Below are 132,279 nucleotides of genomic sequence, written 5' to 3'. Positions count from 1 at the left end.
GCCCCAGACAAAAAGCTGCTTAGGGTGAAAAACAGGGGTGGGAGGTAATGAGCCATGGGTTCACATGGAAGGACATCAAGAGTGTGGAGGTGAAGTAGCAGAGGCCTTCATTTTAAAATGAAGTTTTAATTTCTGGGGAACCCATGGCATGCAGTTGTCTGGGACAGAAAGTCAGGATTTCTAAGACTTCGCGGCCTTGTGGGTCATTTTCACAAGACCAAGTCTGCTTGGCCCCCAGATCAGCCTCTATCCTACCGCTTCTCTAAAAGTGCTCCCCCAATAGAGTCTGCACCCCTTCCACAAATAAACTCAAGAGGAAGGAAGTTGGCTCAATTAAGTTTCCTCCTTCAATAGCTGTATATGGAAGTCAACGTGAGTTCCTTTCTATAGATGTGCTTTCCCTTGTTTTTAATCTGCTGATGTGTCTGCTCTCGCAATTCTGATGGGAGACAATGCCCACCTTGAGAGCAGTAAGACTAAACAAGTAAAGACCTGTGAAATTTACTGGAAAGAATAGCTAATGTTATTTGCAAATGCAGAGAAGCCTGCCCATTCTACACAATGCTGTATCTAGTAGAACTGCCTGGTTATAGTGTGAATGATGAAAGCCGTATAACAGACAAGAAAGAGGTCTCCATGGACTCCAGAGATTCCACAGGTATGCAACCCCCCCCCCCCCACACACACACCTTTTGAAATTAACCAAAAGAAAAAGACACACACTGGGCCCTCAAGAAATGCTCCAGAAGGGACAGAACATTGACAGCTGCCAGATGAAGGAGAAGAAACATCATCTTACCCAAGCCGCTGAGAGGAACTGTTATTCAAACTCACTTGCTCACCCTCTAGGGTTGCCAATCCCCAGGTGGGGGCAGGAGATCCCCTGGTTTGGAGACCCCTCCCCCCCGCTTCGGGGTCGTCAGAAAGCGAGGGGAGGGGAGGGAAATGTCTGCTGGGAACTCTATTATTCCCTATGGAGATTTATTCCCATAGAAAATCATGGAGAATTGATCCACAGGTATCTGGGGCTTGGGGGGGGGCTGTTTTTGGGGTAGAGGCACCAAATTTTCAGTATAGCATCTAGTGCCTCTCCCCAAAATACCCCCAAGTTTTAAAATGATTGGACAAGGGGGTCCAATTCTATGAGCCCCCCAAAAAGGTGTCCCTATCCATTATTTCCTGTGGAAGGAAGGAATTGAAAAGGTGTGCCATCCCTTTAAATGTGATGGCCAGAACTCCCTTTGGAGTTCAATTATGCTTGTCACAGCCTTGATCTTGGCTCCACCCCTAATGTCTCCTGGCTCCACCCCCAAAGTCCATAGATATTTCTTGAATTGGACTTGGCAACCCTATCACCCCCTTTCTCTCTGATTAGCTGATTTCTGAAAATCTCTTCCTGGATTGTATTCCAATCTTATAAAGCCAGCCTTAACAGCATAAGGAGCCATCCCTGTGTAAGAGATGGGAGGCAAGCAGATTTTCCACAGCTTGTTCCCCAGGAGGGATGCGTCTCATGCATGTGGGCTAGCTCCCAAACAAGCAGCCACCAAAGGCAGTCACTGATGTGGGCTGGGAAATGGCTAGTCCGGCTGGTATGTCAGACTGTTTCTGCCCAAGGGCTTCATGAGCACTTCCTGCACAAACTGCATTTGATTGGTGTGACCCTCCTCTGCTTCTAAGGTAGAGGGAGGTAATGCTTCTGTGCACGTGCTGAAGAGCAGCACTCCAGGCCATTTTGTTTAGCATGCAAGGCCATTCTCCACCCAAGCAGCTAAGGGGAGCCCCTGAGGTGCTGGCAGTTGCTGAGGCCAGCAATGTGGGAAAAGGTAATCCTTGGCTCCGAGATCCACACAGCCACCAGTCAAGATTAGAGTGAGCCCCTGAGATAATGGCAGCCCCACTGAGGCTCAACTTGCTTCCAGGATATCTGACCAAGTATGACTCACAATTCCCTTCCCCTTCCCCCATATCCTCTTCACAGATAGAACATACTTGGGGGTGGGGGAGAACTGAACCAGAACAATTGCCTACTCTAATTCTAAAGACTGTTGAAAAACAAATATGAGTAAACCCTTATTGAGGAAATATGCATATACACGCCTGAATCACCGTTTGCTTACGTGAGCACACTACTGCTGTTTGCACTATTAGAGTTGGCAGTAATCCACTTGCTGATGCAGCATAAGGTGGAAGAGCTTTCCTCCTAGGCAGCAGCAATCAAACAGCAGCTAGTTCCTCCTAGGCCTGGGTGGAGTTTTGTACTGGTGACGTGACCCAATGATATTATTGAGCAGTGGCAACACTTGAGGAGTTTTCTTTTGCCATAATAATGATCAGTGCAGGGAGGGTGTGTCTGGGGTTACTTCTGTAGGAGCACGACTACTGCTGCTGCAAATACAAAGGCATTCACTGCAGCAACGGTGCGTCTGCGCAGAGATAAGGTTGCCAGCTGCTTGGAGAAAAGATATGTCCTGTCCCTTAAACAGAGGCTTAAAGGGCTGTTATTTATCAGGTGGTATCCTTTACCTCCATACCCTCAAAAAGCTTCAGCTGTACATTTTCACCCATTAAAGGTACAGGACATTTTCTTCAGGCTTGTTGACAATCCTACATGGACATTTACTCAGTGTTTCCCCATCCCTGCCAACCGACTGCTGGCAGACTTTTTGCCTTTTTATTATCAATCACTTGAACATCACAGCAAGTGATTAAAATGTAGGTTTTGCTGCCAAAGGATGTAGTGATGGCCACAGGCATATACAGCTGTAAAAGGAAATTTAGACAGATTCATTGAGGAAAAGTCTTTTCAGTGGCTACTGACTAAAGAGAACTTCCACATTCAGAGGCAGTTCACCTATGAACCCAAGTGCCAGGACAAAACATCAGGGGTAAGGTCTTGTCCTCTACATTCTGCTGTTGGCTCTCCAGAAGAACTGCTTGGGCACTGTGTGAGAGAGGATGCTGCACTAGATGGACCACTGGTCTGACCCAGCAGGGCTCTTCTTATGTCCACTAAAGTGTTTTGACACTACAGCAAGATAGCTCCTACTAATCATTAAAAAGAAACTGGCAAAACACTGGCTGGAAGGGATGATAAAAGTGGGTGGGGAATCGGATGTGTGTAAATTTGCCCCTTTCACTTGCCCAAGCCCACTTTTGGCATGATCTGCCAGGAAAAATTGATTCCAAAACAGACTTGGGAAGAATCTCATTAGGGCTGGGGGAAAGCCAGAAGGTTAGCAGAAGCACAACAATGCCACACAGAAGCCAAAAGTAAATCCACTGCAATTTGACGACGGAACATAATGAACACAGAGCATGTATTCAATTCGGCAGCATCCTGAGTGACAAAACTAGTGGTGGATTTATTTCAACAAGCCAGCTGCGGACTAGCTCTCCAGGGGCATTACTCTCTAGTCTATTCCAAATTCTGCTTTAAGTTGGAATGTGGCACCCTTGCATATGGCACAAATGGGGGAGGGGAAGTTCTGTCACTCATCCCCAGGGAGGCCGCAGGCAGAGTATGAACAGGGATATGTCTGCAGCACCTGCACAACCACATTCCACAGTTTCAGGGCTGCTTCCCTGCATTAGACACTCTGGTGCTGAAGAGCTGTTTGGCTCCGCCTCCTCGACAGCTGTGTTCTTATTGTGCAATGAAGGCTCTTCCCGTCACTCCCATCTAGAGAAGCTCTCAATTAGAACACCAGAAAGGAGATATTATGGAGAGTTAGTCATTTCATCTCTTCCTGCTGTAATTGGCTGCACTCTCAAATGAGGGACAACCCTCCAAAAGTCCCCAATTAGGAGATTTCTGGCATGCCTGGTTAGCGAGCACCACAGGAAGTTTTGTATAACCCCTCCCCCCTCTGAATCAGACCGCAAAAGCATGATTTATCATAGCTATCGTGACTCATAACATGCTCAAAGGCCAAAGCTCACTTAAAGCACCATTCTCAGGGAGGGACTGTGGCTCAGCAGGAAAGTAGCTGTTTGGCATACAGAAGGTCCCAGGTTCAATCCCTGGCATCTCCAGCTTCAAAACTCAGGTAGTGAGTGATACGAAAGACCTCGAACACAGAGAGCCATATGGATCCAAGTTCAGTCCTTTAAACCAGACCCCTAAGGGAGAGTGCAACTGCTTGATTCTTTCACAGAATGATGGCGTTAGAATTGGTCTCATAATTTCAGAGAATCCCCTTGCAAGATGGGTGGGATAAAAACATACTACATAAAAGTCAGTCTGTTGCAACAAGCCTAAATTGGGGTGTTGAGGCACCTTGAAGACTAAAGTTCTTATTTCAGTTCAAGTTTCCGTGGGCTCATGTCTGTGAAAGCCAGCATGGGAGATCCAAGTTCCAGTCCCCACTCTGCCCCAGGACTTTGCTCAGTGATCCGTGGGCTAGTCACTCTCTTTCAGCCTAACCAACCCCCACAAGGTGGTGGTTGTGAGGATAAAACGGAGGAGAAACAAATGATGTAAATCCCTTTTGGTCTTCACTGGGGAGAAATGTGGGATATAAATTCCTAGATAAATAAAATAAATGTTTATGCTAGAATAGAAATGAGGTGCTACAAAGACCCCAGTTTGATTTATTTTATTAGATTTATATCCCTCACTCCCCACCAAGGCAGGCTTATGGCAGCTTGTACAATTACACTATGAAGTGCTAGTCTCCACAGATGCAATCCATGCGTCCAGAATGGAAACACCTTTGGTATCTTGGGACAGAGACTCACATCTTTCGATTCACTGTTCTTAGCATTTTGTAGTTTAATCAGCTTGTAAGACTCTTGTCCCACCATCCTTAGCCATGAATCATGTGGCTGCAACCATGTAGTTCATTACTGTGCTAATGCGTGAAAGGGACACACACACCTCTACCCAAGAAAGTATGAAGAGGCTCATGCTGCCTGATCCTACGCATGTTTATTCATAAATCATTTCTACCAGGTTCCCTAGTAAGTTAGGATATGACTGCAGCTATAGGTGCCATCCTAACAATTGGAGCCTCCAGAAAGAAAAGGCAGGGGTGGAGGGAGAGACATTTAGACTGAAGTACAGCAAAAAGTGCTCACTTTTTTAAAAAGGCAGGCAGCATCATAGAATTGCCAACTGCCCAGAGGAAAAAAAACAACCCGTCTGTTTAATAAAGGCTTAATGGGATGTTATTTGCCTTCAGACCATCAAGAACTTCTGTCCAATTCCACACTGTAAGGGACCAGGACGATTTTTTGTCCAGGTGTCTTGGCTACTGCAAGCCAGCACAGAGGAGTGAGATGGGCTGGCTGTGCCATCTGCAAAGGGACTGGAGTTAGTGAGGCCAATTATTCTTTCCCAGGCAGGGGCATTTGATCCTTCCAAGATTATAAGTAAATGTCTGCGGCATGTCTAGGGCAACCTGCAGCCACAGGGGAGCTTCAGTCCAATACAGACAGATGTAGTAAGGATAGTGAACAGAACCCCAACTTCCCTTCCCCCTTCCATGAGCCTGAAGACACATCCTACCCAGACTACAGCCTTTCCCTTCTATCACAGTGACCTTTCCCCTGAGGCTCGTGGGTACGGTAAGACGATGAATGACCAAGCCAAACACTTTTCGAAGGTGATTGGAACAGAATATGATTCGACTGTAATTCAAATATCCCGCACTGCACCTTCTGCTTCACACCCCCAAAGTGGCCCTTTGTAAATGCATGGTATTTATTGGGAGGGAAGAAAGGCTATTCTACAATAGCTTGGAACCATAATTAACCATCACCCCCTCAGAGGTTGCTGCATTTTTGCGCCACAGGGAGAGAGAGCAGATTGGGCTCTCCTACTGCTCCAGGGAGTTCTCTAGAGAAAAGGGAAATGCAACCAGCTTGGACGAGGCCATATAAGGACAAAATGAGGATAGTACTAACAGAGTGTGAATCATCAGAAGCAAATCAAATCAAGCGATCACTCTTTTCCCTGCCTAGTAATTACTGCTGGGTACAACCCTACAGTGAAATGTGCAAACTTAAAAGCAGACTCTTGTCAAAGGCACAAGTACTTGGATGCAAATCACACAGAACTCAGGGGGATCTATTGTTGAATCAGTAGACCTGTCTACTTGCCAAGACAAGTAGGCATAATGCTGGCGTCCCCTTCTTTGTCATGAAGATTCAAGGCAAAGCAGCTGCTGGGAACTGGGGGGGGGGGGCAGATGAGGGGAAGGAATTATCGGTACTTTTGCAGCGACGTGTCCTATGTATTAAGGACAAAGCACAGCCTGTGTGTACAGTACATGAGTTACAAAAGGAGGCGTTCGTTTGTGGAACGCCCGGGGCATGGAGCATCCTCCTCCCTAAAAAGTGTCCCATTTGCTAAAATGGTGAAGCCTGAAAGTGAAGCCGCTGCAGCGACAAGATGTGGTGCAGCGACTCAACAGTTAACCTGGGACAACTCAAAATTGCAAGAAAAAGCTGCAACTCCCCCTAGAGGCCATAGGGATGCAAAGGTTTTCTGAATTTGTTAATTTTACTATTCTGCTATTGGATTTTAACTTTGTACCACTTTGCGTTCTAAACCCCACAAGCTATATGTAGTTCTGCTTACTGTACCTCATTCCTCGTCTGAAGAAGTGTGCACGCACGAGAAAGCTTACATTCTGAATAAGTTTGTTGGTCTTAAAGGTGATACTTGACTCCTCCTTAGTTCTATGCATTCCGCTGATTTTAGCGCTGAAAGCTCCAGCACCCAAGCCCCTCTTAGAGCAGCTGCTCTTCCTGTAACCGACAGAGGACTCCCGAGTCCCAACCCTCACAGTGGGGCCAAGGAATTGTTTTGTGGCTCCCCCCCCCTCAAATATTGGGCAACATCAGTTTGGCATTGCTTTTCATCCTGCAGCAAATCTCAGCGTACCTTAAATCCTGCCAGAAGAAATGCACACTACACCCAACAGTAGGAAGCAGCTTCCAGAGCGACTTGGAAAGATTTTGTCAGACTTAATTCTCCATGAAGTTGAAGTGGGCCCTTGTCCTCGAAAGATGCCATAGCAAGTCTGCTAGTCTTTCAAGTGTTGTCAGATGTGATGGCTTGTAGGGCACTCTGTACAGAGTTTACAGTCACGTCACAGACCAATTTTAGCTTCCTGCGCGTCAATGACAAACAAGAAACCAAACTGCAACTGTGTTGTATAGAGGTTAGAGGATCAGACTAGGATCTGGGAGGCCCAGGTTGGAACCCTGACTCTGCCATGGACGCTTAGAATCATAGAGTTGGAAGGGACCTCCAGGGTCATCTAGTCCAACCCCCTGCACAATGCAGGAAACTCTCAAATACCTTCCCCACCCATACCCAGTGACACCTGCTCCAAGCCCAGAAGATGGTAAAAGAGGGGGAGGGACAACCTCCAGGATACCTGCCCAAACTGGCCTGAAGAAACTTGCTTTCTGACTCCAAAGTGGTGATCAGCACTTCCCCGGGTATATAAGAAAGGGCCACAGGGACTAAGCACTGATGCAGCCCTTCCTGCCCTCCTCCTCATGATCTGCCAAAGTTCACAGAATCAGCATTGCTGTCAAATGGCCACCTAGCCTCTGGTGGGCTCTCAAAGGAGAGCCCACCACCGCCATAGAAAGCCTGTTCCACTAAGGAACTGCTTTATCAGGAAGTTCTTCTTAACGTTTAGTTGAAAACTCTTGATTTAATTTTAGCCCACTGGTTTTGGTTCAACCTTCTGGGCCAATGGAAAACAACTCTGCACCATCCTCTATGTGACGGCCCTTCAAGAACTTGATGGTTATTGTATCACCCCTCAGTCACCTCCTTTCCAGGCTGCACATACCCAGCTCCTTCAACCTTTCCTCTGCTGGGCGACCTTGGGCCAGTCACACACATTCAGCTTAACACACCTCACGGGGCTCCTGAGAGGATGAAATGGAGCAGAGAAAAATGACAGAAGCCACTTTGGGTTCCAGTCGGGCAAAAAGGAAGGGTAGAAATTAAACAAAACACAAAAACTGAACTCGTCTATTGCCGGTGCCTGTTGTATCAGTGTTTCAGAGACTCAGCAGCATTTACACACAGAGAAAGGCAACAATGCAAATATGCATACTGGGACAGAGCGAACAAGCTTACAGTTGTGCTGCAAGTCTGCAGGGGCAGAGGCTAGGGCTGAGTACAGAGGGCCGTGAAACAGAAAACTAGTATGTAACAGACCTGTAATCACAGTAGCATATGTGCGTTTTTCTGTCCCCTTGGCATCATTTGCAGGCAGGTTTTTGAAGCACCACAAAACCATACAAAACTTGTTTGATCAGAAACCACACAAAGATGGGAGGGGGGTGAGAAAAAAAGAAAGGAGTGTGCAAACTGTAGTCAGCAATGGCTCCTACATGCCAAACTCAACATGGCGCAATACAAAGGCTTGACAAGCCAATCCAGTGAAATAGCTCCCTATGCTGGGCAAAGGAGGGGGGAGAACAACAATTGAACTTCTGCGGTTTAAAAGGCTGGAACCTGTTGAGAACTGGCAGGGGGGGAGGAGGAGGTCTGCCACTGCAAAGGGACGAAGCATCTTTAAGAGACTTGTGAAATACATCATGAGACAAGAGGGAACCAGTGGAGAAAGGCTGAAGGAGCTTCAGCTTCCTCTTGGGGGGGGGGGGGAGTTCAACAGAGCACCAAATGCAAAGCAGCAGAGCTAGAATTATACAGGTGGAAGCTTCCGCCCTGAAAACCCTACTACAGGGTCATCGTAAGTTGTCTGTCACTTGAAAGCACTTTACAGAGAGAGCTCACTGCCGGGCAGCAGCTCTGAGCCTGCTGGCAAGAAGCACCTCGGTAGCAGGATGACCCCTGTTGACGACCGCTGTGCATTGCAGCCACCCCCCCAGACTCCCTCCGGCAGTAGCTCCCCATCATCCCGTCAGGGCACCTCACAGGGCCAAGAAAAAACAGGTGATACAAAATTTTGTCTTGTTTTGACTAGACTTTACACCCTTATTATCCTAAGGGGGGAATGCATCTGGAAACACTCGTCACCGAGAGATCAGTTTGGCTGGGGCAAATCTCAGCGTTCAGACCATCAGTTCATAATCGGTTTCTGGAGAAGTTGCATGGAATGTTTTTAAAGATAATGACTCCGCACATTAACAAGGACCCCAGGGAATCTTCTTCTAGCTCAGGGAGTGAAGAGCCCCTTGTCCTGAGTTGCAGTCCCAGGCTTCCACCACACCAAGCCCTGCAATGCAGAGACATTGCCTGTGTGGGTGAGCAACTCCCTCCCACTTGCACATCAGTCAGCAGGAACAAGGACTCGTGGAGTTATTCCTGTCGTTGTCTGCTTCATTAAACCTTCCCTCTCTGGCTCAGGAAAGAGCTCCTCACCACAGCTGCCCAGGCTGCTTCTCTGAGCAGAGCAGAGCTAAAAGCACTCCTGGCTCCTGATGGAGCCAGCTTCCGCCAATCACCTAGCGAGCAGAGCTCTGGCTCTCTGTCTGCGCTCTGCACTGACTGGCTGCTGGCTGGAATCCAATTAGGTTAGCCCTGCAGGGTGATTGAAAAGACCCAAAGACCCAGATCTGTCAGTTCCTCCATTCAAGACTCACTGAGCAGGAGTGGAGGGGGGCAAGCAGGCACGCTCAAGTGGCAAATCCCAACCGACAGAAGCACTGGCGGCTCCCTAAACCTCAACCTTTCCAAATGTGTATGGGAGGGACACCACAGCCACCCTCCCTCTTTGCTTCCTGCTTATCCCCCCTCCAAGTGCGGGGCCTTAAACTTCCAGCTCCTTGCCACTTGACTCTGCCCAAAGCACTGTAGACCTCGCCTGGCTTCAGAAACTCGTAAGAGGGGCAGAGGGCAGGGGAGAAATGCCGTGCAGCCCTCCACCAGGGACAGCTCCCCCCCCTCCCTGTGCTCATATTTATCAAGGGGGTGAACTGCAGTGGCAGAATCATCTCTGCAGCGCTTTTTTTTGTAGAAAAAGCCCAGGAGGAACTCATTCGCATATTAGGCCATACTCCCTGACATCACCATGGTTTCACACAGGCTTTTTGGTAGAAAAAGCCCAACAGGAACTCATTTGCATATTAGGCAACACCCCCTGACACTAAGCCAGCTGGAACTGACACCAAGCCAGCCGGAACTGTGTTCCTGTGTGTTCCTGCTCAAAAAAAGCCCTGCATCTCTCTGCTGGTTCAATGCTCATGAGCACCAAGTAAGGCCACAGAGGCTCCCTCAGATCATCCCTCTTGTGGGCCAGTTCCCCGTATGCAACAAACAGTGAGGCTGACTGCAGTTACAGATGGTTACAAGAGGTTAAAGCATCAGGCCCGGAAGGGGCAGCACACAAGAGAAGCTGAAAAGCACAAGCTCTGGAGATGCAGGTAACTGTGGGGGCAACCCGCATGCCAGCTCAGCTAGTGGGGCATTCATCTCTTATAGGATCCTGCAGGAGAGCCAAAGAGCGGGTCGACAGTAGGCAAAACAAAAACCGTTGTGATCCTTTATTTCCAGGACTGCTTCCCTCTCCACCCCATGCTTTTCAGACTGACTGAGTGGCTCAGGGGGGACCAGCAGGAGGGAGGGAGGGAACAGCCCCATCTGCTTGGAAAGTGCTGCAGAGGCTCAAGGTGAAGATCCTACAGTGGGTCAGAGGGCAAACATGACATCAATTATTCCAGGGCCACGGGAGAGTACATGTGCATCTTTCACCCCTGAGTGTTGGAGCGTTTCCTAATGGCCTTTAGTGCCGGCCAGCGAGCTCACCGAAGGGCTTTTCAATTATTCATCAGGACGAAGCAGCTTTTAAAGCAGACACCGCATTAGCTCAGCAGGGAGGCTGCAGTTGAGGGGCCGCCTCCCCGCCCTCCCCTCCCCCTGCCCGCCAGCTTCCACGTACCTGCCAGCAGATGGAAGGGAAGAGGAGATGCAGTCAGACTGCCGGGCAAAGGAGGCTCCCCTGGCAGATGATAGCCTTACAAATGCTGGAATTTGCTCATTAAACACGTGGCCTTTTTGAGAAGAATTAAAAATACACACACACACATCATCCTGCTCACAAAGCAATACCAAAATACAACATGACCCTGGATGAGCCTTTACCATGGAAATAAGACAAGCAAGTAGTTTATAGAAAGGACAAAGACTGGAAAAGGGAGCAAAATGCCCCATTAGAAAAAGAAGGGGCACTGTATATTAGAAGCACCCCAGAATTACTTATGCATATGACATCCTGTTGTTTTTTTCCACAGTGTTCTGAAAAGTGTGACACAGCTAAAGGCATAGCCCTTTTTTGTGGGGGGTTTTCTGTATGTTTTTTTTTTTAGCATTCGCCAGCAAAACCTGCCCCCATCCCTCCCAACAAGCAGACGCACCTCACCAAACTCCTGCCTGCCATAGCAAAGCCACCATCACGGAAAGCAAAAGAAGCTGAACTAGTCACGTCAAGTGTGATCCACAACACGCCACCCACACCCACTACAGGACCTTGTTGGCCATCTGCATATACGCACACACACAAACACACACATGACACACAGGCAGCCCTGCTTGGATGCTCTGCCTGCGTGTGAGACTGCCAAGGGGCACCAATCAGATCTGCCAGGGATGGGCAGGAATTCACAATCCTGGGGAAAACAATCACATTAGAAGGGGGAGGGAGCGATAATAAATTAAACAGGCAAAGCCCCTGAGCCTTCAATCCCCAGCAGCAAGCAGAACAGCCAATCAGAAGCAAGGCTTGCCCAGAGAGAATCCTGCCCGCCTCCCTCCTCTGACACCCCTCCAGTCCTCAGTCAGTTCCAAGGTGTACAGCCATCTGCCCCCATCATCCCAATGGCACTGGGCAGAGAGGATCATGGAGCCTTCGATGGTGTGCCAAGATGGGTAACCACAGCTCAGCATTCACAGGACGACAAGGCTGGGGTTGCGCAGCTGCCGGTAAACATGCAGGAGTTTTTCCACCGCTGCATCTGAATCATTCCCCAAGCACAGACGGTCACGGAGAGATTGTGCCTCCTTTAACAGTGTCTAGAAAAGAGAAGAGAGTCTGCGAGTTAGCTGCCAAAGGAGAGGTGATGTGATTGGACAAGACAGAGACTGGCTTTAGTGCAGGGGCACCTGAGAAGGAGTGCAGCATTCCTCCCTCATGCCATTCAGGCATCCTTCTCTTGGGACTCCAGGTCTGCCATCCCCTAGACCACATATCCCTTCCATCCTCTACTGCCTAATTCTGGCCAAATTTTTCTTGGTTATGGGGAAATCTCAACCAGAACTAACAATGCAAGCACATTAGTATTTGCACAATTTATTTCAGGCATGGAATGTAGCTGTCTTTGGAGCTGAATGTGAACCAGAGTGAGTGCAGGGGAAGGAGAGGAGAAAGATAAGAAAGTTGACATCTGGCCTTATCCTCAGCTGAAAGGCTGGCCTTTCCAGTTCCTAAATCATCCAAAGCATCCAGTCATATACCTGATCAGCTCCAATTCCTGAATTTAGAAGGTGCAGCAGAACCTGAGAAAGCTGATATCCAGAAGGCTGGGAAAGCTAAGTGACTCTCATGAGCAGATGCCAGTGGAGGGCTCAGCCCAAGCAGAGGCAACTGGGCCTCTGTCCTCCCCCCACCCCCTTCAGCCATCTGTCTGCAACGATCCAAAGACCAAGGATATTGCAAGCATCTGTTCCTGTGGCACAGAACTCCAAATAGCTGCTTACCTCATGGTTGGCTTGGATCTGGTGGAGGTACTGCATACGGACATCTGGAGAAGAGGAGTCCTCGGCTGCCTGCTCCAAAACCAAAGCCTGCAATACAAAAAAAAAATATCCCCCCAAAACTCCAAGATACACCTAATTAAACTAAGAACAGATTCGTTAGCTAAACACAAAAGTATTGGACTCTGCATGGCTTCACGCAGAGAACATAAGAGAAGCCATGTTGGATCAGGCCAATGGCCCATCCAGTCCAACACTCTGTGTCACACAGTGGCAAAAAATTTTATATATACACACACACTGTGGCTAATAGCCACTGATGGACCTCTGCTCCATATTTTTATCTAAACCCCTCTTGAAGGTGGCTATGCTTGTGGCTGCCACCACCTTCTGTGGCAGTGAATTCCACATGTTAATCACCCTTTGGGTGAAGAAGTACTTCCTTTTATCCGTTTTAACCTGTCTGCTCAGCAATTTCATAGAATGCCCACGAGTTCTTGTATTGTGAGAAAGGGAGAAAAATACTTCTTTCTCTACTTTCTCCATACCATGCATTATCTTGTAAACCTCTATCATGTCACCCCGCAGTCGACGTTTCTCCAAGCTAAAGAGTCCCAAGCGTTTCAACCTTTCTTCATAGGGAAAGTGCTCCAGCCCTTTAATCATTCTAGTTGCCCTTCTCTGGACTTTCTCCAATGCTATAATATCCTTTTTGAGGTGCGGCGACCAGAACTGCACACAGTACTCCAAATGAGACCGCACTATTGATTTATACAGGGGCATTATGATACTGGCTGATTTGTTTTCAATTCCCTTCCTAACATGGTTAAAGACAGACACCACATCAAAGGAGGACAGGACATTTCTAAGTTTTCCTACTGAAAGTGATGAGGGGATACTATTATTGGTGATTTTGAACTGTCAGCGATGTCCTTGCCCAACAAGAAAAGCTTGCTAGCCAAAGCTTTTTATTTTCTTTTATTTTGGGACAAAGGAAGGTTTCACAAAGATCTGAGCAGCAAGGAAAAAAATTCAGATTTTGTTGGTGGTGGTGATGGAGAGACAGATAAGAAAAAGGAGATAAACTCCTTGGTTTTTTTTTTGGAACCTACTTCTGTTCTTGCTTCAGATCATTTGGTCTCTCTCTCTCTCTGACAGGGTGGGGGAAGGATGGAGTGGCACCCAACATGGCCAAGGCCGGTAACAACATGAATTTACCTCTAGAATGTGGCCAAGGCAAGAGGGAGAGATGGCACCACTTCCCACTAGACTGCACTCCAAACCCTCAAATGTTTTAAGACACTTTCCATGTCACAGAGAAGTCGGCAGGGCTGTCGTGCATTCAGCATTCTCCATCGCAGGAATCTGACATACCTGAATACGCCTGACCACAGCATGGTGCAATTGGCACATGTTTGCTAGCAGTGAGCTCTGCATTATGATCTCCACAGCCTGGATGGGGCCTGCTGGGCTCAGGTCATTTACAGTCACCTGCGGAACAAGGAGGCCATTATTTGATACCCTTTGGCAGTCCCAAGACCACCTAGCACTAACCCCAGTTTCACACAGGACTGTCTATGCACTGATTCACCCCACTGTTACTACTACATTAATCAGGCTGCTCAATCTGCTGTGAACAGAGGACAAGAGTGAACAAGATACCACAAAGCAAGAGTTACTGGTGCGACATAACTTTGTAAACTGCAGGGAATCCAAGAAAGTAAGCCAAACAATATGCTACAAAGGAAATGGGGGGAAACTTTTCATTAAGCAGGCACCTTCCCAAACTGCAGAATGACAACTGGACCTTGAACAGTAGCAAAACTCTTCCTGTACACGTTACTGAGTTCTGCTACCTCCTTCTCCAGCTGGGGCAGTCTCTGAAGCTCCTTCTGATCCCAGGCTCATCCAGATGCCAGATGAAGACACCAAGAATCCGTCATTAACACAAGACAAGGTGCTCCACCTTTAACTGAATTTACCAAAATTATGCCAAGACTCATCAAACATGATCTACTGAACTGGTATCCAAGGGGTGGCCAGCAAAAATGCTGGGACAACAGCCTTTGTCCTGTGCTGTAACAAGGAGGCTTATTGTCCATTCTCTAGCAAAATGCACCCCTGAAGCGCTTAATCTAGGGAGGTTTAGCTGGAGCAGAATTAGCGGGGAAGCTAATCACATGGGTGTTATTAATGCTCTCATGCGCAAAGCGAGAGGAACCCAGACACTACCAGCTCCTGCCCCCTCCTTCCCCTGCATGAAGGTTAACCAGCCATGGCAGGAGCGGCGGCTACCAATTAACATCAGCCGCATGCTACTCCAAGAGGATTAAAAGAGGGACCAGGGGGGCAGCCAGAGCTTAAAAACTCCAATGTGACCATCCTCCCTTTTGCATGGAAGAATTAGCAGAACTGTGGCATATCTGATGAGCAAAGAAACCAGATGTTTGAAGCTGCACTTTAAATCCCACTCCTATAGCTGCAACAACATTGGGTTTAAACTGCATAATCATGAGTAAGGATGGTGGGTCTCAGCTAGAATAAGGTTATAGGAGCAGCTGGAAGAGTTCTCACATACAGTATGTTTGGGGAGCACTTGCCTCAGGGCAATGGCCATCTGGAGAAACTGATCTGTCAGTTGTCTTGATGTAATAAAGGCTTGTTTGGCTACACTTCTGAGACCTTGGTCTACAAGAAGATTGAGCTGTGGCACTGAATGAAGGCTAGGAACTGGGAAGTTTGCCTCCAGCCAAGGAATTCTCTCCAAAGTCACAATACCCAAGGAGAATAGCATTCATTAAAACCTGTAAATCAAATGGCTCTGGTGTACATGCAGGAACTTCCAATGCACACGTGAAACTCTGCACATGCAAGTCTTGCTTCCATTCTCTTCTACAGATCAGGGATTGCTCCACATACACAACAGCCATTCCCCAAATCGTACAAAATAAGAGGGCATGCCCAGTGCATGCAGGTCTCCTTACATGCACTGGAGCACTATCAATCATGCCCCAGAGTGTGCCCATGTTCAGTGAGAAGGAAAGGATTTCAATCAACTGCAGGATGACCGAACACCAGAACAGCCTGCTCAGGTATTCTAGGCTCACTTCTCCTGTCCCCTGCTGTAACATCGAGTTCCCACCAAACAGAAAACTCTGTTCAGCATCTAAATTGTGAGACAAGTAGCCACGTTAGTTTGGGGAGCCCAAAGAACAGAAAGAGACTGAAACTGCTCAAGGAATCCAGAAAACTCAAGGCAAGACCACAACTAGGGCAGGGGTGGCTACATGGCTCTGTTCTCTGTTAAATCAATCCCAAGTTATGGCTTGGCCAGCAACAGGTAGTCAGAAGCAACTCCCCATGGATATTCTTGCAGGCTCAGTCCACAGCATGCAACTCCTTTCCATGGTTAACTCATGCCTTGCCTCTCGGATGTTCAGCTGCACCTCTCCTCCATCTGGGGCCAGCCCCTGTGCTGCTGTTGCATCCTTGCTTTGGAGTACAGCTGCCTCAGCATTTTCTGCCAGCAGCCAGCACAGTGTAGCACAGCACAGCGGTACTCCTGCGTGACAAGATAAGAAGAACGAAGACCATTAAGAACACAAGAAAAGCCTTGCTTGATAAGACCCCAGGTTCATCAAGTCCTGCAGCAAGTTCCCCCACAGCAGCCAGCCGGAGGTCCACAATTAGGGTACGGAGAACAAAGCCTCCCTTCTGCTACTGACCCATGACCCCAACAACTGGCATTGCCAGGTAGACTGTGTCCAAGTGTAGAGGTTCCATTCAGCTGATTAGATGGTGTCATGATTTGTGCTGTGCTGTGAGGCAGAGGCCTAGTGGGCCTAGGGAGCCTGTGAGGCCTGTGTCCCAGTAGGAAGAGACAGCCTACAATCCCCAGAATGCTTGGCGCTGGTTTCAGCCAATCGGCATCCAAGTAGGCTCTGAGGGGAATTGTTTAAAAGCTCTCGCAGGAGACAGACACTGTTCTTTCCTCCCGAGAGAGGTCAAACAGGCAGGAAGGCTGTTGTTAGGAGGCAGATTCTCACTCTGAGGGAGAGAGTGAGCAGGCCGAGGCCTGGGTCCTAACAGATGAGGGACAGTTAAGTTTAGTCGTGTTAGGGACTTCATGTTTATTTTCCTTCACCCACGTCACTATAGTTTTAAATCACCTTATTTGTTCACTTGTCCTTCATTGATTTTTCTGTGTTAAATAAACCTTTTTTGTTGTTCTTTGTTACTCTGCTTGGTCTACACACCTATTTTCTTGGGCAAAGCAAGGGGTCTGAAGGGCTTGGGAGGGTACGCTGGGCCTTCCAAGGGACCCTAATTCCAGAGTGATGGCAGTGACAGGTGGCACCCCATCTGCGTCATGACAGATGGTCTCGAGGAGGCCTGATCTACACATGCAAAAGCATGAGCTGTTAGAGCAAGGTTGCCATGTCATTATGCCCACACTGTGGTCGTCCAGTTAGCATTCGATGCTCACATCACTGACTTCCAAACCGACCCCGCAGGGAGTTAAATCATGCAAAATGCCCATTGGAAGCTGCTTGTTTCAAATGGCTACAATTAAGGCAAAAGGTGTGGTGGGGTCTGAGGGCAAACAGTGTTTGTCTTGCAGAAGACTCACTGTCCCCCCTGGTCCCTCCAGCTCAGCATACCTGGGGCACAAGATCTGCAGTCATGTAGTACAATAATTCAATGCAAGTCAACAGCCTTATTAGGTACAAGGAGCAGCCTCACACAGCATGAGACAGGTGTGCATTTACCTAAGGTTTTATCAGAAGAGCGGCAATGAACACTCAGTAAAAGGACACATGCCAATGACGAGCAAATAAACCCTGCCCAAGAAGTAGGACAGAAGCAGTAAGACATGGAAGACCATCCTTACAGATTGCAGGTGGACTGATCTGAAAGCACACCTAGCTGGGCAGCTTCTAGCACAGAGCACAAGGTGACTGGGTGGAATATCTGAAATGTGAAATCTATAGTGTCTCTCTTCTCTCCTCTGCTGCTCCACTTTGGGCCAAATAAATCAAAACTGAACATCTTAATATTTGAATAAGGAAAAATAATTCACATTCCTCTGAGATCAGGTGGGTGGCAACCCAGAAGGCCTCATTAGTGGCATCAAAACCTTGGAACTTTCTTCCTAGGGAGGCCTGTCTGTCCCCCTTCTATTGCTGTCTTCTGCCAGCAGGTGAAGACTTGTTTTGTCTCATGTTCCCTCAGAGATCCCTTCTTCCAGAACTGATCTTGTTGGTTTATGCTTAGGTTTATGCATAAAAAGCCTAGCAGGAACTCATTTGCATATCAGGCCACCCCCCCCCCCCGATGTCACCATTGTTTCACACAGGTTTTTTGTAGAAAAAGCCTCGCAGGAGCTCATTTGTTAGGCCGCACCCCCTGACACCAAGCCAGCCAGAACTGCATTCCTGTGTGTTCCTGCTCAAAAAAAAGGTCCCTGGCTTGATGTATGTATATTTTATTGTATTGTATGTAAATTTTAACTTGGTTTTACTTGTCTGAATGACTGTTTTTGTTTGGTCTTAATGATTTTAAAGACACGTTTTCATTGCATAATGTTTTTAATCTGTTAGCTGCCTTGGTGGCTCCAATGAGAAAAGAACTGGCAGAAAAGCCAGTTATAAATTTTGTAACGAAATAACTAAAATCCCTTCAGATTTTTATGCAGCATTATTAAAAGTAGATGCTGAATTTGGGACTCCTTGTGCCTCTTTCGGTAATCAGCATACTCTGACCTTGGCTATAAGCATCTCTCTACATTTGCAGAAGGAAGTACGGTGAGGCCATCTTTACCTCAAGAAATATGTTTTCAGAAAGCACTGCTGCTTTCCTTCAAAATGCTTTTGATTTCTACTGGGTGAGTTTGTCTTGTTTGGCTGCAGGTTTGCCCTGACCTTACCATGGATTTAGGGAATAATTCTGTGGATTTATGGAACTGCAGAGCAGGATCAAAGCAGCAAAGCTAGGAAGGTCTGATCAGTGTTGGCCACCAGATCCCTCAATTTGGCATTCTGTGGCTGAACTTGTGAAGCTGTCTTATACAGAGACACACCCTTGGCCCATCCAGGTCGGTATTGTCTATTCTGGACTAGCAGCACTTCTCTGGGTTTTAAGGTGAGCAGTGTCCTTCCCAGCACCTGCAACCTGAGATCCTTTAACCTGGGATCTTTCACATGTAAAATGGACGCTTTACCTCTGAGCCAGGGCCTCTTCCCATCAGTGTCACAGGAAACTCTTTTAATGGTGTCAAAGAGAAAGAAAAACCTTGTCCAGAACATGAGAATTCCCTGGGGTTTTTCTCTGCTGCTTTTTTCTCTGCCTAGAACAACTGTTCTAGTCCTTATAAGAACTACAGCTCCCAAGTACAGAAATCATCCAGCTACAAAAAAGCAAATGCATTTCAAACCATAAGATTTTAATTTCCCTCCCAAGATGCATATGTCCCTGAGGAGGTCCCAACATGACTGGTTTCCTGGAGTTCAGAGCAATGGAACTTTCATCCAAAAGAAAAGCAAAGTCACATTGTATTGGTTAGTACCTTTAGAGAAGAGTTTTTAAAGGGTTTCACTTATAATCTGTAACACCATTCAAGGGAATGAAATTGTGAGCACAACTTGCCACTATCTTTACAGGGAAATTATCTTGACCTTTATCAAAAGCAGTTTGAAGCATCTTATATTTCAGGATACCCTAACCTGGATGGCCCAGCTAGCCTGATCTCATCATATCTCAGAAGCTAACCAGGGTTGGCCCTGGTCAGTATTTGGAAGGGCGACCACCAAGGAATACCAGGGCCATGACTCGGAGGCAGGCAATGACAAACCACCTCTAAATGTCTCTTGCCTTGAAAACCCCATGGGTTGCCCTAAGACAGCTGTGACTAGATAGCAAAACAAAAGCAAAGAGAAAAAAGTATACCAGATCAGATCAGACCTGCTTAGTCTCAGCAGAACAATATTCTGTGCCTCCATACTATTCTCTTTCCTGTTAAATGTCTCCTGCCACACAAACAGTCTGATCCAGGAAGGTTTTTGCACCAACTCTAACTCCAAAGCACATCCTGAAAGTACAAAATACTTCAAACTACTTTTGATAAAGAACGTTATAATTTCTCTGTAGAGATAGCGGTGTATTTGCACTCACACCTTCATTCCCTTGAATGATGCTGGAGCTAAGCAGGTCTAACCTGATCCTGTATACTACCTAGGCACTCTGAATTTTGTGGGGTAAGGTATAAATATGATCACACAAACAAACACACACACAGGCCACTGGCTACATGGCTTGGATTAAAGTTCCCCAGAGTTGTGATAAATTTGCTCATAGTCAATCATCTACACACATCCCCAACAGTACCCTCTGTAAACAGAAGCATCACCTTTTTCAGTACGTGCAAACACCATCTGGGAACCATCAATACAGAGTGTACTCACATAGTTGAGGAGCAGGTGGAGGGGGAGAATGCAAGCAGGTTAACAGTGCTCAGAGAAATCACACACCTTCAGAAGTGTCTTTCAGGGCAGTTCTCAGCAACTCAGAGGACACCTTGATAGAAGCCACTGATGGAGCCAAGTAATCCTCTCCCAGAGCACTTGGAACAAGCTCTTCGCTGCCTTCCATACTCTCAAGATCAGACTGCACCCGGGACAGTTTCAGGAAGGTATCAAGTGGATCCATGGGGAGAGAGATGGCAGCTGCAGGTGGGGTAGCTTCAGATTCTCTGCTGCCACCATCCAAGCGGAGGCAATGCAGGATGTCAATGGTGACTTCCCTCAAGGGTAGGCAGATACCTTCTCTGTCTGGGGAAAGGCCAGGGGAATCATCAGAAAGCAGGTCATCAAGCAGCTCGGTGGACTCTGAGACAGTGCCCAGGATCTCCCGCAGGCCATAGTAGAGAGAACAGGAGACTGTGAAAGGCAGTTCCAGCTTGGAGCCTTCAGCAGGGCCTAAGGGCAGCGTCACCTCCGTCTTGTTCCCAGGAAGAAGCTGATCTATAGGGAAGGTGTAGGTGGTGGCAGAATCTGTGGTGGCAGAATCTGAGGAGCCTTCCTCAAAGTCATAGGAGCTGGCAAAGAGCTGAACGCAGAGGGTCCAGCCTCGCTCCAGGCTGCACTCACTTGAGTTCTCTAATATGCAGGAGACTGTCAAGGTGTCCTGAACTAGCAAGCGGCTCCAGTGGGCAGCGATGGTACAAGTGATGGGCTTTTGACCATTCTGACTGGACAGCAGAGCCGCACTCACATTCATCACCTGATTCAGGCTTGTCAAAGCTCGATTCTTCTGGTCCACTACTTTTTTTAGGGATGATACTCTGCAGTAACCAGGAAAGGAACCAACACTGGCACTAGTACATCATTTATTGCTAAGGTGAACACTAAAACCTGCCCAATACAAATGAGTGAAGAAGCTGGAATCCCAATGTTATAATGGACAAGAAATCTCCAAATACCCCATTTTCTGCTTGAATATGGACAGCAAGGAGCATTTCTACTTAATACCGCAGAAGGCTTAACTGCTTTGCTTTGCTAGAGTGGCCAAGGCAATTCCAAATCAATAGACTCTAAACTAGCGAGAGGTTATGTGCATGCCTCCCTTAAATTAGCTCCCAAACAGAAGTTGGCAGCAGTTAGAACCAAACAAATAATGGAGGAAGAGCCATACAAACATAACCCCTTTCCCGCAACATATAAAGACAGGTACTTTTCTCATAACTGCCAAACAAATATTTAAGGGCAACTGAGCATCCCTTCTTAACTCACTCAGGCTCACAGTGGGGAGATTTTTGCTTTCATCAGGTAATTGCTATCAGATTTCCAAAGCCCAGTTATTCAGACAGAAAAGTCCAGTAAGAGTTAGGAAATACCAAGCATTATGAGAAGGTTGTATGACTATCATTTCCTGCACTGCAAGGTGTGGGGAGGAGCAGAGGTGAGTGACAACAAGAGGACAGATCTGACCTTTCAGAGACATGGCCTATCCCAGAGAGCAGCTCCTTGATCCTCTGTCCGGCTTTATCAGGATTCATCTTGACAGGCTGTGTATCGTCTGGGCTGCACAAGCCACAGGTCATGAGTCGGCCCTTAGCGGACAAAGCCAGGAGTTCACCTGAGGAGAAGGCATGCAAGGACATGTGAAACGGAGAGGCTAGGGACCCTCTGCAAGAGGATCTGCAGTTTTGCTGCCTCCCTCCAACTCTCCTCAATACAACAGAAGACACATTCACATAAACAGAGTAAGGAGCTTTTGCAGGAACAAGCATTTTGCTTCTGCAGTGTTCACTCACACACACATTACATTTCCATACACATGATCATACAGTGAAGGTACATGATGATACCCCAGATTTCTATTTTGCTTTACTTTCTAGACAGAAAGTAGCCTTCTCTGCAGACTGAGGAACAGCAAGGACCCTACTCCACCAAAAGAAATCAGAAATGAAGGAGTAAGGATATGTATCCCTCTTCAAAAAGGACATGAGCAGCTCCTGAATACCATAAGCTGAACTGCACTTGTGCATGTGGCCAGACAGGGCTAACCAGTAAACATGAGGTATCATGTTTTATCTTGGTTAAGACTCAGCCGACAGCTGGATATTGCTTTTCCACTGTGGGTGGGAGGCACTTTTCAGTCTCAAGCTGTAAAAGAATGCCCCAGTCCATAGGATAGACTGACCCAAAGGGGTTTCCATCTTCCCCTTCACTCACTTGGGCCTGCATGGCCAATGCAGACATCTGTTTACATAGCACAAACCACCTGACTGACATGGGCTTATCTGTTCATGTATGAAATATCCTGCTTCTGTGCACGATGACCTAGTTCTTGGGAATCATGCAGTGTTCCCATGCTGCGGGGCAGCCCTCATAAAGAATCCTTCCAAAGCCACCAGATAAATCGACTGCAGCTTCCAAAGAGGATTTATTTGCATGCAGAAATATCCGGAGTGGAAGAAGCATGAGGATTAATTTGTGTGGAAGGTTCAGAAGCCTGTGTGCAGGGATATTTCTCCCATAAGCAAGCAATTTCAGAAGCCATATTCTCTGCCCCCAACTATGAATTTGTGAGCAGGACGATGAGCTCATGCAGGGGCATATAAATGGATGGCGCTGGGAGATAGCGCTCATAGGGACGGGGATGCACAGCAGTCCCAAGGATCCTGCAGAGAAGCAAGCAAAGGAAAGAAAATGCTCCCTGCTGCTGAGCCAGCCATCTCATTACAAAACCAGCTCCCAGCTACTTGCCAGTAGGCACACTGTACCCCCTTCTCCAGGAACACATGCATGGAGATGTGGCTTCCTAGTGCTGCTTCTCCACAGAACATCACAGTGGGGAGCAATGCTGAAAAAGCATCAAGCAGCCAAAGTGGTTGCCTTTGAAGGGAAGGAGAACCTGCTTTCAAGAAGAGTTCTCCAGCACTCAGGGGAAGATGGGCAAAGACACACACTCTTGCTCCACATGGCATCCCATTTAGCCGGGGCACTTCAGCTAGCCAGCTTCATTTTGTTTCTATTCAGCTCTGTAGTGCCCTGTTGTACCCCCTTAAAGAACACATGAAGATAAGAAGTTGGTTTATGTTGAGTCAGATAACTGATCAGTTTAGCAATGTCTACAATGGCAGTGGCTCAGGAAGAAGCTCTTGCCCAACAAATAGTGGTGTTTTAACTAGAGATCCCAGGGACTGAACCTGGGAACTTCTGCATGCAAAGCATGTGCTCTACACTGCCTTCCTTATCTGCAAGTCCTTGTCACCAGGATATTCTGTCTAGAGGTTGAAGAACTAGCCAACGGATATGGCAGTGTATGGACAGCACACAATACACAGAATTTAACTGCCTGAAATGCTCTGGATTCAAGTTCCTAGTTCTCACTGTTACACACAGAAGTTTAAGAGAGAAAAGTGCCTGCTAAGTTTCTCCTGGTAAGGCTTACAATGGGCAGAGAAGCAGGGCTTTTATAAGCTGCACAGAGCTATATCTCTTCTCTGTGGGCTTTAGTCCCTATCTTGCTGCCTTCATTTCCCTCTGAACCCAGGCCTTTCCCCTTGCCACCAATTTCTTTATTAGCAATGTGCAAAAATAGTTTTGTTTTGCAGAAACCCAAATGTCGAGTAAATCCCTGAGCCTGGTCGGTTTGGAACCGAAAACAGAGCATCCCTAGGCAATCCCCCTTCTGTCTCTTGGAATCTCTATCCCTTGGGAAACGAGGCAACGACAGTATCCTGCCACTGGGAAGCATCAGGGCAGAGAACTTTTCTGAATCCTTCACTGCCTACAGCACTTGCCTCGTCAATGCGTGGTTGGCTGCTCCCCTTCACGCTACCCAAAACAAAAATCCCCACCCTTTTTAACTCCTGACTTGGCAAGCCTGACAAAGATAAACCACAGAACCTAGAGATAATGCAAATTTATCAAGCAAGGAACAGAGGCGATAGTGGCAAATAAACTTTTTGGACAGAACATGGACACATTACCCTGAGCTCACTCACAAATGGCCATCTGTCCCTGGGCCTAGGGAAGACAACACATTATCTAATACTGGGCAGGAAGAAAAATCGACACCCCTAGCCAGCAACTATTTTCTTTCAGAGATTACATGCTGCCTTTCACCCACCAGGCAACTAACTTCTGCTGGGGGTGGGGGGGATACTCTGAGAGTAAAGCAAACAGGGAAGCTGACCAATTTCCCTAGCCCCAGGAAGCCTGCCAAAAAATCCAGTGCCAAGTGCTTCTTGGCTTCATTTTCTATCTCTGGCAACCAAAGGGTTGGGTGTCATTGCTCTAACGACTGGATTCAGCTCAGGGGCCTCCAGTTTCTGACCATCAGTTTACATCAAAAGCTTGGTTTTAGAATAGCTTGGCCATCTTTTCATAGCTACCTGTTGCTCTGTGTGAAGATACAAAGACTAGTATAGGCTTGACAGAAGACGTACTAGAGCTAGCACCCACAGTCCATAGTTCAGGAACCATCCTAGCCACATTATTTGTCCCTCATCACTGGTCAGTTTTTCCTCACAACTTACAAATAGCATTTTTGAGGACTGTGTATATAACCACTGCATGATAAAGCTGGCCCTGTGACCCACAGAGTCATTTTCCCAAATACACTAGTACCTTCTGACTCTCGGGAAGATAAGGAAAGGGCCACCACGCTGCAGATACTCAAGCTGGCGGGAGACAAAGCAGATGGAAGGGTCCCAGGGGAGTCCTCCAGCTTCTCTGTATCTGAGGTGTTACTGTCCAAGTCAACAGCATAGATGTCGGAGTGGGTGCTGTAGTACATGCGGCTACCTCCACTGCACGCTGCACATAGGACAGGCCCCTGCAGGTAATATTCTCGGAGCTCTGGGACCTTGACCTCTTCCCGCTGAGCTGCCTTGATGGCCACCATTTTCCCATAGTGCCCCAGAGCTACGACACAATCACAGCCTAAGTCTCCAAATGCAGGCACCTCTTCAGCTTCTGGGGACTTCCGCTCTGTCCTCAAGGCCCCAATAAAGACAACTGGCTCCTCCAAATGATGAAGGATCTTGACAGGTGAATCTTCGCAGCAGCGGTTGTCAGAACTCAGGGACTTCAGGGGCACAGAACACAACTGCCCATCTGGAAAGCCACACAGGATCATGGGAGAATCCAGCATGGCAGCATCAACACCAAAGAGGAGGCTGAAGAGAGGCTCTTCCAGAATGAATCCTCCTGAGTGGCGAAGGCCCTCCTTGGAACCACTGGTGCCAGGAGAAGATGCACAACACAGGACTGGAAGGAAGTGAGCTAGGGACACATCCCCATCATTGCTTGTGCAGGTGGTGATATCCACATGGCTGATTGGTTGACGTGGCAAGTTCTCGTGATCCTCAGGGCTCGGGAGCTTGTGGAGATTCATGCACCACTTCCCCTGTACTTGGGAGAGGGTGACGAGGACATCATTGAGCAGCGTGAAGGTGCAAAGCGTGGCATCGGGGAAAGTGCAGGCATTGGAGCCCATGGGGAGGACGGTGGAGAAGCAGTCGTTTTCTTCTCCATCTGTCTGCTTCACTAACCTTCAAAGCAAGCAAGGAAAAGCTTTCAATAGAGCCAAAGGGGAAAGCTCAACGAAAAAAAAGTGAAAAACTGGAGTGTTTAGCATCTGCTTCACGGAACTGAATTCAAGAGCAGTGAGCTGGATAACACAGAGGAAAGCTCTGGAGGGAGGACTCAATGACTTAACCCTTTTACTGCCCTACAAATGCCCGAGCCTAATTTAAATACTTAGAAACCATACAGCAATGGCAGAGAGGCAAAGTCTGCCGAGTGCATTGCTGGTGGTCTTCAAGATAACAAAAGACTGGTGCTACATATTCAGCCTTGCAACCACATCTACAAAAACCTATTATTCTACATAAAAAAATTAGTAGTTCACTTGGCCACACAACCTGTGTTCATATGGAAAAAACAGGGTTGCTCTTACCTGTACCTGTTGTTCATGGAGGATCTTCTGTGCAGACATACATGGGGACTGCACATGAGCAGGCCTGCCACAGAGAGTTTTTTCTAGCTAAAAGCCTCTAGGGCTTTTAGCCCCAAAAGTCATGTGCTCCCACTTTCCAACACACCCATCCTCAGTTCCTCTAGAGCAGGGATGGCTCAACTTGCTTAATATAAGAGCCACGTAGAATAAACATCAGATATTTGAGAGCCACAAGACGTAAATGTTAGATGTAGGTAGGTAGGCAGGCAGGAAGATAGATGGGGAGGGAGGTGGAAAGAAAACAACTTTAAATTTAAATGCATTCTTCAAACTGCAGGCCATCAGGATGGTGGGGGATTCAAGAGCCACACAATATGTGTGAAAGAGCCACAGTTTGGCCACCCCTGCTCTAGAGCCACCAAAACCAAGAAGAGAGCATAAAGTGGGGCAAGAGGGACGGTATGTATGCCTGCACAGAAGATCATCAGTGAAAAACAGTTACAGGTGATATCCTGTTTCCATCATCAATCTTTTGTGCAGTCCCACATGGGGATTCTGATAAGCTACTCACCAGGTGGTGGGTGATGTTCTTGTCACTTGCACAACAATTGGAGTACTGCTTTGCCAACTTATGCCTCTCTTCGAGTTTGCAAGTCTAATGCATAGTGGCGTACAAACATATCTACCAATGACGTGTCACAGCCCGACAAATCTCTGACGGGGAACTCCATCCAAAATGGAGGAGGAAGCCATTGCTCTGGTGGAATGAGCACACACTCCCAATGGACATGGAAGCTTGGCCTGTGTGTAACATGTCCTAATTGCTGACACGGTCCATTTTGACAGTCTGGGAAGAGGTCCTCTTACCCATTGGGACCCATGTAACATGTGAAAAGAACACTATCTCTCCTGAAATCAAGAGCTCTTTTAAAGTAAAATAATAAAGCTCTCCTTAGATCAAAAATGTGTAAGGTTCTTGCATTCTCAGTGGCTGATGATGGAAAGAACACTGACTGTGTGATGTCTTGGGAGAGATGGAATTTTGGAACAATCCTTGGGCAAGAACTGAATACTGGGTTGCAGGACCACTCACTCCTGAAACATTTTAAGGAAAGGCAGGTTCATCCTTAGCACAGCGAGTTTGCTGACCCTCCCAGTCAAGATGATGGCCACTAAATACCAGACATTTGTGGACAAAATGGCCAGTGGACATGTGGCTAAAGGTTCAACGGACTTGAACACCAATATTAACAAAACCACCAAAAGGGACCATTGGGGAACAAGTGGCTCCTGTTGTTGATTTGTATTAAACAGGCCTTTGAGAAACTTTTGGGGCAGTCTGTAAGAGAAGGCAGACTTTCCTGCCAGGCCCATAGCAGTATACAGCTATGTGTATACAGCTTAAGGCACAGTATAAATGTGCCTTAAGAAAACAGTAGACTAAACTCCCAAGAATTGAGACAACTAGAGTGAGGGTGGCGCCATACTTATGATGAAGCTGGGAGAACATCTTATAGGACGTTTATGAAAGCCTATGAGATGGCAGTGAAGACTGCTAAGAAGAATTTCTGTGTGGCCTTCACTGAGTCTGTGAGTTCTCAACCGGCCCAATTATTTAGGACAATTTAGTCACAAACTACCTTGCTCCAAGGCAAGCAGAATGGTAAGGAACTGACTTTGGCTGTGAGGCATTTGCGAGCTATTTTGCAGGCAAGGTCTTGGCTCTCTGCCAGGACCTTTTGACCACAGTTGATGCAGTAAGGGAACTGGAAGCCCCTTGTCCATCTTCAGGTCCAGTTTTGGACTAATCCAGTTGGGTCTCCTAGGAGGAAGTTGACAAGATTCTGGCAGCTGTAAAGCCCACCATTTGTCCCCTAGATCTGTGCCCATCTTGGCTGGGAATGTTCCTGAAGACAGGGATAAGTTGACAATATCTTTCAGGGGCCTGCATAGATGGTATCTGGGCCCCTGGAAGATATAATCAACTTGTTCCTGTATTCAGGGACATTCCCAGTAAGGCTGAGGGAGCAGTGATGTGTCCACTCTTGAAAAAGCCTATGGTCCTTGCCAATTATTGCCCAGTCTTAAACCTTCCATTTCTGTGTAAGGTGGCTGAGACAGCAATGGCTGAGCAGCTCCAGGCTTTCTTGGATGAGGTCTCCATCCTGGATCCATTCCAGTCCAGTTTCCACCCTGGCCATGGGCTGGAGACTGTGCTGGTTGCCCTCACAGATGACCTCCAGGGACACCTGAATCGAGGCAGGTCAGCACTGCTGTTGCTTTTGGACTTAACAGCAGCATTTGACATGATTGACTATGGCCTTTTGGCTCACTGCCTAGCCGATATAGGAATATGGGGGACTGCTTTACAATGGCTCTCCTCCTGCCTTTCTGGTTGGGGACAGAGGGTGGCGCTTGGGGAGAGGACGTCTCCAGGATACCTGCTGGAATGCAGAGTGCCACAAAGGGCAATCCTCTCTTCAATTTTGTTCAACATCTATATGTGCCCAGTCGCCCAGCTGGTCTGACTGCCATCATGCTGATGGCATCCAGCTTTATCTGTTGGACAGACAGACTCCACCAAAGATATTCTGGACAGGGCATTAGGGGCTGTGGCTGGATTGTTACAGCAGAGCTGTCTGAGATTAAATCCAACAAAGACGGAGGTCCTATTCCTGAGTCACGGGAGCTTGGGTTGAGAATCTGGCTCCCAACACCTGGCAGGGCATTGTTGACCCCAAAGCCAAGGGTGAGGAGCCTTGGAGTGATCCTGGATGCTTCACTTTCAGTGGAGGCCCAGGTCTCTGCTGTTGCCAAGTTGGCCTTCTATCATCTTTGGCTGGTCAGGAGAGTGGTTCCCTACCTCACCTCCCAGGACTCAGCTACAGTGATTCATGCAATGGTCACTTCCAAGCTAGATGATTATAACTCGCTCACCCAGGGCCACCCTTGAACCTGACCCAGAAACTGCAGCTAGTGAATGTGTTGGCGTGCTTGCTGACAGAGATGTCTGTGTGAGCATGCATTCAGCCAGGGTTCTACCAACTGCACTGGCTGCCAGTTAAGTACTGGACCCAGTTCAGGGTAATGGTATTGACCTTTAAAGCCTTATGCGGCCTGGGACCAGTATACCTACCGGACTGTCTCTCCCTGTTTGTGTCCCAGACAGCCTTGTGCTCTGCTGATCAACGCCTCCTGGTAGTTCCTGGCTCAAAAGACATCCACTGAGCCTTGGCCTGGTGGAACATACTCCAATGTCAGATCAGGGACTTGTTACAGTTTTGTAGAGCCTGCAAAGCTGCTCCACCAGGCCTTTGGCTGAAGCAACCAACATTCAATCCATCTTGGCATTCCTGCCCCCAGAAATACATCTTCGGACTAATCATCCTGCAGGAGGCATTAAGGACTGCCCTGGAGTTTTTGTCTTGTTTCCTGCCATCTTGCTTTATTTGATTGTTTTAACTATATGTTATTCTTTATATCTTAACTGCTGTGAACCGCCCTGAGTCCATTTTTGGGGTTGGGCAGGATATAAGACTAATAAATAAAATTTAAGGAAGTGTAACTGCTTAAATATTGGCTGCAGAGGTGCCTGAGAGGGGGAGGTACCTTTGTCCTTGCACCATTCAGAGAAACATCTCCATATAAAGAGATATGGATGGTTTATATGAATACAGGAGGATCTCATTTGACTTTATGGGAGAAAACTAGGTTGTTGTCTGGAGTCTCCACACTGTCAAGTTGAGTCAGCTGACATCATTATAAAGCACCAGGCCTATACTCTATCATTTGGTTTGCTCGGAAATTGGATGCAATGGCTCCATGCTATTTCTATGAGGGTGGAAAACTATATCTGGAGGGGCCAGAAAGGGGCCAACAGGATCATGTCTGTACCTTTCTCCTGATTTTCTCTATAACTCTGATGAGTAGGGGGAAAGGTGGGAAAGTATAAAACACAGCATCCTGCCATGGGATCTGGAATGCATCCACAATGAAACCCAGTTCTCTCCCTGTCCTTGAACAGAACCTGAGAGCTATGGCATTTTCCCTTGCAGCAAAAAGGGCCACTTCTGGAACCATCCATAGGGCAAAGACTGATGGGTTCAGGAAACTGTCCTGCTCAATATGTCTGGCCTCTGTGTTAAGAACACCAGAGACAGGGATGGCACAAATAGTTACATGCAGTCCTACCGCCAATGACCACAGTTAAAGCTCTTTGGCATAAGCTCCTGGAATTTGTGCCACCCCTCTTATCCAAAAAAACATTGTGGTCATATTGTCCATTTGAACTAGAACTGTATGATTTCATAGGATATCTGTGAAATAGCTAAGGATGTTGCAAACCACTCATAACTCCAGGATTTCAGTGTGCAACAGCCTTTTCTGCCAAGATCATGCTCCATGAGCTGATAAGCCCCATACAGTGTGACCCCCAACCCATCAAGGAAAAGTCAGTAGTTAATGTAACTTCACATTGGGGAACTCCAAATGGGACATCCTGTTGCAGATTCTCAGCAGAAGAATCACAGGTCTAGGGATAGATAACACATGCCACTCACTATGAAACAGGACAAAAAACAACTGGAAAAGGAGCATAGAAAGTCTTCCTAGCGCTATTACAGCTGTTGTGCAAACCATCAAACTGGCAGGCATTATATACTACGCACTGTCTGAAAATATTTATGGGTACACTTTACCACCATACTGGTAAACTGTATCAGCTGGCAAGAACCCTTCGGACAACATAGAATCCAAGACGGCTCCAATAATCTGTACTCTCTGAAAAGGGACCACCCTTGACTTTTCCCAATTAATCAGGAGGCCTAGCTTCTCACAAGTTGTTAAGACAACAGTCAAGAGGGCTAGGAGACCAGAAGCCAATAATCTAAGCAGAGAAATATGGTACATCCCTATAGGTATATGTAGGTCACTGCCATGCATTTCGTGACCACCCAAGAAGCAGTGGCCAAACCAAAGGGTACCACAGTATATTGGTAGACCATAATAGAATCACAGATATTTGTGATATTGAAGATGGATGGAAACATGAAAGTAGGCATCTTTCAAGTCAATAACAATAAACCATAAGTCTTACTTTAATAATTGCATAATCAAAACTAGGAAGACCATGTGGGATTTCAAAAGAGAGGCAGGCATTTAGGCCTCGAAGATTTAGGATGGTCTAGTCCCACCGGGTTTTTTTAATCAACTAAAAAGTAATGGGAATAAATTTTATTTATTTATTTTGCAGATTTATAGGCCACCCTTTCCCATAATGGGCTCAGGGCGGCTTCCAACATAGTAAAACAATTAAAACAGTTACAACAATTTAAAATTAAAGCGATTAAGCCGCCGCTCACATTAAGGCGGCATGGATGGTGAGAACGGGTCAGTGCAATCAATGCAGTCAGTGCAGTTGTCTGACAGTTGTCAGAAGTAAGGCCAGTCAGAATGCAGCCTTATGAGAATGATGAGAGTCTGTGGCTTGCTGGGACTGGTGTCCCTTTCTAGGTCTGGGAGCACTTTTCCTTTTTGAGTAACCCTGTTGAGGCAGAAAGGGTTTGGGGCAGGATATTTTGACCTTCAGGGACTAAAATAAAGATAATCTCTCTGGTAAGGCTGCCAGGGCTGATGAGAGAAGGGTTGTTGTTTAAGCGGAGAGGGGCTTGCGGGCATAATGCCACGAATTTCACAGTCTGTTCTTTTTAATCTATGAAAATGCCTAACCAATTTTTTCTGAAAACAAAATTGTACCCTCTCAAAGGACAGATCCTCCAATTTTTGTCTTATCTCCTCAGGTAGTATGGCCACCCTGGCCCAGGCATGATGCTGCAAAACAATGGAGCTGGCCACTGCTCTTGCAGTTGAGTCAGCTGTACGACAGCTGGCATTAATCTGCTGTCTGGACAGTCTGAATGCCTCAGTCTGAAGCAGCTTACCGAGGGGGTTGTTTATCCACAGGTAATAGTTTGAGATTCAGGAGAATCCTTCTGACAGAAAAAGCTGATATTGACCATAATGGCCTGGTAATCTGAGATCCTGAGACCCAAGGCTGAAGAGGAGTGTATCTTACACCCCAGGACATCTAACTTTCTACCTTTCCTTTCAGTTGGAGTGGCCCAACAGCTGACAGAGTCCTGTTTGATCTTATAGAAGTGCTCTATTCTCCAAAATGTGGCCTGAAGGGATGCTGGCTTCTGCCACAATTCATATGATAGATCATTCAAACCTTCCAGCATGTGAAAGGCAATAATGCCAGATAACTCTGAGTACAGTCCAAAATCTTATATTTAGGTTTGTGATCAGTTGTTGCCACTTCAGTCTCAAGAACTGGGCCATCCTAAACATCTGTTCTCCGTACAAATACATACGAAGCTGCCTTATACTGACTCAGACTCTTGGTCCATCAAAGTCAGTATTGTCTACTCAGACTGACAGCGGCTCTCCAGGGTCTCAAGCTGAGGTTTTTCACACCTATTTGCCTGGACCCTTTTTAGTTGGAGATGCCGGGGATTGAACCTGGGACCTTCTGCTTACCAAGCAGATGCTCTGCCACTGAGCCACCGTCCCTCCCCTTTAGTGGCTCAGATACAAATCTTCTGTAGGAGATGCTAGGGTTCATCTGTGCTTGAGTGAGTTTCTCAGAACTGACCTTGGAACCAAGACCCTGTCCTCGCCTTCCTTAATATTGGACACCAGAATGGGTGAAAGTGGTCTCCTAGAAACTGTATCTGATGTAAGAAGGCAGTCTGTGCTGAGAGAGTCGGCATCAAACCAGACCCCTTCTGGCTCATGAAGTGTCATAATTCTCCCACTCATAAAGATGCCAGGGATACAGAATATGGGTATGAATGCAGAGACCAGGGATAGAGGTGGGAGGTTGTGATCATGGAACCTGTGGGTTGGATTCAGTTTCAAGCATGCCTAGAGTCAAGACGGCCATTGGTTCTGTTTCACTATCGATTTCTGACGGGGAGATTGATAGTGATGGTGAACCTGGCGCAGGTGACAGAGTTTTTGGAAGCGCTTAAATCTCTTGGGTGCGGGTGTCAAATCAGGTGCTTGAGTCGATGCATGATGCTTTAGATCTGAACTACGCTTTTCTTTATGTTTGGTTTTAAGTTTGGGCTTCTTAGCATCTCTGGGTCAGGGGTGACTGAGATCTGGAGACTGGATTGATTGTGGTTTAGATCAGAGAACTGATGGAACCAACCTGGCCAATTAGGAGGAGGAAGAAGCTTTGGGTGGGTGCTTTGAAGCTAAAGTCAGGTTCGATGGGGCATTGGTGCAAAAGTGCAGTTTTTACCTTTGATGCCCAATTCCCTCTAGCCTCTTAGGTGTGAAGTGTTGGCAGATCTTACAGGTAGTCATGTTGTGCCTTTCTCCCAAGTAGAATAAGCAGAATTCATGCTCATCTATGTCATTTTGGCACCATAATGGCTTTCCTCTGGGCCATGCCAGGCATAAATGATCACTAGCTGCCCACTGCACAGCAAGGTGACGGCCAGGGGCAAACCTAGAGGAGGGTAAGAGCTCTGTACAACTCATGCACAGTGACTGAAGAACAAAGGCTTACAGAAGAAGCAGAGCTAGAACCTTCTCTTTCAGCGCTGAAAAAGAAACTGAGGGTGGGAACGCTGGAGCGTATGACTGTTTGGGCAGGAAAAGTCTGGTTCCAGCTCCACTGCACAGTGCCCCCCTAGAGGCCTAGAAAAACCTCTTCACAGCAGGCCTGCTCATGCGCAGTGCCCATGTAGGACTGCACAGAAGATCGAAGATGAACAGAACTGCATTTCCAATTTCCAAAAACTTTCTTGCCTTACAGCCTTGTTGCAATTCTTACTCAGTGCAGGCACATAGCTATTTGCAAACCTTTCACAAGCTGATCATCCTTCATCCCCAAAGGCAGTTTTTTCCTTGCTGCAACTTTAGACCAGGTCTGCACAACTTACAAACGATAGCAGCCCACTTGCTAGTTGACAACTCTACTGATTTTGCAGTCTACGTAGCAGGGAAAAATCTTGGGGCACGTCAAGCACCTGGCATGTCACAGTGTAAGGCTGCTGAGCTGTTTTCGGCCTGCCAAGTCACAAGCAATGCAGGTCTGCTTTACAGCAAGCCAGCCAATAGCCTGACAAGCTAAACTTTCATGCTAGACTATCAGAAGTAACCTGTCTCTGTCAGAAATAACACGTCCTCACTGCTTCCTCCCACAACAATCTGAACGAATTAGCATCGTGGACTTCTTACAGGAATCAGACCCTGCCCTCTGTAAGCTGCAGGCAACAGAGAATCAGTCTGATAGGAAAAGAAGAATCATGCTCTGTTTCATTAGGGATATTATTGAGTCAGAAGGACCTCAATGGTGCAAGATTCCCTAGGTTTGTGCTGGCCATCTTGCCTCTTGAAAACCTCCAGAAAAGAAGCTCCCTCAGTCCCTCTGAGGAACAAGGTCCCTGCAAGCAGAACAATAGAACCTGTAAAATCCCTTTAAAAATACAGTGGAATAAAAGCACTAGGTGGATAATTCAGCACTGTGTAATAGAGATAAGGTTTTTTTTCAAATTTAGGTTTTGGTTCTCAAAGCAGTTTAACAGTAGAACAAAGCAGGAGACAATAGGGTGGAATAGGGTGCTTCTGGCACATGACAGCTTACAGTCTGAATAAAACTTTGTTGGTCTTAAAGGTGAAACTTGACTCCAGCTTTGTTCTACTGCTTCAGACCAACATGGCTGCCCACTTGGGTCAGTTTAAACGAGGACAAAGGTAGGAAATCCCTGGCACATGTGCCAACAGTGGCTCATCAGACCATTTTGCTTGGCAGCCAGGATCATATCTCCACCTAAGTATTTGAGGCACTGGCAGCACAGCATAGCTGGAGCTAATAGTGCAAGAGAAGCTGACAAGTGCCCATCATTGTCTCTCAAACCTGCACAGCCACCACCTGGGATGCTGGCAGTACTGCTTGTGTCTTGGCTTATTCCTAATGTGTCTGGTTAACTGCAACCTTCGCAGATAGACACTGCATTTTTTTCAGCACATGGACTGAAGAAGGTTGCCTTCTCCTGCAATAGAACATCAAAATACAGGATCAAAATATAAATCAGCAAGAAGATATGAAAATCTTAATCAAATAACATTATACATCCCATGGAATTAAAAGCAGCGTGCTTAAAACCAGTCAATTCCAGTCATCACCAGTTTGACAGGAGTGTATGAAAAGCCTACCAAGTGAGATCGCAGGCCCATCTTATTTACTATTGTTTACTCTGGTTGGCAGCAGCTCTTTTGAGAACTTTGGCAAAGATGTTGTCCAGCATGTGCATACTTTTCTGGCTGGAGATGCCAGGATTTGGGATCTTCTGCAACTAAAGCCTTCGTTCCGCTACTGTGCAACCCCGCATGTAATGCTATTCTGACAGGAAACTGCTTTATACAGAGCCAGATGCTGGTCCATGAAGCTCAACACTGTCCACTCTAACAGCCTAGAGAGCTGCTGCCAGAAAAAAAAGGTCTTTTCTAGCACCTGCTGCCTTCTACAAGCAGTGTATACTCTGCCAATGAGCTACAGCCTCTCCTGTTTAAGCAGCTACTGAAGTGGCCTGTCAGGTCTCCTCAAGGATGGCACTCCAAAGGACTGCAGCCATCCCTGAGAAAGCTTGGTGGTTAGCAGGAAAGAGATTAATCACTGACAATGATGGCATCAATAATTTAAGATCTCAGAAGTGGGTGGCAGCCGTCATTCCCTTTAAGCTGAGTTAGTATGAGCTAGGTCACAGTTTTTAGCCTCTGGCTTACACATTTTTGTCTTAGCTCAGGAAAACTGCTCCAGAGCAAACTAATTTATGCAGTAGCTCACAACAAAGCAGAATTTTTGTTCACAAGATTCCCCCTTAGCTTAGAGGGAGTATTGCAGCGATGGCAAATGGTGGTAATGGGGAGATGCCCCCCCCCCCCCAATCTGGAGCTTTCCAATCTAAACTACTGACTGAAAGTACTAACAGCTAACACACTGTCTTGTCAAAACCTTCAGCTCAGTCAGATAATGCCCCAGCCAGCTCTCACCTGCTTTGGTAGTCCAAGGACACACAATAAATGCCAACTCCAGCACACAGGATATAAAGCTGCTGGTGGAAAGGCAGGAGCTCCACATGCCAAACTTGATCTGGAAACCTGTAGACAGCCTAGGAAGGAAACAGACACAGTGAAGAGGACTGGGAAAGGAGAGGAGGCCCTCTTCAATTGCTCCTAAGAGGTAGAATTAAAGAGAAAGACAGGCACTGAGAATTACCTCTGAGGCACCATCCCCTCATCTACACAACCACATTTCTGGAAGACCAGATATATGAACACGCACCCAGGGCTGGTTATCAGCAGCCTGGAGTGTACAAGGCCTGTCATAATCTTCCTTAAACTGGTCACACTGAGAAAGAAGCCAGTGGTCTACCTTTGCAACAGGACAATCAGCACTAGATCCATATGCGCAGGATCATTCAAAGGCTCTGCTCCTGTGCCTTTAACAGTGGCATGACATGTAGAATTGGAACAGATAAGGCTTCGCCTGTTTTATGGATAGTGTGACAGGATAAAGTTTCACTTGCTCTATTTCTAAAGGTCAGGCTATTGTTAAAAGGTACAAGGGCAGGGCCAGGAAAAAGTCAGCAATCCCATTTACAGATATTATATGCAGTTTGCTTTAGCAGTAAAACAAAGAATACAATACTCTGGGAATATCTCCCCCCTGAAAGCTACAGTCACACGGAGTAGAAAGAAATGTGTTCCAAATGAGCATCTGTTACCTCCCTGCCTTCTTTCCTGCCCACATTAGGTCTGGCCAGACAAAGCATCTTTCAGACAGCGAATGGCATGCAGTCAAAATCCACAATGTCTGCACATATTTTATTTAAGTGACTGCCACACTCATAAAACCTGTAGATGTAAGTTTTTTCCTCTTCACTAGCTAAGGATTTACTACTACTTCTGTTATATGAACATTTCAGTAAAGCTTTGTCAGAACAACGTACCTCATAATAAATGGAGATTGTTAGTGATAAGTGAGTTCATTTTAAAACCTCTCAACCACTGGCTCTGCTATCATACTGTGCTGATGAACAAGTGACATATTTTACTCAAGATGGGGTTTCATTTCATCAGCGAGGGAACAAGCAATAGCCCACATGGATGTCTGCAGCTAACAGCAATTCAAAGGTTTGAAATCGGAGTACCTTCTAAGCACTAGAAAGCTTGCAAAGCTGAGATTTTTAGCATTACATGTGATCTGGAGAACCAGTAAAATAAAAAAAAGTGTTAACCCATTTGTGCCCTATTTCTCTGCATGAGGGAAAAGTGTAGGAGGCTAAGCCAGATATTACCATAATGGGTTCCCTAGGAACAATCAAGGGAATAAATTAGAGATACATTTCATGCAGTGCTAAGGTGCCTAGCATGAGCCTAGCAAACAATGTAGGAAAAATGGCATACATATAAAAGCCCAGCATTTAGCTTCATTCAGCCACGAAAAAGAATTTCAGTTCTTCACCAACAGAGAACAGCAAAACAGAGTGTAAAAGATTTGTGAAAGGTGTCAGAAGTGAGATGTCAAACCCCCCCCACAAATAAGTGAACAACAAAGCTCAGATAATCACTCTGCTATAAAAAGGGTGCAACAGCAGAAGCATGCACTGAAAAGTCACTAGAGCATCTTCTTAAAGATTTACAGTGCAATTGCATGTAGATTTATGCCAATCTAAGCCCAATAAAACCAATAGGGTTAGACTAAAGTAATTCTCCGTTGCACAGTTAGATGGCTAATGTCAGGTCCTACATATTAGTTAGCATTCCCTAATGATTTTTCATGAGAAAAGATATAAAAAAAAATCACAGGTTTTATGCTGAGCCTGCCAACATGCAACAAGCATTTCTGCAAAACTGAGCAATATTTCTCCTGTATTATCATCACAGAAAATGAAGGTAGAGGACCACCTGTGATAGTCTGTTGCTACAGCCATGGTACATAATACTAGGTTTATGGAAAGAAGATGGCAATGCAACACAAATCGTACAGAACTCGTTTCTCTGCTTTGACCACTTATGCAAGCTCTGAAGCACGCTTGAAGGCTTGCAGTCTACTCCCCAAACCTACTAATCACAGAACAAACGAGTTGGCCGCCAATCCAGCGCATTCCATATTCCCATTCCTATTTTATCAGCAGTAGAATGTTCTGTATGCAAGCTCCCTTTCCCTCAATGTAAAATGTCTGCAAGTGCAGGGCTTTACTCCATAGCCCTTATTTTTAGTAATTCTCCTAAATGTCTAATGCTTCTCCACATAACATGCACCCAAACTCTCTTTCTCCTTAGAGCACTGTGTGTGTGTGGGGGGGGGGGCGTCAGAGTTCCATTGCAAATATGAGTTTATACATATATGTAGATTTTCCAACAAAGCGTTTAGTATTACTGCTAGTCACAAAAGTACAGAAATACAACACACACAACTTGGGTCTCCTGTACATATACAAAAGCATCTAGAAGCTGTAACAATCCTCACACTGGTAGGAAACAGCTATAAAACCTGCCATAGCGACAGCTGGGAAGCTGAGTTACTAGGAGAGGAAAAGCACATGCTGAGGCTCAGTTATCCCCTAAGCACTCTGGATGCATCATATTGTACTCACAATTGGGATGCTCGTAAGGTGGATTTTTCTTCATAACAACTGGTGCTTGGAAACCAGCTTTAGCAGTTAAAAGCATAAAAACACAAGTTAACTGGCACAGCTTACAAATGCGATGTGTGAAAGAGTTTAAATCAGACTAGTAGGGGTCTTGGACCATCTGCCCAGCCTTTCTTCTGGGATGCCAACATGAAGATCCCGGAAGTAGCTGGCAGCATCTGACCTACTTTCCTGGGGCCTTCACATGTCCCCAGTGCCAAAGACATAAAATGGACCAATCTAGATTTGGCCGGGAGAGCCATATACCACTTACCTTCATCAGCCGCCCTTCTTGATCATAAACATAGACATACTCCGTGCCATTGGAGAGGTAGATCTGGTTGTCGTGGCACAGCACTCTAGGCTTCCCAGCTGCTAGCCCCCCCACCGGGCAGCAGAATCCTGCCAGGTAATCCACCCTGTGCCCCACTTGTGCCATGACCCCCGGTGCCAGCCTGGAAAGAAGACCAAAGAGAGATGCAGACATGGGGTGGTGGGGGTGCAGGACTGCCCTGGGGCAACCCTTTTCTCTTTACATGCCCACAAGCGTGGGGAAGGAGCGAAAGGATTGCATGACAGCATGCAGGGCCCCTCCCCTCCCCGCGCCCCTCCCCTATTAGCCTTCTTCGTCTTCCCACCTGATCGATGCTGCCCCGCACCGACGTAGACTCCCCGTTGTTAGGATGGATAGCGCTGAAGAGGACAACAAAGGGGAGGGAAGTAAAGGCACAGCCGCCCCACGCGCCCCCACCCCAGAAAAGAAAAGCTACCCCCGAGAGGGCAGAAAGAAGAAGCCAGAACCACGGGGGCTTAAACAACCAATTCCAACCCCCCCCACCCCCATGCAATTCCCCCCTCACCACAAAGGGGCGGGCCCGCAACTGTGACCCCGCCTTCCCGCCGCTCTGTGTCTGGCGGAGCTTCTCGCGTCGCTAATTACTGGGCGCGGGCGGCAACCCTTCCCCCACTTTACGGCTCGCTCGCTCTCTGCGACGAAGTCTGGGCGTGCTAGAAGAAGCCGGCTGGGCAGACACGGGTTTACGACAGGTCGTAAAACGGAGTGGGGCGAGAGAGGGGAATGGGGCGCGTGATTCTGTGAGGCTGCCGGGGCTGAGGGCAACAGGGGTATTTGCACCCTAGGAGAGAGCTTCTGGCGAGGGCTCCCCTTACGAAAGCTCAGGTTCGTTCGCTAGGCCGGGAAAGAGCTCGGAGTGTTGCTTGCGGTCGCTGGAGATTACGCCGGATCTCATAAGGCAGCCTCATTTGGGCAGTTATATGGTTTCAGTGGATTGTGGATAGGACAATGGGCATTAATGAAGTGGATAATGAAGTGTTGGCGCGAATGCTTAATAGGGCGAGGTAGCTACAGACAGGTTCCTTTTAGAGCCCGGAGGGAAAAAAGGCGATTGGGAGAACAGTAGGATACTAATGACACAGGATACTATGGAGAGATGGAACTTCCATAGCTAGAGGCAGTTAACCAGCTGCTGGAGACCGGCCCCATCGTATGGCAATATTGTCTATGTAAGCTGCTTGTCGTCCCGGAAACATTTCACTAGTCTCTCTTAGACGTAAGGTGCTGGACTCGATAGACGTTTTTAATGAACCCTGTCAGGCTTTTCTAACCCTTCATAGTTACAGTAACCCTTTCATGAGTACAGTAAAGCACCCTCCCTCCTATTTTAATGGTACAGTAAGTACAGTGCAGCTTTGACCTGAATGACCCAGACTAGCCAGATCTCGAAAGCTTAGCAGGGTAAGCCCTGGTTAGTATTTGGATGGGAGACCGCCAAGAAACTCAAGTCCAGGGTTGTGATACGGAGGCAGGCAAAGGCAAACCAGCTCTAAACGTCGCCATAAGGCAACTGCAAGTTGCAATTGGTCAGCACTTTCCTCCACCACCACCACCAAGAACAATGAAAGCAGTATCGGGACAGCGGACTGTGCAGACAGGTGGCTTATAAAACTCGCAGATTCTTTGTTGTGAAAAGGCAAGGAGTGTTATAATGCACCAGAACCAGCAGATGGCATCGCTGCCAACAGTAGATAGGAGCTCTCTTGAGAGCCGAGAGATAAAAGGATGAAAAGGGAGAAAAAAAACGGGAGCTGCACATCATCCAAGTGGTCTAATCAGGGGAAGCGAAGGAAAGCAGCAGGTGGGATAGCTAGTTGGTTTCTCAGATGATCGCATGTCACTACAGGCCCCCAGTTACTAGCTTCCCCCATCCTTTACCCATCTGTTGTTCTCATTACTCCCTACACAGCAGCCCCTTTTCATTTCAGTAACAGTGGTTGACCAAAAGGAATAGTTCAAAATATTCCTGTTCTCCAACTACAGTTAAAATAATGCATGTAACTGTGGAATTTGTATACTGAGATTTTTAAGGAGAGGATTGTTATGAGAGAAAACAAGGTACCAAAGAAAGGGGAATGCATGTTTAGAATTAAGTTCTATTAAAAATGCAGATATTTGGTTCCAGTTAAACCTGCACAATTGATGTATGAGAAGCAGGGTTTTTAAAAATTAAATATTTCAACTATTTAAAACAGATTTTAATTGTTTAGGTATGAGAAGGGTCTCTTAAAAATAACAACTTAAAAATGAAATCTGAATGTAATGCAAACCAACACTTTATGGTCCAACTCTCACAGCCATACATTACTACTGGGAAAACCATAGTTTTGACTATACGGACTTTTGTTGGCAGGGTGACGTCTCTACTTTTTATTATACTGCCCAGGTTCGCCATAGCTGTCCTCCCAAGGAGCAAATGTCTTTTAATTTCATGGCTACAGTCACTATCTGCAGTGATCTTAGATCCCAAAAATGTAAGGTCTGTCACTACTTCCATGTCTTCCCCTTCTATTTGCCAAGGAGTGATGAGGCCGGATGCAATTATCTTAGTTTTTTTGATGTTGAGTTTCAAACCTACTTTTGCACTCTCCTCTTTCACCCTCAACAAGAGGTTCTTTAGGTCCTCTTCACATTAGAGTGGTATCATCTGCATATCTGAGGTTGTTGATGTTTTTCCCGGCAATCTTAATTCCAGTTTGTGCTTCATCCAGGCCAGCATTCCGCATGATGTACTCTGCATGTAAATTAAATAAGCAGGGTGACAATATACATCCTCGTTGAACTCTTTTTCCTATTTGAACTCCTTTTCCATGCCTACTACCCACCTTGCATATCACACCTAATCCAATCAAGCCTGCTATTGTCATTCATCTGCTGTTGCCATTCGACATCTGAAATCAGCTTTGTAAACTTTATATCTCCAGTACCTTGTGTTACATTTTATGGCACACATGGCCCGGCCCAGCCCAGCAAAGTAACATCTATGTCAGATCTGGCCCTCATAACAAATGAGTTTGACACCTCTGACCTAAGGTGGTATTGCTCTGTCAAATCTGTAGCCCATTTCATGTGCAGAGTATTTGATCCCACTTACTGTTTGTAGTTACCATGGGACACTGTGGTCCTTGTGTTTCTTTTGGTTGTTTGCAGGCAGCCTTCCAAGAGGGGCATTCTCAGTGCAAAGCTAACCCACAGCTGCAGTAATCAATATCCATCTAGCTGCTGTTCTGTGTGCTTACCACCTCTCTTCTTTTAGTCTGGCCTCTGCACCATTGCAAGCTGCCTAACAGCTAGTAACTTGATCAGCACAGTGATACCTTTCATGGGGGAATCTCTCTCTCTGTGATTTTGCAGTCTGTCAGTATAGCTTTCAGAGCACCGAAGCTTCTTCATCAGACTTGCCCTCAGAACTCCATGCCTGGTGCTGTTCAATACACCTGTGAATTGTTTCACATCTTTTACTGTTCTAATGGCATGTGCCTACTCATGACTAACCTTAGTTGTCCTAGCATAGGACTCACTTTCGGAGGGGCTGAGAAAACAGCTGTGCACCAGCAAGGAAGGGGAGAGGCGGCTCCTCAAGTTCATGAAAGCTTTGACCCATTTCCTTAGATTTAAATCCACTTGCCAATTAGAATGCACTTGAGTCAATGCTGTATTAGTGCACTGGTGAAAAATGTATTGTGGTTCCTGCAGCAGGATCATCAGCAAAACTGGCAAGGTAACCAGTACTAGCTTAGAACAGTATGTTGTACTTTTTGTACTGCTGAAAAGGTAACAAAAGATGCTCCCCCCTCCCCCCGATGACCGCTAAAGGAACACTAGCATCAAATGCTATAATCCTGTATTACCAAAAAAGATTCTCGCAACCGCAGTTAAAGGCAATTTGCTGAGTATCCATGAAAGCTAAAGCTTTCCACAAAGCAAGCCCTTTTTGAGAATTGTCAAGAACAGACACATCTCACAAATGTGAGATGCCAATTCTGCTGCAGCTGAGCTCAGTCTGTCTCTCTCAAACAGAAAAAAAAACTGACAAGAAATTGCAGGCAAGAAACTTGTCCTCAAAAAAGTAGAGATCTTTGCTAACTAGCCGTTCAAAAACAAATTAATGAATAACTACAGTCAGGGTTGGAGGACATATATTTCTCAAGACCTTTTTGAAGTACCAAATATGCTTGGTACCCTGATAATCTTATCCTGATGACAGCAAGAGCTAAAGTTCTTACAGATCCATCCTGAGACTTTAGGTTTCAAGTTCCTCTGAAGGTGCTTTCAGGCAGAAGCTGTAGTGTGCATGGATGTGTCAATGTCTAGCAGAAGCATCACAAGATAACATTCTAAAACTGCTGCTTGGAATCATTTTTTCTTGTGGTTACTTCCTCCACCCACTGCTACTCCAGATTAATACTACAGCTGCGGCCAGTAGCCTGGATAGACTTTAGAAATTCTACCATTCCTGGTGATTGGCCTTAAATATCACGATGCTATCCACTCTGACTACAACCAGCTTGGGGTTTAGCACAATCCTTTCCAAGGCTCCGGCCAGGTTTGCTTAGACAGTGTACCTCATATCAACAACTTTGTGCTTGGAAGCAGTGTAAATCTATTGGGCTGATGGGAAAAATCACAGCACTGCTGCTTTCCCCTCACCAAAATGCTAGTGTTTTGTCCTTATGATAGGGGCTAGTAGCCAAGGGTTACACACAGCTCTACAGATTCTCAGGAAAGGGGCGCAGCTGTTAACTCTCAGGGAAGGGAAGTATTATATAAACTCAGTTACTCATAATTTGGCTGAAGCTCATCTTTGATATTTGGCTAAGTGGCACTTTGGCTTGACTTCACCCAGTTCCCAGAAAGGGCCTCGGTTCATACAGCAAACACTGAAAAAAATGAAGATCCTGTCCCCTTTTGCTCGTGATAGAGTGGAGGTGGGAGGGGTTTTAAAACACACACACACACATATTTTGAGGATCTTGGGCAAACTCATCACCACACAGCAGGCACGGAGGCCAATAGTACCATTGAAGATGTGGGACTTCACACAGGCAATGACTTGGGTTTCCATCCAAGGTGTCCTTTAGATTCAGAAAAATTGAGACGTATGTATTTACATTTGGGCATATGCTTTCAGTGTATTTGTCATTTAAAGAAACTTGTAGCTATATAAAGCAGAATAACTTTTGGTTAAGCATCATAGGAAGCTTGAGGCTCCCTTTGGTTTGTCAAGGGAAGGGGGAGAAAGCAGTGGAAATCTATTCTAATTTGACTTTCAGTATTAACTGCTTTGATTCTGGTCAATTCTGTTACCATTTAGCTACTATCCTAGTTTGCCCCTGCTGGCATGGCAGACAGAGGAAAGTGCAGTGATAATTCTTCTCTCTTGGTTGGGCTTGTTTCAGGTGCATTCCTCTCCTCCCCCCCCCCACCTTTTACAGCCGGTATGTTTTTAATAATTTAACAATGATATCCACCATTACATCTAAGAGATGTATTAGCACAGAACCTACATGTTGATAATCTGTACATTTCTAGTTCCTACACTGGAGATGTATGGCTTGTTGGGTTATTTATATACAGGATGCCAAGAACAAAAGCTTTGATGCAGCTGTTAGATACTTCCCCCCCTCAGTGCTTAACTACAATATCCATATTACCTAGACAACAGAGCCAGTACAATTTATGCAAGTGAGACAGAATCACTTCCTTCTTGAATGTTCAGAGAAACTTTGGAATTGGTCAAAGACAGGGCTTTTTTGTAGCAGGAACTTCTTTGCACATTAGGCCACACACTCCTGAGAAAGCTTACAGTAAGCCCTATAATAAGAGCTCTTGAAGGACTGGCTACATAAGAGGGGTGTGGCCTAATATACAAATGAGTTCCTGGTCAAAGAACACCTGGTTCTGGTGTTACTGAAAGGAGCAGGGTACAGGTTAGGCACCAGCTCTCTGGCAGCAAAGCATCATTTCCCCAAACTCTTCAAGCTGCAGAGGAGTATTTTAAGGAACAGGCCCTCTTCAGACTAACTGTCCTTGTGTACTCATGATCCTCTTAGCAATGCTTCCTCCTCAGCGGAACCATGCTCCCAAATTCCATAATCCCCACAACCTATCTGTATTGATCCTGAGAGCAGCTTTGCAACTTGTGTGATTTTTTTTTCATGGTAGCAATGAATAGGGCAAGTAAATAACTCAATCTAGGAGGGAAAACTGATGGCTTGAACTTCTAGAGCAATTGTAGTGCACTCCTGTTGCTTAGTTTCCATCTGTCAGAGGTTCTGTGAGTTTCTTTCCATTCCGGATCAAGATTCTCCGGCGTTTGGCTGGCAAGGGAGAAGCCTCTGGTTGGATAGCCCTGATGGGAGTCTTTGCAGGTGTCTGGCCCTGCCCTTTATTCATCTCATCCACAAAAGACTCTACTCCCTCAAAACGTGTAGTCAGTTCTCCAAGCCGTTCTTTGAGGGCATTGAATTCTTTGTACAGGTCATCAAGAGCATCAGAAAGGGATTTGATCCTAGAAAGAGAGAGATGATGATAGGGTAGGGGTATAAAAAGGACCTTAAATGAAGATTCTCTAGCAGGCATGCACATCAGATATTTCCTAGAAGCAAATAACATCTTTATTACTACCAATGCTGTCTAAGGGGGAAGACTCACAGCTGAAGCCAGCATTTTCCCAGCTGTCAGTAGAAGTCCTCCTGTTGGACCCGAACTATGCTTGTATATACTTAGAGGTAGCCACCAAAATTACTCAGTTGTTCATTGGGAATGGGGCTTTAGACACCGTTAATGTACACTGACCAGGACATCTTTTGTCTTGCTTTACTTTCAACTAGAGTTGTACAATTTGTATCTCTTAAGGCTGAACATGGCTCACCAAGCTATGTATTGTGGCCTGAAAGGTGCTCAACAATTGCTTTGCAAGTATGTGTTAAGCCCCTGACAAGCTCCAATACGTGATTGGCAAGTCATAATTTGTGCAGACTTTAACAGGTTGTGTAGATTTAAGTTATATTAAACATTTAAAAATTAATCTTACGGCATCTTAAACATGGTTGTATCACAAGTTTTTGTGCCACTGCTGAAGTGGAATCTAACATACAAAAGATGTTAGGTGCCACAAGACTCCTTTGTTTTTGCTGCAACAGACTAACACAGCTTCTTATCTAAGAACAGATCACACCAGAACCCTTAACTCACCTTCCATAGTCAGGCAACACAGTCTGGTGGTCATAGAGGAGGAGATTCTTGATTTGAGACATGATAGCAAATTTCCAGTTGTCCAGGACAACAGTGAGATTGGCACATCTCTTCATGTTGACTTTTTCAGCTGGAAAAATTAGGAATAAAAAACAATAATATCAAAGAATACACCCCTTTCCCTGAACTACAGACTCATTTCTGGACTTGGGTGCTTTCCTACCATTTACATTTGATCTGAATTGAAATTGTAATAATTTGTCAAGCAAAGAGCACATGTATGAAATATATTCTAAAACAGATGAAATCAAAATAAACTAGGCTTATAAAGTATATGTTTGTGCTCTGAAGGCAAGTCAGATTTGTGGCACATCCTAGCCTTATGGACTTAGGATGGATAAAAAGCTTTTAAGAACAACATTATGATGGGATTCCAAAAATATATTTAATAATGAAGTTATATTTTTAATGGCAAAATTGTATGTTGAAAAAAATATGGACAATGGACAGTTCAGATCTAGTATATTTTAAGCACCCCCCCCCCCTGCCAATCTCCTCAAAATGAGATGCCTGGCCTCCTAAAAATATATTGTGGAAACTTGGTTACATGTCACAAGGATGCATAAATTCAGAGGTAGACAACTCCTTGTTCAGTTATAAGGAAGTGTGAAGTTGTTATTTTAGAAGTGTACAGATTGGATGACTGTTATCAGCAGTCCTTGTGAAAAGTAGCCACTTACTTAATGTGAAAGATAAGCTTATACTTTTGACTGCCAGATGCTGCAGTGTAAGTATGGGACTCCATATATATGCAGCTGTCAGTATTGTCACTTACGACTAGCAGGGCTTTCCAGGGTCCGAGGCTGAAATTTTTCACATCACCTAAGCTTTTTGACTAGATATGCCAGGGATTGAATTTGTGGACTTCTGGATGCAAAGCAATGTTCTCTCACTGAGCTACATAAATCCTGTGAGTTTAAGATGACGAGATCTGAACAATATCTAACTTGGCCAGTTTCCACCTAGCACTCTGTTGTCTCTTTGCAACCGCCCCAACAAAAACTTCCTGAATTGCCTAGATTGTGTTCTAGGGGGAAACATAAGCAATTTGTGGCACATTACCTTCAGATCTGTAGTCCCATTCAGAGGTTGTCTGCTGCCGCTTTGGTTTGACAGAGCAGCTGAGTGCCACAAAAAACAGCAGGGAGAGTATCTGTCTCATGATGCCTTTGTGGGATGATAAGAAAGCCATTTAGAAGAGGTTTCCCTCCCCCTGTACTGTCTCAGCAATGCAGCAGAAAGTGCAGTCTCTTGTGACTCCTCACCTCTGTCCCTTGACAGCACCAAATGGCATCCTTCAACTGGGAATGTTACAAGGAGAAAAGGGGGCCTCTCTGGCTCAGGACTGTGCAATCTTAGCCATAGTCCTTGCAGCATCTCATTCTGAGGTGTCCATCCATGGGATAAATCCCAGCATGTCTTTAGTTGTTATGCAGCATGGTATAATGGTCTGAACAACTAGTGTGGGAACCTGGACCCCGTAGGCTAGAACAAGCTTCCCTTCAGATTAGCCTTTGTCCCCATTGATTAAAAAAATCAGTATCTATCCACAGAACAGTATTAAACTTTTTAAATATAGTAGTGGTGGTCAGTGTTTAAGCTGAGTTAGTGTGAGCTAGCTCACAGATTTTTAGCCTCCAGCTCACAAATTTTTGTCTTAGTTCAGGAAAAATGGCCCCAGAGCACAATAATTTATGCAGTAGCTCACAATGCCTGTAACTCACAACTTTAATACCAGTAGCTCACAAAGTAGAATTTTTGCTCACAAGACTCTGCAGCTTAGAGGGAACATTGGTGGTGGTGGGGAGAAAGTACATTTGACCAGGCAAGTGAAGCATTCACAGCTCAGCTGCTGGGAAGGATTTGCAGCAAGCGTAGAACATACCAATTCTTATATAAAGTGGCAATTTACAGCTTAAAAAACAAAGACCACTAGCCTGATGTACAACCTAGATGCATCAGAAACATACTGGTTGAAGCTTATGGGTATCTGCCTTTTGTTAGTCTACAGCTGTAAGATCATCTCCTATTTTGGACTCAACACTGAAATTACTTGTGCATCCTTTATTCTCCTTAAACCTGGTGCATTAACCAGAATATGGCCTATTCCTACAATTCTTTTGGAGTTAAGACTGATCCACCATTATATTCAAACACAGGAAACAGAAGTGGCATTCCTTAGGATTGGAGACATTCATCTCAACCTACCCTTGCCTATAATTTAATCCCAGTGGTACAGATGAGGGGATAAACAGAGCTAATTTAGCAACTGCTTTCAGGTTCTCGTGGTTCAGGGACCTGTGCCCAATGTTTTAATTCCTGGTTCCAGTTTGTGCTCCTCTATTAATTTTCTCTTGCAGACATCAGGTTAGATCTTGCCCTTGGTGGCACTTTCCCCTCGACTCAAAGAAACCTTCCACTGGTGCAGGACTGGCAGAAGAACCTCCCATGTCAAAGGAAAGCTCCTTGAACCAGGAGAAAGCACTGCTGTTAGTGAGATGGATCTGTGGAATCTAATACCACCTCAGAAATACAGGAGAAACAAATCCCATGGCTCCAATAACACAGACACAACATACTTCAAGATGAGAATCCATTTTCAGAATGGAGATACAGATTTGTTAATGGAATCTCTGCAAAGCCTTCACAATAGAGAGGACTTCACAAATATTGCAACAACTTTGGAAATGAGTACTGTACCCCAAACCCATTTTAGAGGCAACAGTTCTTCGAACAGGATTCTGAGACTGCAAAAGGAAGGAAAGATGGCTTTGAAAGAAAGAAGCCCCAAACCATGATTTTCCTACCTGCTGAGCAGAAATCCTGGGGTGGCAAGATGCAACGGTTCGTTCAAGTCTCAGCTTTTTCCCTCTCTCTGGCCAGGATCAGCTTCTCTTCTGTGCCTTATAACATGCTGCCCTGGAATTCTGCCAAGCCACACAGCAGCCTTCTAATTGCAAACAGATCCTTTTGGCCTGCAGAGAGGTCTCCAAGCTGGCTTATGTGGCTCTTTAGGAACTACAAAACAACCAAAAAAGACCCCCAAAAAGGCTGCCTGCAGGACACCAAGGCCCCTCTCTGAGAAGGCAAAAGCACTCTTTCAAGTTGCGGGTGCTAGGCAGAGGAAGAGGGCCCTTTCTCTTTGGCTCCCAAGGAAGCTTTGTAGTTCAATCCAGCGTTCATAACTTGAGTCGGAAGCCCCCAGTCATTGTTTATGTTATGGGATAGAAAAAGAAAAGTGCTTTCCTTTGAAGATAGAAATATTTATTAGAGGAGCAGAAGCTGTGACCTGCCTGGGCTGGCTGCCTTGTTGAGGTGTGGAATTCCACCACCATCCCTATGTTTTCATACAAGGGGATCTTCCAAGACCTGAGTCGGTTTGGTGTGCAAGGGGTCCTTTTTGCCAACTCTTCCTCATTCAAGTGGCAGCCAGGGATCAGTGTGAATGGCACAAACCCTGCACTCTAGCTGGATTCTCGTAGCCTCTATCCACCAGTACTAAATAAACTGTGGAGAAACTGGGGGACACTTTTAAGGACATGAAAAGTTTTAATTTTAGGCTAAGTTCCAAAAACAGGCAATGAGCAGCTAGAATGAAATCTTAAGAAAACAATATAGATTGGTTTGTGGCTTGCTGGGTCTTTCATAGGCATGGAAGGAGCAGACAGAAGAGTATTGGGCTTGGTTTCTATTTGGTGGAATGTGAATCGATGTGAGGCATGAGCTACCAATACATGACTATTTTAGTACACTTGGACCGATTTTGCACTAGGGCTTGTTCCAGGTACAGAGCCCTTTTGCCTCCAGCCCTTCTCTCGGTTTTCGTACAAGCTGCGCTGGAGCTGCGAGTCGGCATGCTGCTTTTCTGTGGCAAGCAGAAACCGCTTGTAAGAGGATCTTGTTTGCTGCGGAAAAGTGGCACACCAGCTTGCAGCTCCGGGGCAGCTTGTGCGAAAGCCAAGAGAAGCACCGGGAGCAAAAGGGCTCCCCACCCAGAACAAGCCTAGTGTGAAATCAATCTTGATCTTAGCCAAAAGGCACTATTCAATAGTGAAGCCACTATTCAATACTACCTCTATCCTAAGTTTCATCCCACTCCCCAAATCAGTTTTCTCTAAAGTTGTACATTTCAGATCCCAATTGCCATACTGGGTGCTAGTTTCCCACAGAGGAAGGAATTAGGTAATGTTTGTGCCATTTCATTACCCGCCAGGTGACAATCTCACATTGTAAGGGTAACGCATTGGCTAGGCCCTGCCAACATCATTAGCTTTGCCCACCTTAGCTTGAGCTTAATAGAACTCTTAATGAAGGGCCTTGCTATACGTTTTCTTAGAAAGTTCTGCATACTGATAAACAGCATCCTTGTACTTTGCTGGGGTTGGGAATGGATTTTACAGGAAAAGCAGCTTAATACAAAAGATATTTCCTTCAAAGCAAGTCAACAGAGCAAGTAGGAGATTCCCTCTCAAATGTGTAAGGGTTTGGGATGAAGACTTCCATGTTATAAACCACTGATATTTCATAGGAATCCTAATGATACTAGGGGGGGAATCTTCATAGGCTGTATCTCAAACTCCACTTATAGGGGTTTTTTTTAGCTCCCCCCTCCCCCATACATCACATTCACATGGGCACTAGATTTACTAGTGGCAGCGCACCAACTACAGTCTTTGCGCAGTCATTTGTTGGCTTTCCCATCATTTAAGAGTGGTTCATTTGGCATCACCCAGAGCCCAAACCTTTTCCAGTGTGGGACTTGCTCAGTCCAATGGCCTTCATGAAGAGGTGAGGGGAGCTCCTTCCTTGGAGATCATCAGGTGGTGTTGTAAAGCTTGTTTGTCAGAGCTTTTGGGGGGAGCTGAATTGGCAGGCATCTTTTAAGAGTGTGTGGAAGGAAAAACTTGGGGGGGGGCGTTATTTTGGTTTTAACTGGAAATGTATTTTAACTATTATTTGATTTTAAATAACCACCAATCTGGCTCACCAGCATCCACTCTTTAAAACTCAAGCTTCATAAATTCATTGTCCATTGTCTTGCTACACTCAGGTTGTATTGCAAAGTCACAAAATGCCCATTTTGCCATCTTACACAGATGCCAGGAAAGAAGGCAGCATGGTAAATCCCTATTGCATCAGATCTAGGAAGCGAAGCAAGTGTCGGTCGGTACTTGGATGGGGGACCACACAGGAAGACTGCAGAGGAAGGCAATGGCAAAGCACCTCTGCCTCTCACTTGCCTTGGAAGCCCCTTACTGACCACCTCATCTTAAATTGGTTGCCACTCAATAGCACATATGCATGTATGGCAGATTAAAAACCTGGATCGTGTATTTCATTGTCCATTTCCATCATGGTTCTTTATACCAGAAAACCACCATCACCAGAAGCCACAGTGGCAAGGTGCCATTATTTTAAAATTGAAATGCCAGAAGTGTTTGCTGGTAGTTTGGCTTTGATTGAAATAACTGAACTAAAAAAGTCCAGAAGTGTGTACATGTGCAATCCTAAATGGTTCAGGAAACATAATTTAGTCACTCAGTTTACAGAACAGTGCAAATGTTAGTTTAAATAATTCAGCAGAAGTTGTGATGCTTTCCTGGGCTGTACCATTTCTGGTTGCCCACAATATGTTGCACATTTTCACCAATGGGAAAAACCTCACAACAGGTTGAAAATTATGTCAGAAACCTATATTGAACTCATCTCCTGGCCATGCTAGTTTTGTGTGCAGGGAGATTTGATTTAAATGCCAAAACATATTAACATGTAATTCTCTCCCATTTGTAACAAGAGTGGTGCTGCCCAAGAAAAGGGCCATGACTTGATCTTGTAGTGTATATAAACAGACTATACTAGATTAAAGATTATCCCTCCTTGCTTGTCGGTGCTACAAAGCCAAGTAATATTAAGTAGAACACATTACTTTAATGTTTCCTTTGAAAAACTGTCTTGATCGATTTTAAAGCTTACAGATTGAACCCTAAAAACTTGCGTTTGAAGTATGAGGGATGCAAGAACCAAAGCATCTTTCCTGCTCATCATTAGCAGCATTTACATAAAGGCAATTAGAATTAATAACTGCTTTACCTTCTGTTTTCAGAATTACCCCATTTGCCCCAAGTAGCAGGAACGTGGAGGAAGAGCAGAACACGCCTGGGTGTTCTATATAGGCCCCAAGTGGCCAGCCAAAGGATGTATCCTTTCCCATCTTGCTGGTGGTTGGAAATGGCTGAGACCAAGCAAATGGTACAGAGCAGGATATAAGGTACAATAGCTAAATTCACATATTGTCTGGATACCTAATAAATCGTTAGGTGCAAAACTGATAAACGGAGAGCCAGTTTGGTGTAGTGGTTAAGTGTGCGAACTCTTATCTGGGAGAACCGGGTTTGATTCCCCACTCCTCCACTTGCACCTGCTGGAATGGCCTTGGGTCAGCCATAGTTATCACAGAGGTTGTCCTTGAAAGGGCAGCTGCTGTGAGAGCCCTCTCCAGCCCCACCCACCTCACAGGGTGTCTGTTGTGGGGGAGGAAGGTAAAGGAGATTGTGAGCCGCTCTGAGACTCTTCGGAGTGGAGGGCGGGATATAAATCTAATATCTTCTTCTTCTAAACGTGAGTTTTGCACAGATACATAATCCCTGTTACATTTCATGATGCTTTATTTCCAATTTGCTGTGTAGGCAGTCAAATCCAAGACCAGCTTGGCTTGCAAAATGCCTTGTAAGGGATCATTCTTCTATCCAAGCACCTGCTAGGTTATTACTAGTGAGCTCTCAAGCAACGGCTCATCTATCACAGCTTCTCACACACAGCCATGGTCCGAGTCAAGATTGTTCTCTTCACTTGACAGAAGTCCAAGGGGAGATGGGATACCAAAACTTGACCTGAAATTACCAGCTTTTTCTCTAGGCAAAGCTTCATCTCGAGCTAAAAATGCTGCCAGGGTTGGGGGGTATGGTTGGAACCATTTGCTCCCTTCTCTACTTGGTAAAGACACAAGCATTTCAGAAGTTTCAGGTGGGGAGGATTAACCAGAAGAATTTCACCAGATGCAGTGCTATCAAGTTTAAGACTGCTTGAAACTTGGTTAGGGGGACCCCAAAAAACTTAACAGATTCAAAATGGATGACACAAGGATCAGGATAAGAAAGTAATAACAAAAAGTGCAGGAGGCTTCCATTTCAAATGCTTTTAATAGAGGTTGTTTTTTTTTTTATTTGCAGGGCTGTTATTCACTTAACTCCAGTCCAAACCAAACATGTACCTCTGCAACCCATAGAACGAAGAGGAATAGCAAGAGCGGCTATGGCCCAGTGAGCTCAAGAAATCTAGTCAAACGCAAACCCAGGAGAGGAGAAAGAGTCCCATGCCCTGTCAGCACTAGCAAGGGCCAGATGACCAATCACTTGACTGAAATGCTTGAAGGACAAAGCCCCAAATATTTCTGCCATGGAAGGCAGAACCACATCAGTTATGGCAGTTGTCTGTGAGCCAGGCCTACACGCCCTCTGGAAATGGGTAGTTGGGGTAGAGGCACATATATATATATTTATTTATTTTTGCTGTGCTGAGAACCTAAAAAGATAAAACTGGAAGGACTGAAAGAGAGTACCCTCTGTCCACATAATCCAACATAAAAATATGAATGCCTTGTTTCCCTGTGATGAAGCCGATGGATGTAGCCAAATGATAACAGGCTAGTTGTGCAGAATATATTGTTGCAGAAAGAACCAAACTGTACCTTAATCAATAACGCTGTTGGCAGGGATGCTGAGAATTTGGGGATGGGGAAACATCCACCTGCACAACTGGGAATGGAAGAGCTTGCACACCAGAGGAAACTGGGAACTGGAGGGCTCTGTTGTTGGGGTTATGGGAACAGCAGTCAGATCAGTGTTCTTGAGACAAGAGAACCTCCGCTTCCTGAGAACCCCAAACCATCTAATGCTCAATAGACAAAGCTCCTACCAACATGGCAATAGAAGGCCCATATAAACCTTGTCCTGCTGGGATGATATTCAAGTCTACAACAGGCATGAGGAAGGAACTTGCAAGTTTTCCTGCTCACAGCTACAAATGCAAAGAAACAGGTTTAAATGCACAGGGATGCATAAAGATCTGGGGCAAATAACTGCTTGTGAGTTGTTGCCTGCCCAACTCTGACACAGCCAAGATGCTGTCTACTTCCTGAGCAGAAAGCCAACTGGCCCCACAATGCCAGATTTGGCAAGAAATGATCCTCTCTGCTGCTGAGCCATAAGTGAGGTACAGCTGCTGACTAATCAGTTTCACTTGCTATCATCATGGCAGGAGCTGGGCAAGAACTGGGTCAGCAGGCAAGCAGAGAGACCATTACCAGGTTGAGAAGGCTTGTTCTCTCCTTTCTCCGTTGCCAAGGTGCTTTTGGGGCTTAGACTGGAGCTCTGAGCTACTATAGATTCTGCCACCACTAAATTTGGAAGCTATAATTAAAGAGGGTAGACTGAAATGAGTCAGGCACCAGTGACCCAGCGACTCTGAGGCTGAACGCAAAGCATGTAAGGAGAGCGATGTTAGGCAAGCTAGACTTGGGAGACCAAGCCATCCCTTGTAACACTGCTGCCTAGCCTCGCTCACTGGCTTAAGGCTGGGGAAAGCTTGTGGCATGCAAGCTATTGGGCGGGCATGGCCCCTCACTGCCACGTGCCTGCAGAGCTGATGAGCCATCCGTGCAAATGCAGCTCAAGAGGGAACATGATCTCTGGCTTTCTACAATACTGAGAGCAAAGAAAAGGCAGCAGCACAGGCAGAGGAGCTATGTTATGTTCCCCCACTGAGACATCCAGTTCCAACCGCAAGCTACAACCCTCTGAATGGCACGGTGTGCCTGTGATAAGGGTCAGGTCCCCCCTGCCCGCTCTGCCCCGCCCCTCATGGTGCAACATCCGAGGAGGAAGTACAATCCTGCCTGGCTAGGGGTTTGCCTCTGTATTTCTGCCAGCTGGTCTGTAATGGCCGCCCTGAATGCCAAGCCAGATGAGGCTTAGCTACGTGGGAGGCTGCACATCTCACAGTGATCTGTGCCTGGCTGGTTCATGAAGGTGCAGTGCTGACAGGCCCACATGGAAGAAGTTGCAGCATGTGTTGAGCCACCCATGGCACCATATTCTTGGAGTCCTGGCAGCTGAACTCCAACTGTGCCTGCAAAAATAACACAAAGATGAGAGTTGTCAATAAGGGAACAACAGCTCTGACATGTAGAGAAGTCTCATATGAAATCACTACAGAATGTTTCTGTAGATAAGGCGGGGCTTCTCTGCCTACCAACAATCTCCTTCATTTGCTGAGTCTCTGCAGCAATGGGTACCCTCACAAATTTAGTCAATATCACGATTTGCAGAGTACCTTCACTTTAACTTTCTGCACTAGATCAGCCCCATTTGATGTCCCTGAATCAGTGCAACAAGAGTGCTGCAGAAATATATTTTATTTTTACTTGTTTCTAGGAAAATGTCCATTTAGACAATCATGTTAGTCTCTTGCAGCCAAAACAAAGGGCCTCTTGTGCCACTTCAATGCTTAATAGTTCAATTTCTCATAAGTTTTCATGGGTCAGGCCCCCCCCCCGGCCCTGCCCACTTCCAGCCCACAAAAGCATATGCTACATCTGTCAGACATCAAGGTGCTAGGACCCCTTTTTTCCTAGTAAAAAAGCGTAGGAATATTTCCCCCTCGACTAATCTGTTCCAAGTCACCAAGTGAGGTTTAGAATCCAAATTCCAACACTGGGCTGCCTCATGTAAACAGGTTAAAATTCTCCTGCCTTTCTGCAGTGAGATGATTAAATTCAAGTATTAAAAAAGGGGGGAGGGGACACACAAGACATACTGCAAAGCTGTTCAATGGTGGCCCATTGTTCTGATTTTTTCCAAGTCTGTGCTAGCTCCTCATTCCGGGTCCTTACTGCTTCCAACAACAAGCTGATGCTATCCTGAAAGACAGAAGATAGTGTGGTCTATTTGTGATGTGAGAGACAGTGAGCCATGCTCTGGAAGAATCCCTCCATTCCAATGCTACTTCTACTCCATACTAAGCTGGTGATAACAATTCCCACCTTCTCACATAGGTGGGAATCTATGTACCCTACACTAACCTGTTTTAAAGCCAAGATGGAAAAATAGCCCCACACTTCCCCTTGCATCCTCAACTCAGTGCCACTGTATACATACAGGGCTTTCTGTCCCCCTTCTGGCTTAAAGGGTCAGTAACTCTACAAAACAAGGAAACAGTGAGCTATATCCACCAACCTGGCGTAGCTGTTTCCAACAATGAAATAATCTGAAGTACCATGATAGCTAGCTGCATAAATGACAGTCTCTCCACCCAGAGCCCCGCCCCATACAGATGACTGACATTTATTCCTGTGCATGTACCCCTTCAAATAGCCAGAGCAAGCACTGTGGAAATGAGTAGCGAGCTGGCAGCAGACAGAAGGCTGCAAGTGTAATTCCTGGCCCATTCACTTATCAGCAACTGTTATATTCCACAAAAATAGTGGCAAATCACATAGCTATACTAAAAATGACTTTGCAGGAGGTAGTACCTTGTACTCCAAACAGCAGAGGGTGCTACAGGCTTGTTTTGCTGGATGGAAACCTGCAGGGAGTCTGCTCTGTCCCATAGATCTGGGGTGCATGCACGTGTGTGACCAGCCATCTCTTAAATTTCTCCTCAATTAAGAAATTACAAACTGACTTCAAATGACATAAAAATGGGGAAAAGCTGACCTTTCCCCCTTAATTTGATAACCTTTCCTTCCATTCTACACTCTCTCATTTTCACTTCCCCCAACAACCTTTATACTGTTGGTGCGGGGAGGGGGGGAGGAGAATGAATAGACAAAATAATCAACAGGGCAACGTATAGCAAATGTGATTGGCCCTGATCTCCCGTTGTCTACTGGCCATCCAGCTGCTTAGCACATGCTCGATATGTGCAGTTCTTAAAACCTTCTGAAAAACATATGGCCTGAGTTATTTTTCCTTGAGGTTTTTTTTTTAAATGAGAAAAATACAGATGTTATAATCAGAGCCTCATGTACAGCCAGACTCTTGCTGGCAAGCCAATAAAAGGGGTGAGAGCATGAGGGAAGATGCATACACAAGAAGTTGTTGGCCTGATGGTCACTGGGTGACTGATCTTGCAGTCATTTACAACAGGAACTTCTGATTCAGAGAATTTTTAAACATTTCCAGTTGTTGATGTGGCATGCACGTTTGCTCCAGCTAGTTTGAGAACATACTGATGCAAACACTACTAAATTCACTGCTCCAAACTATACAAAAGAAGAGCTTGCCAAACCTCAACCCCACTGTGCATTTCTACTATCAACCCTGAAGATATACCTCAAAGACAGGGCAGCCTCTGATGTCTTTGCCAAGCAAACTGAAAGGAGGTGTAGACTGAAACACAAATACCCTTCCTCCAAGCAGGCAGGAAGTTCTGCTTGGAGACCAGAGCACATTAGCACCTTGCTATACAAAGATCGCCTTGCAGGTACTCACATAAGCCTCTAGAATAGGTTCCTTCTCATATACATACCTTTAAAGGCATGACTTCATTGGTGACCAAGAAGAGCAGCAGATGGAAATCAGAGATGATATCAAGAAACACAGAGGAGGTGTTCTGGGACAAATACGTAGCCAGACTGTGAAAGTCCTATAAATATTGTAAAGAGAATTGCTAATTATTATTAACATAAGAACATAAGAGAAGCCATGTTGGATCAGGCCAACGGCCCATCCAGTCCAACAGTCTGTGTCACACAGTGGCCAAAAATATATATACACAAACACACACATACACTGCGGCTAATAGCCACTGATGGACCTCTGCTCCATATTTTTATCTAACCCCCTCTTGAAGCTGGCTATGCTTGTAGCTGCCACCACCTCCTGTGGCAGTGAATTCCACATGTTAATCACCCTTTGGGTGAAGAAGTACTTCCTTTTATCCGTTTTAACCCAACTGCTCAGCAATTTCATTGAATGCCCATAAGTTCTTGTATTGTGAGAAAGGGAGAAAAGGACTTCTTTCTCTGCTTTCTCCATCCCATGCATAATCTTGTAAACCTCTATCATGTCACCCCACAGTCAATGTTTCTCCAACCTAAATAGCCCCAAGCGTTTCAACCTTTCTTCATAGGGAAAGTGTTCCAGCCCTTTAATCATTCTAGTTGTCCTTTTCTGGACTTTTTCCAGTGCTATAATATCCTTTTTGAGGTGCGGTGACCAGAATTGTACATAGTATTCCAAATGAGACCGCACCATCGATTTATACAGGGGCATTATGATACTGGCTGATTTGTTATCAATTCCCTTCCTAATAATTCCCAGCATGATGTCGTCCTTTTTTATTGCAATCGCACACTGTCTTGACATTTTCAGTGAGTTATCTACCATGACCCCAAGATCTCTCTCTTGGTCAGTCTCTGCCAGTTCACACCCCATCAACTTGTATTTGTAGCTGGGATTTTTGGCCCCAATGTGTATTACTTTGCACTTGGCCACACTGAACCTCATCTGCCACGTTGACGCCCACTCAGCCAGCCTCAACAGATCCCTCTGGAGTGCCTCACAATCCTCTCTGGTTCTCACCACCCTGAACAATTTAGTGTCATATTACTTTTATTTTATTTACTTTAACAGTAATATAAAATATTATTCCTTACAGAATTTTAAACCTATCCAGGTATATTCAATCACAAAGTTTATCATTTCAAGAAATAATATATTGAAAAACTGTCACTGTTATAAAATACTACTATCGTATAAGCTTCGAACAATTTCAGTTATTTGGTTATCTTACAAATACAATTCAGCAAACCAGAGATAGACAAAATGTCTCTTAATTTTCAGTAAGCAACTACCCATGAACAATTCTTTGTCTACGGATCAACATTATCTTTAAATAGCACAGTAAAAATAATCTTAGGATCCTCTCAGTTCCAGCACCTATCTCCAGAATTACTGCAAGTGGTATGTGCAAGTTTTTTTTTTTTAAATGTATTTTTCAGTTTGGTCTATTGGATCTGAAAACAGTTGGTATTCAGATCTGGGATTTTTCAGAAATCCTGAATTTTTTCAAGTCCAACAGACCCGAAAAGAAAAATACCAGAGTAAAAGCAAAAAGAAAAAAGCCAGCCTGATCCTGGGGCAGGCTTGGCTTCTCCTGCAGCCTGGCTTAAACTGTGCTGCAGGAGAAGCCAACTCCAGGATCTGTGCGCCAGGGAGATTCTGGCTGGGATGGCTTCTTCTGTAACCTTCTGATTCTTTTCCAGTTGTCCCTGAGTGCTCCACTGGAATTTGGAGAATGTCTAATCTGACCTAAGAAGGTAAATGTCCCACAATTCTTTAAATTGGCCACAGACATCCCTTTTCCCTTGACCAATAAAAAGATTAGCAATTTGTAATTCCTGAACAATATACTTCATGCACGTTTTTGATCCATGTGCAAAGGGAATATTCTGCATTTTAATGAGTTTCCATGCTGGATTACAAAAATATTTGATACCTCTTACCCCCAATGAATGAACATCTTAGTGTAAAATAGCTCTCCAGATTTTATGCAGTCTAAAATTTAACTTAATTTTATTTCCCATCCAACACTGAGGTAATTGTTTATTTTCCGTTCTTTTTTCTCATTTCACAAACTGCTCAGCAAGCCGATATTCAGGCCAAATTTTGCCTGGTTCAGGGTTTGTGAGCTGTGACTCAGAGATCACGTGCTCATTGGAAAAAACTCTTGAGCTTTTGGGTGTGGCTTGGAATAGCTTGGGAAACGGAAACCTTCAAGAAAGTCTGGTGTGAAAATGTTAGGTAACAGTAGGGGTGGTGACATTTTCTAGCCTTGAAAACATGAATAAAGATCCTGAAAGCTTGACAGGCAAGGCTGCCAGCCAATACAGCTATAAGCAAGTTCTTTCTTTTCACCTTCTATACCCAGTTTGGTGTAGTGGTTAAGTGCGCAGACTCTTGTCAGGGAGAAATGGGTTTGATTCCCCACTCCTCCACTTGCAGTTGCTGGAATGGCCTTGGGATAGCCATAGCTCTTGCAGAGTTGTCCTTGAAAGGGCAGCTTCTGTGAGAGCTCTCTCAGCCCTACCTACCTCACAGGGTGTTTTGTTGTGGCGGAGGAAGGTAAAGGAGATTGTGAGCTGCTCTGAGACTCTGAGATTCAGAGTGAAGGATGGGATACAAATCCAATATCATCATCATCTCTGCAAAAGCACCTTCCCGGGGTACTGGAGACCCCCTCCTGGCCACTCTCCAAAACCCCCACATCTGAGCCACCACTGTCTCTTGGGTCTTCCATAGTGGCACTACTTGGGAGTCAATTTAGCAAGCATTTAAACTTTAAATCCCTTCTGGGGATGGTCTCCATAAGGTGTAATGGAGCTGCATAACCAGCCTATTCAGTCAGGGGCTGGAGGGTCTTAGCTTTGCCCTGGGTTCCTCTGAGTTGCTATTCTTTTTGGTTTTTTGCTTTCTTAGTGCAAAGGTTAGGAAGACTGGGACTGAATTCTTCTTTCACATGGCATGCATTTTGGTTTAGCAGGAGTTTGCTGCTCTCAGCTTTCCCTTCCCTTTTGTTTTCATATCACACACACACACCCCTCCTTTGGGTCACAGTGCAAAGAGAAATCCTTGCATGCTTTTTGTTTTCAGGCTGCTTTTTTTGGGGGGGGGTGTTCAACTAAGATACATTCTGGGGGCAGTTTACCTTCCTGATTCCAGAATTACTGCCTGGGGTCCCATACTCCTCTCCATTACAAACGCCACCCCACTCCTCTTGGGTCTTATCTGTGTGGGTGCCTGCCTGATTCCAGAATTATTGTCTGGTGTTCCTTACTTCTCCCGGGCAGGGCAGGAGAAGGGTTGGCCCTGCCCTGTATTCACCATGCCAGTGGTGGGAAGATGGGCCTGGGCAATCCAGCAACCCGCAACTCTGTGGGTGGCTTCTGGACCCCAGGCAGTGTGGGAGGATTGGCCCTGTCTAGTAATCATGTTTTTAGTTGTTGAGGGGGGGGGGGGGGGAAGGCGGTTGGGCCTAGGAAGAAGCAGTCCCAGGGAAGGGCAGGAGGGTTGGCCCTGCCTAGTAATCATGTTTCCAGGTGTCAAAGGGGTGGGTGGGCAATTAGGCCCAGGGAGAAGCATCCACCTGCAATTCTGTGGATGGCTCCCAGGCCCTGGGCAGGAAAGGGGAGGAGGATTGGCCCTGCACAGTAATTCTGTTTCCAGTTGTCAGAGGGATGGTGGGCAGTTGGGCCCAGATAGAGGCAGCCACCTGTGGGCACACAGCTTTCTCCTGGGCCCATGTGGGCTAACCAGCTGGCCATGACCCACAGTCTGCCCTGTAAGTGGAAAGGGGCCCAGGAACACTCCCAAACGCATGCCTGACATCTTCTCCAGAACTCAGTTTCCTGGATGCACCTTCTTTGAGTGTCTGTAATTCGGCCCCTTCAACTCCAACCTGCATGCAACTGGTAGGGCGGGTGGGGAGTCATGCCAGGGAGATACGTCCTTAGTTTGATAAATCCAGCTCATCCCAGGTCAGTTCTATACAGTCTGAAACCCACACCAGGCATGTCCCTGAGAGGCACTTTTCTGGGGTACTTTGTGTGGTGGTTTGAAACTCACCCCACCCCCCACTCCAAACCACATGTAATTCACAGGGCATGTTGGGAAGCATGCTGGGGAGGGGCTCAATTAGTTTGATTCATCTATCTCAGTCAGGGTCAGTGCTATGCAGTCTAGAACCTGCGCCTCATATATACTTGCAGCAGCTTCCTGGGAGCACCTTGTTTGGAGGTAACTTGCCCACCCATCCAATCTGCATATAACTTGCAATCCATGTTGTGGGGCCCTCTAGGAAGGGGTTCCCTGAGTTTGATACCTATAGCCTGTCCAGGGTCAGTTCTATGCACTCCCAAAACAATGCCAAAAATGTCCCTGAAAAGCAGTTTCCTGGGGCACCTTATTTGGAACTCTCAACTTGTTTGAAGGTCCATTAACTTGCCTCCCCCGGTGGCCAACCCAAGAATAGATGAGGGACCTCCAAGGCCCTGGGGGTAACCTCCCCTTTTCAAACCCATTCAGTTCGCAAACCAGAACCAGGCTTATCTGGTTCACGCTCATCCTTAATTCTTTGTATAGTCAGTTTTCTGCAGTTGTTAGGCTAATAGACTGCTCAGTTTGATTTACACCACTGAGGAAGGCCTTGTGTTGAAATGGGTATGGTATTGGTTGGTTCTTGCATATGTAGACAATATGTACTATTAAACTTGTATTTTTGAAAACTAATATTTATCTTGATACTGGGATACTTGACACCACATGTCTGTTGTTTTTAAATCATATTTTAACATTTCTATATGCATTATTTAATTAAATACCAGTGTTTTGTACATGTGTACTACATTCATAGTTATATTTTAATCTCTGTTTCCTGGATGCACCTTCTTTGGGTGTCTGTAATTGTCTGACTTCTGCCAGCCAGCAATGTTAATTCAGGATAAGCTTACAGAATGTGGAGGGGAAAGCACAATGGTTTTTCCACACTCAGCTCAACCAGGGCAGACATGCATTTTATCAGGCCACATTATTTAGGTCTGATAGCAACAGGAAAGTACAGAACACCTGAGAGAATCTGTAGCCAGCTTGCTTTTATGGGCATCTAGCTCAGCATCTCATACTTTAAATATCTGGCCAACAACAGATGCTCTAGGAGAGGTCACAGTTATTGAGAGATTGGCCACTAATCACATGCACAGTTTTTAACCTGAAGTTTAAGAACACTCTGAGCACAAACTGTACCTCCAGTTATTTTCCTAGCTTGCATGAGTTGCCAGGGTAACTGGAGTGAAAAGTAGAGCTAGGGATAAATTATTTCTAAACCAAGCAGCTCATCAGCAACCCCCCAGGCACACAAAGCAGAGGCTCAGATCCAAGCAGTAAAGGCAAACTCAAAAGGCATACTAGACTCGGCTTTCTTTTTACACACTCTCCACCATCACAACCTTCCAAATCTACTACAGTCATTTTGTAAGTATCCTCTTGTTCTAGCAGTAGTATGTGAATGTAAACTGAAGACATACACAACTGTGCACAAACGTATGTACATTGGGAAGGGGTATTATTGGGACACCCACAAACAGAAATCTGAAGATCTTCCATTTAAATTCAAGCATGTACACCAGCTCTTCCTTTTGGTTTATTTGCCATGATAATTAAGAGCAGCTTCTCTCCACTGAACCACTCCCCACCAATAAATTTAGCAACAAAATAAACTCTCAAGGAGATTGGAGGTTAGAACAGTCACATAGCTTTTTGACTGCTTTTTTTAAAGAAAAAGTCAGTTCTATTATGTAGGGTTGTTAATCCCTTCCCTCCAACCTCTTACCTGTGTTTCTCCCAGCACATCACGATTCTCAATAGGGAATGGGTTTTGAGAAATAGAAAATGTATAAACTGGATCCTTGGGGAACGTAGTTGTAATCTTTAAAAAAAGAAGAAGAAAGCACAGTCCATAAAGTGTAAGAAACCAAGGCCAAGTTTATAGCAGATGTGGACTTCAGTCAAACGCCTTCCATGTCAGCAAGGGACCCAGGTGCAAAAGTCAGGGGCAGACCAAGAGGTGATGTTCCTTCTCACCATTTACTCTCATTTATGCACTTTTTATCCTCATCTCTTTTCTCCAAGTGATGCTTCAGCATACATGGCTAAAAGGTAGATTGTAACAGGGAATTCTGTTTCAAGAACTCGTCAGACTATACAGGCTTGTACAAGAAAGTCAAGAGAAATCCTCCCTTAGACAAGATGCTGCTACAATTCCTGGGGCTGAACCCATGAGGAGGTTCAAGCTCCTCTCCTCTCTGAAATGTGACCATGAAGACTCTAAAAAGCATCGCCAAATACTGAAATTCAGACACACAGCCATCCTATTTCTCGGTAGTTTGGATGCTTTGCTAGATTTCTGTATTCCTACTCTCTTTCAAGAGAACACCATGCTTACTGATCCCACACAAGTTGCTCAAAGCAGACTAATATTACAGGCTGTTGCATTTCACAGAGATACACTGTCATATCCAAGCTATGATTCTATCGAGCTGGAGGGCCTTGCTAACAAAAGGCTTTTCAATCAGGGATTGGCACAATTTGTAAAGGACACTGAAGGTGCAGAACAGTGCAATTTTTAATAGAATAATAAAAAGATGAAACATTGTAAAAAGGCTTCAGAAATTCAGTTTTTAATCTCTTTTTCAACTCCTCCTAAATGCATGCTCTGTCAATCTGTTTTCATCTTAATTATACCCCAGGTAGTCCAAAAACAGATGCCTTTGCTGTTTGGGTAATAAATACGTTTCAAGGCTATCAGAACATCAGCAGCCTCAGCACAATGGCTGCCACCACTGCAAAAGGCAAAATACCTCAATTGCATGAATTAGACATTAAATGCCTTCAGCCCCAATTAACATTGCTGCAATTTAAGTGAACACATGGGAAAGGAAGAAGAACAAGGGGGAGTCTGTGGCCCACTATTTTAGACTAGTACAGTTACTCTCTCCATCTTAGCTGCTGGCAGGGCTGGCCCTAAGGTGCCCCGCGTCCCAGGCAAAGTTGCCCCCTCCACAGCACCGCCCTGTGGCACTAAGCCCTGCCGGCCCTCCCCTCTGCCCATGCCCCTCCCACCCTTGTTGCGTTATTTGCAGTGCTGCAATGTGGTGCTGTGCTCCAGTCCTCCCCCCGCCCCGCTCACAGGAGTGCGCCAGCCTCCCCTTACCCGGGCCACTTCAACCGTAACGCGTTCTCTTAAGAGAACACATAAGGTGACGAGGCTTTGCTCCCAAGCAAAGTCTTGCTGTGCCGCGCTCTCTCTTAAGAGAACGCTTTACAGAAATGCTCAGGTTGAAGCGACCCAGGTAATGGGAGGCTGGCGTGCTCCTGTGAGTGTGCTGGGAGGGGGGGGGGGCAGGCAGGCTACCTTCCGCACCCCCCCTTCGGTGTGCTGAGAGGAGCGATGCCAGCCTCCCCTTACCCGCTTTGATGTGGGCATCTCCATAAAGTATTCTCTTATGAGAGCACACGACACAATGAGGCTTCACTCACCCCTCCTTTCCGGGCAAATTAGGCATTTGTCTTGGGTACCGGGGGGGGGCGGGGAGCCCAATTCGGCGGTACCCCTCCCAGTGCTCTAGGCAAATGCCTAATTTGCCTAGTGGACAAGCCGGCCCTGCCTGCTGGCAAACTCACCTGTATTATACTCTTCTATTCCACAAAATATTTTGCCCCCTTCATGGTTTTAATGCTAACTAAATAGATGTGCTCCTATTTACAATGTTATAATTAGCAGAGGTAAGATTGTTAATCTACAGAGAGGTACCATACTCCATGCCAGAAATGAATCCATTTCCCTGTGGAATGGAGCCTGCCACTGCACTGAAGAGGAGCTATTTTATCCAAGCTGTACACGCGGCTAATGGCAGTGGAGATGCCACAGGCATTCAAACCCCGGCTGGCTCAGTCACTATAAGAAGTAGGCTGCTTCATCACTCCTCTGAAAGCAGAGTAGACACTTGCTAACAAGCTCTTCGTGATGTAATCGCCAGCACCTCTGTGGGGGGTGACAGTTTCTACTCGTCTAATGGATAAACATCATTTCATAAAAGGCATGAGAGATGCTCCAAACAGTGGCTAACAAGAAAGCCAAATGCTTCCCCCCTCAGGTTTCATACTGCCACTATCCCAAAGGAAAACCTACAAACAACAAGTCACAAGCTGCCTGCTAACAGAGTAGAGGGGGGCACAGTAAGGAATAAGGTGAGCATTCCAGTTTCAGCCTTGGGATGAATTTTGCTCCATTTAGATCTTCCTCTGAAAAAGAAACAGACAAGCACAGTAGATACTTACATCAATTATTAGGTACTCGACAGGGAGTGGACGGGCGAGCTGGGTGATTTCATTGCCAAACTTGTCTATATCCTGGAATGAACAGAAGTCCACTAGTTAGACAGAACGATTAATGCACAATCACTAAAGAACAGCAGGTCAGAAGGTAGATTGTGGTCTGCCTATGGATGAAACTATTGACACAATTTCAGTGAATCTGATCCAGCAAGGAAGCCAGGATTAGGATTCTCCCAAAGAATATGCTGCACTGGGTAGACCTGGATCTGATCCAGCAAGGCACTTGTGTTTCTAAACAAGAGGGCATACTCAGGCTCACTTAAAACATATTAGTTATGCTTCATCCATTGAAATGTCCCAAGTGTTCTTTGTTTCAAAGACTTAATACACATCAGTGGAGCACAGGGATTTAAATTTTTATTTTTTTAAAAATGGACCACGCAACATACAAGTCAGCCCACCTCTGAAGGGAATGCTTCTATAGAAAAGTAATGCTTCACAGTTCTACAAGATATTTTTCTGTTATAGCTAAGTAGGCTTTTTACTTATTATATTTATATATTCCAATTTATGAATCACCTATTCCCCACAGGCGTGAGGCTCTAGGTGATTTGCAGCCAACAAAAACAGTTAAAATCCAAGAAAACAACTACATTTTAAAGATGGGGAGACAGAAAAAGCATGCACAAAGTGATCTTTAGGGATTCTTCCTCTATTGCACATTACAACTGGCTGTACTTTCAATCACATACTTTCTATAGCCCCCTTCCCCAGTGTCTTAGCCCCTCTCTGAAACTCTGCCCACTACATGCTTCTCTACAGGTCAAACTAGAAACAGAGTAGCTATTTGGGGGTCTTCTCACACCTGCTGTTCACAGTATCTTAAAATGGAAAGTGGTATGTGGGTGAGAAGCTTTAAAAAAAACAACAATGCTCTCTTCATACGCCATTGCTTCAGACATCTCTATGCAGCTCAGCTCCACTACTAGAGTGAGCTGGACTAAGGAAAAAAACTGGGAATGTACCGCTCCCTTCTACATTCATGTCTCATTCCCTGTAAAATCTGATTTGACCTTTAATCCCAAACTGGTCAGATGTTCTTTTGCTGACATTCCAGATCAGTGGGGATTTCCTTTCTTCCTTAATACTGGCAGCTTACAGATGAGGCGAGTGCTTATTGGTATCTGAAGCACCTGTACTTTTGTAAATACTGACGTCTGGGCAAAGGAAATTTCTGCACTCTTCACCAACAAAAGGAAGTCCCCCCCAGGGATTCAGCATGGCCATTTCCTACTGCAGCTCAGGTAAAGTCCTCCCCCAAGGAAGAAAAGCTGAACAGAAGGTCGAGCAAACAGTTACAGGCATCGCACTCTCTGGAGGATGTTTTCAAAGCGTTTCTATGAAGAGTAAGGGGACTGCTGAATCTTTTACGAAGTCTAGAGCGGTGGTACTCGCTCCACGGTCCACGGACAGCCAAATCCACACTTCTCATCAACAAAAAGAGCTGCATGACTAGCACATGCCCTATGTGCCACCCCAAACATATGCATACAATAGTATGAGGTATAAGTATTAAATAGTAAATATGTAACTATGACCTTTTAAATGACTGCAGTAGCATACGTATGAGCATAAAGTTGCTGTCTCTCCTCACTACAGCTGAACCTTAACTAATGCTTCCAAATGGAGTGATGGGAAGAGAGCCAGAAGGCAGAGAGGAAAGTTAAGGGATGCTGAGGCTGCCCACTGCAGGAGTTGACTCAGGTCAGGCCCATGGGCATTCTGAAGGAAGGCCTCACTGCCGCTGGCTAAGAGCAGGCCCCTGCAGCAGAAAGCCCCTGCACCCTCCCTTCCCCTCACTGTCTTCTTGCTCTTCCTGGCACAAGGCTTGTAGCTCAGATGAGAGTGAGATGTCTCCTACATGACAGGGAGGGAGAGAGAGAAGGAAGTGAGAGAAGAGAAGGGTGCTCAGGCAAAGGAGGGGAAGATGGCCACAGTTGCAGTTTTACTTTCTTTTCTCTGCAGCCACCCCGGCTCTGGCAACTGCCTGGATGTTTTGGGATGGTAGCACAGAGGTTGCAAAAAGAGGAGGAGAAGCTGTTAAGAGAAAAACGGCCCTTTAAAGCCATCTCTGGCATGAGGCCTGAACCTCAGAGAGGCTCACAACTTACCTGGTCCAGTCCCCCTGGTGGTGGCAATTTCATGGTGGGAACCAACTGCCCCCCACAAGCTCACTAGGCAATGGCCATGACCACTTTCCTGAAACATGAGGTGGATGCCACATAGGGGGAAGGTGCTCAGAATAGCCACATGTGGCTCCTAGGTCACTGAATATTACTGATCTAGAGAAATTTTATAATAAACCCAATGCCATACATGAAGTAAGTAGCAACACAATATCCAACACAAGTATGCTGCTTTTGTATCAGTATAGCCAGTGACACAGTCATTTTGATCCTTTGCCATGCTGGACCTGCAGATCTAAGTCTCTAATGAGATCTAACTTTCTCTAGCTGTTGGCACTGACAAAAAAGGAAAAACCAAAGCAATTCTGCCATGTTTTCTAGGAAAGGCACAGAACCTGCCAAAGCCTAAACTTGTTTCACTTTGTCTGATTAACCGAATGCAAGTTATGGGGAAAAAATGGCCAACATATGTTCATTAATCACAAAGTGACAATTAGGCCTGATTTATGTCAAACATGCCAAGCTCAAACATTGCTTCAGAAATAAATTCATAGGAACAGACACTTTTCATTAAAGATTCTGCAAGTGGGGGGCTGTATTTTCCACCTAAATCACCACTTAACGGGATATAAATCATTCACTCAGACCTACATAAATTATACATGTGTAATTTTTAATCAGAGACCTTACATAAAAGTTTACATTTGCTAAGCTTTCAAAAGCATGTGTCTATGAGGCAGATCCCAAGGACAAGTACTCGGACACTGCTGTCAATCTATGTGTTTGATTCACTGCCTGGAGACGGGGAGGGGGAACACACATACGCCTCTCTCTGCATTGCAAGTTGTAGAACGCAAAGATGAACATCTGATTAGCACTGCCAATCTGCACTCCAAGGAGATGGGAGTCATGGCTGAATTGCATGGCTGAAATCAAAAGGCTGCGGGTTCAGATCTCAGACTTGCCTCTCGTTTATGGCTGGTGCCTTCTTCCAGGAAGAATGAGAAAAATCCAAATCACATCAATTCATTTCTATTAATTTCCTCCACTGCACAGAATGATTCCAATGCTGTACAAGAGGAAAGGCCGAGAGCAGCTGGCCACTAGACAGGGACTCAAAAAGTCATAATCTCCTCCAGCTGCAAAATGTGGACCTGAGTTTTTGTACGCAAGATGCTCACATCTTGCTTACAGAGTCACACAAAAGGCCACAGTAATTCCTATGACACTGGGAGGGAAACTCACAACAGACTTTTACTTCCACCACCAAACCACACTTTCATGATATTTGCTCTCACAAAAAGTATTTCAAGATCATTCTAAAACTGATATGATAATATTAAATCTTGAAAGCTCCACATCAGGGCTAGTTTTCTTTTTAGCGTTTTTTTCTGTACAAGAAGAATTAACTCCAGATGTAGAAGAATTGAAGTCCCCAAGCAAATTAATATTCTCTGGGACAGAAATATCTCTGTCACACAGATTTTGATAACAATTTCCCAGAAGAGGAGAGGGTGAGGGTAATACCTCCACTTTTTGGATAATCCAAAATATCCTCTCAGACTCATTATAGTTTGCCACTCAACCTTTTTTTAATTAACTTTTTTTTCATTTTTACAGAAATCCAAACAACTAACTTCATCAAACTGTTAATTACACAGTGCTGAACTAAGATGACAAACTACAAGCAAATCATTTTTGCATATAAAGGATTATTAGGCAAGATTTCTTGTTCCATCAAATATGTTATCACAGGAAACCAAGGTTTGAAAACTCAGATTGCAGTGGGGATATATTTGATGATGGTTATTTTTTATCATCATCATTATCATCATCATTATTATAATTGCCCATCCCAGTCAATATCTGGGCAATATACAACGGAATGAAACAATACAAAATTCTGTATAATAAAATACAAAATTAATAAAATTCCAATTAAGACATTTCAAAAAGATAAGCCAATAAAACTCTAAAAAAACACCTCCCAATAAAACTCGGGGAGGGGCAGTGGCTCAGTGGTAGAGCACAGGCTTGGTATGCAGAAGGTCCCAGGTTCAGTCCCTAACGTCTCCAACTAAAAAGGGTCCAGGCAAATAGGCATGAAAAACCTCAGCTTGAGACCATGGAGAGCCGCTGCCAGTCTGAGTAGACAATACTGACTTTGATGGACTGAGAATCTGATTCAGTAGATGGCAGCTTCATATGAACATATAAAAGCCCAAATTGAAGAAAACACTATTTTACTTAAAATAATCCCAATTTTTAAAAATCCAATTCTGAGGAGGACTTTGCTTGTCTAACCATTTATAAGCTATTAACATCTTGGCTATTGAAAATAGGGTCAAAATAATGTTCACCACTCAATCTTGATGAAAAATCTTACCAAGGTCCAAAATGCAGAGGGCTTTAGCCTTCCTCAAAGTTGAAGGTTCAAAGATGCTGGAATGTTTTATTATTCTAGTAGCCAAAAAACCAAAAATATGTCAAATGAGTTTTATTCCAGCTTGTGTGGAAAATTACTAGTATATCATCTTTGCTCTCCATTAGGAAAGCAGTAGCTATTTATGTATGACCAGAAATTAATGCAGACTTAATAAACTTCCAGCTACAATAGTAGGACGAAATGCTTATATGAAGAATATGCACAGATTTATTCTGGGACACTGAGGGACAATACAAATGAAAAGTCTAGTTGGAATATATATCCCAACATATCCTTATTTTTAAAAGATGCCGATTTTACTATAAGAGAAACACTGTTAGTGTTTTTCTCTACACAGAGAAACACAATCTTTAGCTCATACAAAGTTTTAATCAAGATATGAGCTTAGGAGTGCATGCACACTTCCTCAGATGGAATTTACCAATCCATACATATATGGATGGATTGGTAAATTTGTTGGTCTTAAAGGTGCCACTGGACTCAGACTTTGTTCTACCACTCCAGACTAACACAGCTGCCCACCTGGATTCAGCTCATACATTCCCAACCATATCTTAATACTTTTTGCAGGCAAAAAAAAAAATCTTGTCACCCCAGTATCAGTAAAACCTCTGGTTCACATTCAGTAGCTAGTCTGTGGTTCCCCCTTTAAATCATCTGATAGGGCATTTCTGTCACTCAAAAGGGGCTCCTGCTTTGTCACGGGAACAAGAGAAGTCTAAGAATGGTGAAAACAGTAGAGATGCCTTCTCTTGTTTGATATTTGAGTTTGTTGCCTCCATTTAGGTAGAAGAGTGTGTTGCTCTGAACAAAAACAGTCTAAGTAGAAATCTGCTGCTTCAAATGTCTGTTTTCAGGACCCTGCAAATTTATAGATTATTTTGATATCACACTTCTGATTATTTACTGGTAGCCAAACTCTGTATGCAGAACCACTCATTCCTTTCGAAGTATGAAGACTGCTAATATGTGGTGCTGGCATATTTGGAAAAAGCAGGGCTTTTTTGTAGCAGGAACTCATTTGCATATTAGGCCACACGCCCCTGATGTAGCCAATCCTCCAAGAGCTTACAGTAGGCCCTGTAGTAAGAGCCCTGTGAACGCTTGTAGAATTGGCTACATCATGGGTGTGTGGCCTAATATGCAAAGGAGTTCCTGCTACAAAGAAAGCCCTGGGAAAAAGTACATATAACAACGCTAGACTGGTGCTATTGAAGAATAATAACAAAGACTTGATGCAGTTCTGCAGGGCCTGTAAGGCAAAGATGTCCCAGCAGACATTTGGTTGAGGACAGCAATGGTTCCATCTTCTTGGCACACTCCCCTCCCCACCTCCCTGGGAGGCAGTGGCATCATTAGATTTTTAGCACCATCTTTAGGCTACTTGCTGCGTTCTGTCAGTTTTAATTGGGTTTCGATTAAGTATTATATGATACTATATTGTGCACTACCCTGAGCCCTGTCTTTTGGGAGAGGGCAGTTTAAAAACCAAACGTAGTAAATAAATAAAGTATCCAAGATGAATGTGGCATAGGAGTCTGTTTGCAAATTGTAGAAATGGCACTAATGGGGGGGGGGGGTGAAATCTCTTTGCAATTTAAGATTTAGAGACAAACAGACTGCAATAGAACTCTGAGCTATTTAACAATTTTTATCTCACTCTTCCTTGCACAGATCTCAAAGTAGCACACATGGGTCACCTCTCCCAACCTTTTCTCTTCAGCCTAAACTTCCTCACGAGATGGCTGTGACACGGAGGCTGTGATCACACACACTAATTAATGCACTTTCAATCCACTTCCAATGTACTTTCCAACTGGATTTTGCCCGTTCACACAGTAAAACCCAGTAGGAAAGTGCATTGAAAATGGATTGGAAGTGCATTATTTAGTGCGTGTGATTGCAGCCAGAGAGACAAAGACTGGCCTATGGTTAGCCAGATAATATCGTGGGAGTCAGAATCTGAACCCAAACCACACCAGTTCAAGATGGAAAGAAATCCTGCCATATAAAGTAGTGGCATCTGCTGGATCAGAACAACGGTTCATCATGTCCAGCATTCCATCTAGAAAAACCAAATACCTCCATAAACTCACACAATGAGCATGATGGCAATAGCAGCATATGGTAAAGCACCCTACCTCACAATCCTTAACTATGTTTTGGATAGGGAAGTCACAGACTACAGTTTTTTGCTACTTTTTCTAGGAAGGAAGGTTAATTTTAGTAACAAGCTACACATTATGGTTACAAGAGCACAAAATTTTGCATTAAAAATCCTCAGATGGATGCTTTCTGCATGCAATGATTTGTTAAGCTCTGTCAACCAGCCCCAGAATTTAATTTTGGCACCTCCATTCTTCAGATGCCCTCCCAGAAAATAATGGTCCTCATGCAGTTGGATAACCTCCTCACATATTTCATAGCAAAGACTGATGCAAATTTTTCCCACTATTTTGGCAAACTCCCTACCTTCCTTCAGCAATTTTCTCTTTCTTTTGACATCTAATGGCTGAATCTCCTCCCTAGTTGCTTTCATGCTCCTGATATATTTAAAGAAGTGTTTTTAGCAATATGTTGATTCCTGAAAACTTCATTTTGTTTGTCTTGCCATCAATTTACATTTCTCTTACTGCACTTTAAACAGTTCTCGCTGTCTCACACACACACACTCAGACTGAACAGCTCAATTCTAGCTAATCAGAAATATGAAGCTATTTTCAGCTTACCTTATTAAAAAAATACAGGAAAACTAGAATTGCAAAGAATTTACACTGGGATTAGGAAAGAGGAGAGGAAGAGAGGAGAAGAGAGATGGCAAAGAGAATTAAATAACCCTAGAGTCTGCAGAAGGCTAGCCAAAACTGGAAAACAGAAAACGTTTCATAACCAAAAGGAAAAGTGAACATTGGAAAAAAAGCTCCTGAGAAGTTTTGCAGAAAGTCAGCTGTGCCCATAACGTTGGGGAAAGACAGCATAGAAATGCTGAAAATAAAACAGCTACTATATATTAAACACTCATAAATCTACAATGCCATGAATATTATTAGTTTAGAAGATGAGGATGTTAGCAATCCCAACGGTGACCAGCAAATATATTGCCATTGGAGCAACTTGACAGAATAAAACCATGTAAATGAGTCCTGGTGCTGAAAATAAAACTGAGGAGCTGGCAATTCTTCAGACCAGCATGCCAAAGGCAGATGAAGCAATAGGCCAAATGCAAAAACCTTACCCGATTAGCCTCCTAGGCAAGGGGCAAAGGTCCTTTTCTAACACCAGTGAAATCAGGAAAGTCTTTAATCTTTTACCATCCCCAAGCAATTTCCAGGACATTAGAACATCAATAAAAACATGCCTCACTGAAAGAAGATGACATTTTGCATCGGTGCTAAGATCATAGGTGTTTTTCTAAAGTCAACAAGGGAGCAGAGTCCTGCAAAAGCATTAAATCTCAGCTACTCTGAATGCTTCAAAGGATCCATAAAATTCAGATCCGCCTTTGGATTATTTTCTGGTGTGCTACATTTGATGGAATGCTGAGACATCCATGAAATAAAGTCTAGAGCTGGAGTCCTGCAGTGCAGCAACCAACTTCAAGAGCATACCGCAGCCTGGAGCTCACAGGGGTGCCCAATAATATGACAGCTAGATAATGGAAAGTCAGACTTGGCAGATGAGCTGGATATGGCTTCAGGAAGAAGGAGGCATTTGTAACAGCCCCCCAAAAGCAAAACTGCAGAGCTGCTTGCCGTAAGCATGGATTACAAATTTATACACAAGCCTACTATCAAGAAAGTTCAGTACTTGTGCACTTTCAAATATTTCATCTGATTGTGATAACATAGCTACTGTCAATATGTTGCTAGACAGAACAGCAGAAATTCATAGACAATTTACCCGACAGAGGGGTTTTCTTTCTTTTCTAACAATTCTAGTCCTGAAAGAGGTTCTATACATGAACACATGACCTGATCAAGTCCAGGAATCCTCTTTTGGAAACAGTTAGCTTCACAAGGGCAACATACATTTCAAGTTTACAAGAGACAGAATTAGCAAAAGCTGCCTGGAAGGGAAAGAAAAGGCCTCTTGATGTCACATAGCATCTTCAATTTTTCTGAAAAGAGGAGGAATGTGCTTAATGTTGGGTGTCAGCAGCATGACACTGAGCCAAAGGTTCTGGTATTGCAATAGCCAGCAAGCACCTCTAACTGGGAAAAGTATTCAAAAATGTTCCATGTCTACGGTGAAAAAAAGCTATTTAAGCAGAATACTTTGGTTCTGAATACTCCTCTTTTTTCACCTTAGTATAAGCCCCTGGACTCTCTTACACCATGGACTGAGCATCCAGATGGGAGTGAGCAGCCTGGGAGTGAGTAGCTTTGTTGCCAATGCTGACTTGGTCTTTAAAAGGCCAAAATAAAGAGAGTGGTAAATGCATAAAAGGCTTGCAATGCCAGAGGCCTCAGAAAAAATGCCTGGCTACAGGAAGCTGAGGCAGACCTGGTGCTATTGATTTCCCTGTTTTTGTGATATCTGAGACACAGATGAGTCACACTTGTTCTCATGGGAACCAGCAATGACAGGGACAGGCTGTCATGGGTACAACAGCCTCTGGCATTGTCCCCCAAACATACACTGATGCACACCACACAAAGGCAGCTCAAGAGAGAAGAGGCCTTTAAGAAAACTTTAAGCACTTCTTCACTCACTGAGACCATGCAGCCAGCAACTGCTGTCAGCAATTTTTCACAGCCGAGTGGCTTTGATCTCAATGCCGGGCTCCTGTTTGCACAGCAGTACTAATTCAGACAAATTTCTCAAACTGTTTTCTGAGAGTAAAAAGAAATGACAAACTAGGGACCGCATGCCTTATGCAGTGAGCAGCCTTTTATATAGATGCTGCTTCAAGTCTCTCTAATTTTACATACATCACCTTCTCTCTGACTGCAGGAGCTTAAAGAGCAGCTGTTCTCTTACCCAGCTAGACCCCACAAATTCTGCTGTATTTAAACTGCTGCTAACCCTGAGCAGTAAGTGTATTCCACATTACACAAACATTGGCTTCTTGGGTCATAACCAACAGTTCTAAAAGCCCTTTCATCCAAGTGCTTACCAACATACTACTCTCCCCAAACCCCCTCCAGTGAAGATCCTTCCTTATACTGGCATAAAGCAGTTATGCCGGTTCATAGTGACAAGTTAACACTATTACATTTTAAGATGAATTGTGAAAGCCTTTGCTTCAATAAATCACCTCATCTAAGTAATGTGTTCTCTTCAGTCAGTTTGGGACGTGTCAAGAACACAGGTTGTGTGGCAACAACTTCACCTATCTAAAACACTAGATCTCATGTGAAGGACCTGGCCTAAAGCGAGGTCCTTCACATGTACTAATATACAAACTGCTCATAAGAGCAGACTTAACTAAACTTGCATTGTCTTTACAATGCCATAAAAGTAAAGGGAGGAGTGGAGAAAGCCTGAAATACACAGGATGACTAAAACCTGAAGCACAGCATGATGGGATCTAGTGATCTGTATGGGAAAGACACTACTGGAGCTATCAAGCTATCCTTCTTAGTGGCATTCCACACCTCTTAGCAACATATAAAATCAGAAACATTAAGAAGCAAAGGAGAACAGTCTAATCCTAAATGCCCATAATATATCCACTCCCAATGCACCACAAAAACTCTTTAGAAGAATACAGAAACTTCAAGATTTACTCCTGTCACTTGAGATGTAGCCAAAACAGTATTTAAAGCACTTGCCAAGAAAGCCACGGAGACAGCAGCAAAAACAACAGCCAAAGAGGCCAGGTATAAGATGATATGGTGATGGATTCAGGTGAATATTAAGAAAAGCCCTGCCGGATCTGACCAGTGGTCCATCTTGTCCACAGAATGGCCAGCCAGTTGCTATGGAGGCCAAAAGAGCGTATAGGCCAAGGCTGCCTCCTGATGTTGCCTCCTAGCAGTGGAATTCAGAGGTTTACTGCCTCTGAATTTGGAGGTTCCCTTCTAGTCACCATTGGCTAGTAGCCACTGACAGACCTCTCCTCTATGAATATGTCTAATCTGTTTTAAAATCTGTGTTTGTGGCCATTGCTACACCCACTGGCAGAGAATTCCACATTTCAATCACTCATGATGTAAAGACATGTTTCCTTTTCATCTATAATCTACTGCCCATCAACTTCATTGGACGGTGCTGGCTATTTAAATTAGGAAGCATTCTTATTTTCAAAAATGGAGAATTTCTGAGAAACCTCAGGAATCTTATTTTGAGCTGCAACTTACATGGATAATCACAAGAACGGAAAGCTGGGCTATAAGACCTGCATCAGCAGCAAAGACAAGGGGAGAGGATATCTATTTCATGTTATGGTTTTGTTTTAGAAGGAGACCTTCAGGCAAAAAAACAAGGCAGGGCTGACAGCCCATCAGAGTTCAAGGAAAACCAACCTGGAGAAAAATTCATTTGACTCTACTGCAGGGCTTTTTTTTTTTCCTAGAAAAAGAGGTGCCAGAACTCTCAAGAGGGAAATGAAAAAGAAATACACAGGTGCCCCTTGTGAACTTTTAGACATTTTTTGAGAATTTTCCAGAACTCCATTCTGCCATGTTCCCCCAGATAGAAAACCTTGCCCTCTGTATGTGCTTTGTTTGCCATGCCCTGTGTGTGTGTTGGGGAGTTATTACTGTCACAGTGATAACATTTTTCTTCGACTTTGAACTGCTGATATACCTTTGTGTTACATGTTTTAATTGTAAGCTGCCTTGAAGCCATTTGCATAAAAAAAATGGCATAGAAATACGTCAGATAAAGTTTTACCTTTCTTATTTCAAACTTTTCTTATTTAGCAAGTGAAAAAAGTTGAACAGTAGAGGAATAAAATCTCCAATTTTCAGTTCCACAAACCGTAACATACAAGGCATACAACCTGAAAGTTTTCAATAACAAGAAAAATGCTGATCGCAAAAGAGAACTCAGACTCCTCACTGGAATCTGGATATACTGATGCCTTGTCTTGCACATTTTGCTCTTACAACCTCTCTTCTCCTTACCACCCCCCTGGGGGCTGACTTAATCCTTGTTTTCCATTTTGTTGCTTTATATTCTGTAGCAATTGACACTGCTCACCAGGCAGCTTTGTAAGTATATCCCACACAACAAAAGCGATTCTCACTGGCTGTCAGAAACCTGCAGCTTTTATTGCCGCATCATTTTGCTTCAATGAACATCTCACCTAAACATAATTGGGCAGAAGACACACTAGACATTAGCTGGGGAGTAAAAGTCAACTGAGGGCTGGCAGCCACAGCCAGACAAAAGTAGTATCACTAATTCAGAAGACTTGCTAGAAAGCACAAAGCAGCACAATATACATCTCACGCTGTTGCTGTGCAAAACCTGGAGAATGATAGGAGCACTGAAGGAAATGGAGCTTATGCAATAACTCAGACATAGCTGCAATAACTTATGAACACTTTGTTTCTATACATACTACTGTTGCTAGGTTTTGTATAAAAGAATTCACACTCTCGCTGCTCTTCAGCCACACAGCCTCTTACTATGATTCTCTAATCTTCCCCCTCCTCACATCCTGGGTTGCTCAAAGGGTTCCTCAAAGGCTTGAGAGAGATGCTGCAAAATCTGCAGAAGAGCTACTGTAACAGTTGGGAATCCCAGCTTGGATGACACTCCAGAATCAGACAGTTCAACTCAGAAGTGAACTATTTAGGCCAACTATTAATTGTGTGTATCAGATATGGCATAGTGACGACATCTTACTCTTATATACTGTAAGTCACGCACAGATATTTTCCAAAGCCAGCAAAGGAAAGGAAGTGGTTAGAAAGATTGCCCTCCTGTACTGAGATTATAAAGGGGATAAAAGAGTTGTAGAGGTAAACCTAGTATAGAGCTTTCCAAAATTACACCTTTCTCCAGGGCAGAAGGAACCTCAACCCTTGGTAGGGCTACCCCCATGGCTTGTTTGAAAACGGCTCTCATTTCCAAAGAAAAGTAACAGTGAGAAGAGCATCTACATATTACTGCTGTTTTCAAAGAGAAGCAAGGACCACATGCAGATAGAGATGCAGGTTATCAATACTTGCCTTATAGAATACATCAGGCACATACTGCTCACTGCTGGATTCTTTTGCATAGCCAAGCTCTGGAGCATCACGGCACGGCAGCAGGCACTCATCTCGTACAAGGGCCATGCATTGATTGGATACTTGGTAACCCTCAAAGTGGACTTGGTTGTCAGGACCACCTGCGGGAGGGGGGAAATGATCTTTCAGCTACTAAAGAGGGAAAGAGCAGAGGTAATACCACTTGTAGGTTGCTCCAAACAGCATTCATAAAATGTCACGGCACTTATAAACTAAAAGCAGATCACTTCACCAGGAATCTCTACTTCAGACGCAGCAGAATCTTTGCTAGATTCTGGCTTCGCTTTCAAAACTTCAAATGGTGGCAACTGCAGTACTTTCCTAAGGGGACATCTAGACAGACTCTTTGTTTTCCTATCATAAATCTCTGGATATAATGCACTGGCTTGGTATATTTTCTCACCTACATGGTTTTATAGTGGCTGACTGGGTTGTTCTATTCACGCAGCACTGAGCAGCAGCTATCAAACGGCTTCCTTGTGATTTTTGTACTGAGGTCCAGTATGAGCAATTAAAAATACTTAGAACAGCCTGATAAGAGCATTTCAGTAGGTATGTAAAGTGCTAGCCTACTTTTAAAAGACTGTACCCGTTTAAAAAACAAAATTAGATATCATGGTATGGTTCAGTCCTAGCTACATTTCAACTGCTCCTGTCTTGCCTAATAATGCCACTGAATACTACTTTAAAAATCTCACCCACATACGGCATTTGCAAACTTTGGTTAACAATCTGCTTTGCTTTAGAGTTTTGTTTTTTTAAAAATCCAAACAGGGGGCTGGAGCCAGTCACCCACAGACATCAGATATATCCCATATTCCCCTCCCTTCAGAAGCCCTTTCCAACCCAAGGAAGTTTAATCCCAGAGTTGCAGGATTTGTGCAATTTGATAGCCATGTAGGCTGGGAAGCTGCAGAGGGGAGGGGACAAAAATTGCCTCCTTTGTACTGTTCTGTCATTGGAATTCCACTGTTGGAAAAGATGGATGGCGGGGATGTAGGAAAGATATGAGACTGTCAGCACCTTCCATTGATGGATCGCAGGATCCAACCCAGGCTAAGTTTACAACTGGTTCAGCAGCAACACACATATGGCACACAGCATAAATAAGAAGGCTGATTGATGTATATGCACAGGATCATAGGATTCTAATTTCCTCAGCATTTTCCCAGATTAAATGCACATCAAAAGCAATAGTTTTCAGTGTACAGTGGAGTTTGTTATCAATTAACTAAAACTCCACATGCACCAATTAAGATTTGAAGTTATTAGTTTCAGATCTCCTGTTTTCTAAAATCTCTGCAACTATGGAAACCAAAATTTCTAACTGAAAGCTAAGAGAACCAGAACTACTCAGAATTGCATGGAGTCCAATGGCAGCGTGACACCCTGACGCAGGCTAAGCCAGATTCTACATTCTGCATCATAACACTCTTCAGCAATATTTCCACAGCTCAGCATAGAGAAAAATGGTCTCCCCAAGCCAGTTCTCAAACCCAAATGTCCACTTAATATTTGTCCTGCATTTACCTCATTGCACCAAGTAGGAGGATTGTGTTTACTATTAAAAATTCATTTCATTTTGACTAGCAACAAGGTCAGCTATGTGCAAATATACAGCATCTTTGTCAGCAATGGATAGATAGGGACAAGCATGACACAAATTATGAGTGACTATTTGCAGCCGGCTCTTTGCATGGGAGACACAATCACAGTGCTTTCAATTTGAGCAATTTAAGCACCAGCCAGTTACACATGAGACAAGAGACACGATGTCAAATAAAACCTGAGCATATGTAAATAGGAAAGGGGGGGGGGTGGGCATTTGAAAAGACTGGAGCTGATGAGACACATATATGAAAATTTAATATTACAAGTCATGCACACACATTTATTTCACAGACATCCTGGAGCCCAAATATTTGCCCCTGGTTTAACGGGGGGAGAGGGTGCTATCTGTAACAGATGTTCCAAAAAGCTGTTTCCATTCTCAGCTACACACAGATCTGCAAAAGCACACAATACATTACACACAAATTCAACCTGTCAATCCCTGTCTTCTCTGTCAGCTCAATAATTGTAATCTTTTGGTCTAATTTTTAAGGTATTCAGGAGGAAACCTTTAAGAATATATCTATGCCTTGCTTTTCCTGAGGAAAGAAAATATGTCCTGAGGGACATATTTGCTTTTCCTGAGGAAAGAAAATATGTCCTGAGGGACATATTTTATATAAAATGCTCCACATTAATATTTTAATCCCTGTTCAAATGGATCCTGAAACCAGAGAAAGAAACTTCCGAGGAAAGGCAGTTGAGATAAGGACTGCTTCCACAGCAAGTATTTATGAGACCGTGTGTCTGCCACATGCAACAATTTTAATGAAACTTCTGGATACTTTCATCAGTAGAAACTCTCTAAAGGGGAGGAGAAAGAAACACTCTTGGTTTTACAAACTACAAACTTTTTGGTTTTACAAACAACGTATTCACTTGATCCTTTGAAAGTTTTCTTGGAGAAATGCACCCAACACATTTTTGTAAGGCAAAATGTAAGTGATACAATGACTAATGAAACCACAGCACACCAGTTGCCTGAGAATCTGAGTGGTTTCCCACCCCCCTTCTTAGTTACTTGCAGATCAGCAATCTAGTGACTCAGTTCAGAATGGTTTCACACTCTAGCATGTAACCCTCATTTCATCAAGAGAAATGGGTCCTGTGAATTGGATCTAAGGGGAAAACGTGCATTATGAGAATATTTCAGCAGGGATCAACAGATGGGAGAGGAAAGTCCCTCTTCTTGTAATTGTTATCAGATCTCTATCTTCTATGCCACCTCTCACATCCATATAACGCAGTTGTATTAAGAACAATGTAAACAGACAACACAGACTCAGGCTGGGAGGCTGCAGTGATGAAGGGAAAGGGGTGAAATCACTTTGTCTCTTTCATCAGCAGAGGTCCACTGTCAAAAGAAAGGACAACTGCATTCCCTTCACCCCTCTCTATTGCAGCCTCCTGAACTACATGACTTTTAGAAGATACTGGAATCTCAAGAGTCTCAGAACAGTCACACTCTCCTTTACCTTCCCACCCTCCCACAACAGACACCCTGTGAGGTAGGTGGGGCTGAGAGAACTCTTACAGCAGCTATCCCTTCAAGGACAACTCCTGCAAGAGCTATGGCTGACCCAAAGCTATTCCAGCAGCTGCAAGTGGAGGAGTGAGGAATCAAACCCGGTTCTCCCAGATAAGAGTCTGCATACTTAACCACTACACCAAACTGGCTCTCATGTGGGTCCCGTGATCCCAGAAATAAACAGCATGGGCCCTGCAATCCCAGGAATAAACTTTACAAGGAGTGGAGAAACACTGCTGAATGGAAGTAAACATAATAAAGTTCTGCAACTGCCAGTACCTTCCACTGATGGATATGGAATACAACCTACTGTCTCACTTAAGATGGAGGGTTGCTTAGTTTTTTGTTTGCTGTTCAGTTTTTTCCTTAACAATATGAATGGCGGAATTTTGCCTTCAACGAAGCTAAAAATCTGCTCCAGCTGCTGACCTGATGGTCAACCTTTGTAGCTTATGATCATCAATTATCATTAACAAGCCCTAACAGCAAATGTGCAATCACTTAGCACTTTCATCTAGTAAAACCAGAATGTAAGTAGTTCAAGACAGAGGCTGTTAAAGTTCCAGAGATTTTTAATTGACTGTTTAAGCTTTTATAGACTCAATTCAGAAACTGTATTACCAACCCTTCAATTCACTGTGTAGAAAAAGGACTAGGCCATTGGTTCACATACTCTACTCCCTCCTTTTACACACAGAGTCCTTCTTTATCTGATTTGCCATGACATCCAAATAAGGCAAACAGGGCTTTGTGGTAACCAGAGTTACCTCTAAACTGTGGTTTGCGAACAAACCAAGATTGCAAATATGATTTGGAAGCACTTTCTGGTTAACAGATCGTTTACATGTCTCATACATTATAACAGACTAATAATAAGGCCTGTTGTGAGAAGAAATACAACGGGCGCTAGAAATTTGCTGTGAGTGTCATGGCCTTGGTGGGGGTGGGGTTGGGGAGGGAAGAGAAAGATAGAAGGGAGGCAAGGTAGGTTGAGAAGGCAGCTGTTGGAAAGGGAAATGGAGAAAATTGGGAAATTTGGAGTAGGTTATCAGAGGGGGAGTGATTAAGAAAGGATGGGAGGCAGAAGAGATGGGGTAGAGTGCTTTCCATCTCTTCCCCCCCTCTCTGCAGCCTCTACCCAGGAAAAGTACAGTCTTTCTCTACAGTGGGGACCAAAGAAGCTTACATCATTCTCCTCTCCCCCTTTTGATCTGCACAACAACCCTATGAGGCAGGTTAGGCTGAAAAGTCTGTGACTGGTCTCTACTTTAGAGCAGACCCTGCTCTAAAGTACCAACTTCTGTGTCACACTGGCTGTCCCAGGGAGAGTGACCTCAGAAGGGTATAATGACTCAGAGTCTACCATTTTCTCCAGAGGAACTGATATCAGTCCATCTGGAGAGCAGTTGTAATTTTGAATGATCCTGGGATCCAGGAAGGCTGAGCAGGGTCGGCAAATTGGTGCGGCAGCAGGCGTGTTTGGAGCCAGGCTCCAACCACGCCCACTGCCACGTTGACCCCACTCAGCCTTCCCAGGACCCAGGAAGGCTGAGCTGGGTCAGCGCAGTGGTGGGCATGGTTGGATCCTGGCTCTGAGCACACCTGCTGCTGCACCACCCTGCCAACCCTGGTGCCCCTTTGCTGTCGCCTACCCACAAGTAGGTGGAAAGGCAGGTGGCAAGGCTAGCACAGCAGCAGCAAGGAAGGGGCACCAAAGGCAGCAAGACACGCATGGGGAGGGGGGCTTGCTGCCACCCCTAAGGCCAGGTAGCGCTCTATGCAGTTGCCTACCTGGCCTACTGGGACATGCGGCCCTGCCTGCCAACTGCCACTTAAGGTCTGTTGCATTCCACTGGCTGAGGATTGAGGCACTGCTTCGCAAAGGAGATAAAGAAAGCCTTCCCTCGAGGAGGAAGGAGGCAGGAAACAGCCACAGAAAGCCTTCTTTCAAATTGACTGAGGGCTCTACCCTCTCCTCCTTAGAGGAAACAAACAGCCAGAGAGAAATAGACAAAAAAGCCATCTCTTGTCAGTACTATGTTTTATTCTAGATACAGAGAAAGAGAGAGAGAGAACAGAGAGACAGACAGAAAAAAAGAGAGAGACAGAAAAAAGAGAGAATATGGAGTCCTGTGTTTAAGATTGGGCTACTGGAGAAGCTGCCTTCACTTTCCCCTCATTGTCTGTTGGTAGCCAACCAAGTTTGGTTTTGTCAGTAAAAGATGGGAGGAGGCCCTTTCCAGGCCTATTTTGGCTTTTGAGGAAGAACTCATTGAGGCTGGTCCTGACTAGGGTTGCCAGCTCTAGGTTGGGGAATTTCTGGCAATTTTGTGGGGGAGTCTATGGAAGCCAGACTTTGGAGAAGGGAGAGGCCTCAGTTGAATATTATGATATAAACTCCACCCTCCAAAGCAGTTATTTTCTCCAGGGGGAGAGGGATCCATTGTCTGTATTTCAGTTGTGATACCAGGAGATCTTCAGCCTCCACCTGGAGAATAAGAAGCATGGCATGGCAGCACCCTCTGGTGACTTGATGCCACCTGACTAGCATAAATTACTTGACTGCTTTCTCTGGTTCAGCAACAGTCTCTCTATGACAGCTACATTGACCCTGAGACCTGGGAAGGCTGAGTGGGGTTGGCATGGCAGCAGGTGGGGTCACAGCCTGGCTCTGAGCATGCCCCCTGCCGTGCCACTCCAGGTACTCCTTCCTTGCCACCAATGCCCATCCACAGGTAGGCGGAGAAGTGGGTGGCAAGGACTAGCACGGCGGCAGCAGGATTTGGACACCAAGGGCAGCAGGACATGAACAGGGAGGGGATCTCGCTGGCTGCCCCTGAGGCCAGATAGCATCTTAAACAGTCGCCTACCTGGCCTGCTGGAACACGCCAGCCCTGCTCGTCAACTGCCACTTAAGATCTGTTGCGTTCCATTGGTTGAGGATCGAGGCACTCCTTTACAGAGGAGATAAAGAAAGCCTCCCCTCGCTTGCTGGAAGCACAGACCCAGGAAGGCTGAGAGGGTGCAGTATGGCAGCCTCACCACCACTAGCCCCCTCCCCCACTCTGGCAAAGCCTTGGCTGTGCATGCGGGGGGGGGGGGGTGGAGGAAGGGCGTGCCACAAGGATGGTGGGCGGCCTTGCCTGGGGCATCAGAACCCTTAGCACTGGCCCTATTGACAGGCCAATGGTTTATGGAATGCACCCTGCAGCCAGTGGGAGAGCTGGATTTGGCCACTACCGCAGGCCTTTTATTACAGAAAGGACTGTGGTTACACAGACTAGGAAAGGGAAGCAGGAAGAAGTACCCAAGCCCATGGCACATTTCTGAATTCCAAACCATGGTTTGGAGAACTGGGAACATTATGTCTGAAAGGAGACAGTGATTTTACAGTGCTATGATGTTTTTGCTACATTAAAACAAATATAAAAAGCAGCAAACAGAAAGCAAAAGACAGCCTATTTTACTTGACTAATCCGAAAGAACCTGAAAAACTTTGCTGCTTTATTTCTGGTTATTGCAGGCATTTTTTTTTTTTACCTGTTGCCACAACAGTTACAAACTTGGATCCAAAGTGACCATCTGGAGACAGGCGACATATGTTTGGGTGCTGATTCTGAAAATGCCCAGCTGTGATGCACTCTTCTGCACTAAGGAAATAGGTGTCCTAAAAAAGCAAAGCAGGGGGAGAAGAGGATCAACATGGAAGGCAAAATGGATTCACTGTACTTGGCTGTAACATAGAAGCCAGCACCATGAATCAAGGCTTCATTTCAGAATGGGAAATCATTATAGCCTAGAGACACAGGCAATCTATACACCTGAATAACATTTTCACAATCAGATGATACATGCGTTACAACCAGTGTTCCCTCTAAGCTGAGTTAGCATGAGCTAGCGCTCCAGCTCACACATTTTTGTCTTAGCTCAGGAAGGATGACCGCAGAGCACAATAATTTATGCAGCAGCTCACAACTTTAATGCTGGTAGCTCACAAAGTACAATTTTTGCTCATAAGACTCTGCAGCTTAGAGGGAACATTGGCAACAACCCTACATGCTGGCAACTATGTTTCTTTATCTCATAAAATAGTGGAAGCACCAGTTCAAGAGGGTCTGAATGCCTTTATTTACATGCAGTACACAAGTGTTTTGTGTAGAGTTTTCATTTCAGCAAGTTATTCCTAGCATACCAAGAAAAGTTAGGGAGAAATAAATTCTTTATTTGGTTGCTGATCTATTTGCAAAGCCATGACTACTGAAAGTTAATTGTGGTAACCAGGATTACTTCTAAACGATGGTTTGCAAACCCACTTCATTTAAGTTTTATGAAAGTTTTGATTGCCTGTGATCTAGCAAAAATCTATCTGGGAAACAGGGTCTTGAATGCTATATATAGTGTAGGACTGTATACTGACCATTTATTACTGGGCAGGCGTTAAGAATGGAAGGTTGCAAAAAAAAGGGATGCAGCCCCACCAGTGACTTTCCCAGAAAGGTTAATTTCACCTGTGGGTCTTTTACTGGTAATACAAGTCAATGCTTGGAGAGCAGATAAACAGCACTTTAGTTTTACTGTTTGTCTGAAGTTCAGGCTGCATCTCTCAATTTCATCACAGGAGAAGTGGGTGAAGGAATGAACTATTATGTTCTATTCATTTTTGGCAACAGTGACTAGTTGGAGATCGCAATAAAACTGTGCATGGCTTGGTGAAACAGCGACAAGTGTAAAAAAAGGCCAAAACTGAGGACAATAAGGGCAGGGGGAAATCTAGATCAAAATATCCTCCAAAAGGCAGAGAGAAACACGATGAGATGCTGCTATGCGTTAGATGGAAAACAACTGAATGCATGGGGGATGAGGTTAAAAATCTGTGAGCTAGCTCACACTAACTCAGCTTAGAGGGAACACTGGTTGTAACACATGCATCATCTGATTGTGAAAATGTGATTCAGATATATCGAATGCCTATGTCTCTAGGCTATATGAAAAAGCTATCTGATATGTTTAGTGGGACATCAAAACAAGTTACAAAGATGTTACGGTACTGCCATTGCTGGATGGTTAAACCCCACCCCCCCAAAAAAACATTAAGGATGTTCTATTTAAGGAAAGAGAATGCTGATGTTAATCACTCTGCCATGTATTTCTGTGCCTAGGCAAATTTTAAATCACTCCACATTCCACTCATGCAAAAACTCTGTCAAGTGTCACAATCAATTCATAGTCCTGCTAAATTCCCCATGGGCTCATGAATTATTCCAGTTACAATAATAAAGCCCACCCTCAACCTCAGCAACCTTTCCTTCCCCTGTAACTTAACAGCCTACAAACCATACGTCAAAGTATTTTATTTGTAACTGCATAACCTCAACAACATGGCTTAACTTCACATAATGTTCTTTCTAGAAAGATTTTATTTGGCAAAATCAGCATGTACGATGTAATACAAATGCCAAATAAACGGAAAATGACCCAAACTGTTTGTTTCTCACCTTGTTCCGACTATATCGGACAGTCCCCTTTCGTGTGTCCTCAGAGACCAGATCTGTGAATATCCAGCCAACCTTAAAAAGAGAGAGATTACTTTCACAGTTTTGCTTTATTTTTAAAGATACACTCCCCCACTAGTACAAAATGTTCTTGGCTAGCTGAATCTCTTTGAGGCAGCCTACTCAAAAGCAGCCTGAAGGAAATTACTCTCCCAGCTGCATACAGCTCATTTGAATACAATTTACACATTTGCAGTGCCAAATGGTAAGACCTGCAGCTTTATGTCTCCTCCTGGAAAAATCTGCAGACTGCAGGGTTCCCTCCCTCACCCCTTACCTACAATAAGACACTCACTTTTCAAGCATGCATACTGCAGAATCAGTTTCCAAAACTATTCTCAAGATCTAATGTTTCTGAGCTGGCTAATCTAAAAGGGAACATTTTCCCTACACAAATCTCACCCTTCCTGAGTCTCACTTGATATTGCAGAAATAGTTCCCCAAATGTACCTTTGTATTCCAATACTTCTTTGCAGCTCATTCTTCCAACATTCAGTACATGTCCCAGGAATGCTGCTGCTACATGTGCAGCTAATGTCACAAGCTAAGCCAAGTGAGCTTCGCAAATATGAAGTGTTCACTGGTCATTATGTATAGATGAACAACTTTAGCAAAACTAGAGTAACAAGAGAACTGGGTTCCAACAAAACCAATGCATTCTGCTTCTTAGAGAGATACAAAATATACACTAAGGTATCTACAAAACCCCAAATTTCTGTACTGGCTTTCCAAACCAGTACAGCATTGGCTTAAAAACATTCAACTTTAAAGAAGAAAAGAAAACAATCTAACTAAGCCTTATATTTTGCCAATATGAACGCCTTCGAACAGGTCATAATGTATGGCTCTGAAAGCCAAATCACAAAAACTGGAATTAACAAGCTGCTGTGCTCCATTCACTGTAGCTGCATCGGCACACATGATGCTATGACCTGAATAATTGTAAATCAATTGACAGTTGCAAACAAAAAAGGCCAAGACCGTAGTGTTGAAACCTCTGCTATACCAATCATACCAGAAAAGCACAGCCCTGGAAGCAGTTGAAGCATGCACTAAAGCTCTCCAAACTGTGGATTCCTATATCACTTTCACTGGTAATAAACAACTGAAAAACAGCCTGATCAAACCCACAAAGATGGGTCTATTGACAGGTTCTTAGGCTATGGGCAAAATAAATATCTATATTATTTGCATTTTATTTACTTCATGTATTTTTCACTGAGACTAAAGGCAGATTACAGAAAAAGCAATGCAATCAGACATGATCAGACAGTCAATGGATTAAACTATAGCTCTCATATGTTAATCTGATGTTAACGGTTGAAGAACAGTTGTGCCAAAGAAAATTCCCACTAGCCCAACACATTAAGACTCTCTCAAATATGTCTATCCAAACATGTTTTGCTACCTTTCTTAGGCCAAGCTTGGCAGCAATCTCATCCACAATTTCTGCCTTAGAGTCTTCCAGAAGCTCAAGACTATTTTGCGTACCAATCTGAAAAGAGAAACATATTAAATGAACTTGTTCACAAAGAATAGTTAGCATCCTGATAAAACAGAATGTCTCATTTTAAACACTGCAACAACAGACACCATCGAAGAATTGGGATTAATGTGATGCTGTGTCCTATTCACTGTAGTTACGTTAGCATGTACAACACATGAAGGTGATTTATTACTACTGCAGGTAATATTTATCGAGAACCAAGCAATGAGCCAGAATCAGTTGAGGGGGCGTGGTGACTGAACTTCAGGCCGGTTGCATCCCTCCTACGCTCCTGCTATTCCTACAGAAGATTAACGACTACTCCCTGAAAACACAGCCAATGTTGGAAAGAACATCAAAGTCAAGCATGGGAAGGACTATAGCAAAAAAAGGTACTAAAAATCCTCCCTATAGACTTCCCAGAAAGGGTAAAACTGACTTAGATCTGAAGATGCTGATTTGGAGACTTCTCTGTTAGAGGAAATGGTGGCTGAAGGGAGTAATCCTCCTCAAAGTGAACAGACTGAGATATTGCATGACCTTACAGAGATAAAGAATGAAATTAAGAGTGATTTAAGGTCTCTTAGTGGAGAGGTTGGACAATTAAAAAAAGGAACCTGGACTTCTTAAACAGTCAGTCGAACAAATTAATAAGAAATTGGAAGAACTCACTGCAGCATTGAAAACAATGGATAAGAAAGCTAAAGCTGCATATCAGTCGACAAAAAAGAGAGCAGAGGATTTGAAAAACTTTAAGGACTTTGAGTCTTGGGCCAAAAATAAGATTATACTCCAGGAGCTAAAATAAAGAGAAAGAAAGGCCAAACTTCATGGAATATCTGTAAATTTTGGAAAGACAGAAAACCTTACTACAGCTTTAAATAGATGGCTGAGTCAGATTCTTCTCACAGAAGGAGAAGCAGAGTCTTCCCAAGAGATTGTTACCTCTGCCTTCCAATTAAATATTTCCAAAAAAGGCTCCCGATAACGTTTCCTCGGACATTGTTGTTGAATTTAAACAACTACAGATGAAGAACAAACTGTTTAAAATTGCCAGGGAAAAACAAGGACTATGCCTTGAAGATACAACAGTTTTTTTATTTTCTGATATCCTAGCTGAAGTAATTAATGAAAGGCGGAGATTAAGAGAAACAACAAAGATTCTTCATGACAAAGGAATTATGTATAGATGGTTACCACTAGGCCATCTAGTGGTCAATACAGAAAATCAAACTTTTACTGCTTATAATGAGGCATCTGGTAAGGAACAAATAGTGTGATTAAACTAAAGTCTGGAAAAGTTTGAATTGGGAAAGTATGTTTTTTTAGGAGTATTAATAGGAGAATATGTATATAGTTAGAAAATAGGATAAAGATATGATAAATGGGAATGGAAAATGGGAAATGAATTGTTAAAGCTAATGGAGTAGCAAGGAGATGGTGGGTGTGCCCCCCCTAGACCTCCAACTGTAGAGATTTTTCTACAGCACCCAGTTCTGGAGGTAACCCCATCCAGCTTTCTTTTGCAGGCATGAGAGAAGATAGTTAGAGTTTTAATAATTAAGTATAAAAAGATGGAAGTCCGTGAAAAAGTAAAGAAGCATTGGAAACAAAAGAAAGAATATAATTATGATTAGAATAAGAATTAGAAAAAGTGGTACGGGGATATGGTGAAATCGGGTAAAGAAAGGAAATAAGATTAAAAGGAAGGGGGTTATTTATTTGTTGTTAGTATTCAGTTTGATTTGTAGAATGTAATAAGCAAAAAATTGAAATGTATTATTGTATTATACATTTGAGATGTATAAATAAGTTGATAAATGCACACTTAATAAAATATTAATACTGGGGAGGGGGGGGGAGAATCAATTGCAACCTACCCCCCTCCTTTCAAGAAGTGTTTATTCTGCCCTGGTCAGAAAATCTTCTAGCACAAGGAAAAACCAAAATCCTTTACAAATTGAGTTCAATATTTGACATTGGAAATTACAGTCAGGGTTGACCTATGCAGGGAACCCAGGAATGTTTTTATGTCAGCTTGAATATGCAACAAGCTAATAATCAAATTTAACAAAGTGACCCTCCAATCAACAGTCCTCTTGCCTGTAATTAACTGATTTCCTACATTATTAAGAAATCAGTCAAAGGTTTACCGGAAGAGGCAAAAGTGGTGAAGCACACATTTTGCATGCAGATAATCTCAGACTCAATTTCCACAATCTGTAAATAAAAAAAAAAAAAACTGAGAAAAAGGGTTGTCTGGAGCAGAGTTACAGCCAGTCACACACTGGGCGAGGATGCACCAATGGTCGGACATCATAAAGCATGGAAGAATGCTCAGGCTTCTTGCTAGATTGCAGATTACCAGGTACCACAAAGGGCAGAATTTCTCTCTCTGTATTTTATAAGTGAAGAAAAGAAAGTCAACTAGACCTGACCTACAAGTGCATCAGAATGAAGTGATACAATCTGGACAAGATAGAAAGGTACTAGTCCAACTCACTGTTTATTTGCTGGTTTTAGGTTTCCAGGAAATTTTCCAAAGAGAAATGGTAAACAATATGATCTGCATCTGCTGCCTAAATTAGAACCATCCATTCTGAAACCTCAAAATTCCATCACTTAAGGCTTTTCTGTCTCTCATTCCTAATAGTGGCATTAAAGGCCACTACAGATGTTTAGGGACACCTGACAAAACAACTTCTGGTATTACACACACACACACACCCAACTGATGGGTCTGCACACACCTTCCCTCAACTTATTGGGGACTCAAAGTGTCCCTACTCTGCAGCCACTGATCTTGATCCTTCTCCCTTTTGCTGCTTGGAGCAGGAGGCAAGAAGAAGATATTGGATTTATATCCCTCCCTCCACTCCGAAGAGTCTCAAAGCGGCTCACAATCTCCTTTACCTTCCTCCCCCACAACAGACACCATGTGAGGTGGGTGGGGCTGGAGAGGGCTCTCACAGCAGCTGCCCTTTCAAGGGCAACCTCTGCCAGAGCTATGGCTGACCCAAGACCATGCCAGCAGGTGCAAGTGGAGGAGTGGGGAATCAAACCCGATTCTCCCAGATAAGTCTGCTCACTTAACCACTACACCAAACTGGCTCTCAAGCAGCAGCACTGTGGGCCTTTCACCACTGAGCAGATCCCCAGTGTGTGTTAATAATGAAATAGCTTTGCCTGTGCATCTCACTGACAACAGCCACTCAGTGAGGAATGATATCAACAGCCCTCCAACAAGGGAGAGGAGTCTCCCAGTCTCTGTCCAGATGGTGAGGGGGCAGGGAGCAGCAGTTAGGGATAATGCCAACGCCATGGGAGTTAAGTTGAGGTGGGAACTGGTCACTGCCTGCCTTCCTGGGCATCATCTGCTCATCCGCCACCCAGGGCAGACAGTAAAATCAGCAGCAGCCACCTCTGACTGCCTGCACTGCAACTCTTGTGTATCACCTCTGCTGCAGATGTTCACTTGCCCACTGTCTTTAATGATGATGCATCCCCTGGATGGATGATGGAGGAATACATGCTGTTCAGGAGGGTGTGCAGCTGATGGAAGGCCCAGATCTGTGGGGTTATCACTGAGGCAGCACCTAATCCTTGTGGCTGCTTGGGTAGCAGTGAGGCAGCTTCTTAGGGGTCAACAGTGCTGCCATCCCGCTCTCACCACAGTAAGATCACTGGTAACTGTCTGAAGATCTGAAGGTTCCAGTAGCACAGTGCTAGGATAAATAAAATCCATTTTGCCAGCTCCAAAGCTTATGGGCAGCTCTAAACATCACTAGTTTATTTTAGAACACGGTTCAGAGCAGCTCTGATAAATCACATAATAGCAAAGAAACCAGGGGACAACCTGCTCCACCTCTCCATCGCCCCACCACCACATACACACACTGCTGCATGGTGGTTTCTATGCAGGACATCATGATAACAGTATCAACACACACTGAAACTGGCGAACGATCTAAAATATCAACACTTAACTTCCTGCTGTGCAGAAGGCTTGAGGGGGCTGATGTAAGGAGAGCCAGTTTGGTGTAGTGGTTAAGTGTGCAGACTCTTATCTGGGAGAACCGGGTTTGATTCCCCACTCCTCCACTTGCACCTGCTGGAATGGCCTTGGGTCAGCCATAGCTCTGGCAGAAGTTGTCCTTGAAAGGGCAGCTGCTGTGAGAGCCCTCTCCAGCCCCACCCACCTCACAGGGTGTCTGTTGTGGGGGAGGAAGGTAAAGGAGATTGTGAGCCGCTCTGAGACTCTTAGGAGTGGAGGGCGGGATATAAATCCAATATCATCTTCTTCTTCTTCTACTTCAAAACTTAACAGAAAGTCATAAATTTCACCACTGAGCAGATCCCCAGTGCATGTTATAAGAAAATATTTCTGCCTGTACGTCTCAAATTGCCTGACATACATGCATTATAAATAAAGCAAGCAGCAGCTAACTGGTAGCTAAATGTACCAGGCAAAACCAACTAGAATCTCTCTCCCATGTCTGTTGCAGAAGCTGCCCATTAACAGTGTAAAGGACACAGGAGGTCAAGGCTGGAATTTAAGACAAAAAGGGGCACTAGAATCAAATTAAGAAAGATCACAGCCTCATATTCTATTAAGTGCTTTGAAAAAAACACACTCAGAGACTACAATTTAGTACCCCCAGCCATTATTCTCCTGTCATTAAAACTGCAAGGGGGAAACATGCTGTGCAATCTGAAGTTAAAAGGGGCAAATAAATAAACAAAATTAACAGCACCAGCAAAGACAATGCAGAGAAGCCCAGGCAAGGTGCTGATCCTAAGACTTGGTTCCTGATCTGGAATTCACTCCTCTGCCCTCTACTGGCAAGGCTTGGCTGCCTGGAGCCTGCCAGTCAGTCCCCTTTAGCCCCAGAATTGGAGAGGAGGAGGATTTAAACTCATTCTGATCCTCCACCTTCCCTTGGAGGGCTGGCTGGCTGTTGTTCCACTCTGTGTCATCCTTATAGCTGCAAGCCTCATCCAGCATCCTCTGTAGCCAAGTCCAGGCCCCCCCTCCCTGGTCCCCTCCTTTCCATTCATACAGCCATCCAATTCCATCTCCCTTTCTCCCTCTCTCCATGACCTTATAAAACTGATGAGTCAACTAAATTTAACTAAATACTATTCGGTTAGGAGAGATGAGGCCTTAACACATTTAACAAGTTTTCTTTGGAGCTGGAACCAGCCAAATAATTTCGGAGCCAGATGCATTTTTCAGCCTTCGAGGTTTTGTATTTTAATGACCAGTTTTTCTAATTTATGGCCTTTTCTTGTAATTTTCTTGTAATTTTTCTTGTAATTTCTTGTAACCTTTTCTTGTAATTTTATTAATGCTATGACAAAAGTGCTGAAGAATATAAATACAGGCGTAAGCAGAGTTGACATCAATACAACAAAAAGTTAACTTCTAACCCAGACACAAACCAGTTTTGGAACAAAATATCAAGTAGAACCTGGGAGGTTAACTTAGAAATATGTCCAAGGGGCTGTTAGCATTTATGAATTTATGAGACTCAGAAGTGTCTCAGCTGCAGTAGGAGAAGGTGCTTGGATCTAGAACAGAGCTGCTGGTAAGGTGAGTGAGACTTGATTTGCTTTTCTAAAACTGCCGGGGAGCATTACTTAGGGTTGCTGTAGGAGGTAACTGTGTGTATGCTTGGTGCCTGCTGGAGAGGAGTTTCTGATTGCTTTTGTGTATCTTTTGTGTAGCTGTTGCTGAGTGAGGAGAGCTTGCTTGCCCGGGGGGGGGGGGGTAATTGCTGGCTCCACCCTCTGCTGTTGCTCTGGCTGTTGAGTCAGAGGTGGGTGGGGGCTTGAGCCTTTAATTTGCAAGGCTCATCCTTGCCAGAGGCTCTTGGCCTGTGGCTCTTAGCCTGGGGGTCTATCTTGGGGGTTCTGTAGATAGGTGGGTAGTTACCCACAAGCAGTTTCAAGTGGCAGCTGGTAGTGGGATTTAAAGATAAGAGAAGATAAAGCAAATTTTGAAATGGATTGCAGCAGTATGGCTGGTGAGGGAGCAGAGGCAGTGACGCGTAAAGACTCTGGGATGTTTGTATTTTTACCTGAGAGTAGCACGAATTACACTTGCAGCAAGCGTAAGTTTAGTGGCCCTGCTGGAGGAGAACATACAGGGACTGGAGGCATGATTGTCTACACTGCAGTGTATAAAGCAACATGAGGATTTTCTTGACAAAATGCATGAGGCACTCTTGAAAGGACAAGAGGAGGGAGAGGAAATGGTATCTCAGCAATTAGAAGAGAACCCAACACAGGAGGAGGGTTCCTGGAAAAATGTAACTCAAGGGAGAAAGAAAATCAGGAGATGTTCTGAGCCCCTGCTGCTCAGCAATAGGTTCCAGGATCTCCCCACAGTAACTGATTTTGAACCACTGGAACAAGGCCTACTTCCCCAGTCTCCATGAAGCCTGTGGATAAGAAGCCTGGAGCTTCTGCTCCCCAATATAGGAAGAGGAAGGTGGTGGTGATTGGAGACTCCTTGCTCAGAAGGGTGGAGCCCAAAGTGTGCCGACCGGACTTGTCATTCCAAGAGGTCTGCGGTCTGCCGGGAGCATGCATCCAGCATTAGACAGAAAGGACTGGAAGACTTATCAAGCTGATCCATGTGGGAACGAATTATACTGCCCATCATAGCCCTGACCATATTAGAAAAGACTATGTGGCTCTGAGTCAGAAGGTGAAGGAGCTGGGAGTACAGGTTGTGTTCTCATCAGTGCTTCCTGTTGAAGGCCGTGGCTTAAGACGAGAAGGAAGAACACTTCAAATAAATGACTGGCTGCGTCGATGGTGTCGTCAGGAAAGATTCGGATTTCTGGACCATGGCTTACGCTTTCGAGATGGTGGTCTTCTATCGGGAAATGGTTTGCACCTTACAGCAGTAGGGAAAAGGGTGTTTGGTAACAGCCCTGCTAACCTAATAAGGAGGGCTTTAAACTAAATTGTATGGGGGAGCGAGACAATAATTCAAAGCCTCGTATGATGCCAGAAACTGGGGATAAGAACATTAAAGATTTGCAGAGAGTGGCACATACGCTAGGTAATGTTCACTTGCAGGCTTGTACAGAAACCAAACCCTCAGGATGCATAAAACGTGGATTCTGATGTCTCTACACTAATGCACAGAGTATGGGAAACAAACAGGAGGAACTGGAAGTTCTAATAAAGTAAGGAGACTATGACATAATAGGCCTTACTGAAACGTGGTGGGATGACACTCACAACCGGAATATTAGGATTCAGGGGTACAACTTATTTAAAAGGGACAAGCAAATGAGAAAGAGCGGAGGTATAGCAGTATATGTGAAGGAGGTATATACTTGTATGCAGCTCAGGGGTAAGAAACAACAGTGACATTATTGTGGGGGTCTGCTATAGACCTCCAAGTCAAGCAGAGGACTTGGATGAGATACTTCTACAGCAGACTGCAAAGTTCTCCAAGAGAAGGGATACAGTGATCATGGGAGATTTCAATTACCCAGAAATCTGTTGGAAGTCCAACTCCGCTAAAAATGAAAAGTCAAATAGATTCCTGACTTGTCTTGCTGACAACTTCCTTTTCCAGAAAGTGAAGAACAAGGGGATCTGCTATCTTAGATTTGATTCTCACCAACAAGGAAGAATTGACTGAAGAAGTGGAAATAGTGGGCACCCTGGGCAGTAGTGTCCATGTGATTTTGGAATGTACAGTCTTAGGGAAGGGAAAAGCTATACGTAGTCAGACTTATAGGTTGGACTTCAGAAAGGCAAACTTCGATACACTTAGAACTATTTGGGTAAAATTCCATGGACAGAAATACTTAGGAAGAAGGTGGTTCAGGAGGGGTGGGAGTTTCTTAAAAGCAAAATACTGAAAGCGCAATCACAGTTGATTCCTATGAGAAGAAAAAATGGAAAAAGCCTAAAGAAGCCGAAGTGGCTCCATAAACAGCTCTCTAAAGACTTGAGAAATAAAAAAGACTCCTTCAGGAATTGGAAGGAGGGCCTTATAACCAAGGATGAATATAAACAAATCACCAGTGCTTGTAGAGAAAAAGTTAGGAAAGCTAAAGCTCAGTATGAGCTTAAGATCGCCAAAGATGCTAAAAACAACAAAAAAGAGTTATTTTCTTATGTTCAGAGTAAGAAAAAGAGCAAGGACATGGTAGGCCCATTGTGAGGGCAAGAAAGTGAAACAGGTAATGAAGAGAAGGCAGAACTGCTCAATTCCTACTTTTCCTCAGTCTTCTCTTCTGAGGAGAACGGTGCTCAACATGGCAAAAACAGAACATATAAGGAGGGTATGAAGTTCCAACCTAGGATCAGCGTAGGGGTAGTACATAAACACCTAGTTTCTTTAAATGAAATTAAGTCCTCGGGGCCAGATGAATTGTATCCAAGGGTTCTAAAAGAGCTTGCGGATGTAATTTCTGAGCCTCTGGCTATTATTTTTGAGAATTCTTGGAGAACAGGAGAGGTGCCAGAAGATTGGAGGCGGGCGAATGTTGTCCCCATCTTCAAGAAGGGGAAAAAAGACGATGCGGGTAACTACCGACCCGTCAGCTTGACATCTATACCTGGAAAAGTTTTAGAACAAATCATCAAACAGTCGGTCCTGGAACATTTAGAAAGAATGAATGTGATTACTAAGAGCTAGCATGGTTTTCTTGAAAACAAGTCATATCAGACTAACCTGATCTCTTTTTTTGAGAAAGTGACTACCTTGCTGGATCAGGGGAATACTGTAGATATTGTTTATCTTGATTTCAGTAAGGCTTCTGATAAGGTTCCACATACTATCCTTGTTGACAAGTTGGTAAAATGTGGTTTGGATCCTGTTACTGTTAGGTGGATCTGTAACTGGTTGACAGATAGCACCCAAAGAGTGCTTGTGAATGGTTCCTCATCCTCTTGGAGAGGAGTGACAAGTGGAGTGCCTCAGGGATCTGTCCTGGGACCTGTTTTTCAACATCTTTATCAATGATTTGGATGAAGGAATAGAGGGAATGCTTATTAAATTTGCAGATGATACTAAATTGGGAGGGGTTGCAAACACAGAAGAAGACAAAAACAGGATACAGGGTGACCTTGACAGGCTGGAAAACTGGGCTAAAACCAATAAAATGAATTTTAACAGAGATAAACGTAAAGTTCTGCATTTAGGTACAAAAAATCCAATGCATGGTTATAAGAATGGGGGAGACTTGTCTTAGCAATAGTATGTGCGAAAAGGATCTAGGGGTCTTTGTGGATCATACGCTGAACATGAGTCAACAGTGTGATGTGGTGACTAAAAAGGCAAATGCAATTTTGGGTTGTATCAACAGAAGTATAGTGTCCAGATCGCGTGATGTGATGGTATCGCTTTACTCTGCTCTGGTAAGACCTCATCTGGACTATTGTGTTCAGTTTTGGGCACCACAATTTAAGAAGAATACAGACAAGCTGGAACGGGTCCAGAGGAGGGCGACGAAGATGGTGAGGGATCTGGAGACCAAGTCCTATGAGGAGAGGTTGAAGGACCTGGGGATGTTTAGGCTGGAGAGGAGATATGATCACCATCTTCAAGTACTTGAAGGGCTGTCATATAGAGGATGGTGTGGAATTGTTTTCTGTGGCCCCGGAAGGTAGGACCAGAACCAATGGGCTGAGATTAAATCAAAAGAGTTTCCGGCTCAACATTAGGAAGAACTTCCTGACCGTTAGAGCAATTCCTCATTGGAACAGGCTTTCTCAGGAGGTGGTGGGCTCTCCTTCCTTGGAGGTTTTTAAACAGAGGCTAGATGGCCATCTGACAGCAATGAAGATCCTGTGAATTTAGGGGGAGGTGTTTGTGAGTTTTCTGCACTGTGCAGGGGGTTGGACTAGATGACTCTAGAGATCCCTTCCAACTCTATGATTCTATGAATTTACTCCCAAGCTTCAACTTCCATTATTTACGGTGCATTAATACAATATGAATGTCACATTATGCTTTTTCATGCCATGAAGATCTTTGCTGTCCTCCCCTCAAAACAGGACAGGATGGGCCTTTCCAAAGCTAGACAAATCCCCCTTCAAGTTTGGCTGGGCTAAGAGACAAAAAAAAAATGGTGGATCCTGTGGAGAATATCTGCAAATAGAAGGGAAGGTCAATTTTTGCTGATAACCCCCTTTTCACTGCAGACCTCTAGCTTCCCCCCGTGCTGTTCCTGAGAACCCCCTATTCCTTTTGAAAAAACAAGAAAGTCAACTCTACAAATAGCCCTTTCCATTAACAGAAATGTTCACAGACGCCAAGCCTTTGAGGGGGAGGGGAGACGGTTGTCTCTTGCTTGGCTGCCACTGCTCCCAACATCTCTTGTCCACTCCTCTCCTCAGCTGCAATCAGAAAGCCCCTGTCTACCCTCATTGTTACAGGCAGCTAGTTGAGTCTCTCTCAGTATGGTCAGGGAGATGGCATAAAGAAGAATTAATATGAGCTATCAGCAGCAGTGACAACCAAGCTAAGAGACAAAAGGCATAAACTTTGTCAAAAAATAGCAGGTGCCACATTGAATTGTTAAACCACCATGGTGACCTGTGCACCTGGGATTTGTTTAACTCTTGGCTAGATGCAGTAATTAGAGAAAATTAATTAGTCCATGATAAGAAAAGGAAATTAACTAGTTTGAACTACAAGAACACATCTCACTAGATTACACCCTGCTAGCCAACCTCAACCTGCATAAAATTCTACTTCCCGTTACTGCAGTTGCTGTGAAATCTAGCATTATGATTTTTCTAAGCATTCATTTCAACTACAACACTCCATTTTATCTTTCAGGAAAGAGGACTCAGTGGCTGGTGCCATCTAGTGACTTAAAGTGATCTTACTTTTTAAAAAAAGAATCGCAGCCCATTCTCATTTATAAGTAGTACATGAGGCCTTCGTTCTGCATTACATAGTTTAGGTGCATATCAGAAAATATGACTAATTGGTTTTGAAGCTGAGTTCATCATACAGATACTCTAACCAGAAAGAGCCCTGAAGGGCTGGGCATATCCTTAATGGCAGATGTGGGTTTGCTTTCACACAGCATGTTAGCTGCTCACTTTGCTTGATAGTGTCTGTAAAAGTAGGCCGGTTTTCCCCCAATAGCAGTGGAAGTGGGGGGGCTCAGGCAGAGACACACTTATTTGTGTTAACCACTCAACAAGTTTTGGCCAACGGCAGTCTCAAAGGCCATAACTTCTACAATATAGCTATACATGTGTACAAAGTGGAGATCTGGACAAGGTCCCAACCACCCACTCTATTGCAGAAGAAATCAGACTGACACCCACCACCTCCATAACTGCAAGGGTTGCACATACACACGTTGCCCTTGTGCCACCAGGGACTGTTCCCAGCAGAGGACAGCATACCGGTATAGGGGGCTTTGCTGGCTGTTGTGAAACTATTTGCTTTTCTGCTTCGTACCAGAAGCCCTCTGCCAACTAATTCAAGGACACAGGACAGCTGAACATGCTCAACAGGCCTCTGGAGCAGAAGCAACTGTCAGGAGTTTCTCTGGGGAGCCCCAGTAAGAATGCTTTCTGGCCCTCTTAATTCAAGGCTACTACATTCTCACTTCAGGGGTGGAGTGGCAATGAGCACCAAAGCTGTTGAAAGGCAGGGAGACTGGTCTCAAAGGAAACCTGGGAGGAAAAAGGGGCCAAGTCTACCAAGTCTGGAGCAGAGAGCAAGTTAAAAACTATTCCTCAATCTGCCTCCCTTCTTCCCCCATTAAATCCTAGAAGAAGAAGACTGCAGATTTATACCCACCCTTCTCTCTGAATCAGAGCAGCTTATAATCTCCTTTATCTTCTCCCCTCACAACAGACACCCTGTGAGGTGGGTGGGGCTGAGAGGGCTCTCACAGCAGCTGCCCTTTCAAGGACAACTTCCTGCAATACCTATGGCTAACCCAAGGCCATTCCAGCAGCTGTAAGTGAAGGAGTGGGGAATCAAACCCGGTTCTCCCGGATAAGAGTCAGCACACTTAATCACTACACCAAACTGGTGCACTAGCCAGTTCCCATTTGTATTTAGGAAACAGCAGGATATTGCCAGCATCTCTGTCAACTGAGGGTGGTTAAGTGTAAAAAGCTGCTTCAGCACAAAATCATTCTGTGTGTCATGAGCCCTCACAAGGAGGAACTGGAAGGGTTAACAGACCTGGAAGAGTTGCCAGCCAGTTCCTCAGCTGAACAAACAGCAGCTGGCCCATCAATCACTCTCCAGGCACCAGTGTCAGCTGTTGACTATCAATCTCCTCTAAACTCTCCTCCTCCCATCTCAAGAGTTCGAAGCAGGCTCCAGAAAGAACTTTCAGAGCGAAGACATGAGGCACGCCGATGCTTCAGGTCTCTCAGCCCTGAGTTCTAGCAGAGTCACTGCCACCCAGGGAGCAGGCTGATTAAGACTCCCATATAGCTCCCACCCAGGACCTGGTAACCTTGTGGAAGCAACAAGTCTATTCTCTGGCTTGCATCCACGCTCCTTCCTGATCCTGACCTGCTTGATTTCCTTGGCACCCTGAACTTTTGGCTTTTGGACACTGACTTCTGATCCTGGTTTGTGATTCTGCATTGGTGACTTGGCTCCTGCTTGACTTCCTGGACTTTGACCTTGGACTGACTTTAGACTCCTGCCTGCCTACACCCTGAGAATGTGGCACTCTGGCATGGTATGACACATGAACACAAATAACCTAAACACATCCCCACTTTTTATTACTGTCCTCAGGGTCATCTATTAGTCCTGATACTGGCTAGTGCTGAATGCATAAGCAGCAAATACATGACATGAATTCTCCATGTCTGCTTCTGCCACAGAGGCCAGGTAAGCAAGTTCAGCTGTCCTGTGCTCTGGAACTAGTTGCCAGAGGGCTTCACTCCCAGGATTCAGCACATTTAAAGCTTCAAGCAGTAGTAACTACTATCACAGTTTAAAAGCACATGGCAGAGGGGAGGAGGTTGCTCAAATAAAATATGGCCATATGTGACCAAAACACTTCTAGAATTTGAGTGTTATACTTCCAGTGTTCCTGTCAACAGCTGCATTGACATCACAACCAACCAGAGACCTGAAGCTAGTTTGTTGGCTGGTAAAGTTTCTGCAGATATATTTCTAACTAGCATATTTACTTGGAAACCAGTCCCACAGACTTAACTGTGCACAGGATCTCAACTTAAATGTAACCCAAGCTACCATCACTTTGTGTTCTGTCCAGAAGGGAAAAGAAGAAGCCACTGCTGTGCCCCCCTCACCATCTTCAACCAATCCAGTCACTGCAGTTCAGTCAGCTGGCTTTGCAAATAAGCCATTTTGCACTGTCAGTGGCTCACGTGACAGAAGGTGTAGCCAGGGAAAACAGCTGCAAACGCTGATGATGAGATAGGATAATGTCAGTGGAAAGGGGGAGGGGGTGTACTGCTGAAAGTTTTCCTCCTTTATCCTTCCTGTAGCATGAAACAGGTAAACGTCATGATCCAATTCAGAGTTACATATTGAGAGTAAAGCCCCTTAGATTCAGTGGGATTTACCTGCATAGGATCATCATGCAAGTTCCTGAACTGCCTCTCTACGTGCAAACCGACACACGCACACTGTTCGTGGTACTGTTTCACTGCCACAGCAGAAATTCAATATAACAGAATGGTGATGACACTTTTCATTTCAAATCATCATGTACTAATGAACATTCAACTTCCTACATTTCTGAAACAGGACAGCTTTCTAGCCCGGAGAACCCATTACCTGAGGTGGTTCATAGATGGCAGCAACCTCAGCTCGAATACCTAGAGGGATGTCTTTGTGTTCTGTGTATCTCCCATACAGGTATCCAAAATGCTGGTTTCCCGTTTTCCTCCAGAAGTCTAAGAAACGATCTGCAATTGTATGGTTCTCAAACATGATGTTATCCACATGCCTGTATTTCTGCCACATGGAGAAAAACAACAGTTTATCAAGTCAAGATAGGACTCAATGACATTTAAACAGTCATGTCTGAACTTCAGCTAGGTTCCTTCTAAATGTCATTCTATCCCACAGTCTCTCTGTCTATAGACTTTTCAGGTGTGTATGTATATGCCACTGATCAGAATCTAATGTGATCAGAACTAGTTTGCCCTTTTCTTCTATTTTGCTCTTTCTCAAACCACAACATCTCTTACCATTAGAGAGCCAGTTTGGTGTAGTGGTTAAGTGTGCGGACTCTTATCTGGGAAAATTGGATTTGATTCCCCACTCCTCCACTTGCACCTGCTGGAATGGCCTTGGGTCAGCCATAGCTCTGGCAGAGGTTGTCCTTGATAGGGCAGCTGCTGTGAGAGCCCTCTCAGCCCCACCCACCTCACAGGGTGTCTGTTGTGGGGGAGGAAGATAAAGGAGATTGTGAGCCGCTCTGAGACTTAGCGGAGGACAGGATATAAATCCAATATCTTCTTCTACATTCCAAACTAGTGTGCCTTGCAGGAAGACTAAGAAAATCACACCCAGGACTCCCTTTTACTGCTAATTTGGCCTTCATAAAAATTACAATCCTCCAAGCCTTGGTGAGCGTATTATAGAAATCTGAACAGGTGGTTACACATAAGTTAAAACTGCTATCTCTAGTGCAGGCTCCAAGCAGATGTCCTCTCATACACAAGGAAACTACTGAACAAGTATACTTCGGTCTCTCTGTATAAAAGATAGCCAACTGTTTACCAAGAAACTGCCCAAGAAAAAATCCCTGTCAAATCCAAACTAGCCACTTGTTTCCAAAAAGAGAGTCAAGGAGCAAGTGGCTGATGTTGATCTCACCTGCCTGTTGAGTGTGATGGCGCTGGGCTGGCATTTCGTGCATATGCCTTCTGGCCATGGGGGATGTCCCTCACACCCAGATTTAATCTTGCAGCTAATGTTTTCAAGGGCAACAAACTTCCCCCTGAAACAAACAAAAAAGATCATGCCATACTCTAAATACTTGGGTATTTCTTTTTTCAAAAAGACAAAACAAATTCTACTTCAGCATAGGGCAGTCATAGAGTATAAAGCTGGGAGCAAAACGAGCAATGGATTTCGGATGGCAACCTGCCTACATCCTCCATGTTAACAAAAACCTAAGACAGGTAATGATTTTATTGGACTGAACAACATAGAAACTATAGCTGATGCTGATGACGAAAAACATCGACAACATGGTCATTTGGCAAGTGGCTGGCTTTCATCCATCTTTTTTTCCCCCCAGGTCAAAGCCCTAATAGGAAAGCACTAATAAAAGAGGTATCTCCAGGTATGGCATACTGTTCAGTGAACTCTTAATGCAATGAAGGGGAATGATTAAGCTTCCAAGCTAGAATGTTAAAGGAGAGGCTTTCAGTTTCACAATGCTGATGAGGTGACTTAAATAAATGCTACCCTCTTTGCTAATGCTGCTATGCATCAGCCCGAGACTCTGGTTTGATAAGATATAAGATAAGATAAATTTATTTCTATATCCCGCCCTCCCCCGCCAAAGGCGGGCTCAGGGCAGCTCACAGACATGGAAAACCATGATATAAATAAAATACAATATAAAACAAACAATTTTAAAATACAAATTCAGTTGCGATGCAATTACATAGTTAATTAAATAGATAAAACAGGTGCTATAAAGTGCTATTGATCACAATCATGCACAAGATGGCTGGATGGCTACAGATCCATTTAGCCAGGTTCTGTCCCAAAAGCAAGCTGAAACAGAGAGGTTTTGCAAGCCCTGCGGAACTGGTTCAGGTCCCGCAGGGCTCGCACCATCTCTGGAAGTTGATTCCACCATCGAGGGGCCATTGCTGAAAAGGCTTGCTCTCTGGTTGTCTTCAGACTAGCCTCTCTTGGCCCAGGGATTTTTAAAAGGTTTTGAGAGCTAGATCTCAGTGCTCTCTGGGGGATATATGGGGAGAGGCGGTCCCTAAGGTAGGCAGGTCCTCAGCCATATAGGGCTTTAAAGGTAATAACCAGCACCTTATAGCGAACACGGTATACAACCGGCAGCCAGTGCAGGTCCCACAGCCCAGGCCGTTTGGGGGGATTACGACTTGCCAATTAAGTGAGAAAGATAACTACGAAGTTCTCACTCTTCCCACCCATACACCAAGTTAGTTTGTAAGTTATGGCCTTGTTTTTGTCCTGTAAATAGGCCTCCCGTTTTCCCACATTTTGTTCCATCATCTGTAAAGAGATCACCCAAAGAAACTGAACAAGTTTCATACTTGTCTGCGCCTCCGGTCAGTTTCCTGATGTAGGCATGGAAAGACATATGCTTCACAGGAGGTTCCAGATGGTTTAAATAATCTTCATCAAAAGGCTGCCAAAAACCCACAGACACAAAAGAAAACCAGGTCAGACACCTGCTTGATAATATATTGATCGCTGAACAAATGGATGTTTTCATATGAACTCTCTCTGCTGGCATTCAGTGTGGAAACAATTAGGAAGCTTTGTGCTCTTTTCCACAGCAGTTACTACTTTGAGGGCAACAGAGAGGCTTTTCTTCTTTTTGCGCAGTATGGCATTTTTAGCCTTCTCAAAATGGCTTCAGAAACCCAGCCTGCCTCATGGGTATTATAATAGTCTTTAAAAAAAAAAGAGATGGCAGAGCTAAAGGCTAGCTGATCAAACATAATGGAAAACTCTGGCACAGGCAAAAAAAAAAAAGAATTTGCACACCAACTGAAAAGCCCTTTCAGAGAATCCTTACTGAACAAAATCATTTTTTTGAAAGCTCAAAATATAAAAATACACAAGAACGGTTCTTGGATGAAGTTCGAAAGCAGAGGGATAGCCACAATGAAAGTGGGTGGTACAAAATGCATACATACAGCTTTGCTTGAACCTTTAGAAGTATATCCTGTTAAATCCATTACTGCAGGGAAAACAGATGTCAGAAGCCTGATGCTCCAGACAGATATATCTAAGGGACTTATTTGCCTCTTTAGCCACTGTCAGCACAGGCAAGATACATTCATGTTTCAGCAGCATCCTCTCAACTGCTAACTAACATAACAGGCTTTTATTTAATCCTTTACCTCTAATGGTACACAGTGCACACATTTACCCAATGGGCCATGTCGACATCTGTGCCAAGAGAAACAAAAATTAGTAGTTGCTAAAATATATTCAGTTTTACACAATTCCAGAATACAGCATGAACAGAACAAAGTAACAAGAAAAATAATGCATCAGCAAAGCACCAGTAAACTAGATTTTTAAAGAACACTGTGACCAGACACAAACATCTATCACGTTCCACCTAGCTGTAAACTTGCCCACAGATATGTGAAACCCTAGTTATGTATGGTGTTGAATTAAGGTACAATGGTTCTTTGCAATGCATAAATTGGCGGGGGGGTTGGAGAAATTTTGGAGAAAAAGCCCATGCTATACTGTTCTACTACCAGTTGTTTGACAATACAGAACATATTATTTAATATGATGAAGCTGCAGTACTAAACATCCGTTTACAATACCCTTCCCTGCTTTACTTCATACGTTACAGTAGATGGGCAAGGATTCACAAAGTCCAGTTTCTATTCTGCAACATAACTACACTGTCTCTTTGTTTTGATCCACTGCAGACTCCTTCCTTCCAAAATATTAGCATTCCAATCTCTACAATAGTAACAAAAACACCTAGGAAACACATTGGGATACATGCACCAAAATTTACATACTGTTCCTAACAAAGAAGCAATGAGTTTTGCTTTTGATGACTTTAATAAGGAAAAAATGTAATCAGTTAAATTCTTTTTTGAAAAGTCTAGATCATATTTCAGTAGCCAAAGGCTCCAGTTTCCTGATCTTTCTCTCCACCATAGTGATTAATCATACACATGGAGAAGCTATGCAAAGGAGCAAGATGGAACTATTAAATTTTAAGATAAACGGTGTATTTTTAAAAGCTTAAATCAGACTCTACAGGGAATATTTCTAGAATAAAACATCAGGTGTTTTAATACCCCTTCAACAGACATATGTCAAATTCTAGGACATTTTTACTATACCAATGAGATCTGTCCCCTTGAAACTTCTTTAAACCTTTCAGAAAGGAAATACCTACTTAACAAGAGCAATCCTAGGCTGGTGACTTAATCCTTTAATCCACCCTGAGCCTGCTTCGGCAGGGAGGGCGGGATACAAATTAAATATTATTATTATTATAATGTAACTGACAAACACCAAACCTTGCGATGTCCCTGCAAGGCAGGTAGTCATTTCAATTCACACAAGAATAAGAAGAGGCATGAAGAACAGCAATAGAAAAACCAGGCAGAAAATCCAGACTCACAGTACCTTCCACTTAATTTTCAAGACTTCACTTCCATACTGTCTTTGATACCACCTTCCAATGTTCTTAGGACTAAACATCTCTCTGTAACTGAGTTTGTTTTTCTTCTTCTACTTCACCGTCAGCAAGCCCAGCCATCTTATTACACCCCCAAATACAAATACCTTTTGGATAAGGGTAACTACCTTTTTTTTTTTTTAACTGGCTGCAGAAGATCCATTTGGATTATAGGAGCCTGTCAATATTATTTTAAAGCCTTAATTGGGAATAAAGTCCATACTTTAATATACCATATCAAATCTGTAGGATCTCCTGGGATTATGAGGATTAGCAGTTTCTGGAGTGCACATGCTGGCAAGAATGTCACTGAAACTTGTTAAGAAGTTGCAAGCACTAGGGGTAAATAAAGCCTGCACATTACTTGCTAGCCCTAGCTGCAGGACTGACTGGAAAGGGGTCTGGAACCCAGAACTTGACAGTTATTTATGCCTGCTGTCCCTAGAACAGCAGTCTTAAATTTTTCCAGATCCAGGACCTCCTTTTACCTCCTAGATTACCTCCTACATACCCCAGTATGTAATCCACTAAACTGCGCACAAGCATGCAACATTACAGGCAGGTGATAGGAATATGGGGAGTCAGAGTTATGACCTTGTGGTATCAGGACCAAAAGAGCCAGAGACATGAAGGACAAGACAAGTATCAAGATGTATGGAGGAACAAGCCAAGGATTAGAGCCAAGGCAGAACTGCTGACTCTTCTGAAAATCCTTTCTTTTGTGAGAATTTCAGTTACTCTAGATTACATCCACTGAAATAAAAGTGTTCTGGCTGGAGTAACTCTGCTTAGGACTGCACAGGCTCCCTGGTAATATAGTCACTGTGGTATGTTATAGTTTGGGATGAACACAGGCTAGGTTCTGTCCCCCACCCAGAAACTTTGAAGCATGCAGCATATCCACCTAGTCCCACACCAGTCACATAATTCATCTTCCCCTGAGTCAAGGAAAAGAGTGCTGCCTGATGAACCACTTTCATCGGGTACATTTGGGTAACAACAGTGTGTAAGAGGAGGCACAAACTGCAAACCTGCCAGTGTAAAGAAAATCTATGAAACTTTGAGAGCTCTTGTTCCATAAAATCCAGAGAGCAAAACACAATAGTATTTACAGTTGCTGGTCTCTGTTCCTGTAAATCTTCCCATCTTGTTTTATTAGATACTGGTCAATGTCATCTTCTACCACCTGGGGAACACCTATGTGGCGTGTTCCTTGAGACACTGAGGTATCCATGTTCTCAGAGGAAGAACCAGCAGGGCTTGAAGGAAAGAGGAACAGCATATCTCCATGTCTACAAGAAGAGACAAAAGACATGATGGAAGCACCAGTACAGAATAAATGCCACTTTTATTCTGAGAAATCACAACCGCAAAGTGCTTAGATGGGCTACGGACACTCTACAGGACTAAAATAGTACAGCAGTATTACTGCACATTATTTCAGCAATACAAACATAACCTTCTGGTTGCTGGTGTCATTTCTTTCTACCTCAAAACAATCAACGACGGTGCTTTTTAAAGAAGCACTTATCTGTGACAAATCCATTCTAATGAACCAGTATGGCAATGCCACTGAAATGCTGGCTCTCCCTCCACTCCCCAGTCATGAGAAGAGGAACAGAGATGCCAAGAAAAGGGCAAATAGTTTCTGAATTTTAGTGCTAAATATTTTTCTTCCGCCTCCATAATTATCAGCCTGCTCCAAGGCCTGCCATAAGAGGGAAACCTGATTCAACAGTGAGCTGATGAACAAACTACATCTATCAGGGCTCACCACTCCTCCCATAACAGCAACAGGGGAGATGATTGAAGAACCTAAGATTTGGGAGGTTTACCTCTGTGCAATAGAAGCAGCAAAGAGAGAACCTGTACCAAGGCTTGATTTTAAAAAGAGGGCAAAGTGCTATACAGGAAAGAAAGTTGAACAACTTTATAAGCAGACTGAAAGGCTAGTTGGAAACCTTCATATATTAGTCATACATTGTTGGAAACCGGCTTTGACAACAGTGGGGAATAAGTAGCAGACTAGTATCACTAGGGAAAGCTGCTCTTGAACATTTTTCATGCTAAGGTTGCTGACACTCAGAACTTTGTTCTGCTGACTAATCCCTGCTTTTTTATGAACTGTGTCCACAATAAACAGTGTATGGAAAACTGATTTTTTTTGTGTGTGAGCCAAAAGCACTGAAAATTTATTTCCACAGAGTATTAAACACTAGCTGTTACTTCTAACAGAGAAAGCTTCATAGGCAGCCTTAGGCATAAATGGAAAAGCTGACACCACATAAGGAATATTTCTGTCCAGTTATCAGGTGAAAGTGGATGAGAAATGTGAGGCAGCCTTGCCCAAACAGCAGCAGAACCTACTATAATCAAACAGTGCCTTGTCTTTTGCTAAGTCCTTACTTGATTTTTAGTAAGTTGAGGGACTTGTTGGGAGATGCTGTGATCTCACCAGTTCTATTTCTATTGATGTACACCGAAAAACCATTATTTCTGAAGCCAAATTCTTTTGCAACCTGAAAAAAAAAAGAATGAGAGAAAAGGAAGAATGAGAGACTATAATATCTGGAATGTGTGCTGCAGGGATAAACATACCAAGACACTTCAACACTTCTGCTGCGGATGTTTTATCTAGATGCAGTTATTAATTATGCAAAAGTGGTAGAAGTGTATCTGAAATGTACAATCTATAGGATGCTAGGTATATAAAAAAGGGGATTTTGTATGGGTGCCTTTTGTAAATTAAGCAAAAACTACTTTTAAACCCACCAGTGGTTATCAGAGTTTCTGATTTACCAGTTAACCATAGTTAGACCAGGGGGACAGACTGCATTCGAAAAGGACAGGGGTGGGAAGGAGCATACAATCGCACAGCCTGCTCTCAAATGTTTAACCATGACTAAGCAGAAGTCGCAGCTTTACCTCTGCATCATCTAAAAATGACTAACACATAAATATAGGGTTGCCAAGTCCAAGTCAAGAAATATCTGGGGACTTTGGGGGTGGAGCCAGGAGACTTTGGGGGTGGAGCCAGGAGACATTAGGGGTGGAGCCAGGAACAAGGATGTGACAAGCATAAATGAACTCCAAGGGAGTTCTGGCCTTCACAGTTAAAGGGACGGCACACCTTTTCAATGCCTTCCTTCCATAGGAAATAATGAAGGATAGGGGCACCTTCTTTTGGGGCTCATAGAATTGGACCCCCTGGTCCAATCTTTTTGAAACGTGGGGGGTATTTTGGGGAGAGGCACTAGATGCTATACTGAAAATTTGGTGCCTCTACCCCAAAAAACAGCCCCCCCGGAGCCCCAGATACCCGCGGATCAAATCTCCATGATTTTCTATGGGAATAAATCTCTATAGGGAATAACAGAGTTCCCAGCAAACATTTCCCTCCTCCCCTCCCCCCCCCTGCTTTCTGACAATCCTGAAGGGGGGGGAGGGCCTCCAAACCGGGGGATCCCCTGCCCCCACCTGGGGATTGGCAACCCTACATAAATATAGTAGTAAGAAAACATGATTAAAAGCTTTAAACTGTTCTAAATGATATCCAAAATAGACAAAAATGATAGTGGGATCATCAGGTGCTGTGTAGTTGCATACAAAATTTCCCAATTTCTTTATGGAATTTGATTACAAGGAAGAGTCACCCACCCACTTCCCTTTACCAGCTGTTGCTGGCAGGTGAGGCGCTTGCCCTATTGGAAGGACTTCCCTGTGTTTTGGTGCAATCTATTATGGGGATTTGAATGACTGCTCTTTTCTTCCTCTTTGTTACACCAAAGATTTTAAGATGCTTTTGTGAGGCTCATATTGGGTATTCATATCAGCTGTTATTTTTATATTTTACATCCCATTGGTACAATCTGAGTAGAAAAGGAATCAATAAATGTGATTTCTATTGAACAAAACACAGCCCAGCCTGAAATAACACCTGCACAGCAAAAAGGTCCAATGAATTCAAGAGGAGTCAGTTCCTCATAAATAAGAATTGCCTTAGGCAATATAATGACAGCTATATTGTTTCTCACATGACCACAAACCAAGCAGGGAAGGAAGAAAAGCAATCCTGCGCTTCAAAAGTACTTTTGGATTGCGTCCTCTTCCCAGTGCAAATCCTACTTGTCTCCCAGCTAGCAACAATCAGCACGGAGATATCAACACACTCCCTGTGTAGTCTGTGGTTTTCAGATGTACTGAACCAGCTTGTCTGGCCTTCTCCTATAGAAAGTTCTTCCCTTATAAGAAACACCACCTGTGACATGTCAGGATGAGTTAGGTTAGGCTCGGATGATGATGTCAAATGTAGGTTTAAGACAAAAGGAAGCTGCAGTTTAATTTTGAAGAGATTAGCATTCTGTTCAATGCCAAATTGTATAGCCAATCAGCTATTTCCTCTCTCTTATAATTATATTAAATTATCATTCCAGCAAATCCTTCTGGCCAGTCCACAGATCTTTGCTACTGTTCTAGAAGGACTCTGAAGCATGTCTGTATACCAAGCCAGAATACCTTTTTCAGGAATGTTGCAGCAGTCTCCCGCTTCGTGGCTGTGATACGTTTGACTCCCTCTGGTGACTGGACACGAATTATCTATTAAGACACAAAACCAGGGATAGACAACAGAACACAACCCATATCAAGTTCTGGCTTCTGAGGCAACAAACGTAGGCTAAACAACAGAGACTGGGTTTTTGATAATCAGCACATGGCTCAAAACTAATTTCATTATTACTGAAGTTACTCTATGTTCTGGAATAACTGGTGGGGGAAAGAAGATAAAAATGAAGTCAAGTCTCAGGAAACTCACCATCTTCACATTATCTTAAAACTGCGCATTACTGGCAGTACTTGAAAGATTACTGTTCAAGAGCCCCCTTTTCAATTTAGAAATCAAAAGCAGCAGGAATTATTATACACAAGTTCAGCAGGAAAATTAGTCAGACTTCAGATTTAGTGCCCTTTGTTAACATTTTTGCCAAGTTGCATTATTGATTGCCAGCGCCACTCCTTTTAACTGACAGCAGCCATCTACCTCTAATAAACACCACTCAGGCCCTATACGACATACAGCTTTGGAGCAAATTTTGCAGAGGCGCAAGGCAGCCACCTATTTACTCTGGAAAACGGCAGCCCAGAATAATCCTAAAAACTATGACGTTGGCCTTGGATCAGTAGCTTTCATGTAAAGCTATCCAGCACTTTAAAGAGGCTACTATAATACATATGAAAGCCAAATAAGAAGTAAACAGAAAATGCTAAAATTATATATAAACACATACCAGAGTTGACACAGTAACACTTGACTGCCAATCTACCTAAAAGGGCTAACTGCAAAGTTATTTATCTCTTTGCTGTGATGCTCTGTGTTAACAAATGGACTAAAATGGAATGTAACCTAATTGTTACCGTTTTTTCACACATAACTGTGTCTTATGCACCACAGTACACAATTCCACTTTAAAGATATATACATATGAGTTGTTTTGCTTGTTTAAAGCTCTGACCTGAATACCTCAGGCTAGCCAGTTTGGTGTAGCGGTTAAGTGTGTGGACTCTTATCTGGGAGAACCGGGTTTGATTTCCCACTCCTCCATTTATAGCTGCTGGAATGGCTTTGGGTTAGCTGTTAAAAGGGCAACTGCTGTGAGAGCCCTCTCAGCCCCACCCACCTCACAGGGTGTCTGTTGTCGGGGGAGAAGATACAGAAGATTGTAAGCCGCTCTGAGTTTCCGATTCAGAGAGAAGGGCAGGGTATAAATCTGCAGTCTTCTTCTCATCAGATCTCTGGTCAGAAGCTAAGAAGTGCTCGCCCTGGGTATTTGGATGGGTCACCTCCAAGGAATACCAGGGGTATGATGAAAAGGCAGGCAAAGCCAAACCACCTCTGAAACATCTCCTGCCTTAAAAACAAGTCTAGCTTGCCGCTTAGCGGTGAATAATACTAAAAGAGCTGCAGCTTCCGGCTGCCAGACAATCTTAGGATCTCCTGGCTACACTGCCATACCATAATAACTATTAATTATTGCTTGTTTAAAATGAAAAATTGTACTGAAAATGTTAACGTATAGCTGTTCACATAAGCTCTGCCTCAGAGAAGTTGCTTAATTAGTGGATAAGTTCAGTTCTATGCAAAAGTTTAGTGGAATTTGCATTTGTAGATGGTATGAAGGGAATGCATTCTTTGAGAAAACCAAGAATGGATACACTATAAAGAACTGAAGGGTAATATCATTTGTTTTATTCAATTTACAAATGTAGCCAGTTTTAGAGTCAAGGCTTGTTTAAAATACTGTTTTGAAAATATAATTTCTCAGTCTTTGAAAGTCCATTGCATATGGTTAAGAAACAAGAGCAACTATTATGAATAATTCTTACAATACCCCAGAACACTTACCTTGCCACTCCCTGCCAGAATTTTGCCTATGCAATAGTGACATGCTTGCAACCTTTGCAAATTGTGAAGTCACCATGTTTGCTGAATAGGCATTTCCTGGCTGTTCTGAGATAAGAAGCTAAACAAGAGCATTTTCCCAATATTTCATCAGTATTTCTTGAAATTAATCCCCACATGCATAAAATTATTTTGACCCAGTTCTATGGCAATACTTGCTTAACAATTAGATGCCATTATCAAAGGAAGCAGCATCTAAGATGCCATCAGAACTAATTCTAGAGCTAAGTCATACTATTAAGTCTAAGCACAATTCCTTGGATTTCAATGTGTTTTATAGCAGGTCTATGAGGATCACCTTTAAACTGCATCTGACATTTCCTACTACCTCCATCATAGTGAGAAATATAGAAATGGACAAGACGACTTTAAAAGATAAGCTGCTTTTAAAAATTCCTGTTACACTGATAAAAGGAAAACAGAAATACTGCAACTTTCAGATGTGGATGAAAAGATAGCTGCTGCCTCAGCAGATGCCCCAGAGCACAAACACATCATCATCATGGATGGCTGCCTAGTTAGGTATCAGCTGAAAGCCAGAATTTTGCCTATGCAATAGTGACATGTTTGCAACCTTTGCAAATTGTGAAGTCACCATGTTTGCTGAATAGGCATTTCCTGGCTGTTCTGAGATAAGAAGCTAAACAAGAGCATTTTCCCAATATTTCATCAGTATTTCTTGAGATTCATCCCAGCATGCAGAAAAGTATTTTGAACCTGTACTATGGCAAAATTTGCTTGACATTTAAACATCATTATCAAAGGACGCAGCATATAATTGCCAGAAGGAACATCAGTTGTACAGCTTACCTTTAAGCAGGATAAATAGTGCTGCTTAACTTTTGTTCAACACTGATCCAACGCTACCAAAAACAGGTTTAACTTGAATTACTTTAAAGCTACAACACAGATGAAGGCTTTGAACATATGCCAAAACTTTGTCCTAAGAAGGCCATCTCATTTTTATTGGTATAGTCAGAATTGTTATCAATATGTTACCTCAGACACAGCTGGTCAGTATTGACACAAAGACCCCCATCAACTATTTGTTAACAACAGTATTTAAGTCAGGGCTAGCTAACACGAATGCTGATAGAATGCATGTTGTCCAATCCTATGTCATTATCAATGCCCTTCCCCACATAAGATCAGGCTGCTAAAGAAAACAACTGGGAGAATTTATGATATAACATTTCAATAATCAGTTTTTCATGTCAGTACTTGCTTTTTTGACAGCTGTGATTTTAATGTTATTTCCTTACAATCATAGTCACTAACTAGCCACTTTGCAAATTTTATAGGAAAAATAGGATAAAGACATTTTAATTAAACATACACACATTAAGCTTTACAAAACTTCAGGGCTTTAGTGCAGGATCCATTCTCACTTAATACAGTTTAGTTCACCCTTCAGATATATGTTATTTACTGCTTAGAAAGCACATTCAGATATTCCTTTAAAAACACCTTCCATATGACATTGTGTTGAAACTGGTTTTTTTACAAATGCCTTAAACCACCAACATCTTAATTTCTTCTATGGTCCATAAAAACTGCTCTAGCTCAATTTACATATTTGAAGAGCAAAGAATAATCTCCCATGTCATTTGAATCTGGATGCAGGAAAAAAGTGTGAACGCTTGTTCACATAAACCACTTAATAGAAAGCATCTGCTCAAGTATTTGCTCATTCTATCATAGACAATCCTATGCAAGACTCAGTGAGTTCATTTAGGAGCATTAGCTTCTACTTTTTGCAACTGGAGCTAAATCAAGAAAGTGTATGAATCTTCTATAGTAAGTTATCCCCTGGGGTATTCTTCTGCCTAATTTATTTGGACACCGGCACATACACTTTGGTGTTTCCAAGGACTGAAGTGGAAAATAACTCAGCTGTTATCTCACAGTACTGATCTCATAATGCAATCCATTACAATGAGTCTCTCCACTGTATGTTCTAAAGACAACATTGCTATAATTCTGAAAATAGGTTAAAGCTCTAATCTCTCTTCTTCCACTTTCTTTATTCTGCACATAATGGCTTGCCGGCAGGTAGCCAAATGCCCCAACAACCATATTGAAGCATTGCAAGGAGCACTAACACTGAACCTAGAGATAAAACAATGACTAAACTGAACGGGCAGAGAAGACAGAGCTGGGATTGCATTCTGGGAATTGTAGTCTGATGAGGGATCTGAATTCTTTATTAAGACTACCGTAGTATTACCTCAAGAACTACAATTCCCAGTATTCCCGGAGGTATGACTATTTAACAAGTCTGAGATGTAAGCTATGTCCTCTGTCTTTTTGGCGAAGACAACATTCCTCACATTGTTTAAAGTAGGACATGAAAGCGATAGTTTAATTGGGGGGGTGGAGAGAAACAGCATTTTCCCTCAAATCCCACTCGATCCGTTAAATAAAGAAAAAAAATATGAGAGTGTGGACCTGACAATTCAGGATCCTGAAAGGAATTTAAAATATCACCTCCTTCCAAGAATATGTATGGCGACGAGAGAGGGGAAGGAGACAAGCGCCCTCCTACACTGGGCTGGGGCAGAGATAAGAGCAAAGGTGTCAGCAGCAGAGCGAAGGATTTGGGAGAAGGTGATGAGCAAGAGGGACCACAAACTCCCAAGGCAACGCAGCGCAGCTCAGACCCCCCGCTTCCTTCCCCAGGAGAAGGGAGGGGACCTCCTCTTCCCCCGCGGGCCCCCTGCGTGCCTCCCCCGCTCAACCCCAACTTACAATGGTCTCCGCCATGTCCTCGCAGCCGCTCCCGACTCGCTTCCTGTCCCGGCTCCAGCGGCACCGCCTCCTGCCCGCCCTCTCTCGCGCTCGTGCTCCGCCAATACTGCCGCGTCACCGTTCCCGCCTGGTAACGCGGCCGCAGCCAACTAGGTTCCGGGGAGAAACAGTCCGACGACAGCCCCGCCTCCTCGCCCCTCGCCCGGCCCAGCCTAGTCGGCCTTCGCTGCCGTCAGTAGGCGGGCTGTTCCTTCTCACCGTCCTATTCGTAGGCTGCGGGGAAACCTGGAAAAGAGGGAGTTTTCCATGACCAAAAGTGCTTGGAAGCGTCCGAAGTGAAAAGTATTCTCCAAAAGCAGCATCTTAAGTTTCCTCTGAGTATTACTTAGCCAGAGAGGCACTTTTGCCAGAAAGACCGGTTAAAATGTTTTTAATTCTATTTGCGTTTTCGCAAGTTGGATGTATAACTAGCCTAGACGGAATTGTTTCTGGATTTCCACCTCTCTCTAAAGGGGCAGCTCTCAATATAGACTTTAAAAAGTCTTTTTGTAGCGATGAAAATGCTACATGGAATTTCAGCCATTTTGACGCAATTCTGCGATTAACACGCACATTTTCTGCTTTATTTAAAGCGTTTATACGTCGCCTTAAGGTGATTCACCTTCAGCTGTTGTATCAGCAAACGCCAATACATTATAATCAATAAACATTTAAAATCCATATGAAAACATTAACCAAATGCCCTTCGAAAATGCTCAGCCTTGCATAACTTTCTAACGCTCAACACCATGGGGCCCTTGCTCACAAAGCCTGGAGGACCATTCCACTATGTAGACGCCACCACGGGGCGGGGGCGGCGGGGGGGATTGGGCATGAGTGATCTCACCAACCTTTATAAGGGGAAAAAGAGAAGCACTAAGAGATGAGGAAGAGGGGCCTGTAAGTGCATCCCTGGATTGCCACTATGACATCTGAATTCAGCTGTAAAAACGAATACCTTCTGAAATACTGATGATACTTGATATGTCCTTTATTAAATTACACTTGTACTATAATCCTAAAGGGGAGAGTCCAGTTGTGATTTAACTGATAACTCTCCATGTGTTTCACCAATCTTGAAATGTGCATCTTTTTGGAGATTGCCTGTTGTTGATGTTGTTGTTTTGGTTTTTAGTGCAGCTCATTGTACATCTTTCTGATTATCATCATCCTAGGTACATTTGCTAGAAGGATGGTAAGTCTCCTTGGCATCAGTGGCTTATACTTTCATGTAAATATGCTTAGGTTCACAGCTTCTGTATTTTAGATTTGTTTAGGCAGTTCCTGGAAATACTCTTCCTGGAAGATTTTGATTTATGTTTTTTTGACATGTCCAAAGACGCTTTTTGAAGTTTCATTGTAAATATCCAAGAAGCTATCATTTTTGCCTAAAATGCCAGAACAATATTAGCCTATCAGGATGTGCTGTGCTTGTGTTCATCACTTCACAATGTCCTCGATTGTCTAATCCTACCTAGAGAATGGAAGATTGCCTGATTTGTAGAGAGGCAGCCTTTATTTTATGGAGATCAGTTCCAATATCCAGTTAACAGCTGAATTATCACAAGTGGAGACCTTCTACCATAAGGAATATTTTGCACAATGGTTATATTCATTATAGTCCTTGTAAGAAAACTGAAGTTGAATAACAACTTGCTTACAGATGTTCATGGGATACGCTCTAGTTCCAAATCAAGCCCTTAATTATTGGACTACAGATTGGACATTCTGCACACTGCAAAATGCCATTCTGGTGCTGTCATCCTAAGTACATTTACTAGATGGTTGTTGAACAGCATAGCTATATTTCAACTCAGGGTTTCCAATCCCCAGTTGGAGGCAGGGGATCCCCTAGTTTGGAGGCCCTCCCACCATTTCTGGGTTATCAGAAAGCAAGGGAGAGGGATTGAATGTCCACTGGGCTCTCCCTACCCTGCGAAGACTGGTTCCCATAGAGTATAATGGAGAATCCATCTGTGGTGCTCTGGGGGGATATTTTTGGAGGTAGAGGCCCCAAGATTTCAGCACAGTCTCTCCTCAAGTTCCCCCCCCCTCAACTTTCAAAAAGATTGGACCAGGGGTCCAATTCTATGAGCCCCAAAAGAAGGTGCCCCCATCCTCCATTATTTCCAATGAAGGGAAGACATTTAATAGGAGTGTGGTCTAGGGTTGCCAAGCCTGTGTTGGAAAATACCTGGAGACTTGGGGGTAGAGCCAGAGAGGGCAGTGTTTGGGAGGGAGGGGCTTCAGCATGGCACAGTGCCATAAAGTCCACTCTTCAAAGCAGCCATTTTCTCCAGGGGAGTTGATCTCTGCCAGCTGGAGATCAGTTGTAAAAAGCAGGATATCTCCATGCCCCACCTGGAGGCTGGCAACCCTAGCACAGTCTCTTTAAATGTGATGGCCAGAATTCCCTTTGGAGTCATACCCTTGCTTCTGGTCCCACCCCCAAAGTCTCCTGGTTCTACCCCCCCAAAGTCTCCAGATATTTCCTGAGTCAGACCTGGCAACCCTAATGGCCAATGCTTGGGCTTGTGTACATTTCATTTCAGTCTTCTTAATTTATCCACCACAGAAGATCCTAGTACTGCAACAGGACTTATCTTTGTAATTACTAAGTATAGAGTTACAGAATGTATTCATTTGTGTAACATGGTTGTGTAGCCTCTGTCTACTAGATACAGTTAAGGCAAGCAACACAGATCCAGTCTCTTTAAGCCAGAAAATGTGATTTCTCACATGATACAGGAATGACTGGGGTCTGCCCTGGAGCTCCCCTCCTCTGTGCAGTGTATGACAAAGCATAACCTTCTTGCTTGGCTAGCCAGAAGAAATGCAGCAGGCTTTCAAGTTTAGTCACACTGCAGCTTGGGAAATATGAGGCCAAAACTTTTAACATTTTTCAGCCCTCTCTTGCGAGGACTGCCTTTTCAGGACAGAGAAATTGGGGAAGATGAAACCAGTGCTTTGCTACCTAAGGTAAAAAAAAAAAAGTCTGAATTTGCAGTATGTGCTGACTTTTTGATTTGCCGATACCTTTTGAGATCTTGTGTCTTTCTTCATTGGGTGTGCAAGGTGGGATTTGGGTGTGCAGAGTGGTATTTGTTCTCTGCCTCTGCAGGAGGACAAATAAACGTTCCAATGATATGTGCCTGAGTGTAGAAGCAACCGTGGCTCTGAGTCTGAGGATTCTATCCTACTGCACCTTCACTGACAAAGACTAATTCTTAACATCTTTACTTGAAATTAAAGAGTCCACTCTTGAAATTACTGAGTTCACTGGAGCTTACATTCAAGTACATGTGCTTAGAAGTGATGCGAGGATGGCAAGTCATGAAAATTCCTTTAAAAATAAGGCCAGACAATAATTTGGTAACACATTTCATATGTGAGAAACAATATTATTTTTACAGTAGCCTTCACATACATTTTTGGTTGCCAAGACCAATGGCGGCTTTCCTTTTTCCTTCATGTGCCAGTTGCCACGTTTAATGGGAAAAGCTGCTTTTTATCATGAATTAGGAAATCTGTTATTACCACATGTACACTCTGTGTTTCTGCCTCCTTTTGCTTGCTTGAGTCGTGGAGAAAGAAGTCTTTATTAACATTGTAGTAGCCCAGCCACAACAGATGGGGAACATTCTTATAGTGTAATTTAAAAAAAAAAAATCTCTCCTCTGCCCTATCTAGTACTCTCTGCCCTAGGTATGTGTCAAGGATTTTCAGCAGTACAGCAGGGAATGAAATAATATACACTGTACTCTTTTTTTTTAACCACAACTCTGACTGTCTTTATTTTCTACTTCTCTCCTCTGCTGATCAGAGAAACAAAGTGGATGTATTTTGTCCAACTAATGCACAGAGTTTGTCACCAAATCCTACCAAAGAAGAAGAAACTGGGTCACCTAGGAAGCAAGCAATACCATGGCATGTTCTACAGCCTTCTTATCACTCACTGGACTTCTTTGGCAGCTGTGTGAAATACCTTAACTTCTTTTGGAACATGTTTTTTTTCATGGCAGGGTTGTTGATTTTGACCATAGGGATCTGGGGTCTTTTTCACAAAGAGTCCCTGGCGAGTGAGCGGATAACCTATTTGGGTAGCGACCCAATGCTCTTTTTTGTATTAGCGGGTCTAGTAGCCAGCACAATGTCTCTGCTGGGATGTTTGGGGGCCCTTTTTGAAAACACCCGACTCTTGAAGCTTTTGAATGGAGGAATCATCACCTTTGTGATTGTGGAAGTATTGGGTGCAATCATACTCTTTTCTCTGAGACATCAAATCAAGGCCTCCTTGCGAAATTCTCTCATGATGGCAGTGCTACGGTACCAAGATGATGCAGATCTCCAATTCATTATGAATGAAATTCAGTCAGGTCTGCAGTGCTGTGGTGTGGAGTCTTACGAAGACTGGAAGACAAATTTGTGAGTATAAACTTTTCGTTATTTTGTTCTGAACTTGGAAGGGAAAGGAAACACAGTTGGAACTGAATAATTTCATCAGCAGCAGCACTATTTACTCTAGCTTACCAGATATATAACTCTTCACTTTCTCTGACTTCTAAATACTGTGAAGTTAGAATTTAGCAAGAGGTTTGACATCATCTCCCCCTCTCCGGGACTGAACAGGAACTTGGGATTTCTCAGTCACTATAGGTATTAACTGACTTTACAAAAACTGGGGCTTTCCATCCATTACAGATTAACTATTTTATCATCACTATCATCTTGGTTAGATTTCATTTTTATATAATGACATTTCACTCTGCTTCCTGCATGTCACAGTTACTTAGCTTTTTTTTCATACCTCCTATATACAAAGTTTGACTCCTATATACAAAGTTTCATACCTCCTATATACAAAGTTTGACTCTAGTCCGCAGAATTATATGCTGAATTACAGTTTTGTTAACCAATACGTTGCTTTTAGATTTGTGTTTATATTTGCTGCAACAGGCAAATGGAATTAAATAACAGAAAATAAACCCAGACTAAGTTTTATAAAAACCAGGCATCAATTGAACCTGAAGACATTGCCATGTTAAATTATAGTTAAATATCAAAGTTAATAGTTAAATTATCAAAGATAGGTTGCCCATTATAGGGATAATCTTATGTATATTTACTTGTAAGCCCCTATGACTACAGTAGAGCTTACATGCAGCAGGTAGGCTTCCCAACCCTCCCGCCCTGGCGGGGGAGCCCCGAATTTTCAGCCTCCTCCCCCGCTCTTAAAAAATCTGGGGGCGGGGGGAGAGAGAACATACCTGTAGGCATCATGTTGTTTTACAGCTTGGGATCCGTTTTTAAAATGTGTCCCTTTAAGGCTGCACAGGAAACAGGAACGGCCCCTCCCTTTCTTTTCCTGTGCAGCCTTACTTTCATTTTCACGGCGAGCAGATTCTGCTGGAAGAAGACCAAGTACGGTAAGTATTTGTGTGTATGTGTGTGTGAGAGAGAGAGGAAGGGGGCAGGGAGGGGGGATTCCCTGTTATGGAGGTCCTCCCCCCCTTTAGAAAGCGTGGGGGGGAGGGAAATGTCTACTAGGCACTCTATTATTCCCTATGGAGAACGATTCCCATAGAAAATAATAAGGAATTGATCCATGGGTATTGGGGGCTCTGGGGGGGCTATTTTTTGAGGTAGAGGCACCAGATTTTTAGTATAGCAGCTAGTGCCTCTCCCCAAAATACCCCCTAAGTTTCAAAAATATTGGACCAGAGGGTCCAATTCTATGAGCCCCAAAAGGTGGTGCCCCTATCCTTAATTATTTCCTATGGAAGAAAGGCATTTAAAAAGGTGTGCTGTCCCTTTAAATGTGATGGCCAGAACTCCCTTGAAGTTCAATTATGCTTGTCACATCCTTGTTCCTGGCTCCACCCCCAATGTCTCCTGGCTCCGCCCCCAAAGTCCCCAGATTTTTCTTTAATTGGACTTGGCAACCCTAGCAGTGGGTTGGGCGGGTCAATGTCTCTGTACGAGGGGTGGTCAAACTTGCTTAACGTAAGAGCCACATACAATAAATGTCAGATGTCTGAGACCCACAAGGAAGGAAGGAAGGAAAATACATAGGGGAGGGAGAGAGAGAGATGGTAAGAGAACAACTTTAAATGCATTCTCCAAGTTGCCAGTTGGCTTGGCAAAATGATTTAAAGAGAGAAATGCTTTCTCCAAGCCAGCTGATGGGGTGGGGGGCGGCTTTGAGAGCCACACAATATGTGTGAAAGAGTCACATGTTGCTCCTCAGCCACAGTTTGGCCACCTTTGGTCCTGTACACATTACACATAATCCTGAAGAAATTAAAACATGGGAAACAATAATGAACAGTAAAGCAAGGGCCAGAATTTTAATGGACAAGCAGGAGGGGGTGCCAGAGTCTTCCTCCACTACCATCTTTTGTCCCTGGAGGCTGGAAGTCTTCCTCCCTGGCCATCCACCCCCAACCCCCAAGTTGGCCTGATGACTAATCTTTGAGCCTGGCCGGGAGAAAAGCAGCAGGAGGAGGAGCTGAAAGAGGCATAGTGGCAGGCAAAAGAAGATTTCATGATGCCTCTTCTACCCACTACCTCTTTGCTAGAAATGACCACTACTCAATTTGTTATTTGATAACAAGTTGTGTTGGAATACTCAGGTCCCTTCCAACTCTATGATTCTATGATATATTGTTCCACTCTCACTGTTCCATGTTGCACACAGTAGTCTTACAAATAAACATGTGCAGGAGCTGATGGTGAGTTTTCTTTGCCCCTCATACCTGACCTTTCACACTACTGACATAGATTTGTAAGCGCCTTGTGGCAAAGAGCTGTATCTCTCTTCTTACGCTACTCTGTAAAGTGCCATGTATCTCAGTAGCACTATATAAATAAATATTAATTGTTCAGTGATACAACTGCTAAAAGTACTTTTTTTCTTTTGAGTTCTACCTTGTTGGGTTGCAGTCTTTCATGCAAAACCATCCCATTGGTCTCCTTGAGTCTCTCCTTTTCCTGGCTGCTTGTGATGCAGTTGATAAAGGTTTTCAAACAACAATTCTATGTTGATTTTGCTTTCTCTGGTTTTAGACATGGTGTCATTCAACTATTAAAGCCTGCTTGATTTCATTACCAACCAAAAATCTTGACGAGAGAGATTCTGATCCAGCCACTCTGACACCGAAATAATGGAATACATTATTTGTCATTCATTTAAGTATGATTCACTTTCTCTGGATTGGGGCCAAAATTTATAAAGAAGCATCACTGCTAGACCAAAACATTTACAGCATCCAATCTGCAATATTGGTCTCCTGAATCATTTTAGTTCCCTTATAGCAGTGTTCTCTGAGGTAGTTTTGGGTGCAATCACATGGCAGTTTGGCCCAACATAGCCACCCCTCCCCTCCATATCAAATGGGTGCAACAAGCACATCTGGTTCCCATGCCCCACTTGTCCTTACCTCACACTAAGTGAATCCCAGGTGGATTAAGCAGCCCCTGGGAAATTCCTGTGGCTACCTTGGTGAAGCACTTCCATAGTAGGTTTCTGAGTATCTGATTGCCTGGGCACACCATGGAATGCATGAGTGGTATGATTGTTCCACTCCATTTGCAGTGTGCCCTTTTCTCCCCCCAACCCACTCCAACGGGAACCCCCATAGAAAGCAGCCAGGAGCACATGTTCACTTGTCTGCTTTTGCACAGAAGAAACAACCCAGCCGCAGGTCCATGGCTGCAGTGTGTAAGCAATGTGAACAACCAACCATGGGCCTGTGGACTATGATGCTGGTTTAGAGAGCATTGTCTGATCAATAGAAACCACTCCAAACTCAAGTGGTTTATTTAAAACCAAGATACTTCCACAGCAACCAGCCTGTCTGACCGCACCCAGTGTCTTTCCTTAAGAGAAGTCTTAAGAGGATTTATAATTTGTTTTATTGTATCCTCATCTTTTCCCCCATTGGTTGGAATAACATTTCTTAAGAGTCTTATGTACGAATATGACTTATATGTGAGATATAAATCTGGAGTCCTGGACAAATTATTAGTGTAGTCATCTTTAACAGTGGCAATTGTCTGTTCAGTGGGGAAAGGTGGGACTGAATTTTCCCCAATCCAGCCATAGCCTACCTCAGAGTTTGCTGGGTCTGTCAGAACCAGTGTTCCCTCTAAGCTGAGTTAGTGCGCGCTAGCTCACAGTTTTTTAGCCTCTGGCTCATACATTTTTATCTTAGCTCATGTCAAATGGCCCCAGAGCAAATTAATTTATGCAGTAGCTCACAACTTTAATGCTAGTAGCTCACAATTTCAATGCTAGTAGTTCCCAACTTTAATGCTAGTAGCTCACAAAGTAGAATTTCTCCTCCCAAGACTCCACAGCTTAGAGGGAACATTGGTCAGAACTGGAGAAACGGTAAGTGCATGGCCATCTCAACAAGGAAAGCTCCTTGGTGCTCAGACCAATAAGCAAGCTTGACCTGGAAGATCTATAGAAGTAATGGAATACTACAGCAGCAGATTTGGCCTATTGCTATCAATAGGCTTCCTTGGCTGCCATGGGCAGTTTACCTGCAGTTCCTCTTTCAGCTAGAACTGAAAGTTGGTTCACATTAGTGGAATCTGCATGTACTAAGCTCCACGTTCAGGACTGCTACACACTTGTATTCTAAAAGGTATTATCAAAGTGAGCCATGCCTTCCATCCAGGTAATTCATTCTTGAATTACATTCTTAATTGAATGGAAACCCAGGTGCTTCCTCTTTATACAACAGTTTGGCCTTCATAGTCTTGATACATTAACTGACCGTTCTTGTTGCTTGTGGTATCCATCTTTGTCTGGCTGGCTTCTGTATGTATGTGCAGAAAAGCAAATGGATATTGTGAGAACCTTGGCAGTGAGTTAGTACTAAGGATGAGCACAGAATGTGAAAATGGTGGTTCGTTTGGTCCCCCGATGTGGTGGTTTGTTTTATTTTGTGTTTTTTATTTCCCGAGCTGATTTGTGGTTTGTTGGGTTTGGAAAGGGGTAGAACAGCCCCCAAGTGGGTTAGAAACGGCAAACGTGGCAAACTCTTCAGTGGACTATACCTGCTCTTCAGTTTTGGTGTGAATTTACCCCCAGTAAACTGCTCTCCTAGGAGTATGTCAAGCTGGGGAATGAAAAGGAAGCTGCCCTGCCGCTTCTTGTCCGTTTCATCCCCAGGAAGTTTGGAAGGGAGTGAAACTGACTAGAGCAGCAGCTCCCCTTTCCCTAGCCCCCTGTGCTTCTGGTCAATTTCACTGGAAACTGACCAGAAGCACAGGAGGCTAGGAAAAGCCCTGCTGCTGCTTCTGGACAGTTACATTCCCAGGAAGCTCCAAGGGGAGCGTAAATGAGCAGAAGTGGCAGGGGGGGTGAGGGAATCACGCCAGGCTGTCCGGAAAACAGAACCAAGAAAAAAGGCTGGTTCATTTTCCTGTTTGGTTTCAATGGGATCAGACAAACCAGTTTGGAAGGAACCACAAATCAGCTATTTTTAGCACGAATCATTATTTGTGGTTTGGTTTGTGCTCATGCTTAGTTAGTAGCTCTCCATGCTGGACTTGCAAGTGGAGTGACTTTTCCTCTTGTTAACTTACAGGTATTTTAACTGCAGTTCTCCAGGTGTGCAAGCCTGTGGAGTTCCATCGTCCTGCTGTGTGGATCCCCTGGAAAATGGCACCATCCTAAATTCCCAGTGTGGCTTTGGTACCCTGCGCCTGGAGGAGTTTGTGGCTCAAAGCATCATCTATCTTGGGGGCTGCTTTTACCAGCTGAGCAGATGGCTTGATAATCATGCTGGAGCAATCAGCTCCTATTTTGTGTTTCTTATTGTGATTGAAGTAGGAAGCTTATTACTAGCTTCTAAGCTCCTGGCAGACATTGCATTTGCTAGGACTCTGTATTAGAGCTTCAGGGACAGAATGGTCTGCTGTCAGCTGAGACAAAGGAGATTTTACTTCTTGGGATTAAAAAAAACCAAGAAACAAAATTATCTTATATTAACTGCCTGTGAAACTGTTGTTGTTGTTGTTTTTTGGGGGGGGGAGATGTCCCTTATGTTTTTCTGGATCTTCCTCTCTCCCTTATTTATCAAGCTGGCTGAAGCTCTCCACCTCTCCACACATCTTCTTGTCTCCCCCTATCCAATTCAATCAGTACCATCCCTCAGTGTTCCTTAGCACACTACAAGGTTGCCAAACAGCCTGCTGGGATATGACTGCTTTCCTTCAACCCTGGTGGAAAGCTCCCCTGCTGATTTAAGTAGTCAGTTTCCCAATGCCCTTTCCTCAGAGGCAGTTTCTGAACTGGCCTCGGCCTTTATGCTCTGTTGTTGGCATTCTAGGGCAACATGTTGGTCACTGTGTGAGCCAGAATGCTGAAATACATGGACCACTGGTCCCAGCAGGCTCTTCTTAGGTTCTTATGTACGCTACTTCTAATCCACAAATACGTTGCAAGGAAAGGGATCAATGTGTCCCCTTTCCCAAAAACTTTGTATGAAGATCTTGGGAAACTGCTTATTATACATAGATACTATTGGAAACTACTGGTGCTTGCACAGGGGACTACCTTTACCTTTTTATTATCTAATTATCTTAACTTGTGTGTGACTGGCACATCACTGTAACCCAGTAAAGAAAGTTCACTCATCATAACCCCAATCCTCACTTTTTACGAATATTTGGGATATATATAACTTAGTACAGCACATGCTCTTGGTGTTTTAATGCCATAACTTCAAATATATCCATTTGTATTTAAAACATTGGTTTTGTAGCAATAAGATAGCAACATGTTCTATGAAGCACTCCTGGGTTGCAAATGAAGGAGCAAGAAGCACAGGAGAGGCTGAGAAGTTCCCTGCTTCAGCCATGAGAAATGTGAATGCTTAGGGCAAATCATTCCTTCTGGATGGACAGTGTCATTTTAAAAAAATCCTTCTCATTTGCATGAGGACATACATGCAAAGCAGGGCCAGCCCCAGCCCTTCTGCTGTCACGGGCTGGGGCCGGGTCAGGCGAAGTCCAGGGGCAGTCCAAGGTCTGTAGCTGGTGAGCAAAGAGGGTCCAATGCGCCAAAGCCAAATCACAGTCCAGGTATTGCAGCTCAGGGGTCCAGGGGCCGAAGTCGGGGGGTCCAGAAGCCAAAGTGGATGCTAGAGCGCCAGGTAAGTGACTAGTTGCTTCCACAAAGCCTCCTCCCAAAGCCCACAGTTATATAGCCCTCTTGGGCTAAGTGCTGACTCAGAGGGCGGCCAGGATCCTGCTGAGACTCAAGCATCCTTACTCCTAGAAGAGCCAGGATCCTTTCAAAACTCAGGGCTCAGGGAGCGTCTTGTTCGTGAGCGTGCCGCCCTCCTCTGATCCCTGACGAAGGCGGTCACGCACCCGAGCCACCCGAGAGGGCGAGGCAGTGGGGCTTGGGTCTTCTCCCGCAGGAGGCAGGGGCACTGGTGCAGGTGGCAGGGGCATAGTTTCTTCTGCAGGCTCTGCTTCTTCTGCGGGGTCCCCAGCACCCATGACATCTGCTACCCTAGGCGGCACAGCTCCGCCCTCGCCCCAGTCACCAGACCTGCCGCCTACTCGTGAGTAGCTCCGTGCCTGCCACCTACTCATGAGTAGTCCCACGAGTAGGTGGCAGGCGTGGGGCTACTCACAAGTAGGTAGCAGGCATGGGGCTACTCGTGGGAAGGTGTGGCGGCAGTGGGGAGAGGCAGGCAGAAGAGACGAGCAGAAGTGGCAGCGATCGGGGCTGGGAGGGAGGGGAAGGAGGCCAGGAGAAGTGGCGACGATCGGGGCTGGGAGGGAGGGGAAGGAGGCCAGGAGAAGTGGCGACGATCGGGGCTGGGAGGGGAAGAGGCGAAGAGAAGAAGTGGCGATCAGGGCTGAGAGGGCAGGAAAGGAAAGGAGGTGGGCAGAAGTGGTGGCGATAGGGGCTGGGAGGGCAGGAAAGGAGGCAGTGAGAAGCGGCGGCAAGGCAGCGGAGGAAGACAGCAGCGCTCAGGGCGGAGAGGGGAAGGATTTTTCTAAAAACAAAAAGGTGGGGGCACCCAATTTGGCGCCCCTGCAGGGCCAGCACCCTAGACAAGTGCCTAGTTTGCCTAGTAGAAGAGCCAGCCCCGATGCAAACATTCTAGAAGCACAAAACACCTCTTGTAATGAACATACTGGATGTGGGAAAGCATCTAAAAGAGCTTAGAGAACAAGTATGCCAGAATGTGGCAGAACAAACTTGAGACCATGTAGATTCTGGCGAGGACACAGGGTACTTGGACCTAGTGAAAAGGGAGTGGAGACTAGTGGGAGGGAGACCACTGAGGGGCTCCATCCTGAGTAAACAAATGCTTCACCATCTACTTGTGCTTGCTCTCTCCTGAATACATTATTTTAGCTGAGTGTTGGTCATTAACTAATGGAAGCTAAACCCTTTGAGGATGAGAAGTTCCCTGCTTCAGCCATGAGACAAACTGTATCCATCCCCAGCCCCTGCTTTAAAAAACTCAAACCATTATAAGGTTTGGGGTTTGATTTTTCCTTTTCTTTTATGAATGATGTATCATATAGCAACAAACTCTGTTCCCGTAATTTTTTAAGCTTCATATTTCAGCCATACCAGTCAACAGCTCTTGGCTCCCAGCTACAAAAAAAGCCCAGCAGGAACTCATTTACATATTTAGCCATACCCCCTGATGGCACCAGTTTCACACAGCAGGAACTCATCTGCATATTAGGTCACACCCCCTGACCCCAAGCCAGCTGGAACTGTGTTCCTGTACATTCCTGCTAAAAAAACAAAAAAGCCCCGGCCAGTCCTAAATGGTTCCCCACTTGTAAGGCATTGGTTGCCATGTAGTTGACAGCAGGGCTTTTTTTGAGCAGGAACGCACAGGAATGCAGTTCCGGCTGACTTGGTGTCAAGGGGTGTGGTCTGATATGCAAATGAATTGCTGCTGGACTTTTTCTATAAAAAGCCCTATGTGAAACAATGGTGACATCAGGGTGTGTGGCCTATTATGCCAATGAGTTCCCGCTGGACTTTTTCCTATCAAAAAAGCCCTGGATGATAGTATCTGCATCCTGCTTGGAATCACTGTGTGTTTTCAAAAGGGTTGCCAACTCTGAGCTGGGAAATAACTTGGAGAGTTGGAGGGATAATGGAGACTAGTGGGGTATAATGCCATAGAGTTAACGCTCCAAAACAGCTGTTTTCTCCAGGGCAATGTTTCCCATTTGCAGGGTCGTGACCTGGTACCGGGCCACAGAAGCCTCACTACTGGGTCACAAGAAAAGCCAAAGCTAGCCCCGCCCCCAGCAAAGCATGACCTCTGCTCTGCTTCCTTCCTTCCCCCGTCTCTCTGTTGTGCAGAGAAAAGCTAGCCTTGAAGACTGCAAAGCCTGCGCTCCATTTGGCTTCCTTTCTTCCCCCATCTCTGTATTGTGCAGAGAGGAGTTGGGCTGCCTCTCCTTCCTTCTTCCCCCCTCCCAGTGTTTAAGAGAAAAGCTGGAGTCCACTGGCACTTTAGACCCATGAAGTGTTCTTCAAGGTAGGAGCTTTCATGTGCCTTGCAGTATGCTCTTTTGGAGAGATTTCCCCGGGAGGCCTGGGCGGCAAAGAAGGGTGTGTGTGTGTTTTTCAGCCAGGAGGGGCGGGGAGTGGGCATTCCAGTAGCTTTTTTTTTTTTTTTACCAAACAACCTCTGGGTAGAATTGTTGCTGGCTGGGGTCATCTGATGGTATGAAAGGCTTTTTTCCCCTCCCCCCTTCTTTCTTTCTTTCCTTGCAAGTGATGCTCTATCTGTATTCTTGGTGCTGGGGGTGAAGGGTAGGAAGCAACAGTGGGAGGACTTCTAGTGCCCTGGCCCCACTGGTGGACATTCTGGTGCTTTTTGGGCATTGTATGAGAGAATTTTGGACTGGATAGTCCACTGGCCTGATCCAACATAGCTCCTCTTATGTTCGTTCTTTCCATGTCTTCTTTTCCTCTCCTTCCATTTCATTCTTTCCCTTTATTTCTTTCCTTCCATTTTTACTGGATGAAACTTTTCTGTTCATCATACTGTTGTTGCAGACGTAGGAGCTCTGTCAATGAAAAATTGGCACCCCCAGTTGTAGCCAGCTGGCCTTTCTATGAGATTTGTGTGTGTGAGTGAGAGTTAGAGGCATGGGGCAGAAAAAGATTATTGGAGATTACTGTAGTATATCTCAACAGCACTGGAAGTGATGGTACTATGAACTTGGCACCATTTTACTGGTCCTGCTTTTAACAGCTGTCTGACACCAAAATTAAACTCCTCCTGTAGATATTAAAAAGGATGAAAGAAGTTCACTGGCTAAGTATCTGCAAAACAGGTTGCTTTTAAAGGTATGGGAAACACAGCCAGTAAAAAGTTGCAAGCCCCTCATAAATACTCTTTTTGGGATAACTGCAGAAAAGCTTGTATGAACTTGTATGACACATATTGTACAGAAAGCCTTTTGTACTGCAAGAGGGGCAATGTGGCAGTGTGTAAAAAATAACAGCCCTTTAAACAAAACAGAGGGATCTCACTAACTCAGAGGGAGAGTTTCTTAATTTGGGAGGGGGGGAGCTTTCAGAATGTTTTATCTCCTATTAAAGAAATGTCTGGCACTTTATTAGCCTGTATGACTCAATTGTTACCATGGCCAAAAGCAAGAGTAGAAGGAGGCAGTGACAGTGTGTGCATCTAAGCACAGAGGTGCTCTGCCTCCCACTGCTGGTCTCCCAGCAGCATATCAGGAACAAAAGGAGCTAGCTGGAGGGTAGTCTGTGCTGAAGTGGAAGGCTTAGATGCACACACTGCCATTGCTGCCTCCTCCCCTTGCCCTGTGGTAACAATTGACAGGAGTGAGTTAGCAATGTCTCTTCTTCTCCTTCCCTGACCTCAGTGGGGCAGCAGCTGAAAGGATGAAGCAGGCTTGCAGGAAGCCATAACCTCCCCCCCCCCACACACACACAATGCACCGTCTTAGTAGAACAGCAGGTACAAACAAATGTCATCTGGCCTGGAAAAATATGTCCCTTTAACAGAGGTTTACCGAGAGGAAATGGGCAGCTGAAGCTTTTGTGACAGGAAAAAAAAATCAAATTGCTTGACAATGACCATTTATGCCACACATAAGCTCAGATGGAATGCACCCTCCTAGCTTCTTGTGTCCTTGAAGATATCAGACCAGCAGGTGTGACCCGCAGCTGGTTACCTTCCATCTCCCTTATCT

The 132,279-nt window shown here is 44.4% G+C and overlaps 3 protein-coding genes across 3 annotated transcripts; 1 reads left to right on the top strand and 2 right to left on the bottom strand.

Annotated features, from left to right (window-relative positions):
• Window positions 1–11,072: 11,072 nt before the first annotated feature.
• On the bottom strand, window positions 11,073–39,847 carry FAAP100 (FA core complex associated protein 100). The gene is made up of 10 exons (XM_060253145.1): window positions 39,723–39,847; window positions 39,137–39,317; window positions 36,218–36,336; window positions 24,814–25,745; window positions 21,670–21,817; window positions 20,212–21,023; window positions 16,111–16,247; window positions 14,060–14,176; window positions 12,689–12,775; window positions 11,073–12,004 (listed from the first exon to the last, which is right to left on the bottom strand). Exons 2-10 carry the CDS (start codon window positions 39,299–39,301, stop codon window positions 11,879–11,881), a joined length of 2,643 nt encoding a protein of 880 aa, XP_060109128.1. The 5' UTR covers window positions 39,302–39,317; window positions 39,723–39,847; the 3' UTR covers window positions 11,073–11,878.
• Window positions 39,848–53,654: 13,807 nt separating this feature from the next.
• Window positions 53,655–117,152, bottom strand: NPLOC4 (NPL4 homolog, ubiquitin recognition factor). Its single transcript, XM_060253146.1, has 17 exons — window positions 117,004–117,152; window positions 112,314–112,394; window positions 110,205–110,317; window positions 108,911–109,090; window positions 106,483–106,531; window positions 105,667–105,761; window positions 104,237–104,360; window positions 103,190–103,369; window positions 89,338–89,424; window positions 87,873–87,944; window positions 85,918–86,044; window positions 79,179–79,339; window positions 66,427–66,498; window positions 63,920–64,015; window positions 58,061–58,177; window positions 56,348–56,450; window positions 53,655–55,660 (listed from the first exon to the last, which is right to left on the bottom strand). Exons 1-17 carry the CDS (start codon window positions 117,016–117,018, stop codon window positions 55,503–55,505), a joined length of 1,830 nt encoding a protein of 609 aa, XP_060109129.1. The 5' UTR covers window positions 117,019–117,152; the 3' UTR covers window positions 53,655–55,502.
• TSPAN10 (tetraspanin 10) lies at window positions 117,017–127,045 on the top strand. Its single transcript, XM_060252094.1, has 4 exons — window positions 117,017–117,238; window positions 118,178–118,237; window positions 120,866–121,467; window positions 126,642–127,045. The coding sequence occupies exons 1-4, from the start codon at window positions 117,017–117,019 to the stop codon at window positions 126,946–126,948; spliced, it is 1,191 nt and encodes a 396-aa protein (XP_060108077.1). The 3' UTR covers window positions 126,949–127,045.
• The last annotated feature ends 5,234 nt before the right edge of the window (window positions 127,046–132,279 follow it).

Source organism: Heteronotia binoei, chromosome 13 (assembly GCF_032191835.1).
Source record: "Heteronotia binoei isolate CCM8104 ecotype False Entrance Well chromosome 13, APGP_CSIRO_Hbin_v1, whole genome shotgun sequence".
In the NCBI taxonomy this organism is placed as follows: Eukaryota; Metazoa; Chordata; class Lepidosauria; order Squamata; family Gekkonidae; genus Heteronotia; species Heteronotia binoei.
The sequence above is the reverse complement of the archived record's forward strand: the minus strand, read 5'-3'. Positions and strand labels throughout refer to the sequence as shown.

Excerpts from the sequence above, each read along its gene's own strand:
- NPLOC4 (XM_060253146.1), bottom strand. Across the intron at positions 105,762-106,482 it reads TGCACTGTGTACCATTAGAG|CCTTTTGATGAAGATTATTT; the intron begins GTAAAGGATTAA and ends GGTTTTTGGCAG. Across the intron at positions 79,340-85,917 it reads TGTAACTGTTGTGGCAACAG|GTGGTCCTGACAACCAAGTC; the intron begins GTAAAAAAAAAA and ends CCCCTCCCGCAG.
- FAAP100 (XM_060253145.1), bottom strand. The coding sequence starts at position 39,301 with ATGGCACAAGTGGGGCACAGGGTGGATTACCTGGCAGGATTCTGCTGC. Across the intron at positions 21,024-21,669 it reads ATAGGCCATGTCTCTGAAAG|AGTATCATCCCTAAAAAAAG; the intron begins GTCAGATCTGTC and ends TGGTTACTGCAG. Across the intron at positions 12,776-14,059 it reads CTGTGGTCAGGCGTATTCAG|GCTTTGGTTTTGGAGCAGGC; the intron begins GTATGTCAGATT and ends TTTGTATTGCAG.
- TSPAN10 (XM_060252094.1), top strand. The coding sequence starts at position 117,017 with ATGTCCTCGCAGCCGCTCCCGACTCGCTTCCTGTCCCGGCTCCAGCGG. Across the intron at positions 118,238-120,865 it reads GTACATTTGCTAGAAGGATG|AGAAACAAAGTGGATGTATT; the intron begins GTAAGTCTCCTT and ends TCTGCTGATCAG. Across the intron at positions 121,468-126,641 it reads GAAGACTGGAAGACAAATTT|GTATTTTAACTGCAGTTCTC; the intron begins GTGAGTATAAAC and ends GTTAACTTACAG.